General features: G+C 37.5%; 2 protein-coding genes across 4 annotated transcripts; one reads left to right on the forward strand and one right to left on the reverse strand.

Moving 5' to 3' along the window:
* The first annotated feature begins 11,704 nt into the window (after window positions 1-11,704).
* Window positions 11,705-56,053, forward strand: USP14 (ubiquitin specific peptidase 14). 2 transcript variants are annotated; one of them, XM_032421181.1, is made up of 15 exons: window positions 11,705-11,881; window positions 14,413-14,445; window positions 25,635-25,739; window positions 26,799-26,902; window positions 33,431-33,489; window positions 36,558-36,688; window positions 37,883-37,963; window positions 38,571-38,656; window positions 40,619-40,733; window positions 43,208-43,273; window positions 43,430-43,522; window positions 45,087-45,215; window positions 51,562-51,622; window positions 52,200-52,307; window positions 52,951-56,053. In XM_032421181.1, exons 1-15 carry the CDS (start codon window positions 11,720-11,722, stop codon window positions 53,100-53,102), a joined length of 1,485 nt encoding a protein of 494 aa, XP_032277072.1. In that variant the 5' UTR covers window positions 11,705-11,719; the 3' UTR covers window positions 53,103-56,053. The 2 variants fall into 2 exon arrangements, with proteins under 2 accessions (XP_032277072.1, XP_032277073.1); XM_032421182.1 differs by lacking the exon at window positions 25,635-25,739.
* THOC1 (THO complex 1) lies at window positions 56,036-107,811 on the reverse strand. Of its 2 annotated transcripts, XM_032421179.1 has the most exons (21): window positions 107,672-107,811; window positions 105,455-105,528; window positions 105,301-105,361; window positions 104,015-104,081; window positions 100,495-100,613; window positions 100,007-100,055; window positions 99,516-99,611; window positions 93,241-93,323; window positions 91,011-91,084; window positions 85,667-85,775; window positions 83,473-83,604; window positions 67,643-67,743; window positions 66,148-66,214; window positions 65,899-65,949; window positions 65,737-65,807; window positions 65,221-65,316; window positions 64,590-64,655; window positions 61,150-61,233; window positions 57,709-57,856; window positions 56,886-56,961; window positions 56,036-56,356 (listed from the first exon to the last, which is right to left on the reverse strand). In XM_032421179.1, exons 1-21 carry the CDS (start codon window positions 107,723-107,725, stop codon window positions 56,061-56,063), a joined length of 1,974 nt encoding a protein of 657 aa, XP_032277070.1. In that variant the 5' UTR covers window positions 107,726-107,811; the 3' UTR covers window positions 56,036-56,060. The 2 variants fall into 2 exon arrangements, with proteins under 2 accessions (XP_032277070.1, XP_032277071.1); XM_032421180.1 differs by lacking the exons at window positions 105,455-105,528; window positions 107,672-107,811 and having other exon boundaries at window positions 100,495-101,072; window positions 105,301-105,315.
* Window positions 107,812-144,179: the final 36,368 nt, after the last annotated feature.

A 144,179-nucleotide genomic window follows, 5' to 3' on the forward strand; every position in this document is an offset into this window, starting at 1 on the left:
ATCATCAAGAATAAGATTAAAATAAAGATATTTGCAGCCAAATATAGAATAAAAGGATTCACCATTTTCAGAAACTTACTGGAAAAAATGTTAAAGCTGTACAGTTCTTAAGTAAGAGAGCTCATCACCTACATAGTGGTGGTGGAGATGAGGCGGAGGTTATATAGGGTAGAGGTTATAGGCGGAGACTAAAAGGATTATTAATTGAGTTGATATTAACCATATGATGAAAGAATTCACTCATCTGAGCAGCGGCATCTTGAGCGGACTGTCATTGCCATCCCGTCTTTCTTGTTTCCCAGCCCCCTGGAGTTACCCTGGGTTTTGTCTGTTTCTTATTGATGCCATAATATTCTTAGTTTCTGTTGTTGATAATCGTTTACTATGGAAGAGTGCGGTGTGGCTGGAAGATACTGGAAAGTGAAAAGGGAGATACGAAGGGGAAGCAAGAAGTTCTACTTTCCTTACCTGATACGGTTGCAGTCAAGAACCCGCCTAGGGTCTCATGGAACAAGAAACGGAGGTTTAAGTAGGTGACAAATTTTAAAGTAAACAATAAAGGGACTAAAACTTCTAACTATAAAAATTGGGAGAAGGAAGGCCAAGGGGAGGAGGAGGTAGATATCTCATAAAAAGCTACATCCTTGTATTTTACAAGGGGGTTAATAGATGTTGCTTAAACTTGATAAATAAACAAATAGGATTATAAGCCTATTATTTAGAATTAGGGAGGTGACCACCAGGAAGTTCTAAAATCATAAAAGATTAAAGTCAGTTGCCTGTGAGAAGTAGGTTTGGGGGTGGGATGGGGAGAGAGAGTTTTATTCTTCATTAAATATTTTCCTGTTACTGTTGGAATTTTAAACCTTGTACACGTATTACTTTACTAATTGTAGAAGTAGAAAACAGTAAAGTGGCTTTTCTGCCTCGACGCACAGAGATCCCTATGTAAGAATCCTTGACAGGTCAGATCATTGCTTTGGAATGAGAGATAATCTAGGAAAGTCTAGCATATGGAAATTTCAGTATTACTTTTCTTGTTTGTGGTGACTAGTGGCTTTAAGGAGATAGAAAATCCCACGTAACTGAGACGAAACGTTTTATCCTGGCACTCAGGCTCTCTATAATCACATCCCATTTTACCCACCCCACGTTATCTATTGCCACAGCCCCATGCATGTCTTCTGCTCTAGTTTAGCCTGTCTCCTTCCTACCCACCACATGCAGTTATTACTTACTTTAATATTATTCTACATTTTCTGATAGGCAATGAGCTCCTGCAATGCAAGGCCCATGAGTAGACCATCAATAAGAAATTGTTAAATGAATGAATTTGATTGCTTTGAAGTTTTCCCGTTTCTCTAGAATCCTTCTGTCCTCAACTGCTTCTCACTTGCTTCAATTTCTTTCTGCTCTGAATTCCTATCAACAACACATGTAATCCACTATTGAGCAAATATCTAAGACACCTACTCAGTGCTGGGTCTGTGCCAGACTTTGAGCATATAGAGATGAACAAGAAGGATGTAACTGCTGTCTAGATATGAAGTAGATAATACACAGATAGTGATCTAATTACTTCAAAGTACACTATGATCCTGAATTCTCTAACTGAATTAACTATCAAGTATTTCCGAAGGAGGTACAAAGAAGTATTCACAGCCTAGATGGAAGGATAAAATATATGTGCTATATACATATGTAAAAAAGACAATAAATATTAAATGTTAAATGAATTATGCAAAAAGCAATCGCTCAAAGAGACTTTGTAGTTTGTGAAGTTTAGAAATGTATCATGGAGGTGAGATGTGAGTAAGTAGAGAGGAGGTGGGGAGAACTTGATTTCCAAAGTAGGGGTTGGTGACAAAAAATGGAAGGCAAGAAAGAACAGTGTGTTCAAGCATAATTGAATTTAACTGCAGCAGAATGTATAGGTAGGGAAATATTGGGCCAGAACTGTTTGTTTGTGTCTGGTTGTGGAGACTTTTGTTTTTGAAAGAAACCTTTTTTTATTATTAATTTTTTTTAAAGATTTTATTCATTTGTTTGAGAGAGAGAGAGAGCACACCTGAAGTGGGGCAGAGGGAGAGGGAGAAGCAGGCTCCCCGCTGAGCAGGGAGCCCGATTCGGGGCTCAATCCCAGGACCCTGAGACCATGACCTGAACCAAAGGCAGATGCTTAACTGACTGAGCCACCCAGGCACCCTGAAAGAAACTTGTTGACGGTGAGGATTACAATTCATTTGCTTCTTCTGTTTGGGGTTCATTAATTAAAACTTCTGGAGCTGAACTTAGCCTAGAGGATAGATGTATAAACATATCAGTGCACCTGGTATTTGTTCTGTTCTAGATCAGCTCTATTTGGTCATTATTCCCAACATATATGCACTCAGCTAATGATTTAAATCTTACAACAATGAGAGCATCCGGAGACAGATAATATAATTTTCATTTTACGGGTGAGAACACTAAACACCCAGGAATTTTGTCACGTGTTTTAAGAAAACTTCATAAGCTTGAAGATTACTTGTAAAGGAATTCAACATTTGCATCCAGCGATTGTTGGTTTTCTACCAAAGTCCATTTTCTCCTTCTTGCATAATGGTAGAGTGTAAGCTTGAGTAATATCCCTGCCCTGTTAGAGACTACATTTCCCAGACGTCCATGCAGTTAGGCCATTTAACTGTTTTCACCAATGATGAAATGTGAATTGGAAGTGATTTATGCACATCCCTCCCATTACTCTTGCTTAAAAGGAGATTGCTGCCCTGTGCTTTTTTTCCCCTTCTATTTCTTCTTCCTGGGAGCTGAATCTCAGATGTGCCCGCAGTCCATCTTCAACCAAGTAGAAAAAGACAAGTCCCTTAATGCCTTACTGCTTAAAATAGTGATTTCCTGAAAGCTTGTTAGTATCTTAAATTTCATCCAGGACCTACTGAATCAGAATCTGCATTTTAACAAGCTCTCAGGTGATTTACATTCTTATTAAACTTTGAGAAGCGCTTCTTTTGGGGATAGCAGAAGAACTTTATGGGTGGAATGTTGGTCTCTGAACAACCTCATGAAGTAGAGATATTGTTCTTCCTCCACTCCTCCATAATCTGTTATCTTCTTTGAGCTATTGAATTTTGGGGCCTCTTTGTTATAGTAGCATAGGATTCACCCTAATATAATTTGCCTCATCTGTTGACCCAAAAGTAGGGCATGCATTCATTTAGGAAATACTTATTGAACACATTTTATAGGCAAAGTACTGTTCCAGGATATATTTATATGTATAAATATATACAAATATATAAAATATTATATACATATATATAGTAGATATATAAATAATTTGGATTTTATGCATATAAATATGTATTTATATAAAAATAAATAATTTGGATAATATATATTTATTCCCAAATTATTTAAGGCTGGGCTTTTTCCCTCGAGTTTATAATTTAGCAGAGGAAAAAAGACATAGGAATATAAAAATTATAGTTGCTATCAGAAAGTGTATTGGATATTGTTGTTTTTGGTGGGTTTTTTTTTTTTTGGAGGACAGAATAATGCTCCCCCAAAGATATCCATGTCCTAATCCCCTGAACCCATGAATGTGTTACCTTATATGTCAAAAGGAACTTTGCAGAGTGTGATTAAGTTAAGGATTTTAAGATGAGAAGATTACCTGGGTTATCCAGGTGGAACCAATGTAATACAGCATCCTTATAAAGAGGGAGGCAGAGGATCAGAGTCAGAGGCAAAGCTATGAGGATGGAAGCAGGGGTTGGAGGGATGCCTTTGCTGGAAGGGGGCAGGGAGACAAGGAATGTGGGCATCCTCTAGCATCTGGAAAAGGTAAGAGCTGGATTCTCCCCTGGAGCTTCCAGAAAGAGTACAGTCTTGCCAACACCTTAAGATTGAGACCACTGTTGCACTCTGTCTGCTAGAAAGTAAGATGATACACTTGTGTTGTCTTAAGCCACTAAATTTGTGATAATCTGTTAAGCAGCAATAGAAGACAAATATACAGCTCTTCCATTTGGGGCAGCTCATGCCCTATACCCCAATACGTCTACATGGGAGGCAGATCCAGACACTCCTTTCCTCATCATTAGCTAATTATATATTCTTTTTTTTAAAAAAAGATTTTATTTATTTATTTGAGAGAGAGAGATGAGAGAAGGAGTGCGAGGAGGGGAAGAGGGAGAAATAGACTCTCCACCAAGCAGGGAGTCCGATGCAGGACTCGATCCCAGGATCCTGGGATCACAACCTGAGCCGAAGGCTGACGCTTAACCAACTGAGCCACCCAGGCAACCTAATTATATATTCTTGATCAGGACACAGAATCTTGAAGGATTGAGGTGGACAAGAAATTAGAAATTACTCCTGGAGGTTGTGGCCGGAGTGGCCAGACTGTTTCTGTGACATGACCTTGCCTATGTTCCCTGCTGGCCATATCCCTTGGTTCTTGTTCATTATCTGTGCTTGGTTCACAGGTTTTCCTACTGATTCTGTTAGCTTACTGTATATTCTACCAATCAGTCCGTTCCATTGTTTACAGCCAAGAGCTCTAATTCAGAAAGCCGTGGAGTTAATTTGTGCATATTTCTTTCTTCTTTTTTTTAAGATTTTATTTTTTATTTTTTTTTAAGTAATCTTTACACCCAACGTGGGGTTTGAGCTCATGATCCCGAGATCAAGCGTCTCATGCTCTACTGAGCCAGTCAAGTGCCCCCCCCAATTTGTACATATTTCAATATTCCTAGTAGGTTCTCAGTCTTATTGAGGGCAGGATCTTTGATTCATCTTTGTATTCAGAGACCCTATGTTGAGTGTCTTGCACTTAGTATGTACTTGTTGAATAAGAGGATCTAACAGTTACAATGTAATACTACTTGATGGAAAGGAGTAATTGTAGGAGGAGGCTTTAAGAGCATAGGAAAGAATTGCCATTAAATGGAGACCTTAAAATTGGATAGGATTTCTACTGGCCAGATGAGGAGTGGGCATTTTAAGCAAGCAACCATAGGTGGTTCACCAACTAAAAACTTTTCTGATACTTGTCTACATTTCACAAACATTATTTGTTTATTTATAAACATGCAGGTTAAGATATTACTAATATATTCATTATTTAAAGAAATCAACCTTAAGGGGTGCCTGGGTGGCTCAGTCGTTAAGCGTCTGCCTTCGGCTCAGGTCATGATCCCAGGGTCCTGGGATCGAGCCCCGCATCAGGCTCCCTGCTTGGTGGGAAGCCTGCTTCTCCCTCTCCCTCTCCCCCTGCTTGTGTTCCCTCTCTCGCTGTGTCTCTCCCTGTCAAATAAATAAAATCTTTAAAAAAAAAAAAAAAAGAAGTCAACCTTAAGCAGAAGATCCCATCCATTAGACACATGTAGACGAGGGCTTAGCCACATGGTATATAGGGCAAGGTTGCTATCATCTTCAATTCCTGCTGACATCCAGGAAGGCTAGCTATGTAAATTTCCTTTGACACTTCCTTTTAGTTGCTAGTACTGGTCCACATCCTCACTCTGTTCCATTTGTCTTAAATTAAGGTTCTTGATCCTGCAACCAGGCTAGAAGTTAGTCTTACTGAAACGTTGGTCAGTGTGAGCTGAAAACAGACTTGTTCTGGAAGACTCTCTGGGCATGTATAGCATAAGTAAGTTCAAAATCGGTTGCCCTCACATCCGGTTCTCACAGCATCAGATAAACCCAGAGTGCCTACTGGACAGCCACGATTTCTGTTTATAGTCTGGTGGGGGAATATAGACATTAAAGAAACATAAGTTTGATGAAAGTTACTGGAGGGGAAAACAGGGTACAATAAGAGCACAGTAGAGAGGATGATTTGCAGGGTCATCCTTCCATCTTTAGGGCCTCCCTTACTGGGAACGTCATACAGGGCAACAAAGATTTTTCCCATAGAGGATCTATCCAATATGTTTTTAAAGATATATTTTAGGAAAAAGAAACAAGCCAAGAAAGAGACTCTTAACTATAGAGAACAAAGTGATGGTTACCAGAGGGGAAGGGGGTCAGGAGTGGGTGAAATAGGTGATGGGGATCAAGGAGCACACTTGTGATGAGCACTGTGTGCTGTATGGAATTGTTGACTCACTATAGTGTACATCTAAAACTAATACAACACTGTATGGTAACTATACTGGAATTAAAATTAAATAAAAAGATATATTTTATAGAAATATATGACTGAACATTTGGAAAATAGAGAACAAAGCTACCCATAGTCTGCTCTAACCATACCCTATAAAATCCCTCTGGAGTTTTTATTGTGTAATCTGTAATAGCTATTTGTGGCATACTAGGTTCAATGCTCTGTGCTAAGCATCTTCTATATGTAATCTTATTTAATCTTCATAGGAATCCTATAATGTAGATATTAGTCTTGATTTCATAGAGAAGGAAACTGAAGTTGAGAGGTCACACAGCTGGTAATAACTGGATTCAGACAAATCTTTATGACCAATAATTTTAATTTTACGTACTTGCAATCAATGCTCAGTAAGTTTGATATACCCTTTCCACTTAATATTACATACATCACTTTGAAAAATATTCTACAGCATCGTTGTGCTGTTTCGGTCACATTTTGGATCCTATTCTCATAGGACTTGAAGTAGTGAAGGGTGAACATGACTCCTGATGTATATTCATGAAATCGGTCTCTGGGTTGTAGCGTTTTGAAATGCGGAAAATTTTTGTCTTGAAATATGGACAGTTTCAACACTTTTGCAGCATTTGGGATCAAAATAAAGCCTCTATAAGGTAAGAAAGTACCTCAAATTTGACTTGAATTTCTTTGAAATTTCTCATTTCACTTATAGGTTCTACTTCTCATCTAGAATGCTTGAATTTACCTTTCCCATGACAATTTAGAGTTTGAAGAGGCCTCAGAAACCATCCAGTTGAATTCTCTCTTTTTCCAGATTGGGGAAACAGGTCCAAGACAAGTAAGTGGAGGGCTACGGGCAACACCCACCAACGCAGGGCATTTTTTTCTGCTATCTTACAAGATCCAACCTAGAGTCCGAACCGGTTGTTAGGTAGAAACGACAGTAATACATTACAATCAAGGCAGGCCTATCTCTGCAGTATTCAAAGCCTTTTGACACGCATTTTGTCACAAAAAAGAGCTGGGTATTTTTTAATAAGTAGACAGACCCAGGTGAGGAGTGGAACAGGGCCTCTCCGAGCTCTTCTGCTGGCTATATTAACAAGAAAAAAAAATGCCCAGCTCGAATTGAACCACTCTTTCGAAAGAAAGACTTTTTTAAAAAGACAGCTGAGGGGTACCAGGTTAGCATCCAGAGGGGGCCAGGCGGGGCCGGGTCAGGCCCACTCGGCGGTGGGAGTGGTGCAGCGCAGGGCACTGCGCAGGCGCAGGCGTGCACCTGTACTGGTGCAGGGGCCGCGCGCCCGCGCTTGTCGGCGGCCTCGCGCGGCTTCCCCTCCCACCTCCCTCAGCTCTCCACCCTCCAGGCCCCGCCTCGCCCGCTCAGCGCGCCGGGTCTTCTTCTGCAGTCGCCCTGTGGCTCTGCAGGCGGGCAAACTGCGTGTTGCTGCGTCATCGCCAGTGGCCGGTTTGAATGAGACTCTCGTCGCACCCGTGCTGCCGCCACTACCGCGCCTCTTCCTTGGCTGCCGCGGCTGCTTCATCGCGTCCCTTTCCCTTCGACGCCCTTGCCAGGCCCAGCCTTCCTGCACCGCCGCCGTCTCTTGTGCCGCCATGCCGCTTTATTCCGGTGAGCTCCTTCCTCGCCCTGCAGTTCCGTCCTGCGCTAGGCCTCTGAGTAGGCCGGGCCTGCAGGGCAGACACCCGGCTGAGCACGGGGCGGGGGAGGGGACCGGGCAGGCGTGGGTGGAGGGGGACTGCGGCGTGGCGATGACCTGGCCCCTTTCTCTCTGCCCGCTATTTCCGAGCTCTACAACCTGAGGGATCGCTGCCCCTTCTGGCCCGGGTGGGTGGGGAGTGGGGATGGGGAGCACGAGTCAGCTCCTCGGAGTGGTGACTCTGCAGAATAGTTTCTGTCGCTGTCCTAGTGAGCCAGGAGAGGTGAGGGTGTGTCCTCAGGCACCCGGGACCAGGCTAGAGGTGTCGTGGGATTTTCTTGGACTCGTTAGTGGTAGCTGTGGAAGGGGAGGGTCAAGGAGGGGGAAGCCTGGGGTAAGGGAGGGATGGAAGGACCTGGGATGGAAGGTTAGCTTCGAGGTGTTTGGGGTTTCCCTTAACAGCTCCCCATAGCTTACCCCTTGCTGCCTTTGGCTCAAACACCCATTTTGTACCAATTTCAGTTTTATCCCGAGGTAGATTGTGAACTTTATGCTTTGTTTTCATTTCATCAAACGTTATATTGGGTTTCTACGTCTGAAACATAGTGTTAGCTTTGAGACTTAGGTGAATGCAAATGCCCGCAGGCGTCATTTCCTTTTAAAAGGCGTTTGACAGTTTTTATTTTATTTTGCTTGAGGCAGTCCAAGGTATTAGCCAGGGATCACATTTTCACTTAGTTAATGGACCTTGCTGTTCTTAGTCTTACTCAAAATGGCACCTAAAACGTATGTGGTGACTTCGGTTCACTACGGATGTATGATTCATTGGCCATTCCTAACTCTATCATAATTCCTTTATTGAAGATTCAGCATTTTCAAAGAATGATATGAAACAAAGGAGTAATGTTTAATTTCGAGGTGGATTCTTGGTGTTCTAGAATCTTGAATTGAGTGCTTTAATGATATAAAGCCAAGATTAACAGTAGAATGGTACTTGAAATTTTCTATTTATGCAGTGTAAAATTGAGGGATTATTAATGAGTGATGGCGATAAATACCAGTGTATGCTAATACTTAAACACACTGGTAGACTCACATACAACACCACAAACCCCCCTCTTTATTCCCCTCAAAAAATACTTATATTCACCAAACTGTCTATCTTAACATTAAGTTTTATCTTAAATATTTAACCGTATCTTTTCCTTATTTCCAAAATGAGAGAATTGGAGTAGATGTCTCAGGTTTCTTCTTTGACCTCTCCATATTCAGAATTTATATTTTCAGGTTCTGCAAAAACCCCTATATTAAAATGAGAATATTTTAAGTACCATTTCATAAGTTTTAGTAGAAAATTAAATAGTCAGATTCGTACATGGTTAAGGATAAGTGCTGTAAAAATTAATGAACACCTGTATATCTGGCACAAAGCTAGTGTTTTTATACATGTTGCTTTGTTTTAATCTTCAACATAATCCTGTGATACTGGTATAATTCTCTTTGATGGGTAAGCAAAAAGTTTTAAGTAACTTGCTCATGGTGACACAGCTAAATCAATTTCAGATAGGTTCCTCTTCATTATTTCTAATACTGTTTTGGTTTAGTCCTATCTTTTACTTGTACATTGTTCTCTATTCCTAGTTTATTTCAAGATTACAGTTGTACCCTCTTCAAGCCCATTTTTCCCAGCTGCTGCTAAAGTGATCTGATGTTCAAACCAGACTAAAGTGGCCTTTCTGAAAACCTTTCACAGATACTGCATTTCTATAACATAAAGCCCAAAGCCTGTATGTTTTACCATGACTTACTTTATCTTTTGTGACTTGATCATTCACCAGCTTCTAGTTTCAGCTTCCTCCCCTTCTCTCAAGGAATTACTTAAATCTCAGAACACATAATGTTTTATGCTTTTGATGTTTTTCTTATCTTTTCCAGGAATGCTTATATTTTAAGTGTCTGGCTAACACCTAATTTTTTTCTTTGAGACTCAGAGTTGATAGTTAGAACCCAAAGTTACCACTTCCTCCAGGGAATCCTTCACTCATGAAGCATTCCTTTGTGATCCTGTAGCATTTATAATATTTATATTGTATTGTTAATTATTTCGGCCTTTTCTCCCCCTTTTCTCTCTCTTATAAGATTCTAAGGTCATAGCATCTTCCCAGTGCTTGTTCTGGGGCTTATTGAATGAATGCTAAACACATTAATTGAACTAGTAAAGGAGCTGGGATTTGGAGTAAGGATTAGTTTTTGTATTTTGGTTTTATTAGGAAAACAGGGGCGCCTGGGTGGCTCAGTCTTTGAGCATCTGCCTTCGGCTCAGGTCATGATCCCAGGGTCCTGGGATGAGCCACACACTGGGCTCCCTGCTCAGCGGGAAGCCTGCTTCTCCCTCTCCCACTCCCCCAGCTTGTGTTCCCTCTCTGGCTATATCTCTCTCTGTCAAATAAATAAAATCTTAAAAAAAAACCAAACCAGACAACTATTAGTTGTGAGATTCTCATTTGAGTAGGTATGAAGTTTTCAGTGGAAATAAGCTATGTATATCCTTATGTTATTTTTATGTATTTCAAAAGTTAGCTATTTCATGAGGCCAATTGAAATTTTTTTATTATATGGTAAAATATATGTAACAAAAAATACTGTTTTAACCATTTTTAAGTGTACATTTTTGGTGATAAGTACATTCATACTGTTGTGCGACCATCCTCACCATCCACCTTCAGAACTTTTTCATGTTCCTACACTGAAACTCTGTACCCGTTGAACAATAACTCTCCGTTTCCTCTTCCTCCCAGCCTCCTGGCAACCACCATTCTACTTTCTGTCTCTATGAGTTTGACTACTGTAGATACCTCACATAAGGGAAATCATAATGTTTGACTTTTTTCATCTGGCTTATTTTGTTTAGCATAATGTCTCCAAGGTTCATCCATGTTGTATAGCATGTATAAGAATTTCATTACTTTTTAAGGCTGAATAATGTCCATTTTATGTCTGTACCACATTTTGTTTATCCGTTTATCTGTTGATGGACACTTGGGTCACTCACATCTTTGAGGCTTTTGTGAATAATGCACCATGAACAAGGGTATACAAATAGCAGTTTGATTCCCTGCTTCACGCTTTTGAGTATATACTTAGGAATTGCTGGATCATATGATAAGTTTAATTTTTTGAGGAACCACCATACTTTCTTCTGCAGTGGCTATACTGTTTTATATTCCCATCAGGAATGCTCGAGGGTTCTAGGTTTTCTACATACTCACCAGCGCTTGGTATTTTCTTCTTCTTCATCTTCTTTTTTTAATAGCCATCCAAATGACTAAAGTAGGATTTCTGTATTTTTTAATGATTTAGTTGTATCTTTGGATTCTTAATATTTAACCCCTCTTGCTTAGGAACCACACCTTTCAATTCTCCCATTGAACCTTTCTTCTTATAATTCAGTATAATTCAGTATTCCTTAAACTGTTTTAAATATGCTTTATTTTTCCAAAAATTTTTTTATTTTTTAATTATCTTTTTAACTTTTCTTTACTCTTTCTATTCCAGCAGTATGTACTGATTTTAATAATTGTTAAACACATTTTGAAGTCTGAACCTTATTCTGGAAAGTATTTCAGAGTGATCATATTTTTCTGAGATTGTTAGAGTAGGATTCAGAAGGCTTGAATATTTACCAACTAGTTTTGTGACTAGTAAATCAATCATCTTCTCTTAAGTCTCCCTTTATCAAATGAGAAGTTGGATTGGATTTAATTAAGTTTTATTCAGGACCTACTACATTCAAGTCACTCCTGATTAGGTAGACATTATGAGCATATAAAGAGGAATGACGTAGGCTAGTTCTTGAAAGCCAAACTAATGGGTCCTCTAGGGATCTTCTAAACCTGAAGTCCTTTTATTTTATAAATGAAAAAAATAAATTATGGTTTTGTTTGCAGTTACCGTGAAATGGGGAAAGGAGAAATTTGAAGGTGTAGAATTGAACACTGATGAACCTCCAATGGTGTTCAAGGCTCAGCTTTTTGCACTGACTGGAGTCCAGCCGGCCAGACAGAAAGTTATGGTGAAAGGAGGAACATTGAAGGTAAAATTTAGTCCAGATTTTCATTCTATACTATTATATAATTAGTGGAAACAAACACCAGAAAATGTAGCACTTGAGGGTTTTTTTATTTGGTGAGAGTATATAGTCTATATGAATTTAAAACTGTCTTATTCATGTTAGGGTAGGAAGGAACATTGTAGCCATTTCAAAACACTGTATTATAAAAGCATCATTAAAATTTTTATTTTAAAATGCATTGTATCAGTGACTACTCCTAGGAGTCAGGGGAGTGAGGAACTTTCCATTTATCTCTGTTGTTTGGATTTTTTTCTCTGTGAGGGTGTGTTAAAAGTATTTTGTTTTGTTTAGATTAATATAAAAATCTATATATCCTTAGTAGTTTTCTGTTATAGGGGTGGAGAAAATTTTATCTCTGTTAAAAATATGGAACAATATGGTAGATTAAAAAAAAAAAGACTACAGAAGGTATTTTTTTACGTGTATTCAAATGTTGAAATTCAAAATATTTCAACATCTTTACCAAAGTCCCACTTCTGGAATACTGGAAAATTGTTAATTTTTTCTTTTGGCCTGTTTCATATTCTACCCATTAAAAAAGGGCTCCTATCACTTAGGGTGTAATCACTGTGTAAAACCTGTTTGGAGGTGGGAGAAAAAAATTTGTGTTTAAAAGGGGAACATAATTTTTCCTTTAGTTTCCTTGGAATGGTCATATTGACTACAGTTAGGAGTCTATAAACTTACTGGCATCATTGGTGACGGGCCACGAAAAGATGCAAGTATTATTGTTTGTAAAACTATGGAAGTATAGTTTTAAAAAAATATTATCCTCAGGAGTTTGGTGTGAAATGCCAAAGAGCTGTAGTTAACTTTAGAGATACGGCTTGGTTGCCCCTGTCAGCTGGGCAGTAAAATTGATGTTAGTGAAGAAAACATTGTTTCCCCTTCAAGTTGCAGTATGAGCTTTTTAGTCATTAGTGAACTTGATAATTGAATTTGTGATGAGCTGTATATGGTGATGTACTGTGGAGAATTACAGAGAAATGGTATGTAAATGAAACTGACTACTAATAGCTATCACTTATTGAATAATTTTCTGTGCCAGGCTTTTATTTTAATTCTCAACTCTTTGTTTTTTAAAAATGAGCGTAAATGTATTTTATAATTTCATAAATGAGAAAACTTAGCATCAGAGAGATTTAAGTAACATATAGCAAGGTACCAGAAGAGCATGTGATTTACAAGTCAAGCAGATTTCGGTTCATTTTTCAGCTTAGTGTGACCTCAGATAAGTGATCTGAGGGAGCATATATAGTTATCATTCCTTATGATTAATAGAAATGGCCCTTAAACTGAGAAGGACATTTAGGAAGTTACTGTTGCACTTTGAAGCAGGATGTCCAAAGAGATAACTAGTGGCACCACCAAATGGAAAAGCATATTGCGTGCCTGGCATCTTGTGTAAGAAAGAAGTAATGTGGAAATGACTTTATCCTGTGAAGGGAAAGGGCTTAGCTGCAGTAGGCCAAGATATCTGGGGGCCAGTCATGGCATTAAAAAAAAATTGTTTTAACTGAATATATTGAAGTGAAAGTAATTACTTCATAGATATGAAATTTAGGACTTTAAATACATTTGTGGACACAGCAAATGTTATTAAGGGTTAGTTTGCCTCTGGTAGTCCTGGTATAATTAAAAAAAAAAAATTTTTTTTTTAAAAGATTTTATTTATTTGACAGAGACAGCGAGAGAGGGAACACAAGCAGGGGAGTGGGAGAGGGAGAAGCAGGCTTCCCACTGAGCAGGGAGCCTGATGTGGGACTCGATCCCCCAGGACCCTGGGACCATGACCGGAGCCGAAGGCAGATGCTTAACGACTGAGCCACCCAGGCATCCCGTCCTGGTATAATTTTTAATAGCACTTTCATTTTCAAGAATCTCCTGCTTTGGGGGCACCTGTGTGGCTCAATTGTTAAGCATCTGCCTTCGGCTCAGGTCATGATCCCAGGGTCCTGAGATCGAGCTGCACATCGGGCTCCCTGCTCTGTGGGAAGCCTGCTTCTCCCTCTCCCACTCCCCCTGCTTGTGTTCCCTCTCTTGCAGTGTCTGTCTCTGTCAAATTCAAAAAAAATAAAAAAAAGAATCTCCTGCTTTGGATAGTAAATTATATAATCATTCTAATTATGTAGACCTTATTTCATAAGTTACTCTTCATTCCTGTCACATAAGCTAATTATTAGTTTTGCTGGTTCCATACATGTAACAAACATGCAAAAAAATTAGTATCTGTCATTAAGTGTTTTTTAGTCCTTTTGGTATGGTTAGGTTTATTGTCTTTTAGATTGTGTCTTTTGTAGTTTAAGCAACTGTAAGACTTACTGACTTTAAGACTGCATTTTTAAAAAAATACTTTTGATTATAGTAATTTTAAGTAAAATCTGCAAACAAAAAATTTATTCTATTTTGGAGTAGCTTAAATTCATTGATTATTAGAATATGTTCAGATTATACAGGAGTGGTTAAATGTTTTTCATTTGTTTTTAAAACAGGATGATGATTGGGGAAACATCAAAATAAAAAATGTAAGTATTACCATAAAAGCACTTACTATAATTCAGTTTCTTAATTATTAGAAATGCATTCCAAGTGCCTTTTTTCCGCATATATATCCAGTTGTTCCAGCACTATCTATTGAAAATACTCTCCTTTCCCATTGACTTGTCTTGGAATCTTTTTTGAAAATCCGTTGTAGGTTTACTTTTGGACTCCTGTTTCATTGATACATTTGATTATAACTTATGCTAGTACACCTGGTCTTAGTGATTAAAGCTTTATAGTAAGTCTTGAAATGAGATAGTGTAAGTTCTCCAACTTCTGCAAGAGTATCTTAGCTGTTTTAGCTTCTTTGCATTTCCTTATAATTTTAGAATAAGTCTGTCAATTTTTACAAGTGGACTCTTGGAATTTTGAGATTGTATTGGTTCTTTGTTCAGTTTGGGGAAAATGGGCATTTTAACAGTATTGAGTATTAAAATCCTTAAAATGATGTACTCTGTTTAGGTCTTTATATTCTCTTAAACTGAGTTTTGTAGCTTCTTAGTGTAGGATTTTCATGGTTTTTTAACAAAAAAAAGTAATGTGGAAATGACTTTATCCTGTGAAGGGAAAGGGCTTAGCTGCAGTAGGCCAAGATATGAGTCTCTGAACTTAAGGTTTTGTGGCTGTTAAACGATATTTTAAAAAATTTTGTTTTCTGGTGTTCATGGGTAGATTATAAAAATACAGTTCCTTTTCATCCTGTAACCTTGCTAAATTCACTTAATAGTTTCATTAGTTATTTTCTAGATTCCACTGCGGTTTTCTTTTTATGTACATGAGCATGTTATCTACAAATAGAGGTATTTTTACTTCTTCCTTTCCAATCTTTATGAGTTTTATTTCTTTTTATTGCCTTGTTTCCCTGGGCTATATTATTTTTAATAATACAGTGTTGAATAGAAAGTGGTGAGAATGGGCATCTTTTGTCTTATCCTAGCTCGTTCACTAAGACCTTTTAAATTATGAATGGCTGTTGAATTTTGTTAAGTTATTAAAAAGATCATATGATTTTCCTACTTCATTCTGATAATCTAGTTAATTTCATTGATTTTTATTTTTATTTTTTTAAAGATTATTTGAGAGACAGAGCGCGAGTGCATGAGCAAGGGGGGGAGGAGCAGAGGGAGAGGGAGAAGCAGACTCCCCACTAAGCAGGGAGCCCGATGGGCTCGATCCTAGGACCCTGAGATCATGACCTGAGCCAAAGGCAGACACTTAACCGACTGAGCCACCCAGGCGCCCCTCATTGATTTTTTAATTGTTAAATGGTACATTGCTGGGATGTGCAACTCTCAAATTTTTTGTTTTTTGCAGCCCCATTTATACTCTTAAAAATTACTGTTTTTAAACCCCAAAGGGTTTCATATATATTAGTTGTATCTATTGACATTTACCATATTAGAAATTAAAACTGTAGTTAAAAAACCTATTTATTTAGAAATAACAATGACAGACCCATTACATGTTAATTTTATATTTTGAAATGTTTTCCCAAAAATATCGTGAAAGGACTGGCAATGTTCTATATTTTTGCAGATCTCTTGAAAATCTAGCTTAATAGAGATAACTGAATTCTCATATTTGCTTTTGCATTCAGTCTGTTGTGATATGTTGTTTTAGTTGAGGTATATATAAGAGATCTGGCCTCACATAAACAGTTGGAAAAGGGAGGTTATCTTTTCCGATAAAATTGTGAACATTTTTCTTTCATAGTACATCCAAACTCAACATGTAATAGCTTATCATTGGTTAGTTTGTGGTAGAAACCACATCAGTGACCTTTTGTGCATAAAAATCTATTTGTCTGTAACAGGAAAGGTGCCAAGTACATAGTGACGGATATAAAATTCTAATTTTCTCTCAAAAGCTCTAATTTTGTCATTGGCAACTATATGTAGTCAGTTGTTTTTCCTAAGGCAGCAAGCTCACTTCATTTATTTTTGAGAAAATGTTGGCTAAATACTTGATTATAAAAACCCATAATTTGTAGTTTTAAGTAAAAATGATATTCCATTGAAAAAGCAACTAGTCCAGTTTGCAACTCAGACATTTACACAAGCTTATCCTGAAGAAAATGATCATATTTGGTATGCAGATGTGTTATTTCTTGATTATTTTCATATATATTTTATTGATTGATTTTTTTAGAGAGAGGGAGGGGGTAGGGGCAGAGCGAGTGAGAGAGAGAATCTTAAGCAGGCTCTGTGCCCAGCAGGAGCCTGACACAGGTCTCCATCTCACAGTCCTGAGATCATGACCTGAGCCAAAATCGAGTCAGACATCAAGAGCTAGATGCTTAACCGACAGAGCTACACCAGCGCCCCACTGATATATTTTTAATAGACTTTATTTTTTAGAACAGTTTTAGGTTCACAGCAAAAAGTGAGTGGAAGAAACAGAGCTTTCACATATATCCTCTTCCCCACACATGCAGAGCCTCCTCCATTACCAACATCCCCTACCAGGATGGCACATTTGTTATAATTTTTCTTTTAAAGAGTTTGTCAGAGCGTGTGCATGCGAGCTCACAAGCAGGGGGAGCGGCAGGCAGAGGGAGAAGCAGGCTCCCTGCTGAGGAAGGCGCCCGATGTGGGACTTGATCCCAGGATCCTGGGATCATGACCTGAGCTGAAGGCCGAAGCTTAACTGACTAAGCCACCCAGGTGTCCCACATTTGTTATAATTGATGAACTTATATTGACACATCATTGTTGCCCAAAGTCCGTGGTTTACATTAGGATTCACTCTTGGTGTTGTACATTCTGTGGGTTTGGACAAATGTATGATTACATGTATTTACCATTATAGTATCATGCAGAGTAGTTTTATTACCCCCCAAATTCTGTGTGCTCTGCCTGTTCATCCCTTCAACCCCCTGACAACCATTGATATTTTTACTGTCTCCATTGTTCTGCCTTTTTCCAGAATGTCATGTAGTTGGAATCCTACAGTATGTGCCCTTTTCAGATTGACTTCTTTCACTTAGTAATATGCATTTAAGTTTCCTCCATGTCTCTTCATGGCTTTGATAGTTCAGTTCTTTTTAGTGCTGAATGTAGTCCATTTTCTGAATGTATCGCAGTTTTATTCACCTACTGAAGGAGATCTTGGTTGCCAGGACAACTAAGTCTTTTTTGAATGGGTACTTCCCATTTCATAACACAGAATATCACAAAGAAATGTATTCAGAGGTTGAGATTTAATAAAATTAATCATTTTAACCAATTTATTTGATATCATTACTTTGATATGTGCTAAACTATTAAAATTTTTAGCCTCAAGTGATTTTCCACCATTAGTATTATGAAAATAGTTTTGATCTTGCTGGCCCTGTGAAAGAATTTCAGAGACCAATAGGGGTTCACAAACACTTTGAGAACTGGGACAAACCCATTGAGTCATGATGTATTTATCTCATTTATGCATTGCTGGATTTGATTTTCTCATTTTTTAAAAAAGATATTTGTATATATGTTCATGAGGGGTATTGATATTTTTATTTGGGGACATATTGCCCTCTTTATTTATTTATTTATTAGAGAGCACAAGCAGAGGGAGCGGCAGGCGGTGGGAGAGGGAGAAGCAGACTCCCTGCTGAGCAGGGAGCCCAATGCGGGACTCGATCCCAGGACCCTGGGATCATGACCTGAGCCGAAGGCAGTCCCTTAACCAACTGAGCCACCCAGGCGTCCCTGCCCTTTCTTTTCTAAATGAGTTTGTGTAAGATTGGTATTATTTCTGTAAATACTTGAAATAATTTACCAGTGAATTTTTTCTGGATCTGGATTTTCTTTGTGGGAATTTGATTGATATTTAATTCCTTTACTAGATACAGGGTATTTAGATTTTCTGTTTTTTATGTCAGTTTTGGTTTCTGTTTTTTATGTCAGTTTGGTTTCTCTTTCGAGAAAATTTGTTTAAATATATTGAATTTATTGGCATAAAGTTGTTCATAATATCCAGACTGTTCATTAATTATTCTTTTGTATGTTATCTTTATTTGTTGAAGTCCCGTTCCCCCCCCCCCCATTCCTGATATGTTTTTGGTGTTTTATTTTGTTTTTGGTCAGTGTTGCTAAGGATTTATCAATTAATCTTTTCTGTTTTTTACTTTGTTTACTTTATATATTATCCGTTTTCTACTTTACTGATAACTACTCTAAGTTATTTCCATTTTTTCTACCTTGGGTTTAAAATTGCTTCATTTTCTTTTTAAGATGTGTGCTTAAATCATTGTTTTTTTTTTTTTTAATAACTTCTTTCCTTATTTAGGCGCTTAAAATTATTACTTTCTCTTTAATCACTTGTAGATACAACTTTAGATGTGCTGTGTTTTTATTCAGTTAAATATTTTCTTATTTATGTTGTGGGTATTTTGTTTTGTTTTGACCCATGGATTGTTTAGAACTATGTTGTTTAATCTCCAATTATTTGGGTCTTTTTCTAATATATTTGTGTTAAATATTTCTAATTTGATTCTGTTGTAGTCCCATAACATACCAATGTTATTTTGGTCATCTGAGATTTATTGACCCTTTTTTATGGCCCAGAAAGCCTAAAATATTTATTATATGGTCCTTAATAGGAAGTTTGCTGACTCTTGGTATAAAGGGTGCTAAGATGATGTCTTTGAACTGCTGCTCTAGGATTTATATTCTGTATCTTTAATTTATCATCCTCTGCCTTAAATAACAAATGACTTCAGGTATAGTATAAGATTCTTAAAATAGTATATACTTCCATTTCCCTGGTCCTTGGTGCTATTGTTGTCATATAGTTTACTTCCACATGTTAGAAATCTTATACTTCATTCCTGTTTTTGCTTTAAATAGTCAATTATCATTTAAAGAGATTAAAAATGTTTAAAACTCATATTTACCATTTTTGGCATTCTTCCTTTGAATCCAAATAGAAATTTCTGTCAGATATCCTTTTCATCTGTCTCAAGAACTTACACATTTCTTGCAGGGCGTATCTATGGATTTTCTTTGCTTTTGTTTTTCTGAAAAGCTCTTTATTTCACCTTTATTTTTGTTTTTTTGTTTTGTTTTGTTTTTTAAAGATTTTTTTTTTTTTTTTTTTAAAATTTTTTTTATTTATTTGAGAGAGAGAGAATGAGAGACAGAGAGCATGAGAGGGAGGAGGGTCAGAGGGAGAAGCAGACTCCCTGCCGAGCAGGGAGCCCGATGCGGGACTCGATCCTGGGACTCCAGGATCATGACCTGAGCCGAAGGCAGTCGCTTAACCAACTGAGCCACCCAGGCGCCCTTGTTTTTTAAAGATTTTATTTAGTCATTTGACAGAGAGAGACACAGCGAGAGAGGGAACACAAGCAGGGGGAGTGGGAGATGGAGAAGCAGGCTTCCCGCTGAGCAGGGAGCCGGACACGGGGCTCGATCCCAGGACCCTGGGATCATGACCTGAGCCGAAGGTAGACGCTTAACGACTGAGCCACCCAGGCACCCCTCACCTTTATTTATGAAAGACATTTTTGATAGGTATAGAATTCAAGATTAACACTTTTTCTTTGAATAAATGAAAAATGTCTTCTGATCTGCATAGTTGTGGTCATTCTTTGTTCCTTTGCATATAATGTGTTTTGTTCCTCCTGATGCTTTTGAGATTTTTCTCACTGTTGCTTTTCAGCAATTTAACTACATGTTTTGGAGAGGTTTTCTTATGTTTATTCTGTTTGAGCTTCTTGGATTTGTGGGTTTATAGTTTTTACTAAATTTGGAAAAGTTTCAGCTATTTAAAATTTTTTTTCTGTGTGCCCTTCTCTCTCCTCTTTTCTGAGACTGCAGTTACAAATGTTGAGTAGTTTTGCCCATTGTAGAATTTTGGTCCCTTTTAATTGTGTGTGTGTGGTGTGTGTGGTGTGTGTTGAGTGTGTGTGTTGAGTGTGTGTGGTGTGTGTTGCGTGTGTGTGTGGTGTGTGTTGCATGTGTGTGTGTGTGGTGGGTGTTGCGTGTGGTGCGTGTTGTGTGTGTGGTGGGTGTTGTGTGTGTTGTGTGTGTTGTGTGTGTGGAGTGTGGTGTGTGTGTGTGGAGTGTGGTGTGTGTGTGTTGCGTGTGGGTGGTGTGTGTGGAGTGTGTTGCGTGTGTGTTGTGTGTGTGTGGTGTGTGTGTGGAGCTTGTGTGGAGCGTGTGTGGTGCGTGTGTGGTGTGTGTGTGTTGCATGTGTGGTGTGTGTGTTGCATGTGTGTGTTGCGTGTGTGGTGTGTGTTGCGTGTGTGTGGTGGGTGTTGTGGGTGTTGTGTGTTTTGTGTGTGGGGGTGTTATGTGGTTGTGTGTGGTGTGTGTGTGTGGGTGTGTGTGTTGTGGGTGTGGCATGTGGCGTGTGTGATGTGTGTGGTATGTGGTGTGTGTGTGTGGTGGGTGTGGTGTGTGTGGTGGGTGTGGTGTGTGTGTGGTGGGTGTTTGTGTGTGGTGGGTGTTTGTGTGTAAGACTTCTGTTTTCTAAAACTCACAAGTTTTAGCTTTTATACTTAGGTATATTATCTGTTTCGAGCAGACTCTTGTGTTTGTTGTTAAGTAATGGTTGAGGTTTATTTTTTTTTCATATGAGTGGTCAGTTGTATGAGCACATGTAAGTTTGTTTCTGGATTCTGTTCTTCTGTTGATTTGTATTTGTATCTTTACACCAATACCCACTCCCGCTGTCTTGATTATTCAAGACTTGAAATCAAGTAGTAGGAGTCCGATTGTTCTTCTTTTTCAAAACTATTGGCTATTCTAAGATCTTTGCATGTCCTTTGTACATTTTAGACTCAGCTTATTTTCTACAAGAGTCTGCTGGGATTTTGATTGGAATTACATTGATACTATATATCAAATTGGGATGTCTTTTAAAAAAATTTTAAACATTTTTTTGAGAGAGAGCTTGTGTGCATGAGTGGGGGGATGGGCAGCGGCAATAGCAGCAGGAGAGGGAGAGAGAATTTTAAGCAAGCTGCACGCCCAGCAATGGAGCCTGATGTGGGGCTTGATCTCACAACCCTGAGATTATGACCTGAGCCAAAATCAAGAGTTGGACACCTAACTGAGCCATCCCGGACCCCCAAATTGAGACATCTTAATATTGAGTCTTCTAAAAAAAATTTCTCACAGCAGTGTTCTGTATTTTTTTTCTTTTTTTTAAAGATTTTATTTGAGAGAGAGTGTGTACATGAGTGGGGGGCAGGGGGGAGGGAGAAGCAGACTCCCTGCCAAGCAGGGATCCCGATGCAGGGCTTGATCCCAGGACCCTGGGATCATGACCTGAGCCAAAGGCAGACGTTTAAATGACTAAACCACCTAGGGGCCCTATTTTCTTTAATTTCCTTTCCCTTTCCCCCTTCCCCCTTTTCTCTTCAGGATTTATTTATTTGAGAGAGAGAGAACATGTGTGCGCACTGTGCGCGTCAGGGGAGGGGCAAAGGGAAAGAATCTTCAAGCAGACTCCCTGCTGAGCGTGGAGCCCAAGGGGTTTGATCTCACGATCCATGACCCATGAGATCATGACCTGAGCTGAAACCAAGGGTTGGATGCTTAATCGACTGAGCAACCCAGGCACCCCTTTTATTTTCAATACAGGATCGTACACATGTTTTTTTTTAAATGTTCCCTCTCTCGCTGTGTCTCTCTCTGTCAAATAAATGAATAAAATCTTTAAAAAAAATAAAATAAAATGTCATTAAGTATTTCATGGTATTTGATGCTATCATAAATGGTATTTTTTAAATGTCATTTTCCAATTGTTTATTGCTAACATATAGAAGTAGAATTAATTATTGTATATTGATCTTGTATCCTGTGATTTTGCTGATTTTTACATATTAGTGTTTAGGATAACGTAGGTAGGATACAATCATGTTGCAAATATGAAATTTTTTTTTTTTTCTTTTTCAGTCTCCATGCCTTTTATTTCTCTTTTTCCTTGCTTTATTGCACTGGTTAGGATGTTCTGCACAATATTGAGTAGAATTGGTTGACAGTGGGATTTTTGCTGATCTTAGGAGAAAAGTCTTTAGTTTTGGTTGGAGTTGTTTTACAGATGTTCACCATTAGTTTGAAGAAGTTCTCTATTTGTAGTTTGCTGAGAGTTTTTATTCATGAATGGGAGTTGAATTTTTCAAATACTTTTTCCATATCTATTGCAAAGATCATTTTTTATCCTTTAATCTGTTAATGTAAAATTCATCGACTCTTTTGAATAGTAAACCAACCTTTCATTCTTGGGATAAACCCCACTTAGTCATTATGTATTTTCCTTTTTATATATTGCTGGATTCTATTTGGTGGTATTTTGTAAAGGATTTTTGTATTTCTTTTTGTGAGAATTACTGGCTTATAGTCTTCTTGACTAGTCTTTGTCTGCTTTTGCTATCAGTGTAATCCTGGCCATGTACAATGGGTTAGGAGATATCCCCACCTCCTCTTTTCTGAAAGAGGTTTTCTTTAAATGGTTCATAGAATTCTCCAGTGAAGCTTGGAGCTTTCTTTGTGGGAAGACTTTCATTTAGGAATTTAGTGTATTTAATAAATGTAGGATTATTCAGATGTTATATTTTTTTTGACATCTGTTTTGGTAATTAGCATCTTTTAAGGATTGTCCTTTTAATTTACAGTCTTGTCAACTTGATTGGCATAATACACTCTTATTCTTTAATTCTGGAGTCTCTAGTGCTGTTTTCTTTTTTTTTTTTTCCCCCCTGGTATTGGCAAATTGTGGTTTCTCTCTCACTTTCTTCATTATCTACCCAGAGGTTTGTCAATTTCATTGATTTACCCCCCAAAAGAATCAACTTTTGCTTGTTCATTTATTATTTTACTGATTTCACCTCTTTGCTTTATTTCTTTTACTTTGGTTTTTTTTTTTTTTTTTTTTTTCTTCTTATGGTAGCTTTATTTTAAGCCTTTTTGTTTACTGTTTATATCTTTTGTCCAGTTTTCTGTTGTGTTCGCATTACTGTTTTTTTTTTTTTTTTCTTAACGTGCTTCTACATAGTGTAACCTTTTTTCCGTTTTTTCCTTTTAAATTTTGACTGGTAATGTTTTACAGGCGTTTTCAAGGTATATGTGGTAACATTAGTCCTTTCATCTTTTATGTCAATTTTAGAAAATACTCCAGCAAAGCAAGATTTTTTTTTTTTATTCACTTACATGTTTTGGTAATTGTATGTTTTACTTATTTATTTTAAAGGACTTTATTTTAGAGAGAGCGTGAGCACATGTGTGCAAGTTGGGGGAGGGGCAGAGGGAGAGAATCTTCAAGCAGACTCCTGGCTGAGTGTGGAGCCCATGTTGTGGGGCTTGATCTCCCCACCCATGAGATCATGACCTGAGCTGAAACCAAGAGTCAGACGCTTAACCCATTGAGTCACCCAGGCGCCCTTTGTTTTATTTTTTAAGTCTTTAATTTGTAATTCATTTTGGGTAGGGCATACCATGGGGTGGAGAACTGATGATATTTTTTTCGTAAATTATCCAGTTTTTCTCAACATTCTTCATTGTATAATCTATTTTCTTACCTTAAATGGCATTGTTTTAGTCTTTATTCTTTTTTAGAAATTTCTTAGCTGTTATGGGTATAAACTTGGTACATGAATGAATCATTTTGTAAAGTTTCAAAAAAGAATTAAATTTATTAATTTGGAATCACATCTTTACAGTAATTTTTCCTGTCTAGAAACTGTTCATAACTTTTCAATTTATTATTTAGGTGTTTTTTTGTATTCCTAAGTAAAGCTTTATAGTTTTCTTATTAAAGTATTACATATTTTGTTACATTTACTCTTAGATATTTACTGATATTCTTTCTTTTCTATCATATTTCTAACCGACTGTTTGCTAGTACGTTGTTTAAATATTTGGTTTTCCTGAGAGAGTAGTCCTTGGAAAAAGATTCTTTAGTGATGGTTTAGTATTCCTGTGCTATTATCTCACAGAAAGTTTAAAAATAACAGGTGATAGAATAAAGGTTATTGGATTTCAGCATAGGTGCTCTCAGGACTGAGTTTGTTATCCTTATTATTTTCTTCTAAAAAAATTTTTTTTCCAGATTTTATTTTTAAGTAATCTCTACACCCAACATGGGGCTCAGACTTAAAATCCTGAGATCAAGAGTCCATCCTCTACTGACTAAGCCAGCTGGGCGCCCCAACCTTATTTTCTAATTTTAATCCTCATCTGGAAATTTTTGTCTTCTCTTACTTTTTTCTTCTTAAATCTCCACTTCTGGCTCTTTTTTTTTTTTAAACCTCCCTACTCTTTTGTGTTCCGTGTTTATGTCTTCCAGAGTAAGATATTGTTAACATTTCAGGATTATGTGATTTAGGGGACAGTGTCTTCTTCATTGTTTTTCTGTTGTATGGAATGTTACATATGTGTTGAATATGAATATTCCCTTAGGTTAATAATGTAGAATTATAAAATTGGATATTTTGAGCTAATTTATGTGTTTGATGTGATGTTTTCCAATAATGGAGGGTTTGGTGCTCAAAATAATTCTATTCAGTTGTAAATAATTGTTACAGTTATACAATAGACATTCACAGAAAGAACACTATCTGCATTTTGTTTGTTACAGGGAGAAGTGATTCCACTAAATGTTAATGATCATTTCGAGAATTCCCTCCCCTCCAATATTGTAGCATTCTCAGCTGTCTTTGTGACAGTATTTATTTTTCCCCTAGCTTCATTGAAGTATAATTTATATGGATTAAAATTCACCTATTTTTTGTGTACAGTTTGGATTTCGTTAGTTTAATACAGTCACGTAACCACCACCACACAATCAAGATACAGAAGATCCACCATTCTGAAAAGTTTCCTTGTGCCCCTTTGCGTATAAGCAGGTGACCTCTGGCCTGGAGCAGCCACCTCAGTACTTTTTTTTTTTTAACTGTTAGTGATTTTTAGTATATTGACAAGATTGTGTAACCTTCACCACAATCTAATTTTAGAACATTTCCATCACCCCAGAAAATAATAGGTGTCTGTTTAAAGTCACTCCCTCTTCCCACCTTTAGCCCTAGCAATCCCCAGTCTACTTTGTGTCTCTCTAGATTTACCTTTTCTGGCAAATATAAGCATACAATATGTTTTATTATTCTGTGTCTGGCTTCTTTCATTAGACATAAACATTATCAACTTCTGAGCATTTTTATGAAATTAAATTTTTTTTAAAACAGGGAATGACTCTACTAATGATGGGGTCAGCAGATGCTCTTCCTGAGGAACCCTCAGCTAAAACTGTCTTTGTAGAAGACATGACAGAAGAACAGTTAGCATCTGCGGTAAGATATACCACGTTTTATATATTTGATTGCTACAGGTACCAAGATGCCTTTCAGACAGTAGCATCTAAATGTTTTAAAGATTTGGGGCACCTGGGTAGCTTAGTCGGTTAAGTGTCTGACTCTTGATTTCGGCTCAGGTCATGATCTCAGGGTCGTGGGATCAAGCCCTGTGATGGGCTCCACCTCTGAGAGGAGTCTGCTGGAGATTCTCTCCCTCTCCCTTTGCCCCTTCCCTCCGCTCAAGTGCACACACTCTCTCCCTAAAATAAATAAATCTTAAAAAAAATAAGTGTTTTGAAGATTTAATCGGCAATATCAAGGTGTATGTTTTTGTTTATTTTAAAGATTTTATTTATTTTGAGAGAGCGCATGCGTGAGTTGGGAGGGGACAGAGGGAGAGGGAGAATTTCCAGCAGACTCCACACTGAGTGTGGAGCCTGATCTGAGGCTCCCCAATATGTATGTTTTTAGAAGTAAAAGGTTTTATTTTTGAAATTGGCTTTTGAGGAGTCCTTGTCAGTGTAAAATCAGTCAGTGTCTTTAATAAGTATTGGGCAGTGCTAACAGTGCTATTATGGGAAAAGAGGCTTATAGAGGATAAGTAGTTTAAATGCTGGGATGTTAAAAGTCTTAAAACTTTGCTGAAAATACATACAATTTATCTTTAACTGCAACATTGGTTTAGAAAACTGGTCAGCACACACTTGTCAAATGTTATTTTTTTACCATCTAGCATTTTTATAGTATTATTTTCTTTTTTTGAAGTGTTTCTATGTATACTTTGTTACCCCATTCTAATGATAACCCTTCAGAGGCGGGGGCCAAGACTGATTTGATTGATCACTTACTATTTTTGAGAAGGGAATTAAAACACAGAATGTTTCTCAACGTAATGCAAGTGAACATTTCTGTTAGGAGTATAAAACATTGTTACTTTTGGGTAAAGTTGGAATAAATTGGTATGAGTTGGTAAATTATACTTCAAAGTGTGAACTTTAGTGATTTTATATATGCTATGTCATTTTATAAAAATGTGTTAATCCTTGTCTTTATCAGATGGAATTACCATGTGGATTGACAAACCTTGGCAACACTTGTTACATGAATGCTACAGTTCAGTGTATTCGTTCTGTGCCTGAACTCAAAGATGCCCTTAAAAGGTAAGACAGGAGATAAACGTTGTGAGTCCTTTTGGTGGGTAAGGGAGGCTCACATTTGGATGAATAGTGTTTTGTGTATAAATGTGTGTATAATTTTTTAGCAGCTTTACTGAGATACTCATTTATTGTACAATTCATCCATTTAAAGTATTCAGTTAAATGGTCTTTATTCAAAAGGTTGTACAGCCGGTCACCACAGTCTAATTTTAGGTTCTTTTCTTCCCCTCCGAAAGAAACCTTATGTTCACAAGCAGTCACTCATTTTACCCTTCCCACCTCCAGCTCTAGGCAACCAATTTTAGTATATGTGCTGCTGAAGCGAGCAACCATTTATCTACTTTCTGTCTTAGAGATTTGCGTATTCTGGACATTTCATATAAATGGAATCATACAGTGGGTGACTTTTTGTGACTGGTTTCTTTTACTTCGCATAATATTTTCTGGGTATAGTCATGTTGTAGTATGTATCAGTACTTCTTTCCTTTTTATGTCTGAATAATATTCCAGTATTAATGGACATACTACATTTTGTTAATCTGTTCATCTGTTGATAAACATTTGATTTGTTTCCATTTTGTATCTCCTTTGAGTAACGTTACTGTGAACATTCAAGGACAAGTTTTTGTGCAGACCAGTTGTTTTCATTTCTTTTGGTTATGAGTGGCTTGCTTGGCCATATAGTAACTATGTTAAACAGCATTTTGAGGAGCTGCCAAACTGCTAGGCACCATTTTCTGTTCTCACCACCATTGTAAGGGAGTTCTAATTTCTCCACCTCCATGCCAATATTGTTATTGTATGTCTTTGATTATAGTCATCCTAAGGGTAAAATGGTCTCTCATTGTAGTTGTCATTTGCATTTACATAATGACTGGTGATGTTGAGCATCCTTTCATGTGCTTACTGGCTTGTGTATCTTCTTTGGAAAAATGTTTGAATCCTTTGCCTGTGTTTTAAATGGTTCCTCTTTTTTATTATTCAATTATAAGTGTTCTTTATATATTCTGGATACAAGTCCTTTTTCAGATAGATAATTCATAAATATTTTCTTTCATTTTGTGAGTTGTCTTCACTTGATGTTATTGTTTTGTAACAAAAAAGTTTTTATTTTTTGATTAGTTTAATTTTTCTCGTGTGTGTGTGTGTATTTTATGTATAAAACCATTACCTAATCCTAGGTCATAAATATTTACTACTGTTTTTTTAAGAGCTATATAGTTTTAGCTCTTAAATTTAAGTCTCTGATCCATTTTCAGTTAATTTTTATGTATAGTGGGGAGTTGATATCCCGTCCTATTCTTTTGCAAATAGCTATCCAGTTTTTTGAGTACCATTTGTTGAAGACTACTCTTTTCCCTGTGGAATTGCCCTAGCACATTCATTGAAATTCATTTGACCATATGATGTATGTAATAAGATTTATTTCTGGACTCTTAATTCTAGTTTGGAAATAAATACATTGATTTGTATTGATTTGTCCTAATGCTAGTGAGTAATGGTTTTACAAAGAAGTAAAACTTTTATACCATTATACAAAAGAAAAAAGAATAAATAATTATCCATGTTTTGATAGCCTATGAAACGGTCTATAAATGAGAATCCCTTCTCCTCAGTGAGTATAAATATGTAACTTAAAATATATAACTTAAGTCTGACTAAATTTATTACAACTGCCTTGGTATATACATTGCCATTTCTTAATGTAGGGTAGAATTGTAAACTGCAATTTGGATTCTTAGCCAGCTTTATGAATGTTGATTTTTTTTTTTCCTTAGTGGTTTGGGAAATGCTTTGATAGAACTGAGCAGTAGAGAGGAGAAAGGATTTTGCAGAAACCTGAGAGTAACTGAAAGTTTTCTAAATTTCTCTGAAATGAATACTTGTCAGTTGCCTGGATTGTAGCTGATGTAATTAGTGTACAAGACACAGGCTCTGTCTTCCAGGCACTTAGTCTTAATTGCATTGAGAAAGGCTGTCAAGTTTGGTACTGTTTGAGAACTGCTTTGATGGGAAATGTTAAAGTCAAAGTGACTTCCTCAGAGGTTTATAGTTATTTCTCCACTATTTTCGTGTGCCCATAGTTACTGATGAGAGATCTAATACCAGTTTCATTTCTTACTCTTTTCTGTTAATAACTTTTAGGATTTTTTTCTTTATTTTTGTTTTTCAGTTTTCCAACAGGGTAAGTGTGGGGTTTTCTTTCATTTATCTTATTTAGTGCTGAGTGAGCACTTTTTTCTTTTCTTTTTTTTTTTAAGATTTTATTTTTTGAGAGAGAGAGCGCATGAATGGGGGAGAGGGGCAGAAGGAGAAGCAGACTCCCCGCTGAGCAGGGAGCCCAATGTGGGGCTCTGTCTCAGGACCCTGGGATCATAACCTGAGCCGAAAGCAGACGCTTAACTGACTGAGCCACCCAGGTGTCCTGAATGAGCACTTTGATTCTAAGGACTCTTGTCCTAAACTGTGGACATTCTTGATTGTTGTTTCTTGAGAAAATGCTTCTCTATTTTATATAACTTCCATAATATTCTCAGTAATAGAATTTCTGGATCTATTTTTCATGTTTCTTTTTTTTCTTTGCACTTTTTTAAAATTTTTATGTGCTGTGTTCCAGGAGAGTGCCTTAGTTCTGTTTTACATTTCACTGATTTGTACATTAGCTTTGTTTCACAGCTGCTTATTTATCACAGCCTTCCTTTCTCTAATCTCCTGTTCTTAATTTTGGATGATTCCTGCTTTTATTTCTCCGAGGCTCTGACTACTCTTATTTAAACACTCTCCCCCCCCCCCCCCCCCCGCCGCCAATTTGGTCCTTTCAATTTTAACTTGGTTCTCTTTAGATGTAAGGATTGATCTCTCATTTGTTTGAAGATTGTGTACTTAGGTAACAACTTTCTCTTCCTTATGTCCCAATTGCAAATGATCTAATGAGCAGCTTGCTGGGCAGCTCCCTGCCCTAGAAGGTAGCTACTTGGCACAGACTTGTCTTTCTTCCGGGACTTCCTCTGTACTTTTTTCATCTGGGATACCTTCTAGCTTCTATTCCAAAGAGAACTCTTTCATGTTTTGGAGTTATTTCTCTGAGTTTTGTATAAGCAGGGGAGATTTCATCCTGTTGATTGAGTTTTCTTGAAACCAGATGAAGTATTTTTTGAATGCTAAGTTTTTATAAGAGGTTGGAAACCCTTGTACTAAACTAACTTAATACAAGAGGACATGGATGGGTTGTATGTCTTTGGAAAAATGGCATTAACTGATAAAATAGGAATGAAAGAAGAAAATTTCCATGGAAGGTGTTTTACAGCTGGTGATGCTGAAGCTCATCCTTAAATACTTAAGGATTTTTATTTGGCAGATTCTGGAGAGTGGGATGTATTTTATAAAGGCTAGAAGGAAAGTAGATTGGGTTAGCTGAAGAGGTAATGAGGGCCAAGAACCAGAGCTGCAGGTAAAATCTGGTTTGCTTGATGCTGCCCAATAGTGGAACCTCATGATAATGTAGGAGTTCTGAATTTAGAACTTAAAGTGTATATAATAAAAATTACCCTTAAATTCTATGAATTACTTACAAAAGACAGCATCTCATGGCCATATTTTTATCTTACTGGAGATTGGCAACGCACCTCTTGGTAAGTACCACATAGTTTTTCATTAGCAATTACTAGGTTGCTATTCTACTTGCATTTTCAAATTTGTATAGGAATGATCTGTTCTTGATAGAACTTCACTATAAAATTGGTTGGACCCAGCCTTTTTTTTTTTTTTTTTTTTTTTTTTGCATTTTAAAGGTACATTTTCTGTGTCTTTTAGAGTTAGTTTTTAAAATTTGTTTTCCTATGAATTTGTCCTTATGTCTTTAAGATATTTTAGCATAAGAGTTCTCTATTTTGGACCTGTATTTTCCCCCATTTTCATTTCTTATTTGCTATATATATAGAAATTTATATATATAAATTTCCCCTTGATTATCTTGCCAGAGGTTTGTATATTTTATTTTTGACAGAAATCAGCTATTAGATTTATTCATCCACTTCTTTTCATTGTGTGATTCATCCTACTTTTGTATTGATTTATTTGTTTTCCTTAGGCTGCTTTATTTTCTTAAGTTTTATTTTCTTAAGTTGTATGCTTAGGTCATTTATTTGTTCTTGTGTATTAATGAAAGTACTTAGTTTTGAGTTTTTGCCTCTATTCCCTATTCATTAGATAAGGCTGTTCAGGTTTTTTTTTTTTTAAACACTATAAAATCTCTTCCTTTTGACCCCAAATTTGTTTTTAATTATTGACATATAGGCATTAACATACAGAAAAGTGTACGAACAGATTATCCCAGAGTGAACACATCTGTGTAACCAACACAAACAGAACCGTATCAGCTTCTAAAAATCCCCTCATGACTCTCCCTTCCTTATCGCTACTCCACCTTTCTGTTCAAAATTGTTAATACTAGTGTGACTTTTAACCTCATAGATTAATTTTGCCTATTTGGAACTCTTTATGAGCAGAAACCTAGATTGTGTTCATTTGGGTCTAGCTCATTATTTTTGTGTGTAGTTGTAGTTCATTCATGTTCATGCTATATAGTGTACCACTGTACACTGTACTACCAAATAATTACCCATTTTTCTGTTGATGAATGTTTGTGTTGAGCTGATGTATGATTGATGTGAATATTTCACAGATGATAGAAAAGTCAAGGCATACTCTTTTTGTAGGTGATAAAGTATTAATAGACATTAAGTTGATGAATTATATTCAGATTTTCTATATCATTACTTAATTTTTACATATTATTGACTTGATAAAGACTAGAAAAGGTACTCTTTTTTTCTTTGGGGGGGGGGTCTGTAAATCCTCTCAGTATTTCTGTTATATTTCTCAGTACTCTTGTCAGTTCCTCCTTTCTAACAGTTTTTCTTTGTAAAGTTCAATTGTTAATGTTACTTGGTTTATTGGATGGTTTTATCTTACTTAGGAATTAAATGTTGGTGTAACGAGAGTTTTTGTGGGGGGGATGGTATTAAATCACTCATGATTTTCCATTCTCAGTTATTAAAAAAAGATAATTCATTAGTGTAGCCTTTGCCATAAATGCAGGAATAGTTACTTAGCAATGTCACCCTGTTACTAGAAGGAGAATCGGTAACAGCAGCAGTGTGTCATTACATACTTCACTGATCTTTTGGGATACACTTGCTTTATTAGTGCTTTATTTCAACTTCAGAAATGCCTTTTAGGTAGTTGTAAACTGAGTGGGAAACTATTATGATTTTCACTTTTTAAAATGAACATATGTAATTTAGACATTATTATGAATTGTATATTGAAAAATTAAAAAAAAACTTGAGTCATAGCAATTTCCAAAAGATCTAAATAAATGAAAAAGAAAAACAGAACTTCTTAATTGGATATAACTTAACATATTTTCTGTGACCTCTTTCTTTCTACTTACTTAGCGCAGAGGTTTTTTTGTTTTTGAAATCGAAATATTTACATATAGTAAATATCAAATATCTTGTGTTTGGTGTGATCAGTTTTGATAAATGCAAATTCTCTGTTACCCATTTTACAAACTGTAGAACATTTCCCTCACCCCAGGATGTTTTTGTACTTGTACCTTTTCCCAGTCCTCGTCCCCTTCACCACCCAACTCTGCAAGCAGCTACTAATCTCCTAATAGTTTTGTGCATTCTGGAAGTTAAATGTACAGAATGTAATTTATTTTTGGTTTGGCTTAGTTCACTCAGCATGGTCTTTGAAGTTTACCCATGTTATTGATGGTATGGATAGTCTGGTTGCTTCACATTCTTGCCAGTCTTGGTTGATTTCAGTCTCTTTCGTTTTAGTCCCTCCAGTGGGTGTTTTAATCATAATGAATAGGCAATCATTCCTCTACCTCTCAATGTTTGATATTATCCGAATGATAATTTCTGATCCTATGTCATAAGACATTGTATGAGTGAATACTATCGTTTATTTCCTTTGGATGGCCAGTCCTTTGTGCTGTTGTAAATTAAATGAGAATTATAAATTGAAAGTGAATTTAGAAGTCATTTAATAGAAACACTGCAGTATATAGGTACCAGATGGACTTGAAAATTAAGTGCCTTATTTAATGTTACATAGCAAGTTAATGCTGAATGTAGGTGTATTGACTTTGATTTAATGTTTTTGATGTAAGGCTTTTTTTTATTTCTGAAAGTGTATTTTATTTGTAATAATGGACATTAAAAGTGTACTTTTTTGTTTCACATTGTTTTCAGGAAATTTTTTTTTTTTTTAAATAAGTTAGGAGAAAGAATTTAAAACAGGCTTCATTCATCTAAATTCCCTTTTTTTCTTAGTGTTCCTTTTTTACCCATGTCATGCTTAAGGGAATAAGACCAGAAGAGAAGAAAATAGAAAGATGGGAACAACTCTGATAAAGTTGCAGTTGAGGGTGTCATCATAAGCTCTTTTAATTAGTTTCTTCCCTTTTGAGTTTCAGAATGAATTAAATCCTATTTAATTCTGCCTTAATGTTCCCAGGTATGCAGGTGCCTTGAGAGCTTCAGGGGAAATGGCTTCAGCACAGTATATTACTGCAGGTCAGTATCTTAAATATACTCCTTTTTTGACAGGACAGTGTAGTATTCAATAAATGTTATTTTTCACTCACTGCTTAGTAGCTTTCTGTTTACAAAATGTGTTTTGTAAAACATCATTTCATTAAAATTGGAGTATTTATATTTAAGCAACTTAAGGACTTAGTTAAATTATAAACCAATGATGTCTGTCTTTTCTGAAAAACAGTCTGGATATTTTTGGATTAAAGTTAATTTTGGCTTTAGGTTCTGTTAGTAAAATATATCTCTGGGGACATCCAGAGATAGGTTTTATTGTAGTTGATGCAATCATTATAAGAGAGAGTCTTAGTGAGTGTTAGTGTAAGGAAATCATGAATGAGGTATTAGGAGAAACTGAAATTCTTAAAGGCTAGAAATAACTTATTTCTTCATTACATGGGACCATGTATTCTGTCCCCATTTGTTTTGGGCTAGTTTTACAAATGAATACTCTTAAGGGTTAGGTCGATAGGATATTTTTATAGCCATGCCTTTTTTGGGGCAGGGGGTAATAGTTTTATTGAGATATAATTCACAGCCCATATAATTTACCCACTTAAAGTGTACAGTTCATTGTCTTTTAGTATATGCAGAGCTATGCAGCCATCACCACAGTCAATTTTAGAAAGTTTTCATCAACTTGAAAAAGAAACTGTAACATTTAGCACTCATCCTGTTTTCTCCTCACCACTCCCAGCCCTATGCAACCACTAATCTACTGTCAGTCTCCATATATTTGCCTATTCTAGACTTTTGACATAAATGGAATTGTACAGTATGTGGTCTTTTTTGACTGGCTTCTTTCACTTAGAATGTTTTCAAGGTTCATTCACATTGTAGTATGTATTAGTACTTTATTCCTTTTTATTGCTGAATGAGATTCTGTTGTGGATATATCACATTCCATTTGTCCTTTCATCCCTGATAGACATTTGGGTGGTTTCCACTTTCTGACTATTACAAGTATTGCTGAAAACTTGTGCAAGCATTTCTGTGGACATAATGTTTTTATTTCTCTTGGGTATGTATCTGGGAGTGGAATTGCTGGGTCATATGGTAACTATATTTAACCTTTTGAGGAACTGCCAGACTGTTTTCCAAAGCAGTTGGCATCATTTTATATTTCTCCCATGAACGAGGGTTCCAATTTCTCTTGATAATACTCGGTATTGTCTGTCTTTGATTATAGCCAGCCTAGGGGTGTGAAGTGGTATCTCATTGTGGTCAGCTGTTAATTTGTAATACTATAAACAGTAGGTTCTCTGTGTCATTTGGAGTTAGAGATTTTCCTTTGACCTTTGTTTCCTGAAAGTAGATTTATTTGTTGAAGTTTTTAATGAGAAAAATATGATCACTTATATCTAGTTTACTTGATTGCTTGTGTATCTGAGAGTAACTCGGAATTTCAGCAATTCTCCAGTATCCTATGAGTCTTGTAGTGAAGGGATGAAAGATACTGTTCTTCATTTTTAAATTTTAGTTTGTGCTAAATTATAAGAACAGTTCCAAGAATTCACCAGTTATTAACTTTTTGTCACATCTGGCTCATCATTCTCTATAACCATGTTCTTTTTTTTCTGAACCATTTGAGAGTAAGGTACAGACATCCTGTCTTATTCCTAAATACTTCAGTATGTATTTCCCAAGTATAAGTACATTCATAACCACAAGAAAATTATCATTTTTCAAAATCTAGGAGTTTAACATGGATAAAGTACTCTAAAATACAAACTACTTAAATTTTGGCAGTTGACCCAATATTGCCCATTATAAAGTTGTTTTTCTTTTTTGCTTTGGGAGCCAGTTTAGGATCACATATTGATTGCATGTTGTCATGTCCTACTAGTCTCTTTTAATATACAGTGAGTGCATTTTTGACTTCATTTCAAACTAAAGAAATACTTTGAGATGCTCTGTTTATGGGATATGTTAAGTCTTAAATCATTTATTTTGAGTAATGTGTACCTTAAAGTGTTAATTACAATTTAGCCTTTTTTATTTTAAGAAACATTAGATTGGTAGTGATAATGTGATTTTTTAGCTGTCCCTCCCCCCAAATTTTTTTTTAAAGATTTTTTTATTTGTCAGCACACATGCACACAAGCAGCGGGAGCTGCAGAGGGAGAAGGAGAAGCAGGCTCTCCATTGAGCAGGGAGCCCGATGCGGGGCTCGATCCCAGGACCCTGGGATCATGACCTGAGCCGAAAGCAGACACTTAATGACTGAGCCACCCAGGCGCCCCCCAAAAATATTTTTAAACACCATGTTTAGTTGTCTTATTTGGGAACATTTTATTAAACACTGGCTTTGTGCTGAGATATAATATTTGCTGGACTTCGGTTTGTATAATAATGGTAGATAACATTTCACATATTAGTTAACAAAATAAGTCAAGATAGGCTAGACTAGAATTTTGCTGTACATGAAGTAAGGGCAAGGTGTGATACCTAGGAAGTCAGCAGAGGAAAAGTATTCTGAACTCCCAGAGCAGGGCTGAGTCTATGACCATGAGATTTATGAAGATGAGAGAGGATAGTGGAGGAAAGATTTTGAAGAAGGTTTTTAGCTATCACTAGAGTCAGGAAGTATGTTTAACAGATTTTAAAATTTAGGAGTTGAGTAGATGGGAACCAAGTACAGGCTTAAAGGGAGGTGGGTTGAGAGTGGTGACCTGATGGCCTGATAATGGCATAGTACCAGAGCAGTAACATTAGCCTGTTTGATCCCTAGACAGAGGTTATGTGTTCTCTCTGGTGAATGAATATGCCCTGCTTTGTTTGGGAGACAAAGGCTGGCAAGGAGAGAAAGACTGAGGGGCAGGACTCAGAAGTTGTTCATAGTTAGTGATTACATTATAAAGTCTGGTCAGTTCTTCAAGATTTAAAAACAAATCTTTTTCTTATTGGGAATTTGACAACTACAAAAGGAGTAGATATGCTTAAAAATATTCCTCAGCAGTTTTTGTTTGTATTAATCTAGAATTAATTTACAGTAACATGTATTAAATATGTCACTCTTTTATTAAAGCAGTGTTTGCTTTGTTTTTAAGCCCTTAGAGATTTGTTTGATTCCATGGATAAAACTTCTTCTAGTATTCCACCTATTATTCTACTGCAGTTTTTGCACATGGCTTTTCCACAGTTTGCAGAGAAGGGTGAACAAGGACAATATCTTCAACAGGTAAACAGGGCAAGGTTCTGTGGTTTTCATTTTGTAAATGTAAAACTTAGGTGCTGTACACTTACCATGTTTATTTGTATTTCCAAACATACTCCCAATTATCAGTCCTTTCTAGTTGACAGCATCATTGTTTTTGGCCCAGAGTAGTCTGTTAACTATTACCTTGCTTCTGTTTTTGTCCTTCTGCAGTGTTTTTCCACACAGCCTCCCGAGTCCTTTATAAAATGTAAATGGGATTATGTTGGTCCCTTGTTCGTTACCTCCTAGTGATTTTCTATCCCTGTCCTGAGTAATCTAGCTCCTGGCTCCCTATCTGAGCTCCTCATGTGCCACTCTCCCTCTTGCTTACTTCTTTGGCTCTCAAACACACTGGCTTCCTGGTTATTTTTTAAACCCTCCAGTATCCTCTTTCGCAGGGTCTTTGCTCTTACTTCTTTGGCTCTCAGATGAGTGCATGGCTTGTTGCTTCCTCACCTCGTTCAGGTGTCATAGCTCAAATGTCAAGGCATCACAGAAGTTTTCTTGACTATCCTATTGAAATAGCACACTTCTTTCCCCTCATCACTTTCTGCTCCCATATTGCTTTTTTTTATTCATAACTCTTCTCTTTAGATGAATTTGTTATATTTTGTTTATGTCCCCATTGAGAACTTTTTCTGTTTTGGTTAATGCTGTTTATTCCTGTGTCTAAAAAAGAGGATAGCAGGAAGGGAAGAATGAAGGGGGGGAAATTGGACGGGGAGACGAACCATGAGAGACTGTGGACTCTGAGAAACAAACTGAGGGTTCTAGAGGGGAGGGGAGTGGGGGGATGGGTTAGCCTGGTGATGGGTATTAAAGAGGGCACGTACTGCATGGAGCACTGGGTATTATACGCAAACAATGAATCATGGAACACTACATCAAAAACTAATGATGTAATGTATGGTGATTAACATAACATAATAAAAAAAATAAACAGTGGTTAGCATAAGGAGGAGCTCAGTAAACATCTCTTGAATGAATGAGTATTCTGGAATGCTCATTGTTTTGAAGATCCTATAATATCTAATTTGACTTAATATTTTTAAATTAAAAAAAAAAAAACAGCTTTCTTCCCCTTCCCTAAGGAAGCAGCAGTTCTTTTGGAATGATTTTGTAGATAAAACAGTATCAACAGCCAGGATTATTTACTTTGTCATTTTTAAATTACAGGATGCTAATGAATGTTGGATACAAATGATGCGCGTATTGCAACAGAAATTGGAAGCCATAGAGGATGATTCTGTTAAAGAGGTAATTGACACATGTTTGTGATTATAGATTTTTATTATACCTTGATAAGTATACCCCCCGGCCCCAAAAGCTTGAAATAAATTCATCCTAATAGACATGTACTTGAATACTTTAGATGCTCAATCTGTAGTTGGAATTTGAAAGCTTGCATCTGACACTTGAATTCATTGTATTATTTATTAAACTTAATTGATATTATTATTATTATTATTATTATTTTTTTAAAGATTTTATTTATTTATTTGAGACAGAGAGAATGAGAGAGAGAGAGCACATGAGAGGGGAGAGGGTCAGAGGGAGAAGCAGGCTCCTTGCTGAGCAGGGAGCCCGATGTGGGACTCGATCCAGGGACTCCAGGATCATGACCTGAGCCGAAGGCAGTCGCTTAACCAACTGAGCCACCCAGGCGCCCCAAACTTAATTGATATTATTGAGCATCTGTAGTCTTTTGGTAATTTTTTTGAACAGTAGAAGGATTTTACAGAAAGGGATTACATTTTAAAAAACTTAAATATGTATTTACTAAACTGGATTGTGTGAGGAAAAATATACATTAGTACCTATATGAAGTAAAATTGGAATTTTTATTTCATTTTAATTTTTGCAGACAGATTCTTCATCTGCATCAGCAGTGACACCGTCTAAAAAGAAAAGTTTAATTGATCAGTTCTTCGGAGTTGAGTTTGAAACTACGTATCCTTATGAGCCAAGATTTGTAGACTACTCATAACTTACTAGAAGTGAATTGGTATCAGTAGCATTGTTGACTGATTGGAGTGGTGGGTGGGGTATGTAGAAAAAATCTTCAGAGGCATTTATGCCTGAAAGATAAAATGAAACTTAGGAATTTGGAAAAATACCCCATCAGAGTAATCCTAAAGTTCAGGTAAATGTACACTTTAAGGGTATTATTTTTTCCTAAGAATATCTTTAGCAGAGTCAGCCTCATTAATTCACTTCATAGGGAATTAATTTTTAATTGTATGAAACAGTATATCAGCCAGATTATATACATGAGATTAAACCAATTCATAAAACGTGAATTCAGAGGAGGACTATTTTCTAGGTCATGGGTAGAAACTGGAAGATTTCTGTTTATATATCTTTGTGTTACAACCATTTTAAGACTGTGTAAGTACCAACTTATATTTGTTTAGAGTTTATCCTTTTATTATTCATTACTCATATTGTTGGTAAGTACATGAAGCACTTTAAAGTATGTTGAAACAAATGTGGGAAACCAAAATATTTAAAATACCAATGAACGATGCTATTAATTTTATTAATTCCAGTATAGTTAATATACAGTGTTATATTAGTTTCAGATATACAATATAATGATTCAACAGTTCCATACATTACTCAGTGCTCATCACAGTCAGTGTACTCTTAATCCCCATCACCTATTTCACTCATCCCCCACCCACCTCCTTCATTCTTGTTGAGAATGGAATCGTATGGTATTTGTCTTTCTCTGACTTATTTCACTTAGCATTATACACCTTGGATCCATCCATGTTGTTGTAAATAGCAAGATTTCATTCTTTTTTATGACTGAATAATATTCCATTGTATATACCCCCCCATGTGATCTTTATCCATTCATGTATCGATGGACACTTCGGTTGCTTCCATAATTTGGCTATTGTAAATAATGCTGTAATAAACATAGGGGTGCATATGTCTTTTCATGTTAGTGTTTTGTATTCTTTGGGTAAATACCTAGTAGTGGAATTACTGGATCATATGGTAGTTCTATTTTTAATTTTTCAAGGGGGTTCTATTTTTAATTTTTTGAGGAAACTCCATACTGTTTTCCAGAGTGGCTGCACCAGTTTGCATTCCCACCCACAGTGCATGAGGGTTCCTTTTTCTCCTATATCCTCACCAACACTTGATTTTTTTTTTTTTTTAAAGAGGGAAAGAGAGGTTGTGGGGGAGAGGGAGAAGGAGAATCTTAAGTAGGCTCCATGTCCAGTGGCGGAGCCTGACATGGGGCTCAATCTCACAACTCCAAGATCATGACCTGAGCTGAAATCAAGAGTCAGATGTTTAACCAACTAAGCCACCCAGGGGCCCTAACGCTTGTTTTTTGTGTTTTTGATTTTAGTCATTCTGACAGGTGTGAGGTGACATTGTGGTTTTTTTTTTTTTTAAAGATTTTATTTATTTATTTGAGAGAGAGAGAGTGAGAGACAGCATGAGAGGGAGGAGGGTCAGAGGGAGAAGCAGACTCCCTGCCGAGCAGGGAGCCCGATGTGGGACTCGATCCTGGGACTCCAGGATCATGACCTGAGCCGAAGGCAGTTGCTCAACCAACTGAGCCACAATGTCAGGCGCCTGACATTGTGGTTTTGATTTGCATTTCCTTGATGATGAGTGACGTTGAGCGTCTGTTCAAGTGTTGGTCATCTATATGTCTTTGGAGAAATGTCTGTTCTCTTTATGTCTTCTGCCCATTTTTTAATTATTATTATTATTTTGGTGTCATATAAGTTCTTTATATATTTTGGATACTAACCCTTTATCAGATATCATTTGCAAATATTGATGCTATTAATACCATTAGGATAATTTATTTTATTCAACATATAATTTATTATATTATAGCAGATTGATTACCTGTTGGTATATTCCTTATCTTATTTCTCAAAGCATGAAATGTACAGAATCTGAAGAAGAAGAGGTCACTAAAGGAAAGGAAAATCAGCTTCAACTTAGCTGTTTTATCAATCAAGAAGTCAAGTATCTTTTTACAGGACTTAAATTGGTAAGATCAATTACAGTTGATCCTCATTATAAATAGATTCTGTATTTGCAGGTGCATCTACTTGCTAAAATTTATTTGTAACTGTAACAACAGTACTTGGTGCTTTCATGGTCATTTGTAGACATGTTCCGAGTGGCAAAAATTTTGAGTTGCTAGACACAGTCTCCCCGGAGGTCCAAAAAAGTGATGCTCTGCCTTCTTGTTTCAGCTCATACTGTTAACAAGTGTCCTTTTACTGTAATTTTAGTACCACAACTTTCTGCAATTTTGTGCTTTTTGTTGATTTGCTGTTTAAAATGGCCTTCAGGCATAGTGCTGAAGTGCTGTCTAGTGTTCTAAGCCTGAGAAGGCTGTGTGTGAATGTTTATTAGATAAGCCTTAAGGAGAAGATAATGTTTGATAGATAAGCTTCATTTAGGGATGGGTTATAGTATAGTTGGCTGTGAAGACAATGAGTTGTCATTAAATAGAAACATACATGACACAAGGTTGTGTATTGATAGGTTGACAGAAGTGTTGTGACCAGAGGCTTGCAGGAGGCCTCTGAGGGTATTATAGTGAGAAGTTACTGGTAATAATGAGGTATAAACTGGGATTGTACTGTGTAAATCAGGCCACGTAGGCCCTCTGCCTTTGCACCAGTATTGCACCTGAGGCCCTGGAATGTAAGTGACTTCATTGCTTTGTCGCAGAGCTGGGTCTAGAACTTGATTCTCTTCATTCGCCAGTTAGTACTCTTTCCCCATTTTCATACTACAGAATGCACTTTCATGAGCAGATTGATAAAATACAACAGTTTTGCTTGCTAATTTAGTACTTTGATATGGTTTGGGAAATATGTACATGTTTTGAAGGATAGGCAATGAATTGGGGCAGGGAGTGCATTGATAAACAAGATAATTTGTCATCAGGGAGTTCCCATCTACAGTTTGGGGTAAGATCAGTTAGGGGAGTGGTTGGTAAATACAGACATAAGAGGCAAAGAGAGAAAGTAATATTCTCTGTCCTGTGATACTGGGGGGGAGTGTAGTGAGGCATACTGGCTTTTAAGAGAAGTTCATTTTAAAAGTTTAAAAATAATGGCTAACCACTAAGAGTCCTATAACAAATTATGACGTGCAAGTTTCAGGACATCAGAACATGAAGCATAAATGTAATTGGAGAGTATTGAATGGAATGTTTTGGCAGGAACTCTTCAGGATGGTATTTTTTCTTCATAATTTTATAAAATTCCAGAAAAGCTAAATGTACTTGGAGCTTCTAGGTGATAGTGGATTGGTGATAATATGTATAGCTTACCTGATGAATAACATCACACCAGATACGTGTTCTTGAGAAGCATGTATTTATGAGATGTATTGTCTTGCCCATTGTTTAGATGCTTTATCATCATTTGTTCTGATTATTCTAGAGTAATTTGGCTCCATATTTCTTTACCTTTTTGCTGTTGAACAAACTTGATTAAATGTTAAAAAGCTACACGGTGATTCCTTTTGTAATGAGATTAGTAATTTCTGAAAACTAAAAAAAAATTTTTTACACAAGTAACATGCTTATAGTGAACATTAACAGTAAATTTTTAACTGTAATTTCTTGTGTATTAATGTTCTTACAAAGCAGAGCACATTAGTAGTGCTTTTTTTAATATTAGAAATAGTAGCTTATGTTCATTAAATGTAGAATATATGCCAAATGGTTGTCCATGTTTTTTTACATGTACTAACTTATGTAGTTCTAACAACAGCACTATGATATATAGATATTATCATCATTTCCATATGGTGCCCAGAGGGGATAACTGTCTTGTTCAGTGTCACATAGGCTGTAAAAAATGGAAAGGCAGACATGATGGTTAAGATATGTATAGTGGCTAAAGGCTTTTCCACATTTGTTAGATTTACAGGTTTTCTTTGTGATGACTTTTCTCAAATTTGAGAATAATTGGTTCTAGAAGCCTTTTATACATAAAGGATAAAGAACAGGGGTTTCCTACATTCTCATAATTGTCCTCCTGAATAAGTATTCTAATAATCTGTATGTAAGCAGAAGCCCTGAAGGCTTTTTTATGTTATATAAAATACAGTGTAAACTCAGAATCTGAGCAACATTTGGGTCACAATTTAAAACTTCAAACATTATTTACATTCTGAGGAGTTCACACCAGTATAAATTGATACCTTTTAAGAACTGAATCATATCTAAAAGCCTTCCTACATTGTCTTCATTGAAATTATTTTTCAGTGGCATGAATCCATTGATGTATATTGTCTACTGAGGAGTACTAATTTTTAAAAGAACTAAAAGTGTGATTCTAGGGGCACCTGGCTGGCATGCAACTCTTGATCCTCGAGGTCATCGGTTCAAGCCCCACTTTGGCTGTAGAGCTTACTTTAAAAAAAAAGTGTGATTCTGTATTGCAGAAAAAATTCTTTAAAACTAAAAATGTTTGGTCTTCTGTTATGTTCTTTTTTTAGCGACTTCAGGAAGAAATCACTAAACAGTCTCCAACATTGCAAAGAAATGCTTTATATATCAAATCTGTAAGTTTTTCATTCCTTTTGAATTTGAATCCATTTTGATGAAAGGTTTCCAGTTAGTTAATTTTACCCAATCTTTGTTTTTTTCCCAAACCAAGCATTAAAAACTTCTGTGGTATTTGCATGTGATAGGATTTCTTGCATTTTTTTTCCCCTCAGTCTAAGATCAGCCGACTACCTGCTTACTTGACAATTCAGATGGTTCGATTTTTTTATAAAGAGAAGGAATCTGTGAATGCTAAAGTTCTTAAGGTTAGTAATGAACTTCAGTATAATAAAATATTGTAATTCTTTGATGGCAATCCCTAATTCACAGTAGATTTCTTTCTTCCTTTAGGGATAAACTTTCTTTGAAATATTATAAGTAGGGAAGTTATTAACATTAGACAAGTGGTTCTTTTTTTGTTTGTTTGTTTGTCAGAGAGAGGGACAGCATGCACAAGCAGGGAGAGCAGGAGGCAGAGGGAGAAGCATGCTCCCTGCTGATTAAGAGCCCCATGTGGGACTTGATCCTAGGACTCTGGGATCATGACCTGAGCTGAAGGTAGACGCGTAACTGACTGAGCCACCAGGCGCCCCTGTCCTTTTTATTTTAAATCATACACATGCCTGACTTTCACTACCAGCCCACCCCTAGCATTTGATTAAGTAGGGCCTGAAGTCCTAAAAATTTTTCATAAGATTCACAATTAGTTCTGATGGATGCCCTCCACTCCCTAGAAATACTGCTCTAGACCAGATCCTCAACTCCACAGATACTGACCCAGCAGGTTTAGATGATGGGAGTATGGGGTAGGAGGCATGCTGTACTCTCCAGTGCGGTAGCTGTAATCTCTTGAGTAAGAGGCAGCGTTATGATGTAGCTGTTTTGTAGAACTGTAGCTCTGCTACATATCCACAGTCCGTGATCCCTGGGAGAGGTATATGTAATTCTGTCCTCTTGAGCTGAAATTCATAATACAATTTCAGATATACTTACTGTTATATGATAAGGTTAAATGTAGTTGGAGTGTTTACAATTGTTAACTTTATGTATTAATATTAGTTTTGAACTGTATCACTATTATTTCTTTGTAAAGGTGTATTTCAAATTACAAAAAGTCATTAAGTGACCCCATTTGTAAATTGATTCCATTGTCAGTTTTAGGTATCCATTATTTTCACAGCAACTGATGTGCTCTGTTTCTGAAATGCTTCTTTTGTCATATAAATTTGGTAACTCTTCTGTGGTCAGAGTCTTGGGTTTAATTGGGAAAAAAAGCTAAATAAATTTTTTTAATCTTAAAAAGTTAGAACCAGGGGTGCCTGGTTGGCTCAGTCAGTAGAGCATGCGACTTTATCTTTTTTTTTTTTTTTTAAGATTTTATTTATGTATTTTACAGAGAGAGTGAGAGACAGAGCATGAGCAGGGCGGAGGAGGAGGCAGAGGGAGAGGGAGAAGCAGACTCCCCACTGAGCAGGGAGCCTGATGTGGGACTTGATCCCAGGACCCCTGGGATCATGACCTGAGCCGAAGACAGGTGCTTAACCAACTGAGCCAACCAGGTGCCCCGCGATTCTTGATCTTAGGGTTGTGAATTCAAGCCCCACACTGGGCATGGAGCCTATTTAAAAAAAAAAAAAAAAAGTTGGGCCCACATTGAAAATAAGCACTATGATGTTTTCAGCTGCATAGATTTCCAAGTGATTTTTATGAATTTTATTTTCAACTTCATTTGAATTATGAAAGTACTACTGTAAAAGTATGATAGATATTTTAAATAAGTACCTTTATAAGGGTGTTTACACATACTCTTTCTTTTTGGTTTGTATATAGGATGTTAAATTTCCTCTTATGTTGGATGTGTATGAACTGTGTACCCCAGAACTTCAGGAGAAAATGGTCTCTTTTCGAACAAAATTCAAGGATCTAGAAGATAAAAAAGTGAATCAGCAGCCAAAGACAGTAGGTTCTTATTGCTGATTTTCTCATCTTAATAGTTTAATCTTTAATCAGTGTTCAGCAATTACTGTTACTCTCTTAGTAATTACTTTGTTAATCTCTCAGTAAAAATGGATGACCCTTTATTTTATTTAGCACATATACAAAGTTTTAGGTGTATTTTAGCATAAGAGAAAAAACTCTAGTTATGGTAAATAGGCCCTTTATGGTAGAGTAAGCTTAATATTTCTTTTTTCCTGTAATCTGTAGCCTATATTCCTTTTATATTTATCTCCTCAAAGCATTTCACATAAAGTGTTGCCTAGTATTTTCAGTGTATTTTATTGTTTTCCTTGTAAGTCATGGAGTTATTTCTATTTTTAGATGGAATTAGTGGGATAGAATCCTGGCTCATCTATGCCTATAGTGACAAATAAGTTGTATCTTTTTAATTTGTTATTTAATTTTTATTTAAATTCAAGTTAGTTAACATAGAGTACAGTACTGGTTTCAGGAGTAGAATTCAGTGATTCATCACTTACATACAGCACCCAGTGCTCATCACAACAAGTGCCCCCCTTAATGCCCATTGTCATCTAGCCCATCCCCCACCTGCCTTGCTCCAGCAGCTCTCCGTTTGTTCTGTATGGTTAAGAGTCTTTTATAGTTTATTTCCCTGTCTCTCTCTCTTTTTTCCCCCCTCCCCCTATGTTTATCTGTTTTATTTCTTAAACTCCACATGAGTGAAATCATATGGTATTTGTCTTTCTCTGACTGACTGACTTCACTTAGTGTAATACACTCTAGCTCCATCCATGTCATTGCAAATGGCAAGATTTCGTTCTTTTTGCTGGTTGAGTAATATTCGCGTGTGTGTGTACACACATGTCTTTATCCATTCATCAGCCGATGGACATTTGGGCTCTTTCCAGAGTTTGGCTGTTGTTGATGGTGCTGCTGTCAACATCGGGGTGCATGTGTCCCTTCGAATCTGTCTTTTTGTATCCTTTGGGTATACCTAGTAGTGCTGTTGCTGGGTTGTAGGGTAGCTCTGTTTTTAACTTTTTGAGAAACCTTCATACTGTTCTCCAGAGTGGCTGCACCAGCTTGCATTCCCACCAACAGGGCAAGAGGGGTTCCCCTTTTTTCTGCATCCTCACCAACACCTGTTGTTTCTTGTGTTAATTTTAGCCATTCTGACTGGTGTGATAAATTGTATCTTTTAATAAGTGCTGCTTGTATGCCTGCCTGTAACTGCTAAAATCACAACCTTAGGAAACTTTATATTTAATAAATTGTATCATTTTAGGTTCAGATAGGGTACAGCTGAACTGTGTTGGATTTTTTTTTCCCACAATGAAAAAGATCTTTCCTGATAACTAGAAATATTTCCAGTGTGATACTATATATCATTTAAATTCTGCAAATTACTGTGGGTGTGTAGTGCGTGTGTGTAGTGCGTGTGTTAAATGGTTTTTTTTTAAACATTAAAATTTATTTTGAGATAATTGTAGAATCACATGCATTTATAAGAAACAATATGAAGAGGGGCGCCTGGGTGGCTCAGTGCATTAAGTGACTGCCTTCTGCTCATGTCGTAATCCCAGCGTCCTGGGATTGAGCCCCGCATCGGGCTCCCTGCTCAGCTCCCTGCTCAGCTCCCTGCTTCTCCTCCCTCTGCCTGCCACTCCCCCTGCTTGTGAGTGCACTCTCTCTCTCTCTGTCAAATAAATAAATAAAATCTTTAAAAAAGAAAGAAATAATATGAAGAGATCCAGGTACCTTTTACCAAGTTTCCCCTGTGGTTAATATCTTGCAAAGCAGTAACACAGTATCACAGCTTGGATATTGACTTTGATGCAGTCTAGATACAGTACATTCTCATCACTACAGAAATTCCACGGCTGCCCCTTTGTAGACAAACCCACTTTCCTTTGGCCCCTGCCTCCTCTTCAATTCCTAGCAACTGTTAACCTGTTCTCCATTTCTGTAGTTTTGTCATTTTAAGATACAAAATGGAATATATATATATATATATATTATACTATATTATACATATGTATACACTATATAAATGGAATCCTATCGTATATAACTTTTTGGGATTTTCTTTTCTCAGCATACATAATTCTCAGGAAATTAGCCCAGGTTATTTTGTATAACAGTAGTTCCTTCTTTTTTGTTGCTGAATAGTATTCCGTTATGCATATACTATATTTTGCTTAACCATTCAGCTGTTGAAGGACAGCTGGATTGTTTCTAGTTTCATTTATTTTGAATAAAGTTGCTATAAGTATTCATGTACCATTTTTTTTTTTAAAGATTTTTTATTTGAGAGAAAGAGAGAGCGTGAGCAGGGGGAGGGGCAGAGAGAGAGGGAGAAGCAAACTCCCTGCTGAGCAGGGAGCCCTATGTGGGACTCAGTCCCAGGACCCTGGGATCATGACCTAAGCCGAAGGCAGATGCTTAACCGACTGAGTCACCCAGGCGCCCCTCATGTACCAGTTTTAGTGTAAACATAACTTTTCATTTCTCTGGAAATAAATACCCAGTAGTATAATTGCTAGATTGCATGGTAGTTGTATATTTAATTTTTAAAGAAACTGTCAAAGGTTTTCCATAGGGACTGTACCATTTTAAATGCTCATTAGCAGTATATGACTGATCCACTTTGTGCATTCTTGCTAGAATTTGGTGATGTCAGTATTCTTTATTTTAGCCATTTGGATAGGTTTGCAGTGATACCTCATTGTGGTTTTTAATTTGCTTTTACCTAATGGCTAATGATGTTGAGTGTGTCTTCATGTATTTATTTGCCATCTGTATATCCTCTTTGGTGAAATGTTTCTTCTTGTCTATTCATTTTCTAATTGTGCTATTTTTCACTCTTGAATTTTGAGAGTTTTTTATATTACAAATACTAATCCTTTGTCAGATACATGGCTATCATATATTTTCTCCTTGCCTTTGTCTTTATCTTTTCATCTTCTTTAGGGTCTTTTGCAGAGGAAAAGTTTTTAATTTTTAGGTAATCCAATGTATTTTTCTTTGGTTGTTCTTGCTTTTGGTGTCCTATCTAACAAACCATTGCCTAGTCAAAGGCCACAAAGATTTATGTCTGTTTCTCTTATAAGAGTTTTAAAGTTTCAGTTCTTCCCATTTAGTTCTTCCCTGGTTTTTGATCCATTCTGGGTTAATTTTTGTGTGTGGAATGAGGTGCATATCCAAATTCATGCTATTGCATATGAATATCCTATTCTTCGCCCATTGAATGGTCTTGGTACCCTTGTAGAGAATCAGTTGACTATAAAGATCTATATATCTGGACTCTCAGTTTTATTCCACAGGTCTTTATGTCTGTCCTTATGCCAGTACCAGTCTTGATTACTGTAGTTTTGTAGTAAGGATGTAGCAGAGTATGAGCCTTTTAGCTGTTCTTTCAAGATTGTTTTGGCTCTTATGAATGCCTTGTATTTCCATTATTTTAGGATCAGCTTGTGTATTACTTCAAAAAAAACAATTGGAATTTTGATAGGATTGCAGTGAATCTGTAGATAATTTGGAAAGGATTGCTATTTTAACAGCATTAAGTCTTGGCAGTCCATGAACTTGATAATGTCTTTGTATTTATTTGTATCTTAATTTTTTTCAACAATGTTTTATAGTTTATAGTATATAAATCTTGTACTTTGGCTAACTTTATTCTTAAGTATTTTATTCTTTTTTGATGTTTGAGTAAATGGCATTGCTTTCTTAATTTCATTTTTAGATTATTCTTTGTAATTGATTTTTGTATATTGATCTTTGCTGAACTGGTTTATTAACTGTTCTTTTTTTCCTCTTTTATTTTTTGAAAGATTGTGTAGAACTAGTGTTAATTCTTTTTTAAAGTTTTGGTAGAACATTGGTGGAAAAAAATCAGCCTGGAGATTTTTTCCCAGGCATTTTTAAATTAAATATTTGACTTCCTTTGTAGTTATGGGCTATTCAAATGATGTAATTTCATATTAGGTTTGTTTTGGTACTTTGTTTTCATGGAATTGATCTATTTTATCTAGCTTGTCAATTTTGTGTTGTAGAGTTGTTCCTTGTATTTATTTATTTATTTTTGATGTCTGCAGGGTCTATAATGATATCTGTCCCGTTTCATTCCTGATACTGGTAATTTGTCTTTTTTTTTTTTTTTTCCTTTGTCTTGTTAGAGGATTGTCAGTTTTATGATCTTTTCAAAGAACTGGCTAAGTGGATTTTTCTCTTTTTCTGTAATATTAATGATTTCTACTCTTCTGCTTGTTTGGGGTTTATTTTGTTCTCCTTTTTCTAGGTTCTTAAATTGTGGGAGCTTAGATTTTTGACTTCAAACTTTTCCCTAATGTGTACATTTAGTGCTATACATTCTCTCTCAGCAGTGCTTTCACTGTGTCCTACAAATTGTTATATTGTATTTTCATTTTCATTCTGTCTTGTATTTTTTTTTTAAAGGTTTTATTGATTTATTTGAGACAGAGAGAGAGCACAAGAGTGAGAGAGAGCATGCGCAGGGGTTGGGGAGGGGCTGAGGGAGAGGAAGAAGCAGACTCCCCGCTGAGCAGGGAGCCCTATGTGGAGCTTGGATCAGGACTTGAGCTGAAGGCAGATGCTTAACCAGCTGAGCCACCCAGACACCTCTCTGTTCCTTGTATTTAAAAAAAAATCTCCCATGGGACTTCTCTTTGAATTTGGATTATTTAGGAGTGTCTTGTTTAGTTTCCAAATATTTGGAAATTTATTTATTATCTTGCTGTTACTGCTTCTAGTTTGATTTCACTGTGAAAGAACACACTTGTGTGATTTAAATTCCTTTAAATTTGAAGTTTGCTTTATGGCTTAGGATGTGATATATCTTGGTATATGTTCTGTGGGTACTTGGAAAAAAAATTGTATTCTACGGTTGTTGAATGGAATGAATGTTCTATAGATGTTGATTAGATCCAGTTGGTTGATGGTGGTGTTGCATGTTCCTGTAACCATGCTGTTTTTCTGTCTAGTTGTTCTTTCAGTTTTTGTGAGAGGAGTGAGGAAGCTAAAATTGTGGTTTTGTGTGTTTCTCCATTCGGTTCTGTCCACTTTTGCTTTGCATGTTTTGTAGCTCTGTTATTTGGTGCATACACCTTTAGGATTGCTAAGTATTCTTAAGTGGAGTGACCCTTTTATATTATGCAACATCCCTCTCTGTCCCTGGTAATTTTCTTTACTCTAAGTCTACTTTTCTGATATTACTATTGCCAGTGCTGCTTTGTTTTTGTTAATGTTTGCATGATGTCTTTTTGTATTATTTTACTTTAAATTTGCCTATATTGTTATATTTGAAGAGTTTCTTATAGACAGCATAGAGTTGGTCGTGTATTTTAATATACTGTTAATCTCTTATTGCTTTATTTAGACTAAACATTTACATTTAATGTAAGTTGATTTGTTAGTTAATTGTGTTATATTTTGCTTTCTCTTTGTTCTGTTTTTCACTTCTTTTTATTGCCTTCTAGGTTACTTGAACATATAATAGAATTCTAAATTGACTTATCTACGATTTTTTAAAAATCTTTTTCTTTGTATACCTTTTACTATGGTTACTCTAGGTGTCAAATTTTAATACAAAAGGGAATAGTTGACTTAATTGCCATTTTTTTGTTGTGGGGGCCTTTGACTTCTTGTCACTCTAGTGATCTTTAAACTACTTGCATTGTGTTCATTACCATTATAGTTTTCAAGAACTTTGTGCCCATATGCCTAGATAAGTTTAATTTTTTTGTATTACACACTGAAATGAGTTGAGGCAGGGAATTCCCACCAAAGATCTTTGTCTAAAATAGTGAATCATCTCTTTCAATATTAGGTAAATATTTGCTGAATTAAATATTTCAGCTCATTTAAGCTAAGTTCATTCAGTTCATTTGAGCAGGTGGCCATGTCTTAGTAGGTTTAATGTTAGTTCCAGTAATTCGACTTTTCTTTCATTGAGGTACCTTTTTTTTTTTTTTTTTTAATCCTATGTGGTTTGAAAGGATTTTGGTAAAAATATAGAATTGGGTTTTCCTTTTCTACCCTAGAGCACTGTTTGTACTGTTATATTCACGGATATGCTGTAGGTTTAGTGGCTTATAGTTGGTCCTAGAATCAGAGGGTCTGTTACTGTGCATACAAGATTGTATATTGTTGAAGCATAGCTCCTTTGGGTTTATAGTTTTGTGTTAACTATGGTTATATCGTTTTAGTAATTTGTAAGGTATTTTATATTGTAGTCAGTAAATATTTGTGGAAAGAATATTTATTGAATAGAATACAAATTTTATTTCCAGTATCATGATTTAAAATTAAATTTTTTTCCCCTCAGAGTGACAAAAAGAGTAGTCCCCAGAAAGAAGTTAAATATGAGCCTTTTTCTTTTGCTGATGGTAAGTGGAAAAAAATCATTTCAATTGAGTTACTGTGTGTGTGTGTGTGTGTATGTGTGTGTGTGTTTAAGGTAAAATTATTGTCTTGGCACTTATATATTTTTTTTCAGATACCATGCTTTTTTAAAAAGAAAATCAGATTTTTTTTTTATTAAAGATTTTTTTAATTTATTCATTAGCTACAGAGAGAGAGAGCATGAGCAGGGGGAGAGGCAGAGGGAGAGGGAGAAGCAGGCTCCCTGCTGAGCGAGGAGCCCGATGCGGGGCTCGATCTCAGTACCCTGGGATCATGACCTGAGCCGAAGGCAGACGCTTAACCATCTGAGCCACCCAGGCGTCCCAGAAAGTCAGATTTTTAAAATACAATTTACCTTAACTAGACACACAGTAAAAATCAGTCTTTTTAGGATGTAGTTCTATGAATAATATCATACTTCTTAAAATATCTTCCATAAATCCTTAACTTTGAACTGTCATATCTTATTGAATTCTAGTAATAGGCTAACCTATTGCTACCTAGCTGGAGAAATCACGTCTCTTCATTGTCTAATATTGTTGGATTTACATCTTTCTTTAGACATTGGCTCCAATAATTGTGGATACTATGACTTACAAGCAGTGTTAACACATCAGGGAAGGTCTAGCTCTTCAGGCCATTATGTATCATGGGTGAAAAGGAAACAAGGTAAGGATTCTGGTTGTTTTTTTTTTCCCCAGTAAGTTAATTTAACAGTTTACTTAGTACAGATTTTTTGCACAGTGGTTTTCAAACTTTTTGGTCTCAGAACTCCTTTACATTCTTAATTGTTGAGGTCCACAAAGAGCTTTTGTTTATGAGGATTCTCTTTAATATTTACTATAATAGAAATTAAAACTGAGAAATTAACTCATTGGAAACTGACAGTAATAAACCCATTACATATCACATAAATAACAAAGATAACAGTATTTTCCAAAACAAAAAAAATAGCAAGAAATAGTATTGATTTTTGTAGGTCTGCTTTGTCTGGCTTAATAGGAGACACCTGTTTCTGCATTCAGTCTCTTGCTTTATCACACATCCTATGACTTCTGGAAAATTCCAAAGCACACTTGAGAGAGTGAGGGAAAAAGGCAAATAATACTTTAGTAGTGATATAAAAAAATTGTGACCTTCGTAGTACCCCTGAAATGGTCTTGAAACCTGAGTAGCCCCTGGACCACACTTTGAAAACTGTTAGTGTGGCAGATGGAATACTGCTGTGCATGAAAGTACTCAGTACCTTTTTTGAAATGGAACTGAGAAAACATGTATGATATTAATTTCATTTTCTTCTCTTGTTCTTTAGATGAATGGATTAAGTTTGATGATGATAAAGTCAGCATCGTGACACCAGAGGATATCTTACGGCTTTCTGGTGGTGGAGACTGGCACATAGCATATGTTTTACTCTATGGGCCTCGCAGAGTTGAAATAATGGAAGAGGAAAGTGAACAGTAATCTTCATTTTAGCTATTTATGTTTAGGTGTGAAATAAATGTTACTTGTTGATCATTTCTATAATCCAGAGCTGTAGAGGAAGATATGTAGGTGGTTTTATGTGTTTCCCCTCTCATGTGGAACAAAAGAGGGTGAAGCAGACCACTCTGTGGATCAACCTAAAAATTACAGAAAAAAAAATTGCCTTTGGACTGTGTGGTTGCAGGAAGACATTTTTAAAAAGCTTATTTCTTGCATTAATTTTTAAAAATTCTGATTTGAAATGCCTTTCAGCCATTACCTTCCATGATAAATTTTTTCTCCCTGCCTTTTTCAGCCCAGGATTCAGCAATCAGATGTTTATTGCACACCTATTACTCTTTTTGTTGTTGTTGTTCTTGCATGGTTCAAACCACCGGTGATTCATAGCTGCCCATCCTTTGCCTTATCTAACAAAAATTTTGCCAGGAAGGTGGAAAGGAAGGAAGTGTTGCTCTCATTGTGTTACTCAGTGCTGCTGCCCACATCCCATGGAAACATGGATACAATCAAGTATTTGTCCAGCCTGACTGTTGCTGGCTTTTCATGACTTTAAAATAAATTGTGATCAGTAATAGTACATTTGATTATACATTCATTATTGTGTCTCTCTGATGTACTATGGTTTGTATGTTTAACTTTGCAATGGTTTTGTAGTAATCAACCTTAAAAAGTTGATAAGCTCTCGTTGCTTATTTTTAGAAAATGAGGATATTTAATAAAAAAAAAAAAAAAAGAGGGACTAACAGCTTCTGACCTCAAGTCTTTTGTCTACTGAGTGTTGGAGCTTGGGTTAAGTTTAGGTATATTTAATATCACGCCTTGCTGCAGGTTGTTAGTTTTACTCTGCTGTTAAGCATCCATTTAAAAATGTTCTCTCTTCTGCCTTGTCACATTATGTTCTGTTTAAAAGAAGTACAAAGTTGTAAAAGTAACAGAGTTCTTTGGATGCTGAATGCAACGATGTTTATTGGTCTATCTTTTCTTTGGCTCAGTTTTTACTCGTCTGTTCCCAAAATCTTAATGTGTATCTCAGAATTGAATAATAGCAATGATTTTTAAAGTGATGGTAAAAGTACCAAGAGTAAGTGGTGTTTCAGTATGGTAGGTTTCTTACATTTTAATACATTCTAATTAATTAATTCCTCATCTTTGTTTCAAGAGCCTTGATTGCTAGACAGAGGATAGGAAATTAGCTCATTTGTCTCTGATTTTGAGTTAGGTATATAAAATGAAGCTTGGGGGATTATCATGAAATCTCCTCTCTTTACTTACGCTGTTTTCATGCTCTGCAGAGCATAGCACTGGTAACTATTAAATTCCTAGAGAATAATGGCCAATTTCCTCTCAACTTTGAACAATGTGATAAAACCTGAGAACCCTAGGAGATAAAATAAGCATTTCAGGGAAACTTATTTGTAAATAGCTTCTTCAGCTAAGTGGTGATTACTGGCAATCATTATTCCCTTTGCCTTGGCGGAGGGTGCAGAATAGAATGGGGAAGAGGAGACCATAAGAAGTGTAATGATTCTTAGATAGTGCTATGATGCTTGTGACTCTGCATTTTTATTCACGGTCTGTCTTGGTCTGAACAATTTTGAGGACATAAATTTAGCAATTAGAATTCTGATTTCTGACTTGCAGGATGCTGTAGCTAGTAGATGAGGTAGGTTTAGAACAAAGTATATGTCTTGTATGGAGTTAAGATTTTTAAAATTGTAATTCCTTGTTTTAAAAATGGATTTCATTTTATTTGATCCAAATAAGCATTATTCCAAAGATTTTTTTTTTTTTTTTTTTTAAGAAATTGGACTTACACCAGTGTTTTAAACTAATAAGGCTATTTTAGAGTTCAGCCTTGCATATAAGGTCTTTGAGAAGGGAGAGTGGTCAAGAAAATTTCTTGATTCCTGAGTGTGCCTTATATGCTGTGCCATGAGCACGGAGGCCCTTTTGATACTAGAGCTGTGGTGTATCACTGTTGGACTAGCCAGTGAAGTTAAGTCCAAGCAAGAACATTTATGGTGTAATACGCACTTAGGTGTATTATGCACTTAGTAGCCTTTCAGGATACAAAACATACAACGATAACCTAATGTTAGAGCCCTACAGGGTAATTACGCTTACGTGGGAACCGGAAAAGTAGATGGTACTGTCCCCAGCCATTATTACATAGTGCTTTGCTGTTTGTAGATAGCTTTCACCTACATCTCAAACTTCACATCAGTCCTGGAAGTATGCATCCCTATTTTAAGGACTTAGGATTTTAGACTTCACCCTGTTTTTTTTCAAGTTGGGGGCTGGCAAACATTTTCTGTAATGGGTGGGGTGGATAGTAAATATTTTAAGTTTCGCAGGCCACAGTCTTTGTCATAGCTACTTAACTCTGCTGTTGTAGCATGAAAGGAGCCATAGATGATACTTACATCAGCAGAACTGTGTGCTGATAAAATTTTACTTGTAAAAGCAGGTGGGAAATGGGCCAGTGTTTGCTGATCCTCTGCTTTAAAGCATAAATGAGTAAGACTAGAGCAGTCATATGGTTTCAGAAAGTCATTCTGGGATTTTCAGAACAGCAAGTTAAATTTTGTAACTACTAATGGCATGTAGGAAATGAAGTTGGCATAGTGTATCTTAGGAAACACCATGCTCCCTAAATATTGCTTACTGACTTCATTATAAATATTTTAACAAAAAATATGTGATCTTGAGGTCGCTTTATTTTGTCCATTTTCTCAACATACTCCCTTCGCCTGAAACCCTAAGGTCAGTTATCAAGAGCCAATACGCCTTCTGTTGTTCGTGGAGCACCAGCCAACTGTACAACAACTGTTATAAAAATGTTTATTGTTTACCAAAACCATTGGACCTCTTATCAAATGCTGCTTGGTAACAAAATCTTATCACAGTTTTAATAAAAAAAAGAAAAGAAAGAAGAAGCTAACTATTTGTCTCATTGTCATTAGTTAGACTTTCTGCAAGGTCACTTAATCCGGACTTATTCAGTGCGTTCATCAGATTCTCAGGTGTTGCATGTACTCCCTCTTGATCTTGCCAGGCGACCAGTAGCTGCTTAGCTCTCATCTTCATGTCTTCGCTATCACACTCAATTTGTCTAATTTCCGAGTCTTTCATTTCCAAGTAGGGAGCCAGGATCTTCCATTGCTCGCCCAGTTTACTGGCAAACACCTCTATTTGTTCCCCTGTTACAGGTTTGTCTCGGCGAACATCAGGGCCTAGGAAACACAGGAGATGTAAATTATGTACAAAGCCTGAGGACATGTACAATTCAAAATATACAACAGAATGGGGAAGATAGATACGGGGCCACTGAAATATTAATCACCTTTCATAAGCTTTATTTTAAAAGTAAAACAATTCCTTTCTATATTTTTCATGGGGTGAATATTGTTCTTATAGTCATGATCACTAGGTATCAATACTTTTAAAACTAAAGCTGTTGCCTCTATCGTAATTATGAAGGTCTCCCCTGAAAGCAGCTGCTCTCTTCTAACCCGCCCCCCCTGCCATTAACAAACAGGTGAGTCACCTTCAAATCTAAGTACTTTCCTTCCCATCACTTCGATTTTATTGCATAAAGAGTAATATTTTAAAAGTTATCAAGCAATGTTTAAAATTCCTCACTATAAGAAACAGCTAAGATAAATGGTAGAGGTTGAGAAGTAGATCAAATAACGTACCTCTCAACAAAGAACCCCAATCTTTTCCAATTTTGTAAAATAGCCAAGAAAATTCAATTCTTACTTTCATTTTCCTTCAGTAAAGCATCATTATCTTCCTCATCTTCATCCTCACCTGTTTTTATTTCTTCAGAAGGAGGCTAAAATGAGGAAGAAGAATGTTTAAGAGAATGCCAACTTGTAAAATAACTGGGGATACTTTTGGTTTAGGTTATGAGTGGTTGAGATTCCACATTCCAGAGCCCAGAACTTGATCCTTGAGCGTGTTAAATGTGAATGTCAGGTAAGGATCACAAATGGGATGGTGTTAACCTGGAGAAGGAGTGGACGGGCAAGACTCCCCTTCCCCCACACATGGGAAGAAGGCAGAGCCAGTAAAGAGTATGGTAAGCTGATTTGCAAATATCTAGCATATAGTCACGATGGGCTGGAGAAAACCAGGGGAGGAATTGGGTTCTTAAAAAATTTTTTTAGTAATTTTACGGTATAGTTATTACCATATTGTAGTAATACAATGAGAAAATTGTATTGGAAAAGAGAACAGAGTAGAAAGGTAGGTCAAGGTACCTACTGCTACCCGTTATAGATCCTGTTTGATAAAACACAATACATTGGCAAATAGGAAAAATTCATGTCTGAGTTTACAGGTGAGATAATTGTTTAACCAAAATACTGTGGGCTTTAAAATTAAATTACATGCTTTATAAAAAATTTATCAACTTATGTACTTCCTGTAAATGTACACTCAAATGCATTTTTCCTTATTCTTAAACATGGAGGTTTGTGGATGATTTTTTCCACACAATAAACTGTAAATTCAGCTTCTTAGTGATAGTAGTTTTAATAAGATGATAAAGAATATGAAAACGTTGATCTACATTACTTACTGGTAATTCCTTTGCTAGCTTTATTACCATGTTTTCGAGATATTCTGGCAAACTTTTAAATTGCTGGTTGGTTGGCTGGAAGAAGTGAGGGCTTCTCCGTGCTAACAGTCTCAGGGCTCTCCAACCATAATTTGAATTGTTCACAGCCCTAGGAAAAGAAATGTCAGTCTTGTCATTTATGGTTTTTTATTTCTATATGCCTTCCAGTTAGCGTATAGAGTGTCACATGGTAAATTACATTAAGTAGCTGAAGGCACCATTCTTTTCATTCTGATCTTATTCCTAAAGAACCTCTGAGTGTGCAGTACACTTACAAATGAACACTAGAAACAGCAGAATCTGATGAGGCAGGTTCATATGCAGCAAACATCTGAAAAGTTTAATACCCATTTTACTTAATTTAAAAAGTCAATCAGTATGTGTATAGTAATAACTAGGTGTTCTGTGTGCAGGACAGTAATCATCTACGTCTTTAGAAGAAAAACTAATAGGCTTTTACTATAGTCAGTGAGCTGATGCCCATCCGGGCAATGCCACCTGCAGGTGTGAATTCCAGAATGTAAGTTTTATCAGCACTGAGTTTTGACCATATTCAATCAATACATCATTCTCCATTTATATAAGCATCTCATTTTAGTTCGCTTAATACCAAACTCAATGAATAAAAATGGTTCCAAAACTAAAAGGGAAACCTCAAATAGCCACCACAGTGAGCAGTGATCCATAGTGATACAGAGCACAGCACCAGGCGATACACAGTAAGGTGAGAAATGCAAACCACACGAATTCTAAAGATAATGTTCCAGAACCAGCCAAGCTGGAGAAGAATCCAGAGCACAAATTTACTGTTTGTGAATTTTTGCAAGTCATTTGGAAGATCCCCCTAAGTTCTTAAGGGTAGCAACCTGGTTTATTTAGTCCTCCTCTTAAAATGAGCCTCTACTTTTAGCAAGTGCAAAACTACTCCTACACGGGTCTTGCCAACTTAATGTCATGGTACAGGGCTTTGCCTGATCAGTTAACCAGCCTACCTCTCTTGACACGTTTCCATTTAAGCAGTTTCAATCTTGAGCATTTTCAAAATTCACCAGTTACACATACAAACTTTCTTACTCTCCAGAAATCCATACCATTCAGGTTCTTAAACCAAGGTTCGTGGAGAACTCTCATTCATTCATTCATTCAACAAATACTTGGTGAGCTGGGCACTCAGACCTTAGAGGTACCCTGAACACTCGAGACACTATAATCTTGCAGTTAAGAGCAGGGCCCTGAGGCCAGAGTGATTTCCTGGCTCTGGCATTTACTAGATGAGAACTTCAATACATGATTCACCCTCTCTCCTCACTTTAACTGTAAAAGGGAGATAAGGGCAGTTTCTACCTTAAAGGTATAGATGGTAAGTACTTAGGGAGGACCTGACAGTGAATGTGGAAATGTGTTGGCAAGCATCATTACTATGGATAAACACAAGGTACAAGAATTTCACACAGTGGTAAGGATAAGAAGAACATGAGAAATGAGAATTTCAGATAGGGAGGGGCTTCTGGGCCAGGGAAAACTGCCCTGAGACAGTATCTGAGAGAACTGAAGTGAGCCCACACCACAGGAGTAGCTTGGGGAGAAGTGGAAAGACCTTTGAGTTGAAGAACAGAAACCTGGCTGGTGTAGTTAGAGCAGAAAGAAAATGAACAAAGAGGAGAAGTGATCAAAAGAGTAGGCAGCAGCCAGACAGGTCTTTTAGGCCCTGGTAAGGAGTTTGGATTTCATCCTAATTTTACCAGGCAGTCACTGGAAGAGTTAAAGCAGGAGATCAGACTTGTGAGTTTAAAGATCACAATTCGCATGTTGGAGAACTGACCGGAGCATCATTAGTTAAGAGATCACAGTAACTAACTCATAACTAGTCACAAGGTCACATGAGTCAGAGCACTCTATTTCCTGTGTGCTAACTACATGTCCTGTGTGGCTCAAAGTGAATCCTCTTATTTAATCCTCAGAATAACCCCATGAAATGGGTATTATACTATTTAGCAATGAGAAAACAAGCAGAAAGGGGTTACAGTAGCCCTAGAAGCCTAGCCAGTGAGTGACAGAGTGTCCTGGGATTGGAACCCAGGCAGTCTGACAAGAGGGTCCTTGCCCTTAAATGATGACACCAAAATGCCTATTTAAAACTATGGGGCTGGGACGCCTGGGTGGCTCAGTCATTAAGCGTCTACCTTCAGCTTAGGTCGTGATCCCAGGGTCCTGGGGTCGAGTCCCACATCGGGCTCCCTGCTCAGTGGGGAGTCTGCTTGTCCCTCTCCCTCTGCCTGCAGCTCCCTCTGCTTGTGCTCTCTCTCCAACAAATAAATAATCTTTAAAAAAATTTTAAAAAATAAAACCATGGGGATGGGGTGCATGGGTAGCTCAGTCAGTTGAGTGCCCGGCTCTTGGTTTCAGCTCAGGTCATGATCTCAGGGTTGTGAGATCGAGCCCAACGTAGGGCTCCACCCTCAGTGTGGAGTCTGCTTGACATTCTCTCCCTCCGCCCCTCCCCGCTTGCACACTTTCTCTCTAAAATAAGTAAATAAAATCTTTAAAAAAAAAAATCTTTAAAACCACAGGGCTGGGGTGCCTGGGTGGCTCAGTTGGTTAAGCAGCTGCCTTCGGCTCAGGTCATGATCCCAGGGTCCTGGAATCGAGCCCTGCATCGGGCTCCCTGCTCAGCAGAGAGCCTGCTTCTCCCTTTCCCTCTGCCTGACACTCTGCCTACTTGTGCTCTCTATCTCTTTGTCAAATAAATAAATAAATAAATCTTTAAAATAAAAAAATAATAAAAATAAATAAATAAAACCACAGGGCTGTGTGGTGTTGCCTAGAAGATTAGATGAAAAAGCTGAGACTGAGTCCTGAGGTTACTCCAAGATCTGGGAGCCAGCTGAGATGCAGTGAGGCAGGAGTGCAGTTTAATGGATGTCAAGAGAAGAACACATCATCTAAGGAAGGAGAGACAAGTGGTGAATGCTGCTGGGAGGTCGGAAAAAGATGCCATGACCTTGACGAGCGCTATTTCAGTGGAAGGACAGGGAGACCACCCAGTGGCAGTGAGCTGACAAGAATGGGAGGTGAGGAAATGAAGGCAATGGTTATCAACACGTCTCGGGAGACACTGATTTGAAGGGGAAAAGAGGATTGTTGGAGGGAGGTGGAGGCCCAAGGCATTGTTCTTATTTTTCGAAACAAGTGTGATTCTACTTCGTGTTCGTCAGTGGGCATGGTCATTGAAATCAGGAATGTGCACTAATGTGAACTTGGTACATAAATTCACCTAAAAGGAAAAGTACTACCCTATCAATGATCTCCCTTAGTGTTCTAATGTACATACAATTCCTAAAAAAATACTGTAGAATGTTAACATAAGCTAACTTACGTTAGCTCATAAGAAACACTACTTACTTGTATTCATTTTCAACCATGTTTTCAGGGTCTGCCTGTTCAATGGCTTCCTCAAAGAATTCCTCCAAAGTTGGCATGTATTCCCTGGGTGTTAAAAAACAACTAGTAAGGACCATGTGTGTTCATTCTTAATAATAAAATACTCCTAAAACAGTGGCATCGAAAGATTCTAATTATGACCTACACTTGAGTTAGTTACGTTACTTAGGAACCCAGATTTTTAAGGGGGTAAATGACTCAAAACTGAACTTCTCCAAGAGGACCACAGAGGGGCAGTGCGATGCTACACCGTGTCATATACTATACTCCAGGTAACCTAACAATCACTGGGCTCCACACTGTAATGTTACTGGTCACAGGGACAGCCGGGGCTTTCACAGCCTTTGAACTTCCCCAGCAAGGAAGAAAAGGTCACATCCAGTGTCCACATCCAAGAATGTTTTTTCCTTAAGCCAGCATTAATAAAACCCACACTAATAACCAGACCATATTGAGATTTAAAGAGTTTAACTGTGAGCTTATTTTAGGTCACTCCCATGACAGCATGGTTGGTTTTTAATTGGATCTTTCTGGAATTTGGTTTTAGAAATAAGATTTTGATAGTCAAGCAAATAAGATCCAAGGGTCTGATTAGAAGACATCTTTGACTAAAACTAGAAAAATGGGCTCTGTAAGGAAAACTCAAGCACCCAATCTTACAACTTTCAGTACAATAACACTCTCTCTAACTGGTAAACATAAGAGGGCTGGAAGGTTTCCTTGGAGTTTACCACCACTCTTTTATATATCACGCTAGACAAAGCAAGGTGACACTAAAATCTCAACCAGACTATCATTGATCAGTGTTTGGAACCATTTATTAGTTTAAAAATTACTATACAGTTGACCCTGGAACACCACTGAGCTTGAACTGTGTGGGTCCACTTATTTGTGGATTTTTTTCGATACAGTACTCTAAATGTATTTTTTTATTATTTTAATATTTTTTCTCCAGCTTCCTTTAGTAAGAATACAGTATATAATACATATACAAAATGTGTTCATATTTTGTGTATCAATCATATCACCTGTTTATGCAGTAAGGCTTCCAATCCACAGTAGGCTGTTGGGGAATCAAAAGTTACTTGTGCATTTTTTACCGTGTGGGGGTTGGCACCCCAAACCCTGTGTTGTTCAAGGGTCAACTATACCGTGATCAATCACGACTAATAACGGAATGAACCTCCCAGGCACTGCCTTATCTGACTTTTACAAACACTACAAATACAACTCTCCTCTCTGATCTCGTTCTCTTTCCCCAGAGGTGGCCACTCTTCAGAAATTGGTATTTATCACTCCTGTTTTTTTTTTTAACTGAGCGTATACTGTTTTGAAGCTTTTCAAACTTTATAATGGAACCATGCTTGTACCCTTCTACAACCCTGATTTTTCTGAAGTACGCCTGTCTGATACAGTAGTCCTCAACCTCATTCTGGGGCCCGATGTACAGCGGTCCGCTACGTGAACGTGTCACACATTATCCATTCTTCCACTGATATTTTAGGTAGTTTCCTCAGTTTTGCTGTGACACTGCTAAATAAACATTCTTGCACCATCTCATTGTGTAGGTGAGCTAGTTTCTCTAGACATTATGGTGTTGAAACTTCCCCTACAACTCACAGTAAGGAATTAATTTTATATTACAACCCAAAACACACACATAAATGCGAGCATATGTATCATATATAAGTAAAGCTAACGTTTCACAAAAATATATTTTCTATTTCCCTAAAAAAAAATGCTGGTGGCAACTAATAAACTGACTTCACAAATCACCGATTCTCAACCCGAAGTTTTAAAGGAACTACTTTAAAGATCAACCCAGGACTGGAATTGTTAGGAAATCATATGGTATTTGTCTTTCTCTGACTTATTTTGCTCACCATAATACATACTAGCTCCATCCATGTTGTCGCAAATGGCAGGATTTCATTTTTTATGGCCAAATAATATTCCATTACAGACACACAAACATCTTCTTTATCCATCAGCTGATAGGTATTTAGACTCTTTCCATAATTCGGCTATTGTAGATAATGCTGCTATAAACATTGGGGTTTGGTGCTGGATTCTTAGTTTTAAGTTAACTCTTGAGTTAAGTTTATAGACATTTAAGGTCGTAAGTTTTCTATTTCTCAAAAGTTTAAACCTATAATACATTTATCAGTTAATTCTATGTTTTCTAATTTACATTATGATTTTTTTTTTAAGATTTTATTTATTTGAGAGAGAGCTAGAGTGAGAGAGCACAAGCAAGGGGAGCTACAGGCAGAGGGAGAGGGAGAAGCAGGCTCCCCACTGAGCAAGGAGCCCGATGTGGGGCTTGATCCCAGGAGCCAAGGATCACGACCTGAGCCGAAGACAGCCACTTAACCGACTGAGCCACCCAGGCGCCCCTTATTCATTAATTCTTATTTCCACCTGTGTCTAGTCTGCTATTTAACGTGCCTATTAAATCTTATAATTCGATGACTATATTTTCTTATTGCTAGAATTATTACTTGTTTTTTCAAATTTGCTTGGTCCTGAGAGTGTCCTCTTCCTTTTAAGTTTCAATTCCTTCTTTTATGTCTTTAACTATCTTAAATATACTTATTTTAAGCTGTATTTACTTGATGGTTTTATTATCTGAAGTGGTTGTTTAACTTCTGTTGTTTGTTTTGTTTGTTCTATCCGCTGATTCTTTCTCATGGTATATTGTTTTCTTGAATGTTTTGAGTTCAGATGGTCGAGTATCTTCAGACTTTTATCTATAGGATCCTTGTGTGGCTTAGGTTGAAGGTGTGACCTCCAGAAAGCTTTGTATCATCAGACTGAGACATCTAAATTCACCCCCTTAGTGAAGGGGTTCCTTTACACTGCTGGTAGTATAAATTTAAGCTGGAGGACTCCGTGACAGCAGACTTGTGGTTATAATTTCTCCAGGTGTACTTTTCTCCTTTTCACCCACACCCCAGTTAGAAATGGACAAGCTTGCTTCCTGGGCCAGTGAGCAAGTCCTTCCTCCCCAGTCTGCTCTTCTTTTTATGTTTAGTGCAGTGCTTCAAGGGCCTCAGCTTTATTCAAAGGAAACTCAGTTACAAATCTGTACAGGCCCAAGGCCTTACCTTCTGTCCTTTTGTGGCTCTTAAAACCTAAGTTCCCTGGTTCCCCAAAGTGGGAAGCATCTGCAAGCTTCCCAGCTAGAAGCAACCACATTGGCTCATACTTTGGTTTTCAGTTCCCTCTTCTTTTGTGAATTCGTATTTTTCTGTGATTTCTAAAATTATTTTATCAACATTTCTAGGTGTTTCATGGTGGGAAGCCATATTCTGCTATGCCAAAGTCAACCATAATAAATTAATTTCATTCACTTAACATTTGAGAAAAGCAGTACCTCATGTGAAACATTTTAAACTTGCCTTGTCTCTGATTTGCAAGCTTCCATATTATCAGGACAGAGATTCCAAAGCCTTGTTAACTCCTCACTACAAAACAGACACATAAATAAATACATTTTTAATGGACATCATCCTCATATGCCTTAAAGTTGTAAAAACACTTAAATAGTGAGTTTTTAGGTGGTGATGGAATGAGTTTTAATTTTCTACATTAATTTTTGGTATTCGGCAAATTTTCTATATAAGCATATATTTAATGATACAATCTTTTTTTTTAAACATTCAAGCAGAGTATAGAGCAATGAATAATTAACTGGAAGGTAACAGAAACTGAAGGATCATGGTACCTTGCAGCAACTGGAAGTGAGCTGGATCAATCTAACAGCGATTGTATTGTCTATGACATGGAAAAAATGGCACAGCCTAGAGCCATGGATTTAGGAAGCAGGAGACAAAATGGAAGCTTATCTATCTGCATGAATCCATGTAATGGGCCCTTGAGACTGAGAGCGTGTGGTCTGTTTTAATCATCTATGTATGTACCAAACACCAAAAACACGAAAAACACATAAACTGGGAAGCTCTTACAGTAACATCTTCAAACTATTAAAAAAACGAATACCATCCCACATATGGATACAGGTTAACCTACTTTCCCATTAGAATCTTTTTGTTGGGTCCTTTCCCTAGGAAGTCCTCTGGTGCTGTTCTCTTGCGAGCTACTCTTGTCGGCTTGGTGTCTGATGTTCTGTGGTGAATGAAACAAACTGGAATTACAAATGGATAGCACACATAAAAAGTGTTTAATGTAAAAGAAAATTCAATTATTGTTTTCTTCCTATAAAAATATAAAAGCTTCCTATTATTATAGAACACTCATCAGATAGAAGACAAAAATGCCACACCAGGGGACAAATTACAAGGAGTGGGTATATAGCATTTTTTCCAATAATAATAGATTAATTTGTTCTGGGAACTTAATGATAAGAAATCTGAGGTGAAAGATTCAACTAGAAGTAAATCAAAATGGTTGTATGCTTACAGAGTTCAACCTATACTTTTTAATATGAAATATATACATCTATACATCTATACATCATGTAAAATAATCACGTCAAACTGTATTTTGAAATGCCTTTCTTCTCATAGTGCTTGGGTATATATTTACCTTTCTTTCACAAAACTTGGGCAGCCTTCATTTTTCCATGAGTTCCAATTTTCTTCAGTGTTTAATATATGCTGGGAAAAACAAAGAAATTACATTTGTATAATGAAGGCCTTTGAAATTCTATTTGGTGCTAAGAAGACTATGTAAATATAAAACACATACCTCTACCATCTTTGAAAATCTTTCTCCATCGGGGGGGTTTTCAGATAGTAGCTGTGATTAGAAAGAATATACTAAGCTTTCAACAACTTTCTGCATCATAGGAGTGGTTTGTAGGCAGAGGACCAAGAAGTGTTCGTGGTCTTGTACCTGAGCTTAACTTTATCCTTATTTTCCTATTTGGGGCTGAAACAAAGAAAATTCTAAATTTCCATTTTGTTCAATCATGGGTTTGTTGCATGTTGAACTTACTTGATAAACTGATTTTGTAGTATCTTCAATCCAGAGTGATTGCTCATCAGTTAAAACATAGTTTGAACTAGGGAACAAAACAATAAAAGCATGCTTGAGTTACAGCAATGTATATTCAATTTTAAGGCTTATATACTGTCTTATAAAAACCCAAGGCATGTAACAGATAAGTTAACCATACTAGTGTCAAACAGTGTCAAAAATTACCAAGAGAAGAACAATCACAAATGAGAGGATTATAAGAGAAAATTCTTGCACTTCATTTAGGATGGTTAGAATTGAAGACACAAAGGTGTATGAGGGAGGATGACACTCTATCAGTCTGATTAACTATGAACAGAGCAATGAGTGTTTCCTAAAATAAGAAATTTAATGTGGAATGAAAACCTCTGAGACAATATTAACATATTCCTCTCCATGTTGCACATTCAGATATATTCCTTTAAAAGGCAATCAAAACACAATGAATAAAAAACTCCCAAACCTTAGAGAAAGCTGAAGGCAGACCCAAAGTGTTAATCGGTGCTTTTAATTCAGCCCTCACTAGCACTGGATGCTTTACAGCCAGCCAATAAATAGCGATAGACTACTGTGTCAGGATCTGAGCACTTTAGACGCATTATTCATTTAATTCTCAGAATGAGGATGTGTGCTTATTAAACAGAGACCATACAGATAAAGCTTGAATTCAAACCTAGGTCTGGCTCCAAAGTCCTTGATCTTCCTACCATGCTATATTAAAACTCAACAACAGAGGATAAGAAATAACATTCTGAGTACTTGCTATCTGTCATCTTAAAAATCACAAGTCTGAAAGAGCTAAATTGCACTCTGAGTCATGAAAGTGGGATTCAAACCCAGCAGGTAGTAAAGGCACGTTTTTCACACAGCTAATAAATGCAACATTGCTTTGCAAACTTAAAAATGCCTTTGAGTAATGGTGAGCTTGACTTCAGTTATGGGTAGGATAAGAGGAAGTGGTCTCTGCTGCAGGTGGAGGTACTCAGGAAGTAGAGGAACTGTTTAGGTTTTCTGAAACCCCAAAGAAACTGGAACTCCTCTGTTCTTCAAAGATTTACTTCACTTTTTTGAGTTGTAACATCCTAGACCACTCCACACCTCGTGAGAGAAGTCTTACGGGCTTAGTCTTCCAATCAGGTTTGGCGAAGGCCTGGGTGAGGTGAGCGGGGAATGATGGAAGTCTGGAACAGAGATGCACCCACACAACTGAGGACCCCAGGAACCCCAGTGCTCAGCAGGACAGACTTCCCCTGACAGGAGATATAGTCAACACCTTCTCTCTGAAATAAATATCCTAACATCTAGAATCTCTAACAAAAGCCCCTGATTCTCTAGTGTTGCTGCAAAAGGAAGGTTTCAGGGATGTGACCCTCATGCATTAAATGTGTCTGATACATAAGAAAAATATATCAGTACGTGAGTCCTCTTTTAGAGAGGACTGTTTAGAAATCATTTACTACCCATATTAACTTACCTTTTGAATTTGACCTGCCCCTTAAGATACTGGAATAAAATGAGATACTGCAACAAGATGTGTCGACGAAAGTTACTGTCACTCAGTTGTAAATCCATCAACTAGTTGAAAAACAAGCACACACACACAAACACAAAACACATTAAATTCAAGTTTTGCCTAAAGGTACAGGTTATGCTAGTACAGAAAGGAAAGATTTTAATTAAAAAAAAAAAACAAACATTCACAGAGGGCTCACTGAGTGTGAGGCATTACTGCACAGGCCCTAGCACACTGGAGCAAAGGCTTCAGATTTTTTAACCATTTTATCCCATGAGAAATTTAAATGGTGGTAGATAGCACTATTACATCTGTGGTCCTGAAGTCAAGACAAAGCAAAGCAGAAATATACATAGGTAAAAGTATGGCTGCCACTTCCTCACATAGAAAGAAACAATGGCCAGAGAGCGGTCCATATACAGGTAACAACAAGGATGCTGCTCATTTCTGTAGCCCTACGAAGTGCCTGCAACAGAGCTGGTGCTCGGTAATAAACAAGGAATTACAAGTGAAAAATCATCTGTGAATTAAGTGGACCATTTCCTTATATTTTAGAGAAAACTATCATATTTGTATTATCACAGAATCTGCATTAGAAAGGACATGAAGGTCCCTTATGAGGAAGTTCTTCAACAGCTGTGCCCCGAGGTGATCAGTAAGAATGGCCTCCAGCGTGAAGGCTGATTATGTCCCCAGAGCACTGCGGAACGCTGAAGTCCATATCCACAAACATGTGCTGCTTCGGCCTTCCAGAGCTAAAGCAACAATGGCAAGCTGCCTTATTTTAAATGGATGACCAACCCGTACGACGCCCGAAAGCCCTAGGAATGGAATCCAGTTGAAGGTCCCAAGTTCCTTTGGCTATGTTTCCATTACCCAACATTCACTAGCCACTTCTTCCTTTTTAAACGTCATTGGCCTTCCAGTCTGCTGTGCCTCCCCTTTAGGGATTGACTCTGATTCTGTTATTTACCAGATTAACTACCCCATCCCAAACTGAATGGCACAACTCCCCGACTTCCTTTCCTGCAGCTCCTGGGTGACTTCATCATCTCCACCCAGGCTCTCAAGGTCCTTGACAGTTCCACGGGTAGGCACAGCCTCTACTGTGGCCCCACTGCCATGGCCGAAAGCTCGAGCACAGCTGCCCCAGCTCGGAAACCTTCAACTCACAATCCTCTCACTATAGCCTCCTATTCTTCCAGTCTCTCACTCAGCTGTCCCAAGATCTGACTGAGACCTTCAGTCCCTTGAACCCTCTATTTCTACCTGTCAGTTCCATTCTGTTTTTACTGTAACCCTATTTTGGTTGAGATAAGGGGTCAGCAAACTTTTCTTAGACAGTAAATATTTTAGGCTATGTGAGCCAAGGGGCATATTATAAGATATTACACAAGTACTTTTGTAAACATTAAAATGAAAGGAAAAAAAACAACAAAACAAGCAGTGGGCCAGATTTGGCCTGTGGCTGCAGTAGGCTGACCCCTAGTCCCGACTTTTTGGTTTATCTCTTTAACCACTTTGTCGCCAACTTCCTCAACACCTTTGTGCCACACTTCTGTCACATCTACGGTCAAACTGACAACCCCAGATCAAACTAAGTTACTCATCTTCTATCAACACTAAGGCTTCCCATGCAGGCTGCAGGTGGAACTGCTGGAAAGAAAATACACACCATACAGCTCTGCAGATGGGAGCACCTCTATGCTGCTGCCTCCAACTTCAAACTCTGGTCTCTACTCAGCGATCTTTCTTTATTCTCCAAGTCTGCTATTCTCTGCTCTTCTCCACAGCAATTACTGCAAACCCTTTTCGACTTATCACAAACATTACTTAACCACCCTCTCACTCTCAGTCCATAACTACTGACACCTTCAATGAGAAAAAATTCGTTAAACTGGAAGTTTTAGCTTCACGCACATCCTTGCTTCCTCTGTCTTGACATCTTCATTGCTAAAGGTAACCCTTCCATCTGGACATCCCAATCTCCCTAAGTTAACTGAGTCCCATCAGTTAACTGTCCTGGTGCCTGTATCTTCCACCCTTTCTTCTTTCTAAGCTCTTCTCCATTAGCATTAAGTAACTTCCCTCAAAGAGATCCTCAGCCTCCCCATATCTTCCCTGAACAGCCAAACTTCTTCAAAGAACTGGCTATATTCACGGTTTCCAATTCACCCCTCAACCCGCCAAAATCTGTGGCTTCCTGGTTCACCAATTCACTGACAGTGTTTTTGCCAAGATCACTAATGACTTACTTGTTGTTAGATTCAGTTGAACAACCCTCCCTCGCCCACCCAACCCGGCCCCACGAACACTTCTTTTTTTTCCCCACAAATCCTCATCCTTCTTGATATGCTTGGATTCCATTGAGGTCATACTTTTCTAGTTTTTCTCCAATCTCACTGGCTACTCTTCAATCTTCTTCCTCTTCCCTAACTACCCCACCCCTTAAATTTAATTGGTTTTCTTGAGGATTCAGTCTGAGGTTTTCTTTCCTTTCCTGTCTATATTTTTCCTTGAACTACCACATTTAAGCTGGTAACTATACTATATACCAAATCTATACTCTCAATCTAGATTGTGTTCCTAATCTCCACATCTGTATACTTAAAGAAGCTACTACATATCTCTATTTGAATGTTCAACTGACACTGGGTCAGATTTCATGTTCAAGGGAAAACACACCAGTTTTCCCCACAAAGCCTGCTCTCCTCCACTGTTGGCTAATTCAGTAAGAGGCTCCACCATCCATTTGCCTACGCAACTCTAGGAAGACTGCCTGGAGAAAGCACAACTATATACCACAGGAGTAAATCTCTAGTTGGAGTATGAAAGAAGAAAGAAACAGGATATACCAAGACTCTAAGCCCAGTAAGAAACTGGCCTGTTCGAAGACCGTAAGTAGTTCAACCAGTTGGGAGTGAGGACAAACAAGCCTCCTGGCTTGAAGAAATGAGCTGAAGTGGCTAGGCACTGTGTAAGAACTCTTCATTTATCTCAGGCTTTAAGTCCCCCCACATTTATTTATGTTGGAAGATATTTTTTGATGGGAACAATGGACTGAAAATAGGAGTCAACAAGACTGAATCAGAGGTGGGAAGGAACCAGTGTGATCATTCAAGCTAACTGCTTCACATTATGCTTGTGAAAACTAGGACCTCTGCAAGATCACAAGGCTAGTTTGTGACACAGCTGAGACTAAAACTGACACACTCAACTGTACTCTTTCTTCCATAACATATATTTTCTAAGTTTGACTTTTCTTTGGTTATTTAAAAAAGGACACCATTTATATCATGCAATGGGTCAAATATTTCTTTGTTGTCTTTGTTTCCTGAACAAAGGGCTTTTTATTGTCCTTAGCTTTTACTGCACATCTCAGCTCAGGCCTCAGCATACCTGATTATTATTCTAAACCTAAAAAGGATCATGCTATTCTTCTTAGTTATTTTTATGTGCCTTTCTGTCAATAAACTGTACATGTAAATAATATTCCTGGTAAAATTAAACTGAAGTATGAAATCTTCCATTTCTGTCACTTTACTGAAAGTACTTTAAAAATCAGTACTAGAAAAAATATTAAGAGCATTCTCATTAAAATATTACTGATTTGTCATTATTAACACACTAGCTGTATCAAATTATGAAAAATTTTAAATTTCAAAAAGGTACAGTTAAGTAATATAACATTCATGTCCCCCTATCCAGTTATATACCAAATCCTAACATTTTTACTTGTTCCACATTTGTCAAACAAATAGTTATTACTGAAACTGGTGAAGCCTCCTCTGTAACCTCCCTCTCCCGCTCCCCCTTTCCCTCTACTATGGTAAATGCTACCATGTATATGGTGTTCATGATTCTCATGCATATTTTATACTATTACTACATAAGTAGGTATCTATAACATACTGAGGTATTTTGCATGTTGTCAAACTCTAATTACATATTACTCTGCAATAAGCTATTTTCACATGACATTATGTTTGGAATTTATACAACTTAATGCATGTAGCACTAGTGCAGGGGTTGGCAAATTTCTGCGAAGGACCAGTTAGTAAATTCTTTTAGGCTCTGTGGATCATATGGTCTCCGTCACTACTACTACTTTCTGCTGTGGCCGTGCAGAAGCAGCCGCGGACAACACCTGGATGAACATACAGCAGCGGTGGGCTCCACTAAAACTCATTTATAAAAACAGGTGGGAAGCCAGATTTGCCGACCCCTGCTCCAGTGAACCCACTTTCAGTGCTTTGTAGAACTCTACTGCATACATTTACTGTGATTTACCACTCAGTCTCCTGCTTATCAACTTTCAGGTTGTTTCCAAACTTCCACTTACAAATACGTAATTTACAAATAATGAATCTTCTTATGTATTTCCTTGTGCATGTGTGTGATTCTCTAGAGGCCACATCTAAGAACAAAAGTTTTAATTTTGCTAATTATAAAATTGCTCTGCAAGTGGTTGTATCAATTTATACTTCAACCAGCAGTGTATGAAAGTGTCCTTTCCCACAACTTTGCCAATACCATTTATTGTCAGGCTTCTTTGGTTTTTGTCAATTTGGTAAGTATGAAACGAGTATCTCATCATTTCAAATTTTTTGGCTACTAGAGATGGTTTGCATCTTTTATAAGCTTTTCAGCTACTGAGGTTTCTCTAGCTGTAAGCCACCTGCACATACCATCTTTCCAGTTTTCCACTGGCTTGTCGTTTTATCAATAGAATGTTCAGAATATTAATCTTCATCATACAGGTGAAAAATATCTTCTGGTTTGTGGCTGTCTTTTCACGTTGTCTACGGTATCTTTTACTATTCCATACTTTTATATTTTTATATTAAATGTATTGGTCTTTCCCCTCATGACTGGTGCTTTTTGTGACTCAAGAAATCTTTCCCTACTCCGAGTGTACATATTTTACATATATTTTTAAATGTTTCAAAGTTTTGCTTTTCTCATTTAGACTTTTAATTAACCTGGAATTGAGCTTTGTGCATATAACAAGGTATGAACTGGATTTATTTTTTTCCATATGGATGACTTGTCCAAGCAACATTTACTAAGAATAATCCATCTTTTCCTCGCTAATTTGTAATGTAACTTTTGTGTATCAAACTTTCCAGTTTGTGCTTTCTAATGTTCCAGTGTTTTTCCTTCTTTATACTGTACTAATAATTACTTCACTGTTTTAATTATTAGAGCTTTACGGGGTTTAATATCTGATAGAGCAATTGTTTCCAACTTCTTCCGATTTTTCTTACTTCCTCTTGGCTTTTTCATAAGAACTGTAGTATCAACTTTTAAAGTTTCCTCAAAATTCACATTTGAATTTGATTCAAAATACACTAAATTTAGGGGCGCCTGGGTGGCTCAGTTGGTTAAGCATCTGCCTTCGGCTCAGGTCCTGATCCCAGAGTCCTGGGATCGAGCCCCGCGTTGGGCTCCTTGGTCGGTGGGGAGCCTGCTTCTCCCTCTCCCTTGCCTGCCACTCCCCTTGCTCGTGCTTTCTCTCTGTCAAATAAATAAATAAAATCTTTAAAAAAAAAAAAAAAAACACTAAATTTATGTGGATAAATGGCATTGGGTTTTCCTATAAGTGTACTCATACCTCTCCATTTTTCTAATTTTCTCCATGAAGATTACTCCTAGGCATTAGTTTTCATTGCTAATTTGACTTATATTTTGTAATTGGTTACTTATAGGAACACCACTGATGTTTCTCTTGTAACCTTGCTGAAGCCTCCTTAATTCTACTAATAGTTTGCTGGTTCTCCTGGATTTTCTCTGTAGACAATTATATTGTCTTCCAATAGGGACAGTTCAGTCTTTTCTCTTCAGTAATTATAACTCTTCTTTTTTCTTATTGAAATGACTAGGTCTTCCACTATTAGGCTGAACAGAAATATGGTTAGTAGACATCCATGCCTTGTTCTTGAATTTACTAGGAATATTTCTGAAAGTTAGATCATTATGTATGATACTTGCCACTGGGTTTTTATTAATTCCCTTAGGTTAGGAAAATCCCCTTCCATTTCTGATTTGTTTTTGTATTGAATATTAGATTTTACTGTAAGAATTTTCTTGGCATCTGAGATGACCATATAGTTTTTAAATATTTAAACCTTTAAACCTTAAGGCTGTTAATTTGGTATTACCATCTTTCTGATGTTGAACTTACATTCCTAGGATAAATCCTATTTAGTCTCTACTTAAAAAAAATAACTACTTTAGATTTGTTGAGTTAAAAAATTTTTTTTTCATCTCTATTTGTGAGACTGATATATATACTTTTTTTCCTGTTCTATCCTTATTGGGATTTTATTTAAAAGTTACATCAATCTCATATTAAGGACCTGGTTGCTTTTCTTCTTCTAACCTCTGAAAATTTTCACTCATCTATTCCTTGAACTGCTGGTAATATGTGAGGAAAAAAATCTGAGCCTGATATCATTCGAAAGGTGTCATTTCGACTACAATTTCTCTAACAGTTATTTGTTTATTCAAGTTTTCTATTTCTTTGTGAGTCTGGTGATTAAATTTTTCTAGAGTTACCATTTCATTAGATTTAAAAAGGTATTAGCAGAAGTTGTTCAGAATACATTCTCTTACATATTTTCAGTATTTCTATATTTTCAATTATGCCCATTTTTATTTATTAATCTTACTAATACTGTTTACTGGTACCTTTTCACTTTTTTTCGTCAGGCCTGCTCTATAAAATTTTTATAAAACTTGTTTCTATACAATTTTTCTTCTAAAAAAATGGCTTTTGGTTTTACTAAAGTGTTCTATATTTTCTTTGTTCTACTTCACCAATTTGTGCAATTATTATAGTTACCTTCTACTTTCTTAAGATTCTGTACCTAGCTTCTTGAATGGTATTCTCAATTCATTTGTCATACTTAAATTTTTCATTAATGCATTTAAAGCTGTAATTTACTCTTCTCACTTTATTTGTAACCCACACATCTGACATATAATACAGTTTTGCTGTACAATATCTTTATAACAAATTTAGAGTTTCCATTTTGATTTCCTCTTCAACTCCTGGGGAAAGCTTTTCATGTTTCTATATATTTACCTCCTTTTAAGCCATCCTTTTTATCATTCTAATTTAACTGCACTATGGCCAGAGAATATGTTCTGCATGATATAAAATCTTTCAAATTTGTTAAGATTTCCTTTATGGCCTAGTACACAGTCAAATTTTGTGAATGTTCCATATGTATTCAAACAGAATAATTACCTCTATTTGTTGTGTACAGGTTTCCATATATACTACAATAAGCTTATTACTTTTATTGGTCAAATCTACCATACACTTAATACTGGTCTGCTTGATCCATCAGTAAATCAAGATTACTTTTGTTGTTCAAATCTTCCATATACTTACTAATCTTTAGTCTGCTAGTCTGCTCAACCCATCAGTTTTGATGAAGGCACTTTAAAATAACCCATTATAATTGATGATCTGCCAACTTCTCATAATTTTACAAGTTTTCTCTTAATAGATTTTGAGTGCACATGAATGCATGACATCTTCTTGGTGACTTGTTAATGTAGTATCTTTTATCCTACTTAAGCTTTGTGCCTTAAATTCTATTTTATTTGGTATTTATGTAGCTTTTGTTGGTTCTTGGTTGGTGTGTCTCTTTCCATTCTAACATTTCAACCTTTTTGAGTAGTTTTAAGGCATATATCCTATGTGGATGGAAATTATAACATGCTCCCATATTCCATTTGTTAAATTTCTCCTGTGTTCTTTTCCATGTAAGTTTTAAGTTACTTAGGTCTATTTTTCTTCCTTTTTTTTTTTTTTTGGAGATTTTATTTATTTATTTGACAGAGAGAGAGACAGCGAGAGAGGGAACACAAGCAGGGGGAGTGGGAAAGGGAGAAGCAGGCTTCCCGCTGAGCAGGGAGCACGATGCGGGGCTCGATCCCAGGACCCTGAGATCATGACCTGAGCCGAAGGCAGTCGCTTAACCAATTGAGCCACCCAGGCGCCCCTATTTTTCTTCCTTCTTAATGCAACCCTCTGGAATTACACAGCTCAGCTATGTACTGAAAATGAACTAGGAAGGATACAATTCTAAGACGCAAAACTCTTTAAAAGGAAACTGCTGCTCCCTGGAAGACAAATATACCAGTGACAATTGAGTACATGGGAAGCTGAAAGCCATCTGTATAGATGTGAATCTATGTTTTACTCTTGAGCCTTTAGTGAAATAGGCTCCTACATGCCTTATCTGAGCAGTTAGAATGTTTCCTTTCCTTGGAATGTTAAGTGTCCTGTATAATCTCTAGTTTGCCTAACAACTTCTGATAGAAATAATCTATCAATCTTAATAATTTAATAATTTCTTCTGTTCACTGAGTATTAGGCTCATTTTTTTTTTTCTTTTTTGTGAAAGCCCACTGAATTGTGGGTCAGGGAGCAGGAAATCAGGCAGCTGTCTTTCTGATGCCTAAGCAGTATGGCTGTAGGAGTCGCAGATTTCTCAAAAACAGTAATGAGTATATGAGTATATCGTACAAAACTCTAGTCAACTGTGTCTTGAGAGATTTCTAGGAAAGTAAAATCTCTCAAGTATACTAGAGTTCCTTCTTAAATTGTTTAAAGGCACCACTAAGTTCTTTTTTTTTTTTTTTTTGAGAGCACGTGCATGTGCGGGGGGTGGTGGTGATGGTGGTGGTGCGGAGGGGAGAGGGAGAGAGAGAATCCCAAGCAGCCTCCCTGAGCACGGAGTCTGACACAGGGATTGATCTCAGGACCCTGAGATAATGACCTGAGCCAAAATCAAGAGTTGGATGCTTAACCGACTGAGCCACCCAGGTGCCCGAGCACCACTAAGTTCTTATATTTCTGGGAGAGCTGTGAAAAACTCTTCTTAGACAATTAAGAAAGAAATAAGCCAAAACTCCAAACGCTTTGAATATATCCATTTTCTCCCCAGACTGGGAGAAATATAGGTTCCAGAGTCATTATTTTAGAAAGAGTGCCATCATTTAAACTTTTTAAATTTTCAAAAGTTGGATGTTGAATTTGGGTTTAGCAGACTAAACTGTAAAATAGGTATTAAGGAGGGCACATATTGCATGGAGCACTGGGTGTTATACGCAAACAATGAATCATGGAAACTACATCAAAAACTAATGATATAATGTATGGTGACTAACATAATAAAATTAAAAAAAAAATTGTAAAATAGTTTTCTACCTGGAATAGGTTCATATATCTTATTCAACTAAATTATCAAACATTTGGTTTCTGAGGAGAAAAAGAATATATAAACTATTACATAAAAACTAAATTATAAACTTAAATAGTATTCCTATTTACTAATAATTTTTTTTAAACTTTCCTTCAAAAAAAAAGTTAAAAAAATGAAAAATCTAATTTTAGTTTAAGGATCTCAGTGTCCCTGCTGAGTTACAGGATAAAGAAAGGTATGTTCACAGTTATGAATATACTGACTACTTCACACTTTTGTGTAAATCATGACTATGTAAAACGAGAGCTGTCATTTCTAAAGGAGCAAACATTTTAATATTATTAATAATTATTAATTTCTATTAATAATTAACAGAAATGATTATTAGTTTCTATTACTCTGGCTAATGACATAGCAAGGTTGGTATTTTCTCATTCTATCTTTGCTCTTATCTTTATCTTATCAATTAACCAGTCTCCTCTACCAACTCTTTTAGACTTTGTCCTTCTTCAGAATCAGGCTCCAAATCCATGGCCTACATTGGCAGGGTACCTTTTGTACCATTTCTTTTTTTTTTTTTTTTTTTTAAAGATTTTATTTATTTATTTGACAAAGAGAGAGATAGTGAGAGCAGGAACACAAGCAGGGGGAGTGGGAGAGGGAGAAGCAGGCTTCCTGCCGAGCAGGGAGCCAGATGTGGGACTTGATCACAAGACCCTGGGATCATGACCTGAGCCGAAGGCAGATGCTTAACGACTGAGCCACTCAGGCGCCCCTTTTGTACCATTTCTTTAGCCCTTCCTGGATGGCTGCCTGGCAGCACCAGAGAATAGACTTTTTTATCTTGCTTGCATAACCATAGCTTGAATCACACACAGAGGGGATTCTAAAAATAATAGAGTGATGAGTATGCTCTAAATTTTCCAGTATGCCCAATGATATTTAAAGAGCTACCCTATTTGTCAGGCCCACAAAGTACAGAAGTGTCACAATAAAGAGCACAGCTCATGCCTCCCACTTTGAGGACCACTTCAGATAGATTTTATTCATATAAAAAAGTTAATCATATAAAAAGGTTTTAGTAACTGCATTTATCTTTTCAGATGGGTGGGTGCACCCACATGCTAAAACTGACATAAGTGTCAGCAAAACACTTCAAATTGCAAAGTTTGTGAAGCCCTAAAGATTCATCAATGCCTTCACTGCCCATAGCAGAGATAGGCAAACATCCAAATAAAACTCTGAAAAATAAAGTAACCCAAAGTTTGTACATAATTCAACGGACATGTCTAGACACATTGTCTATAGTTTATACAACAATGAGATCTATAACCTGGTCTCTCTCCTCATGAAATATTAATGGTAGGCCAATGAAGTTTCCATTTACTTTCCATTCCTCAGTGGCAACCCAAGGCCCACCATTGATGTGCCTTGTATTTGATTATTTCAAAGCCCAAATCAAGTCTGTCAAACCATTTTAATCACAGCTGTAAGAAGCCCTACCAGCTGACTCAGATGGGCAGTGTCAAGACGTAAGGCTCGATGACTGATTTACATCAAGTTTTGTTAGCAGAAAATACCGCTCCAATCCTGCTGAGAGCTGTTGAGTCCTTATATGATTTTTAAAATATAAGACCTTCTTCCATCTTGGAACTAAAAGAAAATGTCAGCCCCTGCCTATTTAACAGCCTCTGCTATCAACTTTCTTCTCTCAAGGCATAGGGTCCAACAATCTAGTTTCTATTTAAATTTCAGACCATGATAATGACCTACAAGAACCTCACTGTAAAGTCCTGGAATTTGCTGGAGAGCTGGCTCTGTCTCTGGCCTGCAGACAAAGAAAACTAAGCCATGTTCTAGAGCTATCCAAAAACTTCCCAGACCTGTTTAAAGGGAGGCTCCCATGAAACAACTGAGACAAAATTACAGGATACGGATTAGCCTGTTTGTTCCTAAGTAAGCTGTAATATGTGTCATAAAGGAATACACCCATCTTTGCATTCACTGCAAAGATTCAACCTCGGATACCTCTCAAATGGATACAGAAAGTACAAAAAAGTTAAGGCAGAACAACTTTCTGCTAGGAATGCTTTTTTAAATGACCAAAAGTCTTTGAGAGTTCTGCACACAAAGCAGAGTCTGGGCAGGTTGTTAATTTTCTTTTCTCCATGAACAAGAATGGCCTTAATGACCACACTAGGATCAATAGTTTGGGACTCTGGGGAGCCACCCTGGTAACTGCTGGCTGCCAAATATTCCACCCGATCTTTTCCATTTGGCACTGAGTCTCAACTGTACAGGGAACAGGAGTTAGTGCTGTGAAGAAGTGGGCAATCCTGATGTCTACACCTAGTTACTAGTAGTACTCTTTTCTATGAGAACTCAAAGATACCAGAATACATTCTAACTATCATGTTAATATCATGGTACTTAAATATTTTTAAATGTTGGTTCTGCTTTTACATGCTACATAGTGCTGAAGGAGGAATCTCTATAATACCAGTGCCTTTCACGTGGGTATGATAAATTGGACAATTAGAGGTGAAATTCTCCCTTAAATATTTCTGAGTATGACTCTGGACTAACCTTAAGGAACAGGTACTTCTCCACCAAAAAACCCAAAAAGAAACAAAAAACCCCAAAGTCCTCAGCACTACATTTAGTGACTGCTATTGTTGAATTATTTTACTATGCTAACAAGAAAACTGTGTTGTTAGAACTTAGTGTTTGCAATCATATCCAAGGCAGCATAAAAAAGTGGCCCTTGAAAATTACAATACCACTTGTTTCTAGGGGAAATATCCCTCTTTGAGAAAGAAGGTATGATAACTTACAAAGACACCTACTTTATTTGTAGAACCCGTGCCTACCTGTGGTTACCATATAACTGGCCTGTCTAGAACTCTAAAGGTTGTATCATCCTTTCCATGCACTGATCCTGATCCTCTCTCCCTAAGGAAAAGTATGATCACATTCATGTAAGCAAAACACAATGCTTCTGGGTAATAACATTCCCATTAGATGTGCGAGTATATCAAATGGATTTAAAACATCATGTAAAGTATTATAGAGATGTGGAAGGCTTCTTTCAGTGGAACAGTAAAACTTATAAAATGGTGCATACTTTTCATTAAAAGTACAGGTAGTGCACTACACATATTTTCACTTGGATACTGAGTAGTAAACACTGGAAATACACTAAAAATATGAAGAATGTGCAAGAAGGGTTCTTATACAGATCTAAATTTAAGATAAAATTGTTGCTTAAGAGGCAGTAAAGAAGAAAACTGAAGATACAAAACATTACATGCTTCACGTTCTTTGTTACAATTCTCTGTGCCTTTTCTCTTTTCCATATTATAAAGTATGAAGCTTCTCAAAGCTGCTTTTACCCCTCATGGTGTTAAGTAACAGAATTCCAGAGCTTAACCCTGGAAAGCTCATGTTCTCCCAACTGCTAGTCAAAGAAAAGCTCCAGAGTCAATAAAGAAACTACTCAGAGAGCCAGTTCTGAGACAAAGTGGTGAATGGAAACCAGTACAAAGGCACAGATTTTATACTCCAATGTGGAGATTTCTCTCAAAGTGTGTATTCTTGTTGTTTTCTATTATTAAAATGTCCTTGGAAATGTTATTTATACAAAGAACTTTAACAACATCCAGAGTTTTGAAGCAGCTGTCATGTCCTGAAAAATGTTACTTGTAACTCCTAAAAGTATACAGAACTTTCACTGGTTTTATTTTGGAAGTTTTTTGCCCCAGTATTATTTAAATAGACATCTAAGCTTTCTGAAGTGTGTCTTTAGGAAGGTTCTTTGTTAAAGCTAGAAGACCTTTGGGATTTTCTTCCCCTCTTCTAAATAGAGTAAAACAAAAATTTTGATTTCTTTATTCAACCAAAGAGTTTTTATATGTTTCAATTAATAAATATGGCCAGATTTAAAAAAAAATCCATTCTGATAATCTGTCTTTTAAATCTGTTTACACTTGCTATTACTGATATATTTGGATTTATTTCTACCTTCCTGTTTTTTTTTTTTTTTTCCCTCCCTTCCTGCTATCAGTTGGGTTTACAAAATAGTCTATATTCCTTCCTGTGCCCCTTTTAGCTCTTTGCTGTTTAAGAGCTACAGGTTGTTTTCTTTTGGTGGTACTCTTTTAATATATATGATGAAGTCTAAAGTTACTCAGTATTTTTTCCCTCCTCCAGAAGATCATGAAGATTGAAGTATATGCTTAAATTGCTCATTAAACATCTGTTTTTCCTTCCCATGTTATTACTGTCATCTAGTTTAAATTCCACAATAGGATTTTTAAAAATCAGTTTTTATGACATTTTTGTTTTTAATCAATAAATTTACTGTTTTTCCATCTTTGTGGTCACCACTGCTTTCTGTATCCCACTCCTTTCTTACAGGTTCAATTTCCTTCTTCCTGGAGAACATCCTTTAGTAGTTTTTAAAAAAGAGGGTCTTGAGTGGTATGTTTTCCTGGTCAATGAAAATGTGTATTTTGTCCATAGTCTTGAATGCATTTAGCTGGGTATGAAATTCTAGATTGATAGTCCTGTTCTCCCCCCTTAGTACTATAATTCTTCACTGTCTTCTGTCCTTTCTAGTATATTTGTCTTTTTTCCCCCCTTTGGTGGTTTTTAAGGTTTTCTCTTTATCCCTAGAGTTATAGCATGATGTACTGAAGTATGAATTTAACTTTCATTATCCTGCTGGTAGTTGTAGCATATTTTTAATCTGAGAACTTGGTATTACCTTTAATTCTTTTCAATATAGTTTTCCCACCATTCCCTCTATTTTGTTCTTTAAAAATCCTATTGGATATTTGCTGGAATTTCACAATCGACCATGCATTGCTCTTAACTGCTCCTTCAAGTTAACAAACCCCACCCCCACCCCCCGTTTCTGTGTGTTCTAGGTGAACTTCTTATCATTATCTTCTGGTCACTAGTTCTCGTTTCATTTATATCCAATCTATAGTTTAATTCTGTATATTCTGCTTTGGTTTTGATGATCACATTTTTCATATCTAAGTCTCTCAATTAGTTGTCATATTCAACCATTCTATTTCATTTCTGCCTGTTTCAGTTTCACAATTTATTCATTCTCAGTGGATGCTATATCATCAATTATCTCTTTGATTATCTAAAACATTTATTTTAAAGTTTTTAAAGTCATGGTCAAGCCGTCTATCTGGAATAAATATATGTATATCCCAATAGTTGATTTGGTTGGTGATCTTTCCTAGTATTGAATTTCTTTATGAATTTTGGAATTGCAATGTATCAGAGTTTTGAATGAGAGCCTTTTGCTTTGTTTACTTCTCCTTCTTTCTCCCTGTGTACATCCTTTCTTGTCAGTAGTTTTGCATTTGCTTCCACCAGAGCCCCTGGAGTCAGGTTTGGAAAAAGTCTTGTGATGAATTTCTGAAGCCAACTATTTCATTGGTATATTATGTATATCATATATCCAGTCCAGAGCAAGCTGACACAAAGCTTGACACAAAGCTGTGTCTTTGTTATCCCTTGACCCACAGCTTCCTATGAATCCACAGCCCTGGGCAGAAGATTGGTAACATTTTTTCTTAGCTTCTTTTCAAAAGTGGGTAAAGTTCCACCCCAGTTCCCGGCTTCAAGCAATGCATCTGGCTCTGGTCCCTGGTCCCACATGAAACACACTGGTGTCTATCACTTGTAGCCAAACTCTTGGGTGCCACCACCTGCTTGGGATGAGGCCAGCAGGCCTGAGACGTCAGTTTCACTCACTACTTGGTGTTTCTAGTCCATTAAGATATTTTTCTTGTTTCTGGAGGGCCAGCTTTGTCTTTTGGTTTTCTCATTTTTTATTTATTTATTTATTTTTTTAAGATTTTATTTATTTATTTGACAGAGAGAGACAGAGCGAGAGAGGGAATACAAGCAGAGGGAATGGGAGAGGGAGAAGCAGGCTTCCCGTGGAGCAGGGAGCCCGATGCGGGGCTCGATCCCAGGACCCTGGGATCATGACCTGAGCCGAAGGCAGACGCTTAACGACTGAGCCACCCAGGCGCCCCGGTTTTCTCCTTTTATATTTTACCTGCCATTTCTATGTGTTTGGAGCAAAGGGAGTTAAGTCAAAACATACACTTAATGTGCCATCTTGACTGGAAAATTTACATAATCCCTTAGCATTGTATCTGAACAAAATTTACTGATTAAACTGTATAAATAAAATTATCAGGGAATGTTTAAACCCCTTATTTGTACCTAAATGACAAACTAATTACAAAATATTGTTTTCATAAATGCAAATTAAATCCTAACTCGAGGTTCAAAATATATACACCTAAAAACAATTAAACTGCAAAATAAGCCTACAAAACAGACAATGCAGAACAACTTCTTTCACCTCTGGAATCAAATTAGTCTTACTTGTGCAAGGAATTCACAGGACTCTCAAACTAATACTTATCAGCTTTAACCAAAAATAAACATTTCTATGAAACTTAACTTAAAAATATCAGTTAAATAGAAAAAAAAGACCACTATTTATTATGCTTAGTAAAAAAGAAAAATTTATACCTTTTCACTTGTTAAAAATTTTGCAAAATATACATGTTCTCCTCCTGTTTTTAATTCTTCCATCTTTTTCCTGGAGGCCTGAGTGTCATCTAATTTATAACTCTTAAAAACAGCTAGAACTTCTTCAGAATACTGCAAAGTAGAAATACCAATTAGTTTTATTTGGCATTGTTGCCCAATAATTTTTTTAGTGCCTTTCTATATCAAAATACCTAGAATTTACTCATAGTTAACCATGTATGCACACTGTAAAGCACATTAAACAAGAAAAAACTATGATGGCAAAATGGGATTAAAACTACTTGGTATGAAGAGTTCATGGTATTGTCAAAGTAGGAATAAACTCTCTACTCCTGAAAAAAGGTAATTTCTTATGCAGTTTGTGTAAGCGGCAAACAGAGAAAGTAATGCTTCGAAAGTACACAGAAATTTACCAGTGAAATTAGATGTTTAACCAGCTGTGGAAAATGCTCAAGCATTTCTTGTGCTAAATGCTGTGACCAAATAAAACAATGATGTCAAATCCTATCAGATTTGTTCCCCCAGTTGGGGAACAATTCTGGATGATTTCTCACTCATCACTTAATCTGAACACATACCATGCTACTTTTAAGAGCTACCTATTTACCTTGGATTTTGACTACAACCAAAAAGGACAACTGATATTTAAGTAGCCAAGTAAAAGAAATATAGAGAATTCTTATAAAACAAGAACTACCCAGTTTTTTTTCCTGATAGTATGTTAAACTTTTTTTTTTTTTTTAAGATTTTATTTTTAAGTAATCTCTACACCCCGAGTGGGACTTGCACTTACAACCCTGAGATCAAGAGTAGCATGCTCTACTGACTGAGCCTGCCAAGGTGCCCATAAGCTTGTTAACCTTAAAAATAAAACCAGCAGGGGCGCCTGGGTGGTACAGTCTTAAGCATCTGGCTCTTGGTTTCAGCTCAGGTCATGATCTCAAGGTCCTGATATCGAGTCCCACCTCAGGTTCTGTGCTCAGGGTGGAGTCTGCTTGAGATTCTTTCTTCCTCTCCCTCTGCCTCTCCTGCTTGTGTTCCCCCTCTCTCTAAAATAAATCTCTTAAAATAAAATTAAACCGCCAGTTATTTCACCAGCAAAAAAAATGGGTTTATTTGGGAATAGCTAAGAATCATAATCTGGGACAAGCAAGCTGCAGGTCTGGGAGAACAAAGACGACTGCTCTTTTATAGAGGAAAGGAGGAGTTAGGAGGGGCTTTTATAAACTAAAAGTCCATTGGAGTAAACTGGGAGTTCCAAGTATGGTGGCTTCTCATTGGCTGAGCTGTGACTGCCTCTCATTGGCTGGGCTGTTGCTGGGAGAGGAAGAAATCTTCCTTTCTTCTGTTGGGATAGTAAAGTACTTTGACTGGCAAGGTCCATCTCTTCCAGCTGGCTCTGCAAATGACAACTAGTGCTGAATGTGAGAGTCTCCCTGCTGGCTTCCTGATTCCATTTTATTTTATTTTATTTTTTAAAGATTTTATTTATTTGACAGAGAGAGAGACAGCAAGAGGGGAACACAAGCAGGGAGAGTGGGAGAGGGAGAAGCAGGCTTCTTGCTGAGCAGGGAGCCAGATGCAGGGCTCGATCCCAGGACCCTGGGATCATGACCTGAGCTGAAGGCAGCCGCTTAACAACTGAGCCACCCAGACACCCCACTCCTGATTCCATTTTAAATGAGGTTTCCTTCTATTAATTTTCATAGGCTATATGGCTCATATGGTCTCAGTTACACTACTCAAGTCTGCCACTACAGCACACAAACAGCTACAAGTATTAGCATGGCTGTGTGCCAATATAACTGTCTACAAAAACAGGCAAAGCCTGGATTTGGCCCATGGCCATTAGTTTGCAACCCTTGTTCTAACAGGATACTTGAAATAATTTTGTGCAAAGACAAGACAATATATTCGACAAAAATTCATCAATTCATGTTGACAATACTATGTAGAAACAAACAAAAAACCCAAGGCTGTAATATGAACTTTTAAATCCCTAAGTCATTTATAAACTACTCCACAAAATCAGTGGTTTAACATTATGAAATAGGCATAAAAATGTACGAGGTAAAATTATATAATAAAAAGCATGCTGGATAAGAGTCAAGTTTTGCCTCTGCCATTAACTGTAAAATATTGGGTTTTGGGTAGTCTATGATTGGCAACTCACCTTAAGAAAAGTTTTCCATGAAATCTTCTCATAGCATTGCACAGGGTTCCTGAAGTAATCCTGAAGTGACCAGAATTTTCGATACAGGTTGTAATCAATCGGAATGGAGCTAATAAAATAAATGTTATGTTAAAGAAATCACTTAAGTTCTTTTAGAAATATCTAAGTGCTCTTAACTTTTCTTAGGTTATACACCCCTTTAAGAAGCTGACAAAAGCTATAGCTCCTTTCCCCACAGAAGTGCATATTCATACTTATACAAACTTTTATAAACAATTTCAGGGGATTCATAGACCCTAACAAGACCCACTTTATCTAGAGTGGTAGAACCCCTGAATTGTGGCCCAATACATGATTATTCAGAATTAAAGACTGTTTCTCAACCTCTCTTGCAGCTAGGTGTGGCCCCGTGGTTAAATTCTGCCTAGTTGGGAGTAGAAGTCGTATGTGTAAATTTTGGGCCATATTTTACCATTTTCCTTTTTCCCTTTCTGCTGGCCAGAATGCAGATATGATGATGAGCCACATGGACTATAGAAAGAAAAAGCAAACACTAAGAGATGGTGGGACAAGAAGTTAGGAGGAACATAGGTCCCTAGACAATCTCCCAGCTCTGAACTGCCTGTCTCCAGACTTTTCCATAAAAAAGAAATCAACTTCCACATTGTTTAAGCTAATGTCACCTGGAACCTATGCCAGAAGCCATAGCATGACACAAATATGTAAAATACATATCAACTCAGTATTATAAAAATAAGCCTTTTCTTTAATGTCTTTATTACAGCACTACTAATTCAACTTGCAATTGCACTGTTACAAATCTGCAGTGTCAATACGTTCTTTTAATTTTTAAATTAACCAAAATTATATTATGTCTTAATTTTAAAAGTTAAACATTTCAGACTTTTTTACCCAAAAGATTTTTGTTTTTAACAAAATCTTCTATATCATTCAAAACAGCCATTATCAAAAATGCTTTAGGTACTATTTCATATCTTCAAATATCCACAAAAATTTTCAACATCACCTCTGTAAAATTAATTTGTAAACACAATTGTGTACTACCTTCTATTCTTTCTAAATAAACCTTAATAAACTGAATCTATGGATTACAGTTAGCATTTTTTTCTAAACATCATCCAAGGAAGACTGTAATTTCATGTGGGAAACAGGAAGGGGGTTTAATGATCACTATGATATTAAGAGTCTTACCTTCTCTATTCTGGTCAATAATAGGAAGTAAGTAATCTTCCACTCTTCCTCTTTGAGATGGATATATTTAAAACTACTTTAATGACTAAGGAGTATTGGGGGCCATATCATAATGCATTTTAAAGGATTATAGTAAAGTAAAATGAGTATGATTTTTGTCATGTACTTTTTAAGTTTTTTTGGGGGGGGAGGGTAATGTTTAAAACTCTGAAAAATGCCTTACTTTATATAAAGGAAGGTTAGAGTAGAAAAGCAAAAAATAATTTGCTAGTGTAAAAATCAGTTTTCTACAAAAATGTTTGAAAAGGCATTAGTTAAGAATGACAAAGGGAGGGCGCCTGGGTGGCTCAGTTGGTTAAGCGACTGCCTTCGGCTCAGGTCATGATCCTGGAGTCCCTGGATCGAGTCCCGCATCGGGCTCCCTGCTCGGCAGGGAGTCTGCTTCTCCCTCTGACCCTCCCCCCTCTCATGTACTCGCTCTCATTCTCTCTCAAATAAATAAATAAAATCTTAAAAAAAAAAAAAAAAAGAATGACAAAGGGAAAAGTAGTTTAGTATAACATATGGAAGCACATTTGATGAACATTCTCACCATATGACTCTAATTCACATATGGTTAAGATTACAGACTACAAGTGGTATCATAAAATACCTGTTTAAAGAATTTTATTAAATTTATATTAATTGCCATATCAATTTTAAAAAACCACATACATCCAAACACATAGTAACAGATCACTTATCTTACATTCACACTTCTGACAACTGTTAACTGTTTGGAACAAAGCTGTGAACTTGACAATAATTGAAAAAGCCCTTGGTCTGCAAGGAAATAGCAGGCAGAGAGGGCATGCACTTTATTTTACAAAAGAGGCTTGAAATTATGCTTAGGTACTTACTCAGATTACAGTCGCTTTGAATTATGTATAAAGGTAAATAATTAAGCAAGCTAGCTAATTTTGATAAAAGAACGCTAACTTTGCTAGAGCAATTACTAGTATTTGAAACATGTGGATCTTGCTTCAAATCAATAATGAAGAATACTGACAACTTTTAAATGACCAAAATCCAGCTCCTGCCAAAAGTTTTATCAAGAACCAGCAGTATTTGAAAGAATCTAATGGGCATGTTAACTTTCACTCTTTCTACACTCTTTCCTAGTAACAACTCTGAAAACAGGAAAACAATGATCTGGACATCAACTGACATAAACTATTTTCTATAACTGAAGCGATTTCATTGATTTATAACAAGATTATAAGTCTGGGTTTTCTACAGATCAAGTTAAAAAAAAAAAAAAGCCACACACACCAAAAAACCAAAGCCACAAAAGGAACATTTTCCAAAATGTGCAAGTAAATTGGAAAAAGAAAAACCCACATATAAAATGATTTACACCCATGAAATAATACCGTAACTGATATATGTGTAGTTCCATACACTTAATAATGTTTTTGAAACAAAACTGCTTTTGAAGATTTTATATAGTTTTATATATATATAGTTATATGCACACACACACACAATGTTACTCAGTTACCACATATAAGAATATAATAAACACCTCCTGAAATGCAGTACAAGGAAAGTTTGCCTATTAAGAAATGGGACACTACCTCTAATCAGAGAATGAGAATTACGTAACCATTATATGTTCCATTACTGTCTCAGTTGCCAGAAAACTCACATCTTAATTTAATGCTTGATACTAACAATAATCTAAGGTGTTAATTATCATCTCCTACTTGTAAAAGCTTCTGATCTCCTTTTATTTTTAGTTGGCCTAGTATTTATTTGAGGTGCTTCACAGAAGAAATTTTAAAGTAGTATTAATATATGACTACTAGGAAACTTTTACAGTTGAGGCACTAACATTTTAAAAAAATCCTCTCCTCTGAGAGTTCCAATCCATGCTGTGGCTCCATGGCTTTTCCTTCACGTCTAAACATCTTGAAAGAGCAGTCTACACTCAATATCACCACTTCTTTACCCTCCTTTAATGTTCTGACCCACTGCAATTTGCCTTCTAACTTCACCTTTCCACAGATACATTTGGATTCTGTATTTATCCACACAAAGCAAATGTGATTACTTATTATATATGCAAACCATAACAAATTAAGATGAGAGTTACTGTCTAAAAATAGAATGTTTTGTAACTATTTTAACCAAGATGTTCTGCAACTTGACATATTTTTTTAAATGCTGAATTAGTGATTTTATAGAACATTACATTGGAATTTTTTTTTAATACAAAATTTTTTTACTGGTGTAGTTGAGCCAAATCTGAAAAGGGCTTCATACTGTAGATACATGGGTATTGTGCTCTTTGTAAATTACAGTGCCTAAGACAATCTGGTGATACAGTTGGTCACAAAGTAATTTCCCAATCTCTGCCTCCATTCAAAAAATAGTGAAGGGGATTAAAAGGTAAAACTTGCAGTTTTAAAATAAGTAAGTCACTCGAATGTAAAGTATAGCATAGGTTAATATTGTCAAAAATACAATATTGTAATCGTATGATTGACAGACGGTAGCTAGACTTATCCTGGTAATCACTTCCGAATGTGTACAATGTTGAATCACTATGTTGTATACCTGAAACTAATGTAATATTGTGTGTCAACTTCATTTCAACAAAAAAAAGGACAAAAAAGAGAAAATATAATGATTGTGACAGACTGAGAGACAGCTGAGTGCTGAATCCTATTTAAGTGATTTTTCTGCAATTGGGACTAGCTTACAAAAAATTAATGGGGCTGACATATCTATAAAGGCTTCAGCAGAGTCTAACTAGACAAAACTGCACTGGGCAGTTTGTCTTTGGGGGCTCTTTTTATATTTCAGGTGACCTGTTATGTTGGAGCCTACTACCTTGGTCCTTTATGCTGCTCAGGCCAGACACCAAAAGTATATTCTATCCATAATGTACATGAACAAATAGGTCTTAAAAAAAAAAAATCAAACCCAAAACACAGATCTATAGCTAGTAATAATAGCTACTGAATAAACACTGTTCTAGCGCTTTCCATATATCACTATATGTAACATCAACAACTATGGTAACAATAAGGATAACTACGTTGCACCTTAACAGACCATGTCCAAGCACTATCTCATTTAATAATCTCAACAAGCAGGTAGGTGGCATTACTACATTTTAAAGACACTGAAACTGAGTTGCAGGGAAGTTAGGTAACTTGCTTAAGGTGACACAACTAGGACTGGAATTCAGCCTGGAGCCACACTACTCTCAATGCTTCTTTGGAGATATGTGTTTGATCTGAAATCTGGGATGCCAGGAATGTGTCTCCCTGTGCAGATACTAGAAACTCTTCTTCTTCTTTTTTTAAGATTTTATTTATTTATTTGACAGAGAGAGACACAGCGAGAGAGGGAACACAAGCAGGGGGAGTGAAAGAGGGAGAAGCAGGCTTCCCGCTGAGCAGGGAGCCTGATGCAGGGCTTGATCCCAGGACTCTGGGATCATGACCTGAGCCGAAGGCAGATGCTCAACCCATCTGAGCCACCCAGGCACCCCTGGAAACTCTTCTTGATCCTCCAGAAATTCAATTGCAACTGATGATAACTTTTGTCACCTCAGACACCTGGAAGTGAAAATTTTCCTTCATATCTCCCTTTTTCTCTTCCTCATTGCTTCTAATCAGCATTAGGAAGAAATTATTTGAAAAGAAAGCACAGAGTTAGCAGATGAAATAGGAAACAGGAGATGGGAGTGGGAAGGGGAGAAGACGGAAAGGCGGTTACTTATTCCTCCTACTTCATTAAAAACTCAGCTCCCATTATCCAGAGGCACTGGGTCCACAAAGTTAAATGCAAGGAAAAAGGGGAGGAGTGCCTAGGTTGCCTATGGTTGGCTTTCCAAATGTTAGGAATATGCATAAAGTAGGCCATGTAAATAATGAACTGTCTACATGTAATTTAGAAACCAACTAACAGAGCCTATTAGTGATTTAGGATTTATAATTTTAAGTCATATACATAAAAGATACAAATAAAAGAAATCTCTAAGCATAATTTCCTTCCTTTGTGTATATGCTGATACTAGTACTTGATAAGTCATTAAGGTACCAGTTTTGTAAATCACGAACTCTGAACTTCTAAAACTCACCAAGTTGTTGGAGCTTCATCATCTCCCATTTCACCTTCTTCTACATCCATTCCTTCCTCTCTATCCTCAGTGTGCTAAATTTAAAAAAATGTACAGTCTGTCACAAAGCAGTTGTCAGGCAGAAGACACGCTGGAATATCATTCATACATAACTAGACAAACACTGTTAGAGAAATCTAGTTGCACTTCTGTCTAGACCTACAGTTAATCTTTAAGGCAATGGCAATTCTATGTGACAAGGATCTGAGAACTCAAGAGCAATATGACAATGATATAAGACAGTCATGAAGATATAGTAGAAAGTTTTAAATCAGTATTTCTCCAAACATGTTCTGTAGATTCTCTATGGGAATAAAGGGTCTACAGCAAAATACATTTTAGAAATATATTACAATGACCTTTTAGAGAACTGAGAAGATCATTAGTATATTAAGAACTCTAAAAATTGCAGTAAATAACTCAAAGTATACTTAAGTAGTTTTGTCCCCAACTTTAATTTGACCATAGAAATTCTCCCCAACCCAACAGAGAACTCTTATTATTGGGGAACACTTTAGGATTCGCTGAGTGTCTAGCTCTATAGTGAGAAATTCAAAATAACAAGTTTACATGAAATAGTCCAAGAAGTACCAAAAGATATGTATCGGTGAAAGACAAAATTTTTAAAAATCTTAAGTCAACATCATTTCCAAATTGATAATAATTACATTTAAAGGAACAAATTATATAAGATAATCTAATTTACAGTGAGATATTAGTTATATCTAATTGATAATTTTTAAACTTCATAACTTGTTCCTAAATGAAGAACAAGTATTGAATGTCCAGAAATTTGCCAACTCTGTACTGTCTTCTGGATATACCATAAATAATCTTTAAAAATAAAGTTGATTATACCTGATGTTCTTTTAAAAAATCAGTGGGCAAATATGGATTATTTAACAAATGGTTCTGAGATAACTGGCTCACTATTTGGAAAAAATAAAATTATAACTCAACCTATTCCATATACCAACATTCATGCTGGATTAAAGATTTAAAAGAAAAAATAAACCATAAAAGCATCAAAAGAAAACAAAAGGGCTTATATATTCTTCTGGAGTGGAAGCCTTTAGCATGACACAAGACCAGAAGTAACTAAACAAAAGACCAACAAACATTAATATTATATCCAAATTTAAAAGTTCTATACAGCAAAGACACCATAAATAAAGTTCTAAGAAAAACTATAAACCGAGAAAAAAAAATCAACAAACAGGTAGGCAATGAATTAATAATATTCAATATGAGCTTCTACACATCAGTAAGAAAAAGACATTGCAAAAGTAAAATGGGCAAATGGCTTGAATAGGTAATTTTCTTCCTCATTACTTCTAACTGGCACAGAAGAAAAATAAATTCCAATAAACATATAGTAGGTCCCTCAACTTCACTAATAACCAAGGATGTAAGTCAAAACAAAGATTTACTTTTCAAGTATCTATCAATTAAGCAAAAATTTTTAAAAATTGGTAATTCCCAGGGTTGGCGTGATGCTGTGGGAAAATGGGCAGGCATTCTCCAAGTGCCACTGGTGATGATGTAAATGAGTACAACCTTTTTGAAAAGTAACTGGTCAACAGCTATCAAAATCTGATATACACATACATTTTGACACAATTTCATTTATTGGAATTTATCCTAAGGAAACACCTGCATAATTTAGCAATGATATATACAGTACTACTCATTGTAATGCTGTTAACCATTTTTCACTATTAGAAATTATCTAAATGCCCACTGACAGGATTATGATAAATATCCACTTAGAAGACTTAATATGAACCATTAGAACACTAAGATCTAAATGTACTGATGCAGAAATGCATCCATTTTATACTGTTAAAAGAAGAAAGTGAATTTCAGAACAATATGTATTGTATGACCTCATTTTTGGAATAAAACTACACACACAGTAAGTCCTGTAAAGACAGACAGACCATGCTAAGAGTAGTTATCTTTGGGGCCTTAGATTATGGGGTAGTTGTACTTTCTATTTTAAATATTTCTATTTTGTGTGCATTTTCTACACAGAACACACATTATTTCTATAAGTTAGAGACAAAGGCTTTTAAATTTTTTGGTGACTTAGAAGACCCATTCACAGGAGTTATCTTAGTAATACACTTATAAATATGATTAGATATTTATAAGTTTTCGTTTATAAGGTTAGATTTCTTATCAGCCTCACCTTCTGACCCAGGGTGCTTTCCTGCTCATTGGTATTGAAAACAGTGACATTTTCCAGATTAAATTGACTCTGCAAGTTAAGACCTATTAAATAGAAGAAGAAAAAAAAGATTTTCAAAGCAATTCCACCAAACAACTAAGCTTAAGACTATAACTTTGTTGTCATATAACCAAAATGTATAAAATGATAAATCCATAATTAAACAAAAGATCAAGTCAGAAATACCACCACACTTGATTTTCAAATCCTTTCTAAAAGTCATTCTTTAAGGTGCCTTTAGAGTATCCAGAATTCTACATACATTATAACAAATATAGTTGTCCTTGTTATTAATGAATAGTCTAGAATAATTTCAGAGTGCAATACATAGTAATTTATAATTTCGCTGAAGCACAAATAAAAATTGTATTTATCAATATTGTATATGTTGTATATACATATAATCAATACCGTGTATGTTGCATAACAACATATACAGTAAATATACTTTAGCTAATGAGAGCTTTCTCACTGTCAAAGAAAGAACTTATAAATGAGCAGGAATACTGGTGCTGGATTAAACTCAGAAGTATCAGTATGAAATCATGGTTCTTATTGTTGGTCATTTAAAAACACATACATAGGCAGATACAGAAATAAATAAAGATGTATATGCATACATGGGTTAGTATACATATACATATGTTTCCCAGCTCTGTCCACCAACAGAACCCAGAAGGAGTAATACTCCACTAGTAATTAGCAGATCTGGGGCCCAGATATTGGCTTCTAAATACCATTCTTAAATAAAAGGAATCAGGCTCTCTGGAGAAGTGGGTGATTCTAGGGGTGGGGTAGAGAACACAAAAGATGAGCCCAGACTCTCTTCTCATACCAGGAAAACATGAAAGAGCTCCCAATGGGCAAAACTAGAACAATTTGAGCGAGAAACTAAATAATTATACTATGGGACTATAACCCAGAGAATAAAATATCTACAAATTCACACTGAAACAGATGACTGAATTAATAAGTAAATAAATGAGAGGAGACAACTTTTGCTTTTGAAGAATCCCAAGTAATACATGTAGAAGGCATAAGAGAAATAGAAAACCACCACCAAGGCAATCTAAAAATTATTGCTATAGGCAAAATTCACTGATGAATGCTAAAATTAGTGGGCAAAGGTCTAAGGAGAAAAAGAGTATTTGCAAAGCCTCAAAGTATTTCCCTTCAAATATTAATTACAAATGTAAAAATAGTAACTTAGCAACAGAAAAATATGGTGATCAAGGATAACACCACCAATAAGACATATCAATATCATGTTGAAATGATGCACCAAGAAGGGCACAGCACCTCTGTAGTCTTCCCCCAAACCCATACCTTCAATCTAATTATGAAAAAAATCAGACAAACAAACTGAAGGGCATTCTGCAAAATATCTGATCAGTACTCTTTTAAAAGTGTCAAAGTCATGAAAAAAGCAAAGACTGAAACTGGGGAGAGTAAAGCAATGTAGCAACTAAATGCAATGTGGGATCCCTAAACAGAAGAAAGAAAAACATAAAACTGGTAAAATCCAAATAAAGTCTATAGTTAACAGTGCTGTACCACCAATGTTGATTTCTTAGTTTTGGTAACTGCACCGTGATCATGTAAAAGGCTAACATTAGGTGAGGGTTATTCAGGTACTCTTGCTATTATCTTTGCAACTCTTCTTTAAGTCTAAAGATATTTCAGAACAAAAAGTTAAAGTGAAAAAAACTATGCTAGATCAAGTCATTAAGCTAGTGAATGAATCTGGTTGCCCATTTAGCACTGACTACTTAAAATATGTTTGTCTACTCCCTATTTATTATTCAATATAGCACACACCATAATTACATCAAAAATTTCAGTCATACTTCACCACAAGCTAAATTACATGCTGAACTGGCTTTTTGAAGGTCTTGGGATATACCCTAGTGAATGTCAAGCATCTAAAATGTTTAAAAAAGATAGTATAAGAAAATATCCCAAAATGCCAACCTAGCTTACGTTAGGGTGGTAGGATTAATCATAAACAGCTTTTTTCCTTCATTTTCTGAATTTTCTGAAATAGGTTATATTATTTTTATAATTTAGAAATTAAATTTAAAAACATCATTTATAGAAAATATATAACGTCTAAAGCTACCTTTAGCAATGTTATTAGTTTTTCAACCAATCAATAAGAGAAGGAAAAAAATGGTTTCTCTATGTCTCGCCAATTTAGTAATGCTGTACATTGAAAAAGAGGTCTAAAATGTTCTTTAAAAAATGATGAGATCTACAAATAAAGGGGATTAAGAGTACACTTATCTTGATGAGCACTGAGTAACAGAATTCCTGAATCATTATTTCATACACTTGAAACTAACAAAACACTATGTTAATTATACTTCAATTAAAAAAAAAAATAGAAAGGAAAAAAAAGCTATAAATAACATACATTTGAAATTTTAGACAACATTCACAAATTCCCAGGGCAAAAAGTTACCAAAACTGTCTCAAGAAAAAATGAAAAGTCTGAATAGTTCCAAATCTGTTGCATAAATCAAATCCATACCCACAAAACTTTATTGTGGCTGTTTCACTCATAAATTCTACCAAACATTCAAGAAAGAAATAGTAACAATTACTCCAACTCTTCCAGAAAAGAAGAAAAATGTGAAAACTTTCCATTCATTTTATGAAAGTAGTTTATTTTTATTATTTTTTAAAGATTTTATTTATTTATTTGACAGAGAGAGAGAGACACTGAGAGAGGGAACACAAGCAGGGGGATTGGGAGAGGGAGAAGCAGGTTCCCCGCTGAGCAGGAAGCCCAATGTGGGGCTCGATCCCAGGACGCTGGGATCATGACCTGAGCTGAAGGCAGACGGTTAACGACTGAGCCACCCAGATGCCCCTTATGAAAGTAGTTTAATTTGCTATAAAAGTCTAACAAGATCATTATAGGGAAGGAAATTTACAGGCCACTCTCTTTCCTGAACTAAATTCACATATCCTTAAAAAAAAATTAACATTCCAAATCCAGCTACATTTTATAAGAAGGCCATATCACAACCACATTTGGATTATACAATGTAAAAAAAAAAAAAAGAGAAAAGAAAAGGATGAGAGTGGAAGCTGGAGATAACAAGGGGAAAAAAAAAAAGGCTGAGAATTGAAACCTTGTTCTTAAGTCTTCTACAACTTCCAGAAAAGAAACTACAAATTAGTAATTAGGAGGGGGCACACTTGTTTCACAAAACACAGTCTTCATTTATCACAGATTTAAATGGCAACTAGGTGTCTGGCATTGTTCTAGGCACAGAGAACAAAGAAGTAAACAACACAAACACACTGAAAATGCCAGATGGTGTTAAATGCTAAGAAGAGATTTGAAATCAGATGGTGATAATGGTGACTGCGGTAGCAGGTTTAGATTAGATGCTGAAAGAGAGGCTCCCTAAGGAAGTAAAATTGAGACTAACAGCAAAAGTCAGTAGTATGACAAAAAAAGAACAAAAAGGTTTACAGAGGGAAGAGTTAGTGCCAACACCCTAAGGTTCCACTGACCCTGGTATTTTGAAGGCATCAAGGTAAGATGCCAATTCAATGGGGAAAGAATAGTTTTTTCAACAAATGATGCTGGGACAACTGGGTATTAACACACAAAAGAATGAAACTGGACTCCCACCTCACAGCATACACAAAAATTAACTCAAAATGGACCACAGAGCTAAATCTCTTATAAGAAAACACAAGAATAAATTTTTGTGACCTTAGATTAGGCAATGATATATACAGGGTATAAACCATGTTCACAGTGCTGTTCTAGGCAATGAAGTAAAAAATGTTTTGTTTTTTGTTTTTTTTTTTTAAAACAGTAAAGAGCTGACAAGAAAGTAAGGGATACGTGGCAAACATGCAGAAGGCAAGTAAGATAAGCAATGCATCATCAATACTTAAAGCCACTTCTGTCTTGAGTACATCTGCCAAACAGAAGAATCAGTTGTAAAATTGAGCTAGCCTTTTCGTAGCTTCCTGAGGCTAGAATTATAAAGTAAATCTGGGCCCCCAAAAGGTGGGGAATCTAATAAATCCCACCCCAACCATCTTCAAGGCTGAGAACCTATAGGCTATAACCCTCAGATTAAAATAAACCAAATTATAGTTCAGCGCCAAGTCTTCTCAATGTTCGAAGGAATAACAGGCCTTAAACTGGGCTGAATTAAGGTAACCCCGGACTGGTGATAGCCACCTTCTATAGGTGCCTGGCAGGAGCAATGAAAACTCTATCTGGAGAAAAGTATCTATCCTAGGCCTCAAAACTAATCCCTCAATATTTTCTCAAATATAACACCCAAAACTAGCCAGATACACAAACAGATAAGACATCCTGAGGAACAGTAGAAACAAACCCACAAAGACTTAAGGCACTGGAATGATCAGATCCATAACAATGCTTATCCTGGTTAAAAAACTAAAGCACAAATTTGAAAACATGAGCAGGGAATAAGAAACTAGAAAGTGACATAGCACACTTAAAAAAGACCTTCAACAAGTGAAAAATAAAATATAATAATAACAATAAAAACTAAAATTAAAAACTCATTTAGCAGCTGATCATTCATAGCTTAAGAAAGATAGTGAACTGGAAAACTGTTCTGAAGAAATTATTCAGAATGCGACAGCTAGAGATAAATAGATGAAAACACAGAAAGAATAAGAGACAGAGGACACAGGGACAAGGTATCATAATGTTTACCAGAGTTCCAGAAAGAAAAGAAAGAGGTATACACAATATTTGACGAAATAATGGCTAAAATTTTTACAAACTGGATGAAAGACACTAATCCACAGATTTAAGATTCCCACAAATCTCAAACATGATAAAGAAATCCACAGTAAGATACATCATAGTACAACTGGAAAAAAAAAACAACCAAAAACCCAAAACAAAGAAAAAAATCTTAAGAGCAAAGAGAGAAAAAAAAATCTAGATTATCCTCAAAGAGGTTAGACTGATATTTGTGTTGTCTAGAGAACAATGGAAGACAGAAGGCAGAGTAATGATTATCTCACACATGATGAAATCCTCTATCTAGTGCCAACCTAGAATCTTTTACCTATTGAAATCATTCTTCAAGAATAAAGATTTTCAGACAAAACATAGACCTGCACTAAAGAAAAGTCTAAAGGGGAAATTTTTCACAACTAGGTCAGAAATATAAGCAGTAAATAACTTAGAAATCTAAATTAATCTTGATCACATTAAGTAGGAAAGAAAAAACCCCACAGATCTAGTATGACGAAAAAGAAAACACACAGAAACCACAGCCATCATATACTATGGGTCTCACTACATGCAGGCACTGTTGTAAGCTATTCATGTATTTTAATTCATTTAATCCTCACAACAACATATGAAGTAGGTGGTATGTATATTAGCCTGATATTAAGGAAAGAAGACTGAAGGAAAGAGGTATTAAAATCTGGCATGTGTGAACAGAATGTGGAGAGCTCTGGAGAACTGGTTATATTCCATTTCTGAAGTTCGACAGTGGTTACACAAGGATTTAATTCAGAATTATAGTCTACATTTATTTTATGCACTTTTCTATATGAATGTTATATTTCACAATAAAAAATGGTAAAAGAAATGAAAAGAAATAAATGTGCCTAAATAGTAGTGACTGTGAGGGAGAAAATGGAAGCAGAAAAATTGGCCTACATTATAAAATGAAATATAGGCATGATAGTTCATATCTACATATGTGTGATTCAACTACACATTTTTATTATTAATAAGCTTGGAACTTAAAGAACCAACTGTCAAATTACTATGTTGTACATCTGAAACTAATATATGTCAACTATACTTCCAAAAAAAAAATCAATGACTGTAAGGGTTACCTGTATTATACATTAGCAACAGTATAACTATTAACCAATAAAAGAAAATAAAGCGACAATTTTCTATACTTTCAACTTTATAGAACTCAATAATAATGATGATGATAATTCTTGATAACACTTCTAGAACATTTACTATATGTCCAGCACATTAAGTGCTTTACATATACTAACACATTTAATCCTTATAACCCTATGAGGTAGATAATATTACCTCCAGTTTACAGAATGGGAAAACTGAGACACAGAGAAGTTAAATAACTTGCCCAAGGCCATAGAGCCATTTTTCTTATCATCAGAGCAACTTCTAATCCATTAAAAACTGAAAAATATTTTCCTTCAAAGCATTTATTTAATGTATAAAAACTTACCTGATTTCTCAGATAAAGGGAAAAGCCTGGCCAAAAAGAGTTGAATTCGTCCACAGAAGACTGTATTCTGGGATTTTGATAATCTTCTCAAGAGATCTAACAATATATGGAAATGAAGGTTATAGGAAATCATTCTACGTTTATTACAACTATACCCAAATTTGTTAATCAGTCTGTCAAGAGTATTTCCCTAAAGCAGTTCTCAAAATTGGAGTAGAAACTATTATTCCAAAAAAGCATCAAAAAAATTAGGAATAAAACGAATTTAGCATGGGCAAGAAAAACTTCACTGAATTTTTTTTTGGTTTTATGTTTATACCCAGAACAGGAAGTTTAATTTAAAGTGAATGATCAGTTTTAATAAATGAGTCTGTTATTTAAAAATGAAGATACTAATCTATTTTTAAAATTTTATCACTTGTGTTTAACTCAATCACCTGTTTTACTAGCCACATTTGTTTTAAAAAATCATTTACAATTGAATTACTTACCATTGCACATACGTAGTAAATAATTTTTCCCAGCAGAATAGAATGTGTTCTGAAATTAAGACAGAAATTATCACTACTGTTCAGAAGTTGTTGCATTCTTCAATAAGTCACAGCAAGTAAGACATTAAAGAACACTGACTTGCACTGAGTCTACTATGCCACTTTTCACTATTTCCCCCACAAATAGCATTTTCAATTAAGTATATGTTCACATATATAACAAAACATGATACTAAGTAACTGTTTTAAACATGTGAAAGTGTGCATTTTCAAATTAATTGTTACTACTCAAATTTTGCACTTCAACTTTTTCTACACCATGACTCTTACTTGGCCCCCTCAAGATAGCAGTACAATTCCCTCAGAAGGACAAACTTTTTGGCAGTCAGCAGTACTAAAATATAAGCAAAAAAAAAAAAAAATCTATCTTCTGAAATCTGGATCGACAGAAACATAATGTTAGCAGAAAAAGAAACTAAGGCACTTACTGATTTCCAAGTAGCAACATTTTTTTCCACAAAAGTGAATATTGTGTCACATTGATCCAAAGGAAGACAATCCAAAACATCTCCCAATAATACAAAAGGTGTAGATGCGGTACAAATACCTTCAAGTGGAGCACAAGCCAATTTAAAAGTTTTAAAAAAAAACTGTACAGTAAAATAGCCCATGCAAAATAATTCTGAAGAATATCTTAACAGTATACTTAGTCACTCCTAACAAATTTTTAAGAGACAAGAAATGGAAGCAACCTAAAAGTCCCCAAATGGGACATACTTAAGTAATTTTTGGTATGTGCACTCAATAATAATGATGATGATAATTCTTGATAACACTTCTAGAGCATTTACTATATGTCAGGCACACTAAGTGCTTTACGTATACTAACACATTTAATCCTTATAACCCTATGAGGTAGATAATATTACCTCCAGTTTATAGAATGGGAAAACTGAGACACAGAGAAGTTAAATAACTTGCCCAAGGCCATAGAGCCAGTAAGTGGTAGAGCTGGGATACGAACCCAGGCAGTCTGGCTCCACAGTCTGTTTTCTTCACCACTAAGCTATTCAAAAGAATATAATGCAGCCAATTAAAAACGATGGTTATGACGACTATAATAACTTGGAAAATGCTTATGATATAATGTTAGGTGAAAAAGGCAGGATTCAAAACTGTACGTTATTATGGTTACAACAATAAAAGTTTTTAAAAAGACTAGAGAAACAAAAAACATATACCAAAATGAATGGTAGTTTTTTAAAGTAGAGGAATTAATGAGTAGTATTTTCCCTTTTGCTCATTTCCAAATGTTCCATAATGTTGCTAAATATCTTTGTGATTTACCTTCAAAAAAGATAAAAAAGTTTTATACTGATTTCAACTATTAAACATTTAAAATAAAAGCATCGTTTCAGGGGACAGAATGGTATAGTAAAAAGTCATTTATTTCAAAATTCAATGTTACTTAACTAAAGCAATAAATTAAAACATTTTTTAAAGAAAAGGTCATTTGGACTAGCTAAACATACGTTCATCTCCCTGCTCTTCCTTCTATTTTAAGGGAACAGTAACACTTGGTTAAGTGTTTAAGAAAAGTAGCCTTTTAAGCCTTGCACGCAAAGAAAATATCTAGGGAGCACTGTAAGCCCCAAACACTGCAGTTAATATAGTATGTTCAAAAAAAGAAAGTAATATATTCAGCTCTACTCTGCACTGGTATGATCACATCTGGAATGTGATATGAGGGAAATTGCCAAGAACCAGTGGGTGGCATAAGGAAGCAGATTTTAACTCAATACAAGGGAAACCTGACAAGACGATCTAATAGAAATCAAAACAGTAAGCCCCATCCAATCGGCATAGATGCTGGATGACCACCTGCCAGGAACATTACAGAGGCGGGGCAGGATAACCAGAGATGAGACCGGGTTAGACAACTGCTGAAGTCCCTCACCACTTAAGGTTCTGAGATACTATATGCCCTGTACACCTAAAGGATTTGCGAGGCATACTCCCTGCCTGTAGTTGCAACATAGTTTGATATAAGTTAACTCACAATTATAGAAATTAAGAATTACCTAGATTCCACTCCCAAAGATTCTGATTCAGTAAAACTAAGCTAAGGTTTTGCAATCTCATTTAAAAACAGAGATTCACTGGTAATTCTGATGAACTGGACTATAGTGTGATCTCCCAGCATTTTTCACAACCTGTGCCCCAGCCTCTGAATGCCGTCTTTGCTTCACCTTAACCTTGTCCACAGATACTCTCTCTTCAGTTCCCAAGCACCTTGCTATGTTGATACTTCTATGGTTTTGTATACAATGCTTTTTTCTACCTATATAGTCTTTCTCCTCTCTATCATGTGGCAAATTCCTGCTCCATCTTTCAAAGCACACAGTAAATATCAGTGCATCTAAAAAACTCCTGATGCCTTTGAACAGGTCACCCCATCTATACTTCTGAAGCACAGTATAAATAAATTATAGCATTTATCATAGCTTGTTTATTTTTATATAGACTACGAGCTTTCTAAGGGCAGGCATTTTTGTACTTTTTAACCTGTAAAGTGTCTGACACTAAACAGAAGCTCAATAAATATGTGCTGACTTGAATTTAACAAAACGTATTTATGGATAATTTGAAAACATGTCACATAAAGAATACAATAATAATCTCTCTCCAGAAGGACAGGACTTTTCCCCATCCAATTAAAAAAGCATCTAAGCTTTTATCATAAGTCCTTATCTTTCTCAAATAAAGTAAAAGTTCTAAAAATAGACTTTGTACAACTTCAAGAGTTAAAAATATTACCAGTCTACAAGAGTAATACATCAAGGTAATCAATGAACTAAGCAGACTGCTGTTTGACAGAAATTGGGCAAGGAACACTCTGCTGCAGAACTCATTCAAGTATGCTGAATGAATGAACATCTTGTATAAAAGTTTAACATGTGAAGTTAGAATTTATGAAGTATGCTTAAGTTCACAGAATAGCTTGCTGCTAAACTAGCAGACCACTTTTACCTTGAATGTTCTAGTTTTTGTAGGAATAGGTATCAAAATAAATATGTAAGTAATGCTTTGCAGATTAAAAGGCACTTTTCACATAAATTACCTGAATTAATGAGTATTTCAACTAAATTTGTTAAAGAGTACTGATGAACTAGTTTTTCACTGTTTCTTTATGCAAATATTTAATGAGCTCCTACTAGGTGTTAGGCACTGTGTACTTCCTATATGCCTTTTTTAGTCTTGAAACTAGCCCCCACTGCCACTGCCCCCATTTTAACAGTCCCCTACCTGTTTTCCTGCCAGCAGTCTCTCCCAATCCAACTCCTCCTTCATAGCTCCCTGTTAGCATGGTATACAAAGCCCTTTACAAATGACCCTAAGCTACCTCTCCTGCTTCCTTCCTCACCATTGTCATCATCCTCTCACCCCTTTGCTCCATGCAACTCTTTAGCCAGGCTGAACTTGCCTTTACATAGCTATGTATTCCTTTCTCTTTCTGCCTGACAAATCCATCATCCCTCACATCCCAGCTCCTGTTACAGCTTCCCTTCTAAGACCTTCCTGATTCCTTCAGAGTTTAGAGAGTCACTTCAACTACACTTCATTCCCACTTCACAGTAATTATACCTCAGTAAAAAATGTACACATCTGTTTCCTCCATTAGCCACTAGGCTCCTTATGGGCAGGGATATGTTTTCTTTACCACCGAATCTTTTAGTCCTACCTCAGTACCAGGCACATAGTAGATGCTCAATAAATATTTACTGAATGAATGAAACAACTGGAGAACAAACAAAGTGCCAAAATGTGTGCTGCATACTAGAGACGAGAAGTGTGAGCTAATTTCACTGGGACGACTTCTTGGCAAAGGTGGTAGGCAGAATTTGAAAAATGAACAAAATCAAACAGATGGAGAGGTACAGAGAGAATAACTTTTAAATAAAGCATGTCACGTCCATGATTACTTTAGAAAAACAACACTGTACTTACCTTCAGTTACTCCCCCAATAGCAAGAGAAATAATAGCTAAAACGTTTTCACATGATGAGTGATTTATCTACCAACAGAGGAGAAAACAATTTAATTTAGGGGCCAGAGTCCAGACTAGTTTGCTAACAATAAAAACATATCCTCTGACATTAAAGTATCAGAAATCTAAGATAAACATATTTCTTATAGAAAATAAAATTACTTTTTAAGATGAAAATACAAAAAATGAACAATATTAATAGAATCATTAATTGTTAAAATAGATCAAGTAAATAAGGGGGTGATTCACTTAAAATCCAATGGTCTTAGGAAGATGGTTACATTAGCATGATTATGGCTACAAGCTAATCAAGTACAGAAGCACTGAGGCCATAACTCAATCAATGGCACAGGGCAAAGGGAGGGCCAGGGGAATTAATTGTACTGGTGCATCAAAGTGTCTGAGGGTTTTAATAGAGGAGGTAGTGCTTAGATTCCATAACATTATAGAAACTAGCATTTTTTGAGTGTTCATTATGTGTTGTTTTATACAACCTTGAAAGAATGTTATATTCCCTCTTACAAAGGAAATTGAGGCTCAGAAAAGCAAAGTAACTTGCCCAATGCCTCACAACATGTAACTGACTAGGTCTGAAGAAGAGGAAAAAAATGAGTTTTGATAGAGAATTGTTCAAAAGAAAGGACATTGTATTATGGCCATTAAAAAAGGATCTAGCTTCTTGGGACACAACCTTCACTTGACCAAGAATAAACTGCTGAAAGTTTTTCCTTCCTTTGGGTGCCCCACTAATGGTAAATAAATTCAGAGTTTTCACGTTTAGGTTAAATTTTTCTACTGAAGTTGGATAGGCTTTGGTTATTTTTGTATACTAACTGATGAGGTTGCCACAGGAAAATGAGGGCATGGAATCCAGTTCCCATGCTGAACATTCTTGTGCTAGACCTTTCATGCTACCAAAGGTGGGTCACTGTTTATAGAGCAATGTGAGAGGGCCCACCTTCAAATTCCAGTTCTGGCTCAGGAAAATCTCATACCAACTTTTCTAATATTCACTTGGAGAGAGCTCATTCGTTAAACCAAACCCTTAAATTGCACTTGGGCTGTCAAAATCCTTAACTATTACGTAACTCCTACACTATGATCAAGTCAGCTTTCACAAAGTAGCAAGCTCACTATAGAAAAAATAATCTTGTTTAAATATCCATTCTGAGAATAAAAGCAATTTAAAAAATAACATTGATTAATTTAGCAGCAAAATTTTAACAATAAAGAAAAACATACTTACAATTTCTTCTTCTAGAACACCTCTGAAAGCTTGGTCAAGGGTACATTTTTTTTCATTTTCACTATTAAAAACAAAAGACACCTGCATTTTTTAAACAGCTCAAGGTAAGTATAAAGATCTCGGCAAGTGTATTTCATGGATATCAATGCCTTACCTGCCAGGTAATTGGCTGAAGGTACTCAACAATGGCTTGATATTTTTGTTGTTCAGGGCCTCTCTGGTAGACTTCTAGAAAAATAAAAATAGCATGTATGTGGAAAGACATCACTCATCAATATTATGTCCAACTGGAAATGCTTATACTTGGAAAAAATTACCTATCAGTCATTACATCAGTAATTCTTATTCAAACGCCATGAAATGATACAGACCCTAATCGCTTTAAACTTGACAAGAGCTTGCCAACTAGACTTTCTCATTCCAGGCTTTCGCTCCTACCATTTCTTTAAATATCACATTCATGAGAGTATTCTGCCTTTTTTTTTTTTTTTAATCTCCAAATGGCTCCTTATTTACAGGCTTTGGTTTTAAAATTTCATAGCCCCCTCTCAAGGTCCTTAATGTTATCTCCCTCAGTCTATCCAACCTTATTTCCCACAACCGCCTAACATAGTCTCCACTAAGGTCTAGCTATTTTTCTCATTATTTTCTATCAAGCTCACTCTAGTGTATTTAGTCACCGTTCTTCCCACCGGCTCATGCAAATTCTATCCATTCTTCAAGACCCATCTCAAGCCCCACCTTCTCTAGTTTGCTCAGCCCAGTCCCTGACACATAGTCAATACTGAATACTTGTTAATTGTCTTAGTCATAATTCAAAGCCAAAACAATAAAAAGGGATTTTGGCTCAGTAGGTAGAGCATGTGATGCTTGATGTTGGGATTGTAAGTTTAAGCCCCCTTTGGATGTAGAGATTATTTAAAAATAAAACCTTAAAAAAATATGAAAGACAAAAATACTGCAAAGTCATTCATTCTGTGGAAATTCACATACACTTGGAAAGTTATCTCATTACCCCCAGGAGTTTGATTTACACTGGAAATGTCCACTCCCGACTCTGCCAAGAGTAGACAGTATACTCTTGGGCATATCTCCTTATCTCTTTGTGCTTCAATTTCCTCTTAAATAAGGGGGCTGTTGTAGATGCTTATTACTAACAGCAACAGTGGCATCACCTGGGAACTTGTTAGAAATGCAGACTTTCAGGCTCCATTCCAGACCTACTGAACCAGAATCTCCAAATGATTCCACTGCACACGGAACCTTAAGAAGCACTGCACTAAATGATCTCAAATTAAATGATCCCATCCGGGACTAATATGATATTGGATATTTCTAACAAGTACTCTTAGCAGAATTTCAGAGCACCAGGGATTACAGAAAGAAAACGACTCTAAAGACATAAACAACATAAAACTTGATTAACAAACAAACCCTCATTGTATGGGATAAAAAAATAACGTGCACACAAGAAAACTTTTTCTTCTGGCTTTACTAGAACTAGATAAGCACAGTTAAATATCTGAGCAGTTGAATCATGACTTGAAATACTGGAGCAAATGCTAAAAACAAATAGAGGCAAACAACTTAAAACTGGGTTCTTCATGCTCTGATGGGCAACATAAAAAGAATACTGGGTCTGAAGTCAGAAACACCAGCGAAGTACATCATCTTACTTCGGGGGGGGGGGTGTGGTCTCAAGTTCTATCTCATCTACCAGTGTTAACAAAACTTTGCCTACTTCACTGTGCTATTCTAAGAGTTAAGTAAGGTAACATGAAAACGCTCTGTAAGGCGTTTCCCAAATGCTCAAACTACTCTTCCTCATTGTGTATGAATAAAATGACATCCGACAACAATTCCCAGACTGATCTCTGTTTGCCTTTTCCTACTTAGGATCTCCTTGTTAATCTCTTAGGAGTGAGACACCGAGGGTTAAAGGGTGGTGAATAAGCAGCCGGAACTATCACCTGGCAGCTAAGGAGGCGGAGCGGGCGCCAGTTCTCTGGGCTAAAACCACTCGCGCCCTCACCCTTAAGGAGACACCTGTCTGGCAAGCGAGCACTGCAGAAGAGCTTGACCGCACCGGAGGCTGTCTGCGGATGAGTCCTCCACGCGGGCCACAAAAGCGCCCAGAACGCCGGGTTCAGAGACCTGCGGCCAGAAGGACGGCGGCGGACAGCACAGGACCCACGGAAGAGGCAAGTAATGCGTCTTTCCCACCTCCCAGCCCCCGACGGGGCCGGGGACCGACATCGCGGCGTACACACCTCAGTTCCCGCTTACCACAGGGCAAAATTCGAGTATTTTCAGGGAGAGGAGGAAAAAGATCGAGCCGGGTTAGGGTCCCACCCTCCCACCGTCCACTCACCGTAAACCGCGTCCGCGCTTCGGGCAAACTGAAGAGCGGCGGCGTCGGAGACATCTTCTCGGCGGCGCGTGCCCGCCACCGCGCTGCGGCGCCCGCCGATGACGTCAAGCGGGAGCAACGAGATTGCCGTCTCCGTGCGCGGCTAGAGCGGCCTGTGAGCCAAGAGGTGGGCCCGCTGGCCGCTGGGAGCTACTGTGGTGAGAGTTCAGCCCGGCGTTGGAAGGCTGAGTCAGCCACACCATGCTCAGTCCGGATTCGTGGAGAACCCTAGGGGTGACAGCTTATGGGCGTTCTCGCCCTGTAAGCTCGGTGCTGCCTGGCGGGGAATAGGCGTGATTTTCCTGCTTTGGGGAAGCCGGGTGAATGACGGCTAGTAAGGCTCACTGAGTCGCGCGGGAAGGTAACCTGCCTGGGAATCCAGGGCAGGTGGGTTACCTGTAAGTGCCCCACGCTGGGGAAGTGTTGGCAGTGCCCGTGACTGCAGTCATTCTCCCCGAGGGAGTGGTCTTAGCTACCGCCTTGCTGAGTAGTTCATGGACTCTGTAGTTCACTGGGCTCTGTAGCTTAGGAGCAGTTCCCTCTTCTGTGAAATAGAAATAATGCCGGTTTCACAGGACAGTCGAAAAGCGCGAATGAAATAATGAAAGCAAATGTAGCTTCTTTGGGAATATGAGTATCATTATCAATGTCTTAGTATCCGTTAACTTTGCTGCACATAGAAGCCTCTGCTGAAAGAAAGACCGAAGAGGAATGCAGTACTCGGCGCTCGTTTGAAAATGGGTGGCACTGCGTCCAGGGTAGAGGCACCCGTTGCAAAATCCTCTTCTCCTTAGCAACTTCCTCCCTTGTCTCCTGACTGGAGAGGCTTGACCAACGAAAAGCCAAGAGGCAGTAACTTTCTCAGTTGAATTATGCTGCGGGGAAAGCAGCACTGACCATGTGTACCTTCTCCCTTCGTTGACATCTAACGAGAATACAGGAAGTTTAACCAAAAGATAACTTTGCCTAGTCTTGCCGTTAAGTGGGAATTGTGAACAATGGTGGCTACTTGAAGCATTACAGCCTTCTTTAGAATTAACAGAATCATTCAAGTTTGTATGACTTAAACTCCAAATTGGCTGAAAAACCTGGTATTAATTGATTTAACAGGTAGCTGATGTAATAGGATTATTATTATATTACAGATGATTATTAACTATCTGGAGCACAACTAAGACCTGAGAGGTAAATAAATTTCTCTTTTTTACAAGAATCCAAACATAAGAAGAGCTGGAGTTTCTTGACTCATTCACTAAATCCCAGTGACTTAGGATTTTGTTTATTCAGCAAACATCTGTTAGGCACTTTGTACACAGTGGACAATATTTGGTGAATGAATAATAAATATTTGAACAAATGATTGAATGAACAGAATAATATAGCTTAATTCTTTTTTGAGGAACTCTAGTTGACCTAAAAGAAATAACTATGGTATACGATTTCTATCATGAGTAATTTAGATAATAGCTGCTGTAAGTGATCAAAAGACAATCAATACCATATGTGGTGGTCAAGGAACCTTTGTGGAGAAGACAGACTATGAGCTGAACCTTGAAGGATTCCAATAGACGTAGGTAGGAGTAGCAAAGAGTGAACAGGAGAAACCTTCCCAATGGAAGGAATGGTATGAGCAAAAGTGTGGAAGGGAGAGGCACAATGAAAAATAGCCATTTATTTTGACTATAACATTGGGTTCTGCACAGAAATAGGGCTGAAGAGTCAAGCTGGAACTAGATTGTATTAATGTTTGAAACCAAAGAATGTTAAGGGTTTAAAAATGGCTTTTATAGGGGGCACCTGGGTGGCTCAGTCAGTTCAGTGTTTGCCTTTGGCTCAGGTCATGATCCCAGGGTCCTGGAATTGAGCCCTACATCGGGCTCCCTGCTCTGTGGAAAGCCTACTTCTTCCTCTCCCTCTGCTGCTCCCCCTGCTTGTGCTCTCTCTCTCTGTCAAATAAATAAATAAAATCTTTTTTAAAAATGGCTTTTTAAAAAAAATTTTATTATGTTATGTTAGTCACCATACAATACATCATTAGTTTTTGATGTGGTGATCCATGATCCATTGTTTTCGTATAACACCCAGTGCTCCATGCAGTACGTGCCCTCCTTAATACCCATCACCGGGCTAACCAATCCCCCCCTCCCGCCTCCCCTCTAAAACCCTGTTTGTTTCTCAGAGTCCATAGTCTCTCATGGTTCATCTCTCCCTCCGATTTCCCCCCCCTTCATTTTTCCCTTCCTTCTCCTAATGTCCTCCATGCTATTCCTTATGTTCCACAAATAAGTGAAACCATATGATAATTGACTTTCTCTGCTTGACTTATTTCACTTAGCATAATGTCCTCCAGTCCCATCCATGTTGATGTAAAAGTTGGGTATTCATCCTTTCTGATGGCTGAGTAATATTCCATTGTATATATGGACCACATCTTCTTTATCCATTCATCTGTTGAAGGGCATCTCGGCTCTTTCCACAGTTTGGCTATTGCGGACATTGCTGCTATGAACATTGGGGTGCATATGGCCCTTCTTTTCACTACATCTGTGTCTTTGGGATAAATACCCAGGAGTGCAATTGCTGGGTCATAGGGTAGCTCTATTTTTAAATTTTTGAGGAACCTCCACACTGTTTTCCAAAGTGGCTGTACCAACTTGCATTCCCACCAACAGTGTAAGAGGGTTCCCCTTTCTCCACAACCTCTCCAACATTTGTTGTTTCTTTCCCTGTCCATTTTTGCCATTCTCACTGGTGTAAGGTGGTATCTCAATGTGGTTTTGATTTGAATTTCCCTGATGGCTAATGATGATGAACATTTTTTCATGTGTCTGTTAGCCATTTGTATGTCTTCTTTGGAGAAGTGTCTGTTCATATCTTCTGCCCACTTTTTGACTTGATTATTTGTTTTTTGGGTGTTGAGTTTGAGAAATTCTTTATAGATCTTGGATACCAGCCCTTTGTAGTGTCATTTGCAAATATCTTCTCCCATTCTGTGGGTTGCCTCTTTGTTTTGTTGACTGTTTCTTTTGCTGTGCAGAAGCTTTTTATCTTGATGAAGTCCCAAAAGTTCATTTTTGCTTTTGTTTCACTAGCTTTTGGAGATGTATCTTGAAAGAAGTTGCTGTGGGCAATGTCAAAGAGGTTACTGCCTATGTTCTCTTCCAGGATTTTGATGGGTTCCTGTCTCACATCGAGGTCTTTCATCCATTTTGAGTTTATCTTTGTGAATGGTGTTAGAGAATGGTCGAGTTTCATTCTTCTGCATGTGGCTGTCCAATTTTCCCAGCACCATTTATTGAAGAGACTGTCTTTTTTCCATTGCATGTTTTTTCCTGCTTTGTCAAAGATTATTTGACCATAGAGCTGAGGGTCCATATCTGGGTTCTCTATTCTGTTCCATTGGTCTGTATGTCTGTTTTTGTGCCAGTACCATGCTGTCTTGGTGATCACAGCTTTGTAATACAGCTTGAAATTGGGCAACGTGATGCCCCCAGCTTTGTTTTTCTTTTTCAACATTTCCTTGGCGATTCGGGGTCTTTTCTGATTCCATACATATTTAAAAAACGGCTTTTATAGCAAGTTATTACTGGCAGTATATTTTGGAGTGAAGGAGAGAAATGAACATGTTTTGCTGCTAATGAGTGAAGCAACACCAGATGAAACAGTAGGAAAAAAAAGTAATCATCAGGTGACAATGGAGAGTTATTGTCTAATGAGTGCAGATTTTAGCTTGGGATGGTGACAAAGTTCTAGAGATGGATAGTCATAATGATTGCAAAACAATGTGAATGTACTTAATGTCACTGAAGTGTACACTTAAAAATGATTAAAATACTAAATTTTATGTATATTATACCACAGTGAAAATTTAAAAAGAAAACCTGTTTTTAAAAAGGCAGCAATCTTGTGCTAGATAGCTTAAAAAAGGCAAAAACATCAAAAACATTGGTATGATCTTGAGAACTCAGGATAAGGTTATATTCAATAAGGCCAAGAAGTAGAGAATGTATTTTTGAAAGGTGTGCATCAAAAAACATTATAGTAAAAATATTTTAGCATTTAGATCATGTTAATAAATGCTTTATAATTCCAAATGCACTTGACATGTAGTACCTCATTTGATCCTCTATATGATATTTTGAGGTGGGTAGTACAATTATCCTACAATTATTTCATCCATGAGGACACAAACTCAAAAGGATTGGGTTCCTGATAGAGGCAATCAGCAAAATAAGACCATCCAGGAGTTTTGATTCCAAATTTCGTGCTCATTACACTATGTTATATTGTCACAAGTAATGCTCAAGTTTTAGTGAGTACCTCCTTATGACACTTTCTTGTAGTATTTCTATTCCTTACAATAATATTCCACATAATTATATAACAGTGAGAAAACAGGTTCATCTGTCCTAGCTCACATGGCTAGAGAAAGCTAATTTGGGATTTGGGCCTAGCTTTAATCCCAGAGCCTGTATTCTTCTCAAGTCTTAACTCTTGAATCATTACCAAGCCACAGGCCTAATTATTGTCCCATAAATTATTTCCTTATAGTTGGATAAAGGTGAGGATCATATTGTCATAACAAAACATTATGAGTTTTCAAAAGTATGTAATAACACTCAAAGGGCAGACATCCAATGGCACATAACAACTTCACTTATAGTTATTGAGCACCTGTTTTTCTTAGCAAGGTAAAGTGGACCAGGGACTGCTTCTCTCAGCAGATACCCTCTAATGAGGTTTAGATAAGTTCGAAGCATTCACATCACGATTCCCCTTCTTTTCTTTGGTGTACTTTCACTGGGATTCAAGTTACTGTTGGAGTGATGACAGAAAAGGACCAAGGAAGCAGCTTAGTCTTCTTTGTTCTGGTCTTTATCCTCTAGTCTGGGCCTAAGGAAATGCTCACCAGTTACATTAGGGTGTTGGATTGCAGCTTTTGCTGGTTCACGTTCTGGACCCTGCCATCTTTCCCTTTCTCTTTGTAACTTGAGTGGATTGAAATAGAGAACTGATGTTTGAGAGGAAAAGGTGAGCAAAAAGAATGAGACTCCTGCATTTGGAGAGGAGTGGAACTGTGAAGAATAAAAATGGAAGAGGGATGGCACTTTGTACATATTTGGGACTTAATTTTTGTGGAAAAAGGGGAATTATATGAAAACTTTGTGTGGCTACTGTATTTTTTATAGGGTGTTGGCAGTTTTCTAGCATTTTATATTGTTAATATTGTACTAGTCATTCGATACATATTTATTGAGTGCCTACTATCTACCAGGCACAAATACAATGTTATTGGATTATATATGTAGTATTTTATTAAATTGTAAGTACTGTAAATGTCATTATCTAGTGTACATTGTAAAATCCTGTCTGGTAAGCTTGGTTGGACCACACAGATGAGCATAATTCAAGGTGAGAATAGAAGTCACAGAAATGGATGAATGGATGACTTCTTGCCCTGGTAAGCCTAGCTTCCCTCCAGGGTTAGGCAGAGATTTTGCCTGAAATCATACCATTGCTTGGCTTGTTCCCCTTTCCTGTCCTGATTCTCTCTCTCCCTCCCTTACTGGCTTCTCCTGACAGCACCTAAATGATTTGCCCACAAATTCTCGCCACAGGGTGTGCTTCTGAAGTTTCTGACTATGTTAATTTGGGTCTACCAAGAAGCAGACACCAGCACAGGATTAGCGTGCAAGAATTTGTTATGAAGGGAGCAGAAGTAGGCAGAAAAGCCTCTGGACCACAACATGGGATGATACCTGTAGGAGGAGAGAGGGAAGGAAAGAGGCGTAGGTAGGAAGTTTCTAAGTGAAGTGCAACTCCAAGAAAGGTCTGACCTTGCCAATGAGGAGGTCCTCACGTCAAACTTCTTGTCAGAAGAGTCTTGCAGTTTTCCAGAATGAGCCTGAACTAAGACCTCTGCCATGCTCAGTCGTTGACTAGAAGCAGCCCTCGGAAAGTCTGGCCTCCGTGCTAGTGTGGTGGATCCAGACATTAGCAGGTAGGGCTGTCAGTCATTTGTGTTCCCTACAGCAAAAAGATCTGAGTGGAACATTTTCAGGGCCACTACAGTATCCTAGGGTATTCATATAATGTTTTATTCATTCATTTTTGGAAAATATTTTCATTTGTATATTCTCAACAAATAAATATGAACTAGGCACGGTGAACAAAATAGAAGAGTCATTGCCTGCATGGAGCTTTTATTCTGTGGGAGAACAGATTTTTTTAAAAAGTGAATAAAAATATAACAGAATTTCATTGGGTGATAAATGCTATGCAGGAAATGATAACATCTATTGAGTGTGGTTGTGTGCTTGAATTCTAAGTGCTTTACATCTGTGAACTCCTTTAATCTTCCCAGCAAACTTATGAGGTTTACTCTTACTATTCCCAGTTTACAGGTGAAGGGCTTGAACAGTGCTCAAGTAACTTAGCCCATGGTCACTCAGAATCAAAGGAGTGTGAGACTCAGGCAGACAGTGCTTGAGCAGTATGTAAATAGAGTTGTCAGGAAGGGCTTCTCTGGGGCGCCTGGGTGGCTCAGTCATTAAGTGTCTGCCTTCTGCCTTTGGCTCAGGTCATGATCCCAGGGTCCTGGGATCGAGCCCCGCATCAGGCTCCCTGCTCAGCGGGGAGCCTGCTTCTCCCTCTCCCACTCCCCCTGCTTGTGTTCCCTCTCTCACTGTGTCTCTCTCTGTCAAATAAATAAAATCTTTAAAAAAAAAAAGAAAGGGCTTCTCTGAGGGAGTCATATGTAAGCTAAAACTTAAAGGATGGAAAGGCATTAGTTGTTGTATTTGTGAGAGTGGGATTTGGCAGGAGAAGGCAAGAAAGAACATCCCAGGTAGAAGGAACAGTATGTGCAATGGCTTGTGTTATGAAGGAGGTTAGCATATTTGAGAACTGAAAGAAGGCATCATGGGAGTAAGAGGGAAAGTAGTGGACAGTGACGTTGGAGAAATGGACAGGGCCAGATTGTTCAGGACCTTGTATTTCATTGAAGTTTCATTCTCCTCTATGGTATACTCTAGCCTTCTGGAATCTCACTGAATACACAAAAGTTTATTTTAAAAGTTCTCTATTTTTTGCATATATTGTTTCAGAGGAGAGTCGTTTGCTTTCATTGGCCACCTTGCTTCCACTCTGTGGAGCATCTGATTTCCTTCATGTTACTGGTGATTTTTCATTATGTTTTCATGTTTATAAATGAAGGTCAAGATGGCTCAGTCCTAAGAGCTATAGCAGGGGCTCTTCAGCCCCTACACTTCCCACTCCTCACTTGCCATTCCCACCCCCCTTTCACCCCATTCTTGTAACAGACAAAACGGTGGTGGGCATATGACTGGGCCTAGCTACTCAGCTAGCAGTAAGTCTTTGAAATTTTTCTTCTGTGTCTGGAAAATATGGCTGTCATTAGTCAGAATTTTCTTTTATAAACAACAGGGAAACCCACTCTGGTTAATGTTTTGTAAAGTAAGTTTTTGGGAGGGTATCAAGTAGTTAATACAACAAAGGCTAGAGATAAATCTTGGGCAGGACTCAATGGAAGCAAGACATACCATCAGTCTTGGGGCGCCTGGGTGGCTTAGTCGGTTAAGTGTCTGTCTTCGGCTCAGGCTGTGATCCTGGGTCCGGGGATCAAGCCCCGCCCCAAGTTGGGGTCCCTGCTGAGCAGGGGCGGGGGCTGCTTCTCCCTCTCCCTCTGCCCTTCCTTCCCGCTACTGCTTGCTTTCTCTCTCCAATAAATAAAATCTGTAAAAAAAAAAAAAAAGACAAAAAAAAAGACATACCATCAGTCTTAAGATGCCCCTGATAATGCCATCTTCAATGGCTTGGCTCTGCTCCTGGTTTCTGTGGTCCGTGGACACCTGCCATCACATCACTGAACACTCACCACCATACCATTGCTGCTGCAGCTGTCCTGTATCACCTCCAGTCCTAAAACCTTGCAACTCTTCCTCTAGGTTCGAGATCATGGCTGGGAGTATCTGATTAGCTATACTCAGCTCTTGTGTTCATGCTTCAGCTTCCAGAGAAGAGGAAAAGTGATACATGTCCCTCTTTGCTTTCAGCTTCTGTAGTGAGCCCCATTTGGGATTTCCCTTCAATTGGAAAGCGTTTTTGGGTGCTAAACAGTCAGTAGGATGATATCCATTGGCCATTCTGGCTGCCTAGTACAATTTTCTGTTACCTCAGGGGCTGAGGTGAATTTTGAGCTAATGTTGCCATCTTCCTTGTCACTTGGACTAAGCCCATCTGCAGAAAGAGAAAATGTGGCCAACATACAGAAACAGATGATGGGCTATAGGAAATGAAAAGAGGAGGAGAAAGATGTTAGGTGGGGAGGAGAGATGCAGTGAGGAGAGAGAGATGGGAAAGTGTTGGAAAAAGATTAAGTGCAGAAGAGTTGGAGCACTGCTCTTTTTCATGTCAGATGGCTGCTTCAGTGCCATCTTCACACAAATAATTAATTCCCTTTTATAATAGTTTAATGCTATTTGGAGTTGGATTTCTTTTATTTGCCATCGAAAAGATCGAATTAATGCAGGAGCTGAGGTGGGTTTCATCTACATCTGTGTAAGTTATTGTTTGGTTTTCTTTTCATTTCTCAATCCCACAAAGAGGAGGCTGGGCCACCCCTCTGAAGTTCTGACTTTCAAGTGATCCAGTGCGCTGGAGATTATGATCTAGCAGGTGTGTACCTTTATTACCTCCCAGGAGCCAGGTGAAGTCTGTAGTTGGATTTTGCCTCAGAGCAATGGTAGATCTCTTTCTGGTTCCATCGGCAAGTAGTAGGCATGCCTCCTCTTAGGTAAGGCATGACTTGAATGGCTGTAGACATGAATATGAGCCTATCATTACATGACCAGTAAGTGATGTGGTAAATAGGATTCCTTTTCTGTGGTATTGGTGACACTAAGACCTCAGTTTATCTCAACAGAGCTTGGGAAGTTTGGGAGAGGGAGGGAAAAAGAGTGTTTTGGTTTGGATTACCCCCCAAAATAAGGCAAAGACTTATGTCCACATAATTTATTTGAAACGTGATCCAAGGAAGCAACGAAGTAGGAAGAGTGAAACAGAGGAGGAAAAAGCCATTACAAAGCTACCTTATAGTGTTGGTCACTGCTGCAGGTGAGTGGAGCTCAATGGCACCGGAGTCTTTTGAGAAGCTGTATATAATGTGCCTCCAAATTGCCTGCCCAAAGAAATGGGAGGAAAGCATTTATGCATTGACTTTGAATCTCTAGTCATCAAAGGCTGACTTACAGGCCATTGCTGTTGTGCATGCAGGAGGACATAGAGGGTTCCCACAGGGGTTCTTGAAATAGCACAATATTAGAGAAGCCTTGGGGCAGAAAAAAAAGATGTATGATGCAGCTGAGGTGAATCGTTGTGTGGAGCTGGCTGTCAGCAGTGGCGAGAGTAAAAAGTGGGTCCAGGGGATATGAGGCAGGACCAAGGGATGTCAATATAAGGGGAGGAGATGTGCTGAATTCTTAATCATACATAAGGGGAGCCAAAATATTTAGTTGGGTCTTAGCTAAGTACAAAAAATGTAGATTAGATTTAAAAACGTAAATGATAACCATTAGTAGAATCTAAAATAATATGTATACCCCCAGATCACTGGAGAAAATAAGAAGAAGAAAAAAAATAAGTTCATATTAACAAAAGTTAGAAGACCGGGAAACTGCAAAAGTCCTCCCTTCCCTTCCTTCCCCTCCTTCCCCTTCCCTCCCCTTTCCTTCCCTTCCCCCGCCTCTATCCCCTTCCTCCCTCTCCCCCTCACCCTCCTTCTCTCTCTCTCTCATGCGCGCGCACGCGCGCGTGTGTGTTTAGATGGAGAAAGAGAGTGAGCATATGTATAAGTATATACACATGTATATCTAGTAAATTAAAAATTATGATGGTAGGGGCGCCTGGGTGGCTCAGTCGTTAAGCGTCTGCCTTCGGCTCAGGTCATGATCCCAGGGTCCTGGGATCGAGCCCCGCATCGGGCTCCCTGCTCCGCGGGGAGCTTGCTTCTCCCTCTGCCACTCCCCCTGCTTGTGTCCCCTCTCTCGCTGTGTCTCTCTCTGTCAAATAAATAAAAAATCTTTAAAAAAAAAAAATAAATAAAAAAAATAAAAATTATGATGGTAGAAACAAAAACAGATATACATCAAAGGAGGGATGGATCTAGCCTGAAGTTTATACAGTTTGGGAGAGGTGGTCTTTAAGAAGAATAACACAAAATTACAAATACAAATTAGATATGAAGTGAATATTTATTTGGAATGAGGAAAAAATGACAATCCATTACGGATGTCACAAGCATCATGAAATTGAAAGTTAACATTAACTACCTGATAATCCCTCCATAGTGCTTTCTCACGGCATTTTTGAGGCAATAAATCTGACAACTTTTTAAATTTTGGAAACTTTTTATGAAACACAACTTACCAAAACTGTTTTATGAGCCTAGCATAATTCTGATTTCATAATCTTAGAAGTATATTATAAGAAAATGAAATTACAGACTAATGTCCCTTATGAATTAGGTACAAAAGTCCCAAAAGAAAAAGCTCAAATCCAGCAATATATCAGAAGGTGAGTGAACACATCATGAGCAAGTAAGGTTTATCTCAGGAATATAAGTATGGTTTAATATTTGAAATATATGTAATTCACCATGTTATCAGAATAAAGGAGAAAAAATATAAGCATCTCAATAGATATAGGAAAAGTGATAAAACTCAATATCCATACATAGTTTTTTAAAAGATCAGCAAACTAGGAATAAAAAGGAATTTTTCAATCTGATAAAAGGTATCTTAAAAAATCTTCACCTAACATAATAATAGTAAAATATTTAAATCTTTACCCCTAAAATCTGGAAGATAATGATGTTAACATTCATCACTCTTATTCAACATTATAATGAAGGTCCTAGCCAATTTATTAACACAAGAAAAAAACAAAAGATAAGAATTCCAAAAGGAAGAAATAAAGGTATCTTTATTTGCAAATGGCATGATTTATTTTTTATGTAGGAAATTCAAAGGTATAAAAAAGTATATAAAAATGAACTATTGATACTAATAAGTGAGTTTAGCAAGATTATAGGATATAAAATCAATCCGTAGTTTTATTTCTTTGTAGTAATCCTAAAAGTTTGGAAAAAAAATTTTAAATAAATACCATTTTTAATAGCATAAACCCCATCATATACCTAGGAATGAATTTAATAAAAAATAGAATATTAAAATATTGCTGAGATAAAGAAGACATGAATAAGTGAAAAGACAAATGATGTTGATGGATTTGAAGATTCAAATCTTCAAATCGCCTGAAAAGGCGTCAATTCTTCCCAAATTGATCAGTTGATCAATTGGTTCAATAAAATCTTAAAAAAAATTCCAGCAAACATTCTTTAGAAATTGGCAAACAGGTTTTAAAATTTACAAAGACATGCAAAGGCCTTAAAGTAGCTAAGATATTCTTGAAGAAGAACAAAGATTTTCTATAAAGCTATTATAATAATGACAATAAAATAATAAGGAAAAAAAGTAGACCTGTTTAGAATACACAGGACACGCTGCTATCACATTAACCAAGTCACCGTACTTCAAGGGCAATTCAGCATCCTTAGCAATATCCATCCCACCTGGGCACTGAGGTGGCCACTCTTTCTATGCATCCAATCTGCTGTATCTTCTGAAGGGTTGGTTGCTAGGGCTTGTACCCAGCCTAGGGCTTGTGCCTGAGTTAGGGCATCAGCTTCCTGATTGTCAGTGCCTTATGAGCCGGAACATGGAAGACAGTGTGGACCACTTCAGGCTCTTGCAGAGGTGGACCCAAATGTCCCCACACACATCCTGACCCCAGAAGGGCCCACTCATGATCATCCATCCCTTGGCTTCCCTATGTCCAAGACATAGGATTAATCTCAACTGTCAGTACAAAGGGTTAACGGCCAGAGCTCACCATCCAAAGCATTCTGAGTTCAGTTCACTGTCTGCTGTGGTTTCTTCTTTCCTAAGAAGCTCCACCTGGAGGAGTGCTATGTACAGTGTTAGGAGCTGTTGCTCTGCAGGGGTATATTGGATTTCTGTCCCCTTCCAGAGCTGGGACCAGAATCCTAGGGGCACTGTCCCTTTCTTTTATCTCTGTCACAGTGTCTGACCCATATCTCCCAGAGTCACATCTGGGAAGACATCTAACTTCAGTGGTAACCCTCCTTGGGAGATGCCCAGAGCTTTAATCAGCTATACTAGCATTTTTGTCTTCTCAAGGGTGGCTTACTGCTCTGATCCCCACTCCTGCATGTGCCCTTTCTTTGCCAGGGACAGAGACACCATGCCAGATGGGGAATAAAAGGCTTCCAAACTCCCAAATCCTTACAAAGGCTTGCACCTCTTTCATCATTATAGGGGTTGGATAGGCTTGCACCTTATCAATCATAGCTTCTAGGACAATGCAAGTCTTAGTCAACCAAATGACTCCCCAAACCATATGGGCCTTGAATTATCTGGGGGTTCACTGGCCATCCTTCCTCTCATAGATCCTCTAGCAAAGCCTGTAGGGTGTCCTTCTGCAGAGGCAAATCTTCATATGTTAACATTATATTATCAATGTAATGGCCCATTTTACTGATGTGGGGAAGGAGAATGAGGACAGGTCTCAAGCTACCATCTCGTGAGATATGGTGGGACCATGTGCTTTGGGGAAGAAGATCCTGAAAGGTGTATTATTTGTCCCTCCTATATGAATGCGAATTGATGTTAGTTATCAGAAAAAAAAATTCTTTTCCACAAATCTCCTTGCAGATGAAGGACTTTTACAGGAACACTTTCTTTTGGTCAGAGCATCAGAGTAGACCAATAATTGTCTATAAATGACAAAGACTTAAATGGCCATGGTTAAACATCTGATGGGAGTTCATTTTAATGTAATTGACAAAGAATTTTGGTTATTGCTGTGATATACATTTAAAAATTATGACTAATAACATTATACCAGGACATACCAGATTTTTAGGAATTTCATACAAATAAGAAAGAAACTTTAGCATCACTTCTTATTTGACAGTACTTTCCATGAGATTTAATGTATAAAAAGTTACATAGTTATAAAAACTTAGCTCTTTTAATGGAGAAGACTCTGTTTTCTTAAGTATTCAAAGACCTGATAAAGGCAAAACACAGAATCTTTGTTTTTTTGTTTTTTTTTGTTTTTTTAGGCAGATTACATTAAAGGTAAAGAAAAACCTTTTTACAATTTCTTATTAAGAGCAGACCAATAATCTAAGAAAACGTTGTCCTTTTAGTGGAGAGAAAACCAAATTCTAATTTTGCACCATGTACTTTTGGTATTAAAATTCTCTCTCTCTCTTTTTTTCTTTTTAACCCTGTGGGGAGTGTTTTGGTTGTCTCTGGGGGTTTACGTTTCAAAGACATGATAGGATTTACAGTCTCAAGGGACAAAGAAAAATAGGTTTTCTTTCTAACTCTTTCTAAGAGTTTTTTGGTAATTGCTATTTAAAATTTTCGCTTATATTAGGGGTCAGTTGGCTTGGACATGAGTCCATTTCCTCATCAATCACCACATCTTTCTCTTATTTCTCATCACTTTCCCAGAGATTCTACCTCTTAGCATCTGGATCAGGCTTTATCCAAAGCATCTTGTGCCCTCCTAGCTTTGCAAAAACACTTGTAAAATAGTCTCCAACTTATTACCCTGCTCTCCCATTTTGTCTGCCAGCCCCAAAGCTAGCAGACCAGGGGACACTTGCACCTCCTTCTCTAACCTTAGCTCTTCTAACTTTCTAACTTGAGCTTCAGCCTCTACTTGGGCATGGTGGCCAGCCCACTGTGGCAGCCATGTTTCCCTTCTTTGCCACAGCGTGCTATGTGCAGTTTCTCAAACAAGCTCATTAAAGCAGCCAGTGTTCTTGTGGTGTTCCTGTACTCACATGGCGGTCCACAAGCGTCAGATGTACAGGCTACCCCACCCACAAAGAGGTCAACGGCCAACTTGGGATTTTCCCCAAGGATGCCTCTTTCCCAAGGCCCGTTTCTTTAGTTTCCTGGCTGGCTCGACAATTGTTGGTTCACAAGCTCCCTGGGAGCTTCCCAGGTATGATCTGAAACTGGCCCTTATATATGGAGGGCAGAGAGAGACTGAAGAAAGAGGCAGGCCACTTCAGATTGGTATGTGGCAGGTTTAATAAGCAAGGGAACTTACATATGAGGCTTATCTTCAGTGGCCACAAGAAGAGTAGATCTCTGCACCTGCCTGCCAAGTCTTAAAAGGTTATACAGATGCCTTAACTGGTTTTAGTCACGTAAACCATCCAGATGGTCTCAACATCACATCACTATCACAAGGCCGTGTCCTTGGGGCAGCATCGAGGAATGGGAAATGCAAGCAGAATGCACATTCCAAGGACAGGGGTGGGGGTGAGGAGCCTCCAGTTACTGTCCAGCTCACAGATCAATCAGTGGTCACTGTTTCTCGATGACCACTCCTAGCAATGCCCACTCGCAGCACTCCTATGCAATGTAGTACTGGAAATCCTAGCCAGAGCAATTAGGAAAGAAAAAGAAATGAAAGGCACTCAGGTTGGAAAGGAATAAGTAAAATTGTCTCTGTTGCAAATGACATGATTTTGTATATAGAAAACTCAAGAGACTCGACCAAAAAAGCTGCTAGCACTAATAAATGATTTTAGTCAAGTTGCAGGACATAAAATCAATATACAAAAATCAGTGGTATTTCTATGCAGTAACACTAAACTGTCTGAAAAAGAAATGAAGAAAACAATCTCATTTACGAAAACAGAAAAAGGAATAATACTTCAGAATAAACTTAACCAAGGAGATGAAAGACTTATACATTGAAATTATGAAACATTGATGAAAGAAAATTAAAAAGATACAAATAAGTGAAAAGATGCCCCATGTTCATGGATTGGAAAATTAATATAATACGTGTACTACCCAAGTGACCTACAGATTCAATATAATACCAATCAAAATTCCAATGCCTTTTTTCATGGAAATAGAAAAAAATCCTAAAATTCACATGGAACCATAAAAGACCTGAAGTAGCCAAAGCAATCTTGAGCAAGAATAAAACTGAAGGCATCACATAATGTATGTTTTCAAAATATATGACAAAGTTACAGCAATCAAAATAATATGGCATTGGCATTATAACAGTCATATAGGCCAATTGAACAGAATAGAGAGCCCCCAAATGAATCTATGCATATATGGTCAACTGATCTTTACCAGGGATGCCCAATATTTACCCCAAAGATACAAATGTAGTGATCTGAAGGGGCACGTGCACCCCAATGTTTATAGCAGCAATGTCCACAATATCCAAACTATGGAAAGAGCCTAGATGTCCATCAACAGATGAATGGATAAAGAAGATGTGAGATATATATATATATGCATACACACACACACATACACACACACACACACACACACACACACACACACACAGGAATATTATGCAGCCATCAAAAAACCAAAGTCTTGCCATTTGCAACGGCGTGGATGGAACTAGAAGGTATTATGCTAAGTGAAATAAGTCAATCAGAGAAAGACAATTATCATATGATCTCACTGATATGAGGAATTTGAGAAACCAGGCAGAGAATCATGGGGGAAGAGAGGGAAAAATGAAATGGGACAAAGCCAGAGAGGGAGACAAACCATAAGAGACTCTTAATCTCAGGAGACAAACTGAGGGTTGCTGGAGGGGAGGGAGGTGGGAGGGATGGGGTGGCTGGGTGATGGACATTGGGGAGGGTATATGCTATGGTGAGCGCTGTGAATTGTGTAAGACTGATGAATCAGACCTGTACCCCTGAAACAAATAATACATTATATGTTAATTAAAAAAAACTAGAGATGCCCAAGATACACAATGGGGAAAGGATGGTCTCTTCAATAAATAACATTGGGAAAACTGGATGTCCATATGTAGAAGAATGAAATTAGACCCTTTTCTCACACCATATACCAAAACTAACTCAAAATGGATTAAAGACTTAAATGCAAGACCTAAAACTATAAAACAGCTAGAAGGAAGCATAAGGAAAAAACTTCTCTTTTTTTAAAAAAATATTTATATATTATTTATTTTAGAGAGAGAGAAAGAGAGCATGGGGGAGGGAAGAGCATGGGGAAGGGAGCTTCTTGATATTTCTGTGGGCAATGATGTTTTGGATATGACTCCAAACCACAGACAACAAAAGCAAAAATAGACAAGTAGGAGTGCATCAAACTAAAAAGCTTCTGGACAGCAAAGGAAACAAAAGAGTAAAGAGACAACTTATGGAACAGTAGAAAATATTTGCAAGCCATACATCTGATAAGGTGTTAATATTCAAGGTATATAAGGAACTCAACTCATCAGCCAAAACACAAATAATCCAGTTAAAAAATGAGCAAAGAACCTAATAAGACATTTCTCCAAAGGAGACATAAACATGGTCAATAGGTATATGGAAAGGTGTTTAACATCACTGTTCATCAGGGAAGTGCTAATCAAAACCTCAATGGTGGGGTGCCTGGGAGGCTCAGTCAGTTAAGCATCCAACTCTTGATTTCAGCTCGGGTCATGACCTCAGGGTCATGAGATAGAGCCTCCTATCAGGCTCCAGGCTCAGTGCAGAGTCTGCTTGAGATTCTCTCTCTCCCTTTGCCCCTCCCCCTGCTTGTGCTCTCTCTCTAACATACATACATACATACATACATAAAACCTTAAAAAAAAAACCTCAGTGGGATATCCCCTCACACTTGTTAGAATGGCTGTTATCAAAAAATCAAAAGATAACAAGTCTTGGTGAGGATGTGGAGAAACAGGAACCTTTGTACACTGTTGGAATGCAAAATGGTGCAGCCAGTATGGGTAATGGTATGGAAGTTCCTCCAAAAAAAGAAAAATAGAACTACCATAAAATCTAGCACTGGATGTTATATACAAGTAATGAATCATTGAACACTACATCAAAAACTAATGATGTAATGTATGGTGATTAACATAACAATAAAAATTAAAAAAACCTAATGATGTATTATTATATGTTGGCTAATTGAACATAATAAAAAAAAGAAAAAAAATTCAGCAATCCCACTTTTGGGTATATATCTAAAGAAAATGAAATCAGTATCTCAAAGAGATATCTGCACTCCCATTTTTATTACTGCAATGTTCACAGTAGCCAGAATACGGAAACAACCTAAGTTGTCAGTGGATAAATGGATAAAGTAAATGTGATACACACATACATAATGGAATATAATTCAGCCTTAAAAAAGAAGTAAATTCTGCTATTTGTGATAGCATGGATGAACCTTAAGGGAGGATATTATGCTAGGTGAAATAAGCTAGACACAGAAAAACAAATACTGTATGATCTCATGTATATGTGGAACCTAAAAAAGCCAAACTCATAAAAGCAGAGAGTAGAATGGTGGTTGCCAGGGGCTGGAGCACGGGGGAAAAGGAAAGATACTGGGCAAAGGGCGCAGACTTTCAGTTCTAAGGTGAGTAAGTCCTGGGGATCTAATGAACAGCCTGGTGACTATAGTTAATAATACTATATTATATATAGATGGTCCCCTGACTTATAACAGTGGTTTGACTTAAGGTTTTTTGACTTTACGATGGTGCAAAAGTGATATGCATTCAATAGAACTTCAAATTTTATATTTCAATCTTTCCCAAGCTAGTGATATGCCCTATGAGTCTTGTGATGTTGGGCGGTCGCAAGCTGAGCTTCCAGTCAGCCACATGATCAGGAGGGTAAATAACCCCCCACACTTAAAACTGTTCTGGACCCAAAGAACCATTACATTTTTCACTTTCAGTATAGTGTTCAATAAATTACATGAGATATTCAATACTTTATTATAAAATAAGCTTTGTGTTAAATGATTTTGCCCAACTGTAAGCTAATATAAGTGTTCTGAGCATGTTTAAGGTAGGCTAGGCTAAACTGTAATGTTTGGTAAATACAAGATGTATTTTTTTTTTTTTTAAAGATTTTATTTATTTGAGAGAGAGCACAAGCAGGGAGAAGAGGGAGAAGCAGGCCCTCCGCTGAGCAGGGAGCCCGATGCGGGGCTCCGATCCCAGGACCCTGGAATCATGACATGAGCCGAAGGCAGATGCTTAACTGACTGAGCCACCCAGGCTTCTTGGTAGTTAAGTGTATTAAATGCATTTTTGACTTACGATATTTCAAGTTATGGGTTTATCAGGATGTAACCTCATTGTAGGTTGAGGAAGATCTGTACTTAAAATGTGCTAAGAAAGTAGATCTTAAGTATTCTCATCACAAACAAAAAGGGTAACTCTAAGAGGTAGTAGATACATTAATTAACTTGACTGCGGTAATCATTTCAAAATGTATATGTATATCGAAACATCATATTGTACTCAATATAAAAAAAACCCAAACAATCCAATTAAAAATTGGACAGAGGAACTGCATAGACATTTCTCTAAAGGAAGCATACAGATGTTTAATGTCACTAATCATCAGGGAAATGCAAATCAAAACCACAATGAGATATAACCTCACTTGTCAGAATGGCCATTAGGAATAAAACAAGAAATAACAAGTGTTGGCGAGGATGTGGAGAAAAGGGAACCTTGTGGCACTCTTGGTGGGAATGCAAAATGGTGCAGCCACTGTGGACAACAGTATGGAGATTCCCCCCAAAATTAAAAATAGAACTACCACATGATCCAACAATTCTACTTCTGGGTATTTATCTGAAGAAAACAAACATTAATTCAAAAAGATATGCACCTCTGTGTTCATTGCAACATTATTTACAATAGTCAAGATATATGTTCATCAATAGATAAGTGTTCATCAATAGATGAATATAAAAGAAGGTGTGCGTGTGTGAGTACATACACACATACATTCAATGGACTATTACTCAGCCATTAAAAAGATTGAAATCTTGCCATTTATGACAACATGGATGGACCTAGAGGGTATTAAGCTAAGTGAAGTAAGTTAGACAGAGAAAACAAATACCCTATGATTTCACTTATAAGTGGAACCTAAAAAAACAGTTAAGCAGAACAAAACAGTAACAGACTCACAGATACAGAGAACAGTCTGATGGTTGCCAGAGGGGAAGGGCATGGGGGGGTTGGACAAAATATGGGAAAGGATTAAAAGGTACAAACTTCCAGTTATAAAATAGAGACATGGGGATTCAATGTACAGCAGCCGGAATATAGTTAATAATATGTAACAACTTTGTATGGTGACAGATGGCAACCAGATTTATCATGATGATCATTTCATAATGTATCTAAATGTTGAATCACCATGTGGTACACCTGAAAGGAATATCATATTGTATGTCAACTACACAAAAACAAAAAGTCATGTTATATACCTTAAGTATATACAACTTTTGTCAATTATTCTCAGTAACACTGGAAAAAGTTAAAAGTTGCCCGACCAGATGTAGGTTTATTATAACCATAGAAATTAGATGCCATAGTAATGGTGTAGGAAAAGATAAATAGGCTAATGTAAGAGTATAAGGAGCCTCCAAACAGACCCACGTATATGTAGAAACGTTATCTACATTTCATTGTATCACATTATAAGACACTGTGACTAACAGGGAAATGGGAGATTGTATGAGAAATCATTCTATGAGAATTGGTTATCCACATGTAAAAAAAATAAAAATGGATCCCTTGTATTATACAAAAAAAACTCCAGATGGATTAAAGACATTATGAAATGCAAAATTAAATTATTTAGAAAATACCCTAATTATCTTGGAGTAGGGAGAGATTTTTCAAAATACAAAAAACATAAACCATACAGGAAAAGATTGATTAATTTTGGCTACTTTAAAATTAATTTCAGCTCATCAAAAGACATCATAATAAAAATGGAAAGATGGAATTTAGAGTGGTAGAAGATATTTACAACTCTTATGACCAGTGATTAATGGCTAGAATATATTGAAAACCTTAAAACCAATTTAAAAAAAGCAAACAACCAAGTTAAAAATGGCAAAAGATGTAAACAGGGAATTCATACAGAAGGGCAAACATGAAAAGCTGCTAACCTCACAAGGAATCAGGGAAATGCATAAAATAATGCCGAGCTATTGTTTTCTCATCTGTCAAATTGGCATGAGTTAAAAAGCCTGATGAATGTTGGTGAGGAAGTGGGGCTTGTGTTTTCAGCTGATGGAAATGTAATCTGGTCCAACCATTTTGGAAAAGAATTTGACATTCTAGTAAGATTGAAGATGTAATACCCTTCCACTCTAGGTATAAATTTCACTTTATAATTCCACTTTAGGTATAAACACAAGAGAATTTCCTGTATACAAAGAGATGTGTACAAGAATGTTTCAGAACTGTTGGTAACACTGCAGGACTAGAAACACCACGTGTCGATCAGTGAATTGGCAAATAAAATTTTAAATATTCTATGAGTGTGTAAGGCAGGGAAAATGAAGGAACTAGATGTACTTGTTTCAGTGGGAATAAATCTCTTTCCGTAGTGGGAGTGATCATGTTTTATAATTTTCAATAGGAATATAATAGGCAAAATGAGAAATCCTATGGAGGAAAGAGAGAGTGTCCTGTGGATCGCCAAGGAAAAAGCATTTTTGCGGATGAAGGTTTTTTTTTTTTTTTTTTTTGGCCATTAAAATACGATCATTTAACTTGCTTTGCCTCTTTCTATCCATAATAACCCATTATCTTAAATTCCATTGGATACTTTCTTTGAAGTAACTGGTTCTTACCACAAGAGGTCAGCATTTGCATGGAAATATTTCCCCCAAAGTGGTGTAGTGAAAAAACTTGAGGCCAAAACTAAACTTTTTATATTTAGATGTATTCCTGTCCAAAGTGGATTCTGGTCCTGATCTTCAACTGCCTTAGTCAATGCAAATTTTAAGTAAGTTATTAGAGAAAACGATGGATCTAGCGGTGCATTAGAGTACTTGATTCTTGTTAGTTCCGAGCATCTAGCAGTTCCAGGCTCATCTTCACTTTGATGGTGTTTTTTCTTTCAAGTAGTTCCTCTAGTGTCAGTTTAAAAAATAAGGATACAAACCTGTATCAGTTGCAGTTACAAAGTTATGATTATTTCATGAAGTTTTGTGACCTTCTTGCTAGCATGTATTGTATTTATGAATACCTCTTAGAGGAAAATGAAGCACATTGTCTTCAGGGCAGGAGGAGATCTCTGCCGCTTGGTTCTGGTTAGACTTTCCACTACCATGTGTTTTCACCCAACTCCAGCTTCCTTCCACCCACTTTGTAAATGGAAAATAGCGACGAGTTTCCTGTTTTGAAGCTAGACCTCCACTAAATTGTCAGTGTCAATGGCAATGAATCATAGGGAATCTAGATAGCATTTTTATTGGAACGCTTTCCCCACAGTGCTTAGCACACTGCCTTGTACTTGAATGTCTGCCCTAATGAAAAAAGAAACCTGATCAATCCATTCCCAGCTAAAAATCCGTCAGTGACTCCAAAGAGCTTTCAAGACCTAGTTGAATTAGCTCCACGTTCAAAACTATTAATAATATGGCCCTGACTAATCTCTCAGCCTTATGCCAAGGGTACAATATTCATATATATTATGTAGAAATATATATGAATATTAATACTTAGTTATGATATACTGAGCACATCATATGTCATTGTCTTTCATACTTTATATACATGACCTCATTTATTCCTTTTTGAAATATTATATGCAAATGAGGAAACCAAGACTCCGAGAACTTAAATCTTTACACAGCTAGGATTTGAACTTGAGTGTTTTTGACTCCAAAGTCATTATTATATATTACACTTCTCTCATCTTGCCTCTCCACATAACCACATACTCTGCAGTCAGACTGAGGTACTCTCAGTTCCTTTTATGTCTAATAACTTTTGCGTAATCTTTACTTCTTCTGGAATACCTTTCTTGTCTGCTCTAACTAGTCAAATCCTTCTTGGGTTTAAAACTTAGTTTTATCACCTGCTATGGTTGACCCTCCCTGATCTACTCAACTGTGTTCGTTGCACCTGCTCTGAGTTCCAGTCCTGAGTAGTTTTTCTAGAATGTGTGTGAGGGAGTGTGGCAGAAGATTGGGGATATAATTGCTGATGCTCTACTGGAAGAACCAGTGCTCTACACAGTGCGGAACTGCATTTTTCACTTGAACTTCCACAAGGAAGTGATTCTTCCTTCCAAAGGGAGCAAAATACGTCCAATTCCTTTGACCCCAGAATATGGTTACTAGGAGAGAGAAAGAGAGAGAGAGAGAACTGAGGGAAGCAGTAACTAACACCGAGGTCCCAAGTTAGAGGGAATAGAAGAATACAGGGCTGAGAGAATAGAAAAAGATATTACCTGGGTTAACAAATCAAATGAGCAGCTGTATTTAAAGGCTAGACTTGAAATGAACTTTGAGCTTTTGCAAATGTAAAGACCAAAAGGGCCTTGAAAGTAAGGAACAACAACCCCTACCCAAACTACTACAGGGAGGATTTCGGTACTCAGAATGTGCAATTCCAGAGAAACAATGTTCCTTTCTTAAATTCTTCTCTTAAGGTAGCTTATTGCTGTTTGACTGACTGATTTCACTTAGCATTATACTATCTAGTTCCATCCATGTTGTTACAAATGCCAAGATTTCATTCTTTTTTATGGCTGAATAATATTCCATTGTGTATATATACTACCTCTTTATCCATTCATCAATCGATAGACACTTGGGCTGCTGCCATAATTTGGCCATTGTAAATAATGCTACAATAAACATACGGGTGCATGTATCCCTTTGAATTAGTGTTTTTATATTTTCTTTGGTAAATACCCAGTAGTGCAATTCCTGGATCATAGAGTAATTCTATTTTTAATTTTTTGAGGAACCTTCATATTGTTTTCCACAGTGGCTGCACCAGTTTGCATTCCCACTTACCGTGCAAGAAGGTTCCTTTTTCTCCACATCCTTGCTGACCTTATTGTTTCTTGAGAATAAACTTTTTTTTTTTAAGAAAAATATTTCCACAGATACTTCGTGTTGGCTAAAATTATTTTATGTTTCTTGAGTGAATAAGCCTAAAACTACAAGTAAATATCTCATGCTTATGGCATTTATATAACTACAGACCTAAAAGCAAATGTACACATTAAATAGAATAAAAAATTCAGATAATACTAATAATGAACAATTAATATAATTTTGTTGCACTAAAATTGAGGCTTGCAATATAAATGTAATATTGATTTTTGCCATGCAGGTTCTTTTCAGTTTGGTATTTCTATATGCTGTGTGATGATTCTATTTTAACATTATTGTTTGCTCTTTGAACTACTGTTAAAACCCAAGATTTTTGCAGCACATTGTGATATGATTTAGCCTTTACTTTGCCCTAAGTGATTATTTTGTTATGGAATTCACCTCTGTTCTTGTTTCATTAGCTCATGACAATAAAAATAGAACTATGTTTCTGGAATGTTCACTCTCTGAGGATGGGTCCTCTGTCTGTTTTCCCTGTTGTATTCTTGGTGTCTAGAATAGTGTCTGGCACATAGTAGGTGCTCAAGAAATGTTTATCAAATAGAGGAGTTAATAAACAAAAACATACTTGAAGCTAATACATTGTTAATTATAAATGCAGGCCCTGAAATCTCATGGTAGTAATAGATAGTTAGATGGTCATCCAGATGATTCAAAATGTGCTTATATTGCTGAGATAATATTTTGAGTTATTTCTTTATTGATTTCTGTGTTGTCTCCAGGCCTTTTCTTTCTTCTTACTTCAGCCACTCAAGCAGGTAGTTGGGGTTCTATTCCTATGACCTCATGGAGAGATCTGGTGGGTCAGAGAAGCAGAGATTATTTACAAGCTTCCCTGATTTTTGTTCCTTAAGCCTTCAAATGAAAGCCAGTTTTGAGTATACCCTTCCAAAATGTGATGCTTATCTTTCATTCACACCTCCAGATCTACTCTCCATTTTCCTCCATCCTCATCTGTGCCCTTGGAGGCTGATCTTTATGAACTACATAACTGGGCCTTCTTGCCTTTTGGCTTCTTCTTTGATTTGGTCATTGGGAGGCCGTGGTATGAGATTGGAGGGCACACCTCGTGGCTCCTTATTTGGACAGATGCCCTTCCTCCCACACAGTCCCCCATGCGTTGGTGTTTGGGTTCTATGAAAGGTTGCGGAATTGGGACAAAACCCCAGAGAGGTGAGGGGAGCAAGAAGACTTGAGGTTATCTGGCTTCCTGGTAGAATGGTGGACTCAAGTTAGAAACTAAGTTTAATTATAGAGAATTAAGTAGGAAGGGGTGCAAGATGGCAGAGTATGAGGACCCCAAGCTCACCCCCGGCTATGTTTACAACTAGATATCACTCACATCTGAGTCAATAAACCGGACAGCAATTTGAAGACTGGCAGAACAAACTCCACAACTAAAGGTAGAGAAGAAGCTGCATCAGAGAGGTTAGGAAGGACAGAACTGGTGGTTGGGAGCTGCCCACGGGAGGGAGGGAGCTGCAGGTGCAGGCAGAGGAAAGCACCAGGAAGCCCATACAGGGAAAACGAATCTCCATAACATCTGGCCTTGAAAACCAGAGGGGCTGAATTCCATGAGTTTGTATAACCAGCGGGACTTGGAGCCTGGAGCTTAAAAAGTCAGGTGAGAATACAAGAACACTACTTCAAAGGGATTCATGCACCCTGTATTTATTGCAGCATTATTTACAATGGCCAAGATATGGAAGCAGCCCAAGTATCCATTGATTGATGAATGGATAAGGAAGTGGTATGTGCGTATTGCACATATATATGCGCACACATGGTGGAGTATAACTCAGCCATAAAAAAGAATGAACTCTTGCCATTTGCGATGACATGGATGGAACTAGAGGGTATTATGCTAAGTGAAATAAGTCAGTGTACCATGTGATTTCACTCATATGTGGAATTTAAGAAACAAAACAAATGAGCAAAGGAAATAAAAATTAAGAGAGACAAAGCAAGAAACAGACTCTTAATTATAGAGAACAAAATCACCGTTACCAGAGGGGAGATGGGTAGGGGGATATGTGAAATAGGTGATGGGGATTAAGGAGTGCTGTTGTCGTGATGAGCACGGGGTGATGTATAGAACTACTGAATTACTGTATTGTACATCTTCAACTAATATAACACTATATGTTAACTAACTGGAATTAAAATAAGAACTTAAAAAAAAAAAAGTCAGCTGACTTAGCACTGGGTATGCCAGGAGGGTGATTGATAGCTGGGTCCCCATCCTTAAAGAGACCAAAAAAAAAAAAAAAAAAAAAAAAGAGGGAGAGAGAGGATTAAGTAATATATTTTTCCATACATAATTTGCAGACCAAGATTCATACCCCCCCATGACATGTTTCTAAAAGGTTATCATTACAATGGAAACTGAAAAATTTTAAATTGTCATAGTGAACTCAGTGGACCCCGTCTAAGAATCCACTTTAAGATACACTACATTATGTCATGCTAACTTTGGGTTATAAAATTCTAAAAGCTGGTTTCTGTGTGTATGAATGAAAGTTGTGATTAAAAGTTATACTCGGGGAGGCAACAAAATATAGTGGATAAGAGTGAGGAATCTGGATTCAGAATCCAGCTTTGCCACTTACCAGCATATGACTTTTGGAAGGTTGCTTAATCTCTCTGTGCCTCAGTTTCCTCATCTGTAAAAGAACGCAAAACTTTGAGGATTAAATCAAATACTATGTGTAAATAACTTAGGAAGGTACACACAACACGGCTCCCAATAAATGTTTATTATTATTATTATTATTATTATTATTATTATTATTATTCCTAGGATTTCAGTATCACTCAAGCCTTCATTGTCTCACAGATGTTTAGCTACCACTAACCCTGTAATGGATAGCAGCAGGTACTCGTGCAAAAAGGAATAAGGCATTTATCTGCTTCCAAGCAGAGGCTCGCCATTAACCAAAAAATCCATTTCTCCTTTTTGTTGGGTGTGTACCTAGACCTCTCTTGTGCCCTTGCAGGTTGGCATAGAATGCAACTAAGTTCTAGCCAATGGTTTGTGAGTGGAAGTTTTGCATGTCACTTTTGAGCTAGGGTTTTTAAGAGGCAGGTGTGCCCTTTTCATACTTGTCCCCCTTAGTGTCCTGATGCTGAAGGTGACAGGCTGTGGAGATGACACAGCCACAAAGCCATGACAGAGTTCCTGAGTCGCCATGTGGAAGAGAGTTGCCAAACGACTAGGAATCTCTCTCCCACATTGAATTATGTACAAGAAATAAACTTCTGTGTTCTTTAAGCCATTGTATCCTTTTTTGAGGGGCTGTTTGTTATAGCAGCTAGTGTTATCCAAATGAATATGCTCTTTTCATAACTATAACCATGATGGAACACATGGAAAGAGTGGATTTCTGCAGTCAAATAGGTTGTCTAGTTGGATTCAGATTTTCAGAAGGGGGAAGAAGCTAGAAAAATGGAAAGCCTTTCACATCTTGTTTTCTTTCCTGAAGCCAGACCCTTTCCAGGTCCTCCTGGCCTCCCCATTGTGTCTCACCCTGGGCAGTGTTTTCCCCCCACCTCTTCTCCATCATTTTCTTTGTTCATTTTGCTCCCAGGCAGCAGCCTCCTCAGCTCAACCATGAATAGCATCGCTGGAAGTGCTGGCCCCTTTTTAGATCTGGGTCATGCTTTGTGTGTCTTTCCACATTAGTGTGATAAAGAGCTCTTCCTGACCCTCTGGTTCTTTTCCCAGATGATCCATTGGCAATTTGTACATTGAGAAGTTGGTCTTCCAACAGTCCATAAGTAATCTGACTTACTAATCAAAGGAATTTCATAATACTGGGCTGGCCCAAACCAAACTGTGGCACTTAAATTGTTTCATTTAAATAAGTTGTATTGTTATTTTTTGAAAACATTTTTTAAATTCCAGGTTAAATTCCACCTGTATATGTACCTCTTGAGACAAAATACCTTACTTTCAATCAACACTTTTTGCAGTGAAAGGCCGACACCTTCACTAAATGGCAAAAACAGGTGGTGTCCCATAGTATTTTATCACCATCCTCCAACCTAAATTATGGATTTGACAGGACACAAACACCCATTTAACAAATCTGTATATACCCTTAGACCAGCCCATCCAGAGTGGGCGCAAGTGAAGATTGGTTCTGAGATCTAAATCTAAATCAGATCTGATTTAGGGCAGCACAGGGAGGCCTGGTTTGGGTCAATTCCAGCACGGCCCTGCTCCAGGCTCTGTCTGGAGGCCTCCCCAGCGGGGAGGTGTGGGTGGTGTCCGGTTCTCTCCTTTCTCCAGGGCACTGCCAATCTGCATCCTTGGCTTGAAAGGTGTAATAACACAACTAAAAACAAATCGTAGGCACATTTTTACCTGGAGTTGCCAACTGTCCTGGATTGACTGTTCTCATCCAAAAAGTAAGCCTGGATCTTAGAGAAAAATAAGCACTTCAGAAGCATTTGGAATTCTCTCTCTCTTTCTCTCTCTTTTAAACTCCCAAAGCCTGAAACCAAAAGAAGGCAGTACTTCTTAAGTTGCTATATGTAGATTCAAGCGCCTGCATTGATAATATTTGCTATCAGGACTTCATTTTACATTTTAAAATAATATTCCAACTCTGAAAAAAATTACTCTTTTGGCAGGTTTTCAGGAAATAAATGTTTACCACGTGAGATTTTAGGAAAAAAAAAAAGGAAGGGAAATTAGTCACTCGATACTTCGAAGCATCCAGCAACTTCAAAATCCCTGCAAAGATCAACACGAAGCAGACCTCTTACAGATTTCTTAACTTTTCTATCCTCTTAGGAATGCCAACCTCTCAGCTGGCTGGAACACAATTTTCGAGCCAGGATTGGCCCAAACCAAACTGTGGTTTTTCATTCTCCTATAGCAATGGCACCTGAATGGGTAATCACAGCTGCAACTTCAAGTGTGTCCCCCAAAACTGGACAGAGTGGGGTTTGGCACACAGGTATTTTTGTGACCTGCTCTGTAGAGGGTGTCACGTTCTGGCCAGCGGCTGGAGGAGGAGTGACCACCCACTGGGCAGAGCACGGGCTGGGGAACACATGGTTTCTCCCGTAAGTGCTCTCTGGGTTGGCAGGGTGGGTCGCCAAGGAAAAGTACAGACTTAAGTGCCAAAGAACCTCACTCATATCACGTCTCTGCCTGGAACTTACGACAGCAGAAAAGTTAACCAGCCACCTACCATCTCTTTACCAGCACAATGGAATAGAGGGATCACAGGATCTCCGTGCTCGCCGGGAATGGACTGCCGCCCTGTGAGAACCCCTGTCAGGGTGGCCTTAACAGAAAGTGGTGACGGCAGTTGTTCCAGTGGGCAGAGATACAAACCACATACTTGGAGGTTCACTTTATAAAGAGGGAAAAGCAGCTTGAGATGCAGATGGCTATGAGCTGGGGGACAAGGGTGAATGGCTTGGCTGCTTGGTCAGGGCCCCGAAGGAACCAGATTGGGAGGTCTGTGGTAAGGTGATCTGGGGAAGAGGGATGAGGTTATGGGTTCAAAGTGTGTGTTTCTTCATATCCTACCTTAATGCCCACCAGAGAACTTCCACTGCAGAGGATGCTCTCAACAATGAGGTAGACAAGAGGTCTTATTTTGTGGCTGTGGACAACTCATGATGAGCCTGAGGACACCAGACCCCCCACTGGGTGGCAGAGTGATTTCAGTTTCAGTTAGTCCGTACAGAATTGACACCTGCCTTGCCCATGTGTCTCTGTTAGAACCACCATCCCAGGGCTCACAGAATTCCTGATCTATAGATGTGGCATCCTGCATAACACTGTCACAATGGGTACATGACCAGAGATCCACTGGTCTTATCAGGTATTTGCTTAACCAGGAGTAGCTAGTCCAATGGGACAGGGAAGAGATTATTGAAGGCCCAGCTAGGGTGCCACCGTTAGGGCAATAACCCGTAGGGTTGGGGTGCGGCTGTCCTCAGGGTGTAGTATATGCACTAAATCAGTGGCTCTGGTGCTATGTTCCCAATACCTAGAATTCACAGATACAGGAACCAAGCAGAAGAAGTAGGTGTGAAGCCTCTCATAGTCACTGCTTCTCAAGCTTGCAACTTCAGGCTCTGCCGTATGAAAGTTCCTGGTTCCCACAAGGGAAACACTAGGCAGTGTGTGAACTTGGCTGGGTCATTTTAGTCTCCTCATGTCAGTGGAAGAACTGACAAAGAAGAGAATTACTGCATTGGTGGGCAAATTTGACCCCAATTACCATGAGGAGTGGGTTGCTTCTACATAATAAAAGCATGGAGGAATTGACTAGAACCCAGAGGACTCATTTGGGTGTCTCTTGGTGCTTCCATGCTGGGGATAACAGTAAATGGGCAACTTCAATAGCTAGCTATAGCTTAATGAGGGCAAGGTAGCTCAGGGCTCAGGCTGAGGTCCTGGATCATCAGCCCATCAGGCAGGCAGCCTTGGCTGTCTGGAGCACTGGCCAAGAGTGACTGAAATTAGAATGGGTGGTGGAGGAGGGAAATGAAGCCTTTATCTTGAGATTTGCTTTCCAGGGAACTCAAGAAAGATCCCTAGCACCTGACAAAAGGTCTGGAACAAAGCCGGGAGGCCCTCTGTGGTAGACTACATGAATCTTTGGTGAATATAGAATTGCACGACTGCCTTGCACTCTGTAGTAAAGGTGCTCATGTTAATTCACGTTGAGACGTGCTTAGGGAACGCAGGGCAAAGTCTGTATGTTAGCACGTGGCACTCCCAGCCAGTTTCAGCAAGGTTCACTGACTGTCCCTCCCACAGAACCAGGGTCTCGTGGTGAAGGCTCACCCACAGCTTTGGAAATGCCCCAAACCACCTCTCTGCTTGCCTCCCCAAGCCACTGTGTCACCAGCAGGAACTCATTATTCCTTCAGAGTCGGAGCGACAGAGAGAAATGCAATCCCAGGCCTAACCATTTTCCTTCCCCTAAGTGAAAAAGCCAAGTCACACATGGCTACAATTTGGATGTTGTGTCGCTTTCCCACTTCATTGCTGCACACATAAACCAGTTGAATGTTTTTGTAAGTGACTGAATGAATTTAGTTTTTCAATTATCCCATGTACCTTACCCTGATAAATTACCAATATAAACAGCAAGCGTAATATAATTACAGTGTTGACAGTGGTCTGAGGCTTAGCTAGATGAAAAATTGCTCTCCCTCCACCCCTTCATTTCTCTCTCCTGGGATCGGCTGGTGGGAGGTGAATTCTCCAACATGTGAGCTATATTCTTGAAATGCAGTCATAGGCGTGGGTGGACCCGGAAGTGTTTTGCCTAACCGTGAAAAACTCTGATTAAGTCGTCAGCCTCTTATGCTCTTCCCATCGTTTTTGCTTTCTCTTAGTTTTTGACATTTTGACAGTCTGGTTCAATGACTCTCAACTCTTTTTTTTCTAGCCCATTCTTCCATTATAGAATCTTGGTGGCATGCCTGAAGAGATTGAAATACTCAAAACAATAGGAAACAAGCCATACATTGCCACATGATCACTGCTAGATGGAGTGCTTGCTCGTAGGGTCTATGAAAGCATCCACAACTACTACTTCATTCACCTGGCAGTTTTTCAGACCCATGTGGTTGTTTGAGATGACCTTTTCACTGTCCTGGCCTTTTGCTCACATGTTTAAATTATAAAATTTGCCTTTAGTACTGGCTTGATAAAAATCTGTATTTTACTGCCTGACTGTGTGTTTCCCATAGCAACCATCTCACCTCTGTGTTTCCTCTTTTGAACAGCTCTGTAACAGGAAATACTCTAGTTGTGCCAAAAAATGAAATTTACACCTTGTTCAGTATTTGACTTCATGTTAGCAATGGGTTTGTGAGACGCCACAGTCCTATATATGACCTACCAGTTAGAACCATGGATCTAGCTAGTAGTGGTGATTTCTGGGAAGAAGACCGTATGCATTACCTTTGTTAAGAGAAAATGATGCAAAACTTGGAAATAAAGTAGAAAGATGAATGTTTATGCATGTGAATGTCATTGGTCAAATTGACCAACAAACCCATGGAAGAGCCATCAGAACCTCTAGGGGAATGACACTTGGACAACCTATGTTGAGTATGGGTCAGACCCTGTAGAGCTAGATGGTAATGAAGATGATTGATATGCTGCCAGAATTTTTGTCAAGCAGATGGTTTCTGTCTGGCTGAAGAGATAACTCCAGAGATTGTGGCCCTATTGCTCTGTAGTGTAGTATTGTATCTACTTTAGCAACTTTAATTTTTAAAAAAATACTGTTTTTTTAAGATTTTATTTATTTGAGAGAGAGAGAGCATGAGAGAGAGCACGAGCGGGGTGGGGGAGGGGCAGAGGGAGAAGGAGAAACAGACTCCCCGCTGAGCAGGGAGCCCGATACAGGACTCGATCCCAGGACCTGGGCTGAAGGCAGATGCTTAACTGATTGAGCCACCCAGGTGCCCTAGACTATATTTTTTATAACAGTTTTAGACTTACAGAAAAATTGAGAAGCTAGTATGGAGGGTTCCCTTATACCCTGTACCTACTTCTCCTTGTTTTTAACATCTTATGTTAATAGGGTACATGTGTTATAAATAGTGAACCAATACTATTACATTATTATTAGCCAAACTCCATACTTGACTTTGATTCCCTTAGTTTTGACCTGATGTCCCTTTCTGTCCCACGATCCCACCAGGATTCCACATTACATGTAGTGGTCAGGTCTCCGTAGGTGCTCCGTAGGCTCCGTAGGCACTTCTTATGGCAGTTGCTAGGGTCTTTCATTGTTTTTGATGACCCTGACAATTTTGAGGAGTCCTGGTCACATATTTTACAGGATATGCCTCTATGGGAATGTGTCCAGTGTTTTCGCATGATCAGACTAGTTTTATGGGCTTTTGGGAAAAAGACCACAGAGATAAAGTGCCATTTTCATTACATCCTATCAGGGGTACATCCTACCAACATGGCAGCCACACGATAGACGACTACTGCTGTTGGCCCAGAGCACCTGGCAGATGCAGTGTTTGTCAGGTTTCTCCACTGTACGTGTCTCTTTTCTGCCCCCTTTCAGCTCTGTCCTCCCCCGAAGGAAGCCACTCCATGTAGTTCATGCCTAAAGGGTCCAGAGTTCTGCTCTGCCTCTTCGAGGGTAGAGGATCTACATAAATTGTTTGGAATTCTTCGTCATGGGGGGTTTGTTTCTTCTCCCTCACTTACTAATTTATTGAACCATTTATTTATATCCTCTTTATATGGACTCATGGCTCCCAGGCGCCCGGTTTATTTGTTGCTAATGGGGCCTCTCAGCTGACAGCAGGGAAATATATGTATGTATGTTAACCTGTGTGTATACACATGTCTGTGGATATTTCTGTAAGTAACCATCTGTAGCTACATGAAACTACACATGAGTTCTTACTGATGTCTCCAACTCCAACCACATGAGTCATTCTAGCCTCCTCCCCTGGATTCCCTATAAATTCTCACTTCAAGAGTGAGAAGCCCGATTCCACCACCCACCATCCATTCACTTAATCATTCAATTCTAGGATTCATGTAATACAGAATCAGAATTGTTAATCCACGCCCCCATGGGAAACCACTCTATCTGCTGGCGTATAGTGCTTATACCCAGCTCCTTCTGCCTTTAGTCTTACAGATTCTGCTCATCTCCAGAGCTACTTAGGTCAGCACCCGCCCCCCCCAAAGTGAGGTTGTCTCACGTGTTTGTCATATGGCCAGATTCTCATATCATAGTCAGTGTTCCATCCTGGGATCCCCCAAGCTCCTAAATTATTTTTAAAAATTTTCCACACGTTAGGATGCCCTCTTTGTGCTGGAAAGCTCTGTGGGCTTTGATAAATGTGTAACATGAAGTATCATACAGTTTTACTGTCCTAAAAAATCCTCTGTACTCTACCTATCCATCCTTCTCTTCTCTCTCCCCTCCCTCCTGGCAACTGCTGATCTTTTTACTCTTTCCATAGTTCTGCCTTTTCCAGAATGCCCAATAATTGGAATCATACAGTATTTGGCCTTTTACTTAGCAATATACATTTACGTTTCCTTCTTTTTTTTTTCTTTTTTTTTTTTTTTGTGGCTTGATAGCTCATTTCTTTTTGTCACTGACTAATATTCCATTGCACAATGTACCACAGTTTGTTTATCCATTCACTTACTGAAGGACATCTTGGTTGCTTCTAGTTTTTGGCACTATGAGTAAAGCTGCTCTATTTCTGCTACCAACCCTTTTTTTCACTGCCGAAATGTATTCATTTCTTGTGTACACCTTTGAACCAGTTTTTCTGTCTTGTCAGTTCCCTCATTAACAGCATGTGCCCACTATATTATTTGTATGAGAATTATGTTTTTAATCTTTTGACAATCATACGTTTACATGCTATTTTTATAAAATGCCTTTGGGATGATGTATTCCTTCTGCGGCTTGAGGCACATGCTGAATGACCTCAAGACTGGCCACCCACCTCATTTTCATAAGCATGGCCCTTAATGTGGCCTTGGGTTGGGTGAGCACTTCTAAGGGTGAGCCAAGGTGAGCATTTCTGATGAGTGGTGCTGTCGTGGTTACACAAGAGTTTGTTGAAAGTACTATTTTGCTAACGCTCCTTAAGATGATTCTGTGTCCCTTGAGACTTTCATCAGGTCACTAGGGGCACTTGAGTGGGCCAGTCAGTTGAGCGTCCAACTCGTGATTTCATGATTTCAGCTCAGGTCATAATCTCATGGGTCATGGGATCTAGCCCCTTGTTGGGCTCCTTGCTCAGCAGAGTCTGCTTGTCCCTTTCTCTCTGCCTGCCCCACCCTCTCAAATAAACAAATCTTAAAAAAAAAAAAGACTTTCATCAGGTCACACTAAGGATGCTATTAGTGTAAGGAACGTGGCAGGAGAGTGGGATGGAAACAGCACTGGGTTTGAGGACTCCTCTGTTACTCAGCACCAAGTCCATTACCACCTGGAGCCTCAGCTTCCTAATTTTTATAGGAAACATATAGCAACACAATGATACTATGGTGGATAAAATATCCTAATCCACTGAGATGTTTGTTTAAAATAAATGAAATTATGTGTGTGAAATATATTCTAAGCTCTATAAAAGCATGAATTGTTACCGTCTAGTACAGCGCTTGGCAAACTTTTTCTGTAAAGGAACAGGTAGGAACTATTTTCAGCTTTGCAGGCTAAATGGTCTCTGCTGCAACTACTCAGCTCTACTGTTACAGTTCAAAAGCAGCCATAGATGGACAGCACATAAACCAACGAGCATAGCTGTGTTCCAATAAAACTTTGTTTATAAAAACAGACAGTGATCTGTATTTGGCCCATGGGCTGTAGTATGCTGACTCCTTGTCTAGAATAAGTGTGGAAATACAATAACCACTCTCTCCCCTTTTCCTTCTGAAATATCTTCCAAATACAGTGCTGAGGAGGACATCCAATCATTTACTGAGGGTCTTGACTCACAGACTACAAAGTCTCTAAGTGGGTTGAGTTACTTGTCAGCCCAGCTCTTTAAAAAACACGGCTGCTTCCCTGCTTTCTACCCAGGGTCCCATCTTCTCTGTGGGTGGAGCTAACCCTGCTTCTGTAGGAACCGCCACACTCATCTATCCATAAAACTGCTCACCGGCTCTCTGGGCCATATTATTAAGTGTCTGGGAAGACTAAAACCCTGTTATTTCTTGAGCTGAACCAGAGAACTGAAAGAGAGTGCCACAGGAGGGGAAGACCAAGATCTTGGCCTGTGTCTTATGAGCCAGACATTGTGCGAGGTGCTTTTTGTACTTGAACTCATTTAAAACTTGCAATAATTCTGTGAGGTAGGTTTTGGCACACCTATTTTGCATTTGACAGTTCAGATTTTAGAGTTAGTTCATTTGACTTTTCATATATAAACATTTCTTCTGAAGTCGTGACATCTCAGTTTCCACAGAGAGCAGAAAATTTCATGTTGTCAACTCAAGGTAACTTAGTCACTTCTGGACTTAAATGCAGTTGTACAGTTTTACACTCAATTAGTGCAAGATTCCCCCCTCCCTTCCTTCACCCCTTGTGTGTGGGTGGGCTGAGCTAAGTTTCTGGGGTGTTGGTTTATATAATATCCTGGCGGGGAGGGGTTGACACCAGCCTCCATCTCCTGTGTTCTCCTGAGAAGTTTGTCTTTTCTAGTCCACGTGGTCCTCATGGTTTCCTATCATGTCTGTGAGGATCACACATTCCTCCCTCATCTTGTCCCAAACCCTGGCTCCTTTGGGACTGTGGCTTGTGCTCAGTCACTTTCCTGTTTGTGCAGGGGCTCACAGGAACCTTTTGCTCATGGTTCTATGAGGCTGCCCTGAAGTTCACCTGACCTGGAAATTTCCTTAGTCATTGTCAGGCTGCCCTTCTGGGGCCATTTTCGACGTGAGGCTTTTCTTCAAGACTTGAATTCTGAGCTACTCCCTGGGAAGCCAGACAATGGGCTCTTTGGCTCTGGACATCCTTTAAGGTAATCTGGGGTTTTTCTCTCCCCTTCTATCCAAGGTTTTTGGTCCATGGAAGGGGCCACTGTGCAGGGCACTTCTTAGGGACCTAAATGTTGGCTTGTAGCCTTGCTTACTCTCCATCCCACAGTCATTGACTCTATCTTTGTTTTTTTTCAAGTAGAGACAAATGTTTTAATGTCAACCTACATTTTTTTCCTGTTCTTTAGTTCATAGTATACACTCTGCAGAATCCTCAAGGATCCTAGTTCCTTAGTGCAATATTTTCTGTCGCAAACATTTTTCTCTTTCAAGCCCCCTGTCTGCTGCAGCAAAAAAGTTTTGTTTTCAAAATACTGTCTCTGCACAAGACTCTAACAAGTCTCTTTCAGAACTCACAGTTGAGCAATTATTTCTTTGAGTTTAGCACATTTGCCTTCTCCCTAAGAACAGTATGTATGGAGAACTGCTTTCATTTTGTTTGTTCTGTTTTTCCTAGAAACAAATATTATGACTAGCTTAAGATCAGATTGAATACCGATCAGTATAGGATTCTGTTTCTTTGTCTAAATGATGAAGGGAAGGGCACAAGGAAGGTGGAGGAGGAGAAACCTTAGGTAGCATCTCAAAATATCATCTGTGCATCCTCACAGATGAGGGAACAGAGGCCCCAAGAGGCTGGGCCACTGGCCCAGGGCACACCAGAGAGATTGGAAGATGTGGAGCTCTGAGCCAGGTCAGTGGCCAGACCTGCCTGATTCCAAAACAAACCCGAGGTAGGGAGAGAGTTATAAAAGGAAGGAGTTCTCCATTTCAGCAGGTCCAAATGCTGCAGAGAGGCCCAGAAAGGTAAGAATGAAGACAGAGGTTTTTCAAATGAGACGGAGGTTCAGATAACCAC

Source organism: Phoca vitulina, unplaced genomic scaffold, assembly GCF_004348235.1.
Source record: "Phoca vitulina isolate PV1807 unplaced genomic scaffold, GSC_HSeal_1.0 scaffold24, whole genome shotgun sequence".
Taxonomy (NCBI): domain Eukaryota; kingdom Metazoa; phylum Chordata; class Mammalia; order Carnivora; family Phocidae; genus Phoca; species Phoca vitulina.

Bases quoted from the DNA above. Each gene is read 5' to 3' on its own strand.
- USP14 (XM_032421181.1), top strand. From the start codon at position 11,720: ATGGTTTTGTTTGCAGTTACCGTGAAATGGGGAAAGGAGAAATTTGAA. The intron at 51,623-52,199 runs GTAAGTGGAAAA...ATCTTTCTTTAG, and splicing joins GCCTTTTTCTTTTGCTGATG to ACATTGGCTCCAATAATTGT. The intron at 52,308-52,950 runs GTAAGGATTCTG...CTTGTTCTTTAG, and splicing joins ATGGGTGAAAAGGAAACAAG to ATGAATGGATTAAGTTTGAT.
- THOC1 (XM_032421179.1), bottom strand. From the start codon at position 107,725: ATGTCTCCGACGCCGCCGCTCTTCAGTTTGCCCGAAGCGCGGACGCGG. The intron at 61,234-64,589 runs GCAAGTTTAAAA...TTTAACACCCAG, and splicing joins GCTTGCAAATCAGAGACAAG to GGAATACATGCCAACTTTGG. The intron at 57,857-61,149 runs GTAAGTAGTGTT...TTCTTTTCCTAG, and splicing joins ATGGTTGAAAATGAATACAA to GGCTGTGAACAATTCAAATT.